The following is a 144179-nucleotide window of genomic DNA, read 5'->3' as shown; positions in this document are numbered from 1 at the left end:
TCACCATGCTAAAATAGTGGCTTGATGTTCATTCTTTTAAAATTCTAAATTCGATTTATGTGATATTTATGTGATCATCTCTTTAAAATAACTTTTTACTCTTTTTAAATAGCGGTACTAGACTTGAACTCATAGTCTCTGTCTTGCTTGGTTGGTGACTCACCACTTGAGCCACACCTCCAGGATGGATTTTTGCTGGTTTTGAGGATGGGGTTTGGAGGAGTTTTCTGCCTGGGTTAGCTTCTAACCATGATCCTCCAGATTGCAGCCTCTTGAGTAGCTTGAATTACAGTCATGAGCCACTGGCGCCTGGCTCCTTTGAATAATTCTTAAATGATTATAGCGTAGTGATTCTGTGGCTTTTAAAATTTCCATTGTGTGGAATTTTAAGTACATATTTCTGGTAAGACTGAGCTCTGTTTCTAAATTTTGAAAAGGTTCTCCTCTCTCTCTCTCTCTCTCTCTCTCTCTCTCTCTCTCTCTCTCTCTCTCTCTCTCTCTCTCTCTTGCTTGAGCACTTTCAGCTTCCTACAAACATTGAGAGGAAAGTACAGAGATTACCCTTTGGCTCCTGTACGCACACATGCTAAGCATGCCCCATGTTCTGTGTTTCCACCAGAGGTGGGGTTGAGATCCGTGGACACATTGATGCGAGGATGAGCTCAATGGGTGCAATGGATGGGCATGCTGGCATCATCCACACTGCATTCGCTCTTGGGTCATTGCTCAACAAGTCCTCTGTGTTTCCCCAGGTCATCCCTTCCTCAGACCCCAGACCTGGCTTCCGCTGCTCTTCTCTTGTCTCCACAGTTCAGTAGTATTCTTTGCCAGATGATTGTGAAGTTGCAATCACACTGCACGGAGCCTTTTCTGGTTGACTTCTTTCATTCAGTAATATTCATGGAGTCTTCCCCTATGTCTTTCATGGGGTGTTTGAGTGTGTGTGTGTGTGTATGTGTGTGTGTGTATGCACATGTGTGTACTGGTACTGGGACTTGAACTCAGGGCCTTGCACTCAACGACTTTTTGCTCAAGGTTGGTGCTCTGCCACTAGAGCTACAACTCCACTTCCAGCTCAGTTCTTTTTAGTGCTGAATAATATTATATTGTCTGGATGATCTTTGGTTAATTTTTTCATTCACCTTCTGAAGGACATCTTGGTTGTTCCAAATGTGTCATATATATATATATATATATATATATATATAGTCATATATATACATACACACACACACACACACACACACACACACACACACATATATGTATATATGGAATGGGTCTCTCTAAGTAGCTCAGATTGTTGTTAAGCTCAAAATGATCATGCATCAGTGTCCTGAGTGCTGAGGTTGCAGATGTGTACCACCACATCAGGCCCATTTGGGATTTATGGATAAAGCTGCTACTACCAGCCATGTAAAGGTTTTTGTGTAGATATAAGTTTGCACATCTTTTTTTTGGGTAAATCCCCAGGATTCCAATTGCTGGTCTCCCTACGTCAGGGGTGAGGGCAGAGAGTTGGATTAATGCATGTGGAAGAGGCTGTGGTGAGAGGGGTGAGAGGATCCTGTCATCCACTGATGGGTGCTTAGGGACTCAGGCCAACTTCATGGAATCAGCAGGGCAGGGACCTGCCCACTCCATGAGTCTCAGGCTGTCTATGCTTCTGGTTCAGGCACCAGGGCCATGCTGGAGCAGTCTCAGCTGAGCTGAGCTGCCTGGGAAATTTGGACTCCAGGCCTACTGGGGACAGCCTCCTTTGGCACAGTGGCATGCTAAGGTGTCCTGGTGCACTTGAGCCCACCTACAGATACCCTGAGCATCTGAGCTGCTTCTAGCACAGGGCCACTGCCAGGATTGTCCAGAACAGAGGACACATAAGGTGAAGGAGGCAGGGAGGTTATGGAGGGTGCTGAGGGAGAAGAGCAGGCAGAAGCAGCTGATAAGAAACCTGACCAGGTGGAGGTGTGGGGTGAGGGGGAGTACCCCCCAGTGGATATCATGGCCCAACGCAGTGGCACAGGAATGCCTAATGTGGGGCCACAGGGGTCATGAAATCATCCTTGATTAGAATGTTTGAATTTGACTCTTCTGAATACTGGCTGCCCTGTGCTGCCTCAGAGTCTGCACATAAGTAAGCTCCTCCCATTTGTGCACAGAGCCTGAGGGTACTGCAACACCATCTAAGCAAAGTGGACAAAAATTTAACCCATTCCCAACTTGAGATGATCTGACATAAAGAATGTCCCCATGTTATATGTACGAGTCAAGCAGAAAAGGTCAGATAAGTTGATGTTAGGAAAATGAACCCTAAGATATGTATTTAAATTGTTTTTCTTTCATGCATTTGTTTTTAACACATTTATAAGATTATTTCTTTGTTACTTTGTATGTCCCTCCCCCACAGTTTAACCCCTGCTTTCACTGTAAAAAAAAAAAGAATGTCCCCATGTTCCTACAGTGCAGAAGCCCATGCATAGCAGACACCACACTTCTTGTAATTGATTTCGAATCTGGCTCTTTTCCTGGACCAGCTACATGCATCTGACTCTCCTGCTTGATGTTGGGCACTGGGGAATCATCATAGCTCCCTGTCAGTCTCACAGGGTGAAGAGAAACAGCCCACCTCTACAAGCTTTTATGTCCAGTAGGCTGGGTGTAGTACATGCATTTTCAACTTACTATTTTCAGCTTCTGATGGTTTTCTTGGATACAACGCCACTGTAAAAATCCAGGAGTTTCAGTGCATGTCAAACATCTGGGAGAGAGATGTTGAGGCAGTGTCTTACTTGCAGTAGGAAGATCTCCATCTGACCCCTCTTATGGTGAAGTCTGTGCTTGGTCAGCTCCTCTTCTTTGGCCCTAAGCTGAGTCAGTTTGTCCAAATGACAGAGTTGGTATGGGAGAAATGCGTTCACAGTTCTGGCCTCTGTCCTGGAAATAAAAGAGCCAGAAGTCAGTTTGGTCTAGTCACATGGTGCTCCAGCCCTCCCCATGGAAACACAGCTCCTTGATGGGCAGATGTCCATTGCCCACCTGGGTCACACTGCCCCTACCTCCTGGGGTCTCTCCCAGACTCTGCTCCTAGGAGAGAACTGGTGATTTTTGTCAGACCGAGTTGAGCCTGGCAGGAATTTTATTTGAGAGACAGAAAACCTGTCTTTAAAATCTCATTGCCCTTCAGGTCCTAGGATTGAACTATTTTCGGGCCTGTTTTGTTTTCTAAGGTGCATAGCTGTGGGGAAGCCAGCCAGGGGCTTATCTAAACAAGATGCACTTGGGAGAGTTTATGCTAATCCTTGTAACCAAGCCTCTGCTTTTGGGTGAGGAATAAACACCCTCCCTTCCTAGTCCATCTGGCTTTGTGTGTCCTAGCCCAGTAAAAGTAGACATCTTGTGGGCAGGGCCACCAAACACAGCATCATCTCTAATCCCTCAGCTTCCTTGAAATGAGCTGTGTAGGGTTGGGGTGGGGGCCTCAGGGGAGACTCACCCAGCCACATTACCTGTTCTCATGGATGCATGGTAGGGATTTAGTTACACGCACATATGTATGTGTGTCTGAGGCTGCACACAAACTCAGATGTTACAGTTTCCGGTTCAACATCAATATGCTTCCCATATTGTATCCATCCAAGAAAGCTTGACTGGCACAAAGGCAATCCTTGGCTACACTTTGGGCACACTCCTCTGAGCCCCTATTCCACTAGCCTCGGCCTTGTCCTTCCATCTTTGCCAAGTCCAGTATTAGCAAGAATCCCTCCTACTGCAGTTTAAAGAGAATCCTACTTTTTTATATCTGATGAGGCTCCCTCAGTCTCTACAATCTTCTAAGTGCTTATGGATCTGTTTTCTCCAATAATTCTGTTGAAGCCAACTTCTCAGACTTCGTCTACCTTGATGCTGGCTCTCAGTCATTTCTGGCCCAACGTGCTTCTTTCTGTGTGGTTCGAGTTGTCCTTGCTATGTTCAGAGTTGAGCTGCATTCCTTGCTGAGGTCTCTTTCCCCCATTTTGAAATTGTTTCTGAATAAAAATCAGTTTTTCTCACGTTAGCTACCATCCAGCTCTGCTTCTTGCTCCCAGTTGTTAGAAAGACATTGTCTCCCCAGAGCAAACACTAGTCCTCTCTTCTCAAAAGCCTGTGATGGCCTGTGTGCCAACACTAGTTGGGTAGCCTACAGTTCATTAAATATGACTCTAACAGCTTGGAGTTAGGGCATACTATTGGATTAAAGGGCAAAGCCCCTGACCTCTGACTGTGGCCACCAGTGTGGTCTCTACCTCAGACTGGCCAACTACAAACTCCGGCGTTCTCATGTGGCAGTTAAATACAAGTAAATACTGGCCATGTGTTTAAATTCAATTTCTAGCCCCCTCCTCTCTACAGAGATGGGTTGAGGGTAAGTTTCCACCTGCTAACCTCCAAAATGGACTTTCTGACCATTAATGTCATCCTGAAGCAACCAGGAGTCACCTCATTGGGATAACAAAGACAAGACACCATTGTCATCAGGAAATGGTAAGGCTCTTAAATGCCAGGTTGATCAAGTAGTAAGGTATAAGCAAAATGAATGTACTACTGTATTGGTTTTCTCCCTCATCTCCTTCCTTCTTTCCTTCATAGTCCTTTAAAAAATAGAGGGGCAATACCCAGAAAACATTACAGGAAGGAATAGGAGAAACCCTAGGGCACCTTGGCACAGGCCGAAACTTTCTTAATAGAGACCCAGAAACACAACAAATCAAAGAAAGGTTGGACAAATGGGATTGCATGAAACTGCAAAGCTTCTGCATGGCAAAGGACATAGCTAACAAGATCAATAGAAAGCCCATGGATTGGGTGAAGATCTTCACTAGCCTTACAACGGACAAGGGTCTCATATCTAAAATATACTTAGAACTCAAAAAATTAAATCCCCCAACAACAAATCCTCAAAGAAACAACCACCCGATTAATAAGTGAGCTAAAGACTTAAAGAGAGACTTCTCTTGGGCTGGGAATGTGGTTCAGTGGTAGAGTGCTTTGCCTAGCATGCATGAAACCCTGGGTTTGATTCCTCAGTACCACATACACAGAAAAAGTCAGAAGTGGCACCAGGGCTCAAGTGGTAGAGCGCTAGCCTTGAGCAAAAGAAGTTCAGGGACAGTGCCCAGACCCTGATTTCAAGCCCCAGGACAGGCAAAAAACAAACAAACAAACAAACAAAATGAAACGGAAATTGCAGAGACTTCTTTGAAGAGGAAATAAGAATGGCCAATAGACACATGAAGAAATGTTCAACTTCTTTGGCCATAAAAGAAATGCAAATCAAAACAACATTGAGATTCCACCTCATACCAGTTAGAATGGCTATAATCAAGAAATTTAACAACAGATGCTGGAGGGGATGTGGCCAAAAGGGAACCTTACTGCATTGTTGGTGTGAGTGTAAACTTGTTTAACCACTTTGGGAAGCAGTATGGAGGTTCCTCAAAAGACTCCACAAAGAGCTCCCCTATGACCCAGCAATTCCGTTTTTGGGCATTTACCCAAATGATCACAAACAAGGCTACCAGCACAACTATGTTTATCGCAGCATTATTTACCATAGCTAAGATATGGAACCAAATGGATCAAGAAACTGTGATACACACACACACACACACACACACACACACACACACACACACACACAATGGAATTCTATGCCTCCATCAGGAAGAATGACACTGCCCCATTTATTCGGAAATGGAAAGACTTGGAAAAAATTATACCAAGTGAAGTAAGCCAGGCCCAAAGAAATATAGGTCCCATGGTTTCCCTTATTTACAATAACTAGTATATGTCTAGGATAACCTTACCAGACAGGTCGAAAAGGTCAAAAGCTATGCACATATGACCATATAAGATGGTACTAAGTGAAATGAACCCCAAGATAGGGACACAAGAGGGTTTATTTTTGTTGCTGTTGTTTTTAATGTACTTATAATGTACTATGTGATTTCTTTTGTTTCTTTTGTATACTCTTTCCTATTGGTATAATCCCTGTTTTCACTGTATTTGATTTCAGTACCCTGCATTTTGTATATACATTTTTCTAATTTGGGGAGGGGAAGAGAACTAACAAAATGCTGAAACAAGGATAGAGGCTGACCCATTGTAACAATGAATGTACAAGACACTATATTAAAAACAAACTACAACTTCAGGGGTGGGGGAAGTGTGGAGAGAAGTTGGGGGGGTGGGGAAGGAAGGGATGACTGGGAAAAAACAAAGGAGGGGGTAACAATGCTCAAGAGGAAATGTACTCATTACCTTATTCATGTAACTGTAACCCCTCTGTACAGTATCTTTACAATAAAAAATAGTTTAAAAAGGAGCTATATTATCCAAAAAGAAATGGACTCATTACCTGATATATGAAATGGTAACCCCTTGGTACATCATGTTTATAATAACAATAAAAATATTTAGTCATGAAAAAGAAAAAAAATACTTCAGTTGTCCTAATTCAAGAGGTAAGAATGGTGAATAAGCAAGGATTCATAGTAGAAGTTGTAGTGGCCATTGATTGAAATAGTGAAAATGTACATTGCTCCCATAGATGATACAAGGGGGAATTAGAGTGTCTTACCACCATGCTCTACACACAGAAAATGAAAATAATGGAAGTTTTACGGAATTGTTATGGGCTGAACAGGGTCTCCCTAAAATCCATGTGCTTTAGTCTTAGATGGCCAGTGTCCCAAAGAGTGTAACCAAATTCAGAAAATGGGTCTTGTCTTTAACAGGTGATTAAGTGCCAATGAGATCATTAGTGTAGTTATTAATCTGACTCAGCTCGCTAATCCTGCCTGGTTCTTCTTTCCTAGATAGATTCCTATGGCTGGAGATTATTAACCATGTTTACCCAGGTCACCTTGCTTTGCTGCTGGTGTATATGAGCTTCTTTGGCTTCTTGAGTCTCAGTTCTTGTCATTTTCTGGCCTTTCTTTGCCAACATATAAATAAAATCTTCCCAGTGCCACCACTCCACCCATCCTACCCACAGGCTTTCATTTCTGTGTTTAGAAAGGCATGTGTATATTTATATCTTTCATCCAATATTTATATCTTCTCACCTACCCATTGATTGGATCTCTATGTTCTATGAAAGCCACTCTACCCTGAGAACTACTAACTCTTCTTTCATATATTTGGCCATTTGTACTTCCTCTTTTTGAGAAGTGTCTGTTAAGATCATTTGGCCATTTATTGATTGAATTACTTGTTATTTTGTTGCCAAGTTTTTTTTTTTTAGTCCTTTATATAGTTTGGCTATTAATTCTGCTGGATGAATAGGTGGGAAAAAAAGGATTTTCTTCCAGGTTGTAGGCTGTCTCTGTTGATGGTTTCCTTTGCTGTGCAGAAGCTTTTTACTTTAATGTAATTCTTCTTGTCGATTTCTTGCTTTCATTTCCTGAGCTCCTGGAGACCTGTTTAGGAAATCAATACCTGTTAAGCACACTAACTAAATGACAGCAAATGTCTAAATGGACGTCTGGAAAAGTGACCCAACTCTCTGCCATTTGGAAGAAACTTGCTTCAAATGCCATGTGATGGTTATGTTAAAAGGAGAAGGGTGGAAAATGATATAGCATGGGAACTATGAGTAGGAATGGGGAGTGGCTATATTCTTAGGCTTAATAGGCTTCTGGGCAAAACATAATACTGGAATTAAGATAATCCTATCAAGTGTCTCTATTTCCCGACTGTTCTTATGGTGGATAAAGTCAGGCATATTTCAAAAAATAACCACAAAAAGGAAATACCTATAGGAACTGATAAACGCAGTGCAAGGAAAAGGCCAATGGATGATATGAATCTCTGCTCCAGGACAGACACCTCAACTCCTCCCACACCACCCCATTGTCTATGGCGCAGAAGGTTAAGATGGGCATGTGAAGGCTCAACGCAGAAAGCTGATTGAACCATCCAGCCTTACCTGCTGCTCTCCAGCCTCGGGAACACTGTGGATGGAGGCCACTTGGTCGACCTCCAGAATAACTGCAGAGTGCATTAGTCAGTCAGTCAGAGTAAAACACCACACACTGAAAGGCTTGCACAACAGATCTTTAGTTCTCCCAGCTCTGTAGACAGCTGACTCCTAGCTGTAGCAAATAAACCTCTGGTGGGTCTTCCTCCTCTCATAAGGACACTAATATAATCACTTCATTTAACCAGGATTGGGGATTGTGCTCCAACACACGGATGGAGAATGGGGAGATGCAGTTTGGTGCTGAGACATAATAAAGCATGTAAAAGTATGGATGGTACTCTTGAGCGCCTGGACATGGCCTATGTGGAAACTGATTTGGAATCTTGCAATATGGTCACTAGACATTTATTGGCAGATGTATATATTCTCTAGGACTGTCATGCAAATTTACTGTGCTTGGTGGCCTAAGGAATGTATCCTCTCACAGATCTAGAAGTTAAAATCTGAGATTAAGCTGTGAGTAGGGCCTCGTCCCTCCATTTAGATATTTTTTTTTTCCCAGATGTGTGGCTTGAACTCTGGGCCTGGGTGCTGTTCCTGAGCTCCCAGTGCCACTCCCAGTTTTCTGGTGGTTTATTGGAGTTAAGAGTCTCACGGACTTTCCTGCCTGGGCTGGCTTTGAACCGTGATCCTCAAATCTCAGCCTCCTGCATAGCTAGGATTACAGGTATGAGCCACCAGTGCCCAACTTCCATTTAGAATTTATAAGGCTCTAATGAAGGTTCCTCTCACACCATGTGCAGCTACTGCAGCATCTGTAATGGTATCTTCTCATGGATTTCTGGCTTTGGGATGGCATTCCAAAGGAGAGACCGGCAGAGCAGACCGTAGGGCCTGCTGCTGGTGGAAGGGGGTAGAAAGGCATCTGGGACAGTGAGGGCCTGGAGGCTGGAGCACAGGCTCAGGAAGGTGATGGCTTAGGACTGGACAGTAGACTGAGAAGGAGTTTTGCTCACCAGTATAGGCAGGGGTGGGCTCTGGGCTTTTCTGGGAAGAAACCTTTCCTGAGCCCAGAGCTGTGGCTGCCCAAGTCTGGTGTAGAGCAGCCGGTAGCCAGGGAGAGCCACTGTGTGGGATTGGTTATTAGTTGTTTGGGGGTGATTTGCTTTGTTTTGGGAAGATCTCAGAAAGAACGATTTGGGGATTAAATAGAGCATGGCAGGAATGGGCCACTGGGATGTGTGACCTGGCAGGGTGTTGGGGAGTTTTTGTAGGTGAGGGAGAAGGTAAAGAAAGAGCAGATGAGGGCGGAGAACAGGCAAGTGGCAAGGTTTGTGTGGTGGTGTAGTGTCTGAATGAGCACAGCCCAGCTTCCACCCATCCACTGCAGCCTGCCGACCCTGGGCCTTTTGCCCCTCTCTTGTGGGTAGCAGTGGCTCAATGTAATGCCACATTCCATGACAGGCCATGTAGGAGTGTGGGGACTCATTCCTTCTTACTGTAGTGTCAGGGACTATTTGGCAGCACCAGGCTGACTATCAGCTCCCCAGAGCACTCTGAGAATGAGCCAGGAGACCTTGACTAGGACTAAAGGTGGGTGTCAGTTTCCAGGTGGAGCTTTAGAGTCAGCAGACCGGGAAGGGTAGCAAGAATGAGATTTAGGCAGGAAGGAGAGACCCCTCCCTCTACTGAGAGGGGTCTCAGAGGCTGATTGCTTCCTTTCGCAGGTGGCAAAGAACACGAAGCCACTGATTTCCTTTGTTCTTAGGAGACTTGGAAAAGCCAGGGAGGGCAAGGAGGCAACTGTGCAGGGAGGCCAGAATTAGACTGCAGGTGGTCACAGAGCGGAGGCCAGCGGAAAGTGGATGCCAAATACAACATGGGGATGTTAAACACACACACACACACACACACACACACACACACACACACACACACACACACACACACACACACACACACACATCCTTAATTGCTACAGAAAATGCTGGAGAGTCAGAACTATATTGGGATTGGAATGGCTTATTGGCAAAATATTGCAGCAGATGCCGGGAGGCTGAATTGGAGGAGACTGCATGTTCAGATTCCAGATTCTTCATCTGATGTAATTTAAGTTGTGCAAAATATAACGTGTTTTTTTTTATAAAAGGTTGAGAGCTACCATACAGGCCATTTATAGTTCTCAGAGTGGCATTTTTCTTCTTTAAAACCATTTCAAATGATCTCTAGTGACTAGAGAGGAAAAGTGATTTCTGAGGTGGGGGAGGAAGGAAAGGAAAAAGAATGACTACAAATGACATGTTTGGTGTCATTATTTCATTTACCCTTCACACTGAAACCCCTGAACATTAAATAAATTTCTTTTCCCTTTCGAAATAAATTAGGCATCACCCAGGCTGAGTGAGGAGAATCGATTCCCATCACTTGTAATGAGTGCTGGTCATTGCACTTGAGAGCCAGAGCATCATCAGGGCACATCTGCATGCATTCTTTAACAGGACGGTGCAGTGAAGACTGGGGTATCGGCACCACCCCTCTTCTCTAAGAACTGTTTCCAAAGCTCAAAGATCACACATACCTGTCGTGATTTTCATCCCAGCTACAGTTAATATTGGACAGTAGGAAGATTACTTGTCCATTAGAACAATTGGTTCGTTTGTTGTTTTTTTCCTGCTAGGTATAGAGAATGGCAGTGATTCCTGTGACCAAAGTGAACTGTAAACCGGGTACTGAGCAGTCCCCTTCAGTCTTCTTTGGTTCTGAGAAGTAGAGAAAACTCGTAAAGGAGAGGAAAGAGTCAAACATGTATCCAAGAGACCTGAGCCATGGATGTGAGTTAGTCTTTGGCTTGACCCTTCCTTGTGTGGCTGGTGTGTGTGTGTGTGTGTGTGTGTGTGTGTGTGTGTGTGTGTGTGTGTGTGTGTGTGTGTATCCTGGGGCTTGAACTCAGGGCTTGGGCACTGAGCACTCTACCACATGAGCCACAGCTCCACTTCCAGATTTTTGGTATTTTCAGTTGAAGAGTTGCATGGGCTTTTCTACTTGGGCTGGCTTTGAATAGCCAGGATTACAAGCATAAGCCACTGGAATCCAGCTGTTTTTGTTTTTTTAAACACCATTCCTCATAAATACCCCTAGGTTGGAAGTGGTGCTGTGGCTCAAGCGGTAGAGTGCTCGCCTTGAGTTGACCCCCAAGCCCAGAGTTCAAGCCCCATGACCAACAAAATAAAATAAAATAAAATAAAATACCCCTAGGCTTGTCCATGTTGGCTTCTAGAACTTTCCAAATAAATTCTTAACTAAGGCAGACATTTCTCAGCAATGAGGCTGCAGTCACAGACCCTGGGAAGGAGGAAGGGGCAGGGCCTGGTGTCAATCCATCCCTCATAGCCCTAGGAGCCAGCAGCTGTGGGCCTCTCAGGAGGCCATGATGTAGGGACCCAGACTGCCTCCCAGCAAAGTTGTTGGCTCCCCTCAGCTGCCTGTGAGAAAATGAAACTTGGAAAGGTAAAGATGCCCAATGGAAGGTTGTGAAGGAACAGCAAAGGCTGCTCACACCCAGACCCCGGAATATGCTCTGAAAACCCTAGCAACCAGATTGCCTGCTCAGCCCTTCTTGCAAATGAATTTCACGCAGGCAGATCCTGGGAATGGGATACCGGCAGCTGGAAGGGCCACAAATGCCAAGGGGTTTCCAGGTCCTACTGTGGACACTGCAGAGCCCCTCCTGCTGCCTACCTGACCCACTTGGGACACCCCACCTTCCACCCCTGCTGCAACAGTGACTCCTTCAGAACTCCCAGCATGCCACCAAAGGGTCTGGAGGGCTTGTGGAGGCCCTGATTGCTCAGCCACCTCCAGATCTTCTGATTGGATAGGTCTAGAGCAGAGTCCTGGGCTTCCCATTAGTAACAAGGGCTCTGGATGCTGTTGCTGCTTCTGCTGCTACTGCTGCATGTCTGGGGACCCTAGCTGAGATCCCTTCCTCTACAGAAACGTGACACAGCTTCTGAGTTAAAAATAGCAATAAAAACGATCAGCATGAAAATACATTCTAGAGGCAGGAAGCTATTCTAGGAGGAAATAGAGAAAGTTGCTCCCACTATCCTGGGCTTGGTTGGGTGGCTGGAGGGGGTGGTGTATGCTGGGCTCAATAACCAAATGTGGCAGAAAAGAATCCAGATAAACCTGAGAATGGCTGCCCCTCACTGCTGGCCCATCACTGGCACCCACCAAACAAGATAAGAATTTTTCTACTTCTTTCCAATGTAATAGACACAGGCTTCCTGAACCTTTTTACTTATCTGCTCCTGTCATACCACCCAAGCGTAGAGCTCAGAGCATTTTCATTTATATTTGACCCATGTGTCTTTCTGCTTCTTCTCTCCAAAACCAAGGTATTTGCTGCTTATGGCGCATAGCATCACCCGTTAAGCTGCTGGTTCTTGAATCCCTTCAAGAAGCATACAGCAGATGCTTTCTGTGACTAGCTTCTTTGCTCTGTTTTATCTTCTAAGATTCATCCATGCCATGCGAGTCATCCATGCCATGTAGATACCAGTGGCTTAGCCTTATCTCGAAAGATGGGGAGTGTTGACTTTTAAAAATCTTTTGACTTTGAAGTCCGGTGTTGGTAGCTGAGATTGAGGATTGTGGTTCAAAGCCAGCCCAAACAGGAAAATCTGTAAGACTCTTAATTCCAATTTAGCCACCAAAAAGTGGGAAGTGGAGGTATGGCTCAAGTGGTAGAGTCAGCCCTGAGTGAAAAAGCTAAAGGACAATGCCCAGGCCCTGATTTCAAGCCTTATTTCTAGCACAAAAAAATTAAAAAAAAATCTTTTGACTGAGATAATTATGGATGGAGACAAAGACATAAAAAGAGTGTAGAGAACATTCATGTTTATTGCTACACAATAGCCAAGTTATAAAAACATCACAGATGCCCTAAACAGATGAGTGGATCAAGAAAATGTAGTATATGGAATTTTACTTACCTATTAGAATGAATAATGTTATGTCATTCCCAGGGGAAAATAGATGGACCTAAAAACATCATGTTAACATGAAGTAAGTCAGTCTCAGAGAGACAAACAATACATATTTTCTCTTGTATGTGAAAGCTAGATCTAAAATACAAACATGCATGATAACATGTACAGGATTATATGTGTGTAAATGCACATATACACACACATGCACGCACACACACACACACACACACACACACACATTCACACATCAATCTGACTAAAGGATGGTATACTTAGGGAGGAGTCCAAAGATGTAACTCCTCTGAATACCTAATGAACTGTTTAATAAAATAAATGGCAGGAAGTAGAAAACACATGTTTGGGGGCAAGGAAAAGGGGGGGAACAGGAAAGGAGGGAGGAAGAGTGAGCAAATTCAGTCATTATGTTCAAAGTGCATAATGTAAAACCTGAGCCAGTAACTTGAGGGTGGGGACGAGAATGGAAATGTGTGGGGGAGAATAATGGAAAGGGTGATATTAAATAAGATACAAATGTACTCATAACCTGACTTATGGAATTGTAACTTCTTTGTACAACTACCTAATAATAAAATTTGAAGAAAAGAGATCCCCTTCCAGATGCCAGTGGCTCACGCCTATAATCCTAGCTACTCAGGAGGCTGAGATCTGAAAATCATGGTTCAAAGCCAGCCCGGGCAGGAAAGTCTGTGAGACTCTTATCTTTAATAAAACCACTCGAAAACTGGAAGTGGCTCTGTGGCTCAAGCAGTAGTGTGCTTGCCTTGAGCTGAAGAGCGCGGGGACAGTGTCCAAGCCTAGAGTTCAAGCCTCACAACTGACAATAAATAAATAAATAAAGAGATCCCTTGCTCATAGGACAATATCAAATCAGGAGATTATTGGCCAAACAAGTCAAGGGCTGTGTCCTTTTATCATATGCATAGTTCCATGTAAATACCACTATGATCATATTTTACAAATAGTCCATTATAGGAAACTTCCCTGGCGATCCCCCTCTTTGTACACTTACAATCTCCTTCCTATTATTTTCTCTAAGGCTTGGAAACCTCCAGTTGGTTCCTTATCTCTACAGCTTTGTTTTTTTTAAAGAATTACATAAACTTATATCCACACATTACATACACATATACTACTTACTGTAATAATGGTATAATCTGGAACACCTTTTGTCACTCAATTCAGTGCTGTTGAGATCTTCCACACCCACCAGTGTGTCAAGACCTCATTCTTGTTCACTGTGGAGTAACATCTCATGGGTGTGGCTGAACCACAGCTTGTGTTGTAAATCATGCGCTGAAGTAGATTTTGGTGGTTCTCTATTTTAGGATCTTGCAAATAAATCTGTTATTAATATACACAGTTTTATGTGGAATTAAACTTTCATTTCTGTGGGATAAATGTCTAGGACTGTGATTTTTGGGTTGCAAATCTATATTTAGTAAGCTCCTTTTTTAGATAGTTTGGCTCTTCATTTAACATTGCTATCAGCAACATAAAAGATCCGGTTTGTCTGCTTCCTGGCCAGTGCTCAATGTCATCACTCTTTTTTTTTAAATTGTAGCCATTTGGATAGGTATGAAATAATATTTTATTGTTATTTATATTTCATCAGTGGCTAAGTAGATGTTAATGATATTTTTGTGCTTTTGGATATCCTCTTTCATTATTCCCTATCTCTTCCTATCTTGTGCTTGTTTTTCTACTATTGAGGTTTTGCTTGTTTGTTATTGTTATTTATTGGTTGCTTCGATATTATTTTTTAGTGTGCTGTTTGGGCTTAGGGTCTTATATTTGCCACGCAGTTTCTTTACCATTTGAGTCATACTTCCATACTTTTCTCTTTATTTTTCAGGTAGGGTCTCATGTTTTTACCCTAGTACAAGCTTCAGACTGCAATGTTCCTACTTACTGATGATTTCTAAATAGCCGAGGTCACAGGTATGTACCACAACATCAGCTTGTTTTGTTGACATGGATGTCTCACTAACTTTTTGCTGGGGATGGCTTTCTGGGATGACAGGCCTGATGTGAGTGCTGAGACTTCTTTATGTAATTTGGATAATGGTTTTCATCAGAGAGGTGGCTGCAAAGTCCCTATCTCTACCCACCATCATACCACCATATTTTATAACTTGACTTTTAATCCGTTTAGCAGTCTTCTGTGGAGCTAAGATTCTTCATTTTTCTTAATTATAAAAATTATTTTTCTATTGTGAATTGTGTCTGTTGTCAGGTTTAAGAACTCTGAAAGAAATCCTAGGTCTAAAGATTTTTGATTATTTCATTCTAAAATGCACACCTATAATATTTTATCCATCTATCATCTATATATCTATATATTTATATATCTGTCTAGCTATCTAAAGTGTGTGTTTGTGTTTGTGTGTGTGTGTTTGTGTGTGTGTGTGTGTGTGTGTTTGTGTGTGTGTGTATTCTTGAGGGTTGAACCCAGGGCCTTACACATGCTACACTACCATTCTACCATTGAGCTATATTCCCAGTAGAGTATAGTTTTATATTTCATTTAAGTCTGTGACCAGGATATAGGATGTGAGACTAATGTGAAGGAATGTTTTTATCCAAGGTATACAATTACTCTAGAAGCATTTGTTGGAAGTATCCTTTCTCTATTGCATTGCCTTCACATTTTCTTCAAATATTACTTAGCTATACTTGAGTGAGTCTAATTCTGGGGGCCTCTATTCTGCCCACTGATCAGTGTGCCCAATTTTCTCCAATACCACAGGCTTTTTATTTCTATAGAGAGCCACATCTTAAGCCAGGAAGCAAATCCCCACAACTGTATTCTTATAAAAATTGTTACTTTTATTCTGTTTGCCTGGCCTTTCCATGTAACTCTTAGCATAATCGTGCTTACATTTACAACAATGTATTCTGGAATTTTAGAATTAAACTTAGATATTGATATCCTGAAGTGTAATATTTTGCTATATTGAATTTTTCAGTACACAGCACTTCAAGTCTTTCATCCGAATTTTATAGTCCCAATATTCATGTTATATTCATGCTGTTGTATTCATTCGCCAGCATTTCCTCTTGAGCAATTACAAATGGCATTGTATTTTTAATTTTGTTTCCCTATGCTCATTGTACATGCAAAGTACAATTGTCTTTGCACACTTGTGTCCTATTGTCTTACTGAAATTTCTTACTTTCTAGTTTTCTGTTTTGACTTGTAGATTCCTTGGAATTTCTATGTAGACTGTCATGTTACCTGCTGTAGTTTTTCTGTTTCCATTCCCATGCCTTTTAATTCCTCTTATATTTTAGTGCCCTGGGTCAAAGGATCAGCATTTTATTAAACATGGGTAAATTAAAGTAGGTAATTGATGAATGAGAACACCGTGCAGTATTCAGGCAGGAAAGAGAACTTTATTTTATTTCTGAACTGCTGCCCTGCCATGGACGGTGGAGATGTGCATGGCCGAAAGAGGGGAGGCACCCCCAGGCCAGGACTTACCTAGTCAGGGACAGGGTTGGGAGGGAGGTATGACCAGGTGAGGGAAGGTGAGTGTGTGTGTGCAGGTAGGGAAGAGTGGGACTGGGCAGAAACTTAGCACCAAGAGGAGGGAGGAGTCTTCCCTGTCTTCCTGGGGTGGACCTTACAAAGAGCAGACTTATTTCCTACCTTGACGGAGAGAAAAGTATTCATTTATACCTTACCAGTAAGTATAAATTGAAGTGTAGAAGGAAGGTGTATTGCTGGCTAAAGAATAGAAGTTGAAGCTGGTGCTGGTGGCTCACACCTATAATCCTAGCAACTCAGGAAGATGAGATCTGAGGATTTCGGTTCAAAGCCATCCAAGGCAGGAAAGTCTGTGAGACTCTTATCTCCAATAAACCACCAGAAAACCAGAAGTGGCACTTGCCTTGGGCTGAAGAGCTCAGGGACAGTGCCTAGGCCTAGAGTTCAAGCCCCACAACTGACCAAAAAAAAAAAAAAGATTAGAAGCTGAGAGAAAGTCACACAGATTTGTTTCTCAATCCCAGCAAATACTGAGTGCATTGGAGGGTAAGGAGAGTTTTGAACAATGAATAGAAGGATTATTCATGACTTCAGAGGGAAGGAAAGAACCCATGTTGGAGAGGAGAAACCTCTTTCCTTTGATGCATGTATTTTTGGGTTCCTCTTTACCTGGACATGGGATGGATCACAATGGTATTGGTGAGTGGGCATCTCGTTAGAGGGTGGTGTGCCTGGGTGAATAGGAGGCCAATATGACTGTGTCTTGTGGCTAAAACTGGTCTCACCAGCTCCCATCCTGCAGGATATAACAAGCTGGAGTCCTATATGTCTTTTTGGCCACTTAGACCCCTATCTGGTCTGACATGGAAAGCTGATCAGTAAATGGAATTGTATTTCTAGGGCATGAGAATGTTTGTTTGGTGACAGTCACCGTGGCCTGTCCCCACAAGCTCTGAGGAGGCCCTGGGGAAGCGTTAAGCATAAGAGCCACTTATCTCTGTTTGTCCTCTTGAAAATACAAGTGCAGTGGGGACCTTTTAGAAGTGGCAAACTAGGAGAGAGAGCAGCTGAGGGCAGGGCTCCCAAGACAGAGGACATAGGGGTCCTGTAGAAGGGGTTGTTCAGTTAAGCATATAGCCTGTCTAATTATTAAAGAGCAATACAATTAGATAAGTCCCACTATATTTTCTTGGGTGACTGTGTAGGTAGAGGAATAATTTAGTAAAGTAAGACAAAGTGATTTGGTGATTTTGTGCTGTTCCTGGAGCTTGAATTTAGGGCTGGGTGCTGTCTCTGAGCTTTGTTTGCTCAAAGCTAGTGCTCTATCATTTAAACCACAGCTCTACTTCTGGCTTTTTTGGCGGATAAAAATCTCATGGGCTTGCCTTCCATGGGCTGACTTCAAACAGTGATCCTCAGATCTCAGCCTCCTGAGCAGCTAGGATTGCAGGCATGAGCACCCAGAATATACACCAAGTGATTTTGAAGAAGAAATGGCAACTTCCATGTTGCATGAGCTGATTTTGAATGCTTTTTGAGCCAGCTGGAGGAAAAGGTCCTTAGACTTGTGGGAGGGGCACAGAGCAGAACAGACTGGCACAGCGGCTAGGTTTTCTTCTGCTCTGCTGGTTCAGCTATGGAGACCTGACAGACAAACACACAGATGAAGAGATCAGAAAGCACCACCGAAGCAGTGAACATGAAGCAGGTGGGTGTTGAACAAATGAGAGCTTCAGAACAAATGAGAGGCTGCTCACTCATGCTTATGGAAAGACCATGGTCTTCTGGTCACTGCCATCATCCTTGGAGATAGTGATGGGTACTGGCCACGAGACAGGCAGCCCTGCTGTCATTTTTATCACATGAGGCACTCTGGGAGGTGCAGGAAGCAGCTGGACTAGGAAGCACTTACCCTAGGACTCCGTGTAAGTTAATTTGGCTTTTCTATTAACTGAGAAATGCACTAGCTGAAGACTGATCCTCAAACACACCTGTGGTGACCATCGCCTACTCTCAAGGTGGCCTCTGATGGACACTAAGTCGTTTGCCGACGTCCTTTCTGCCTGTAGCACAGGCTGGCTCAGTGGCTGATCCCATTTTGAAGAAAAGATCAGACCACTGGGATAGCAGCCTCCACAGAGACAGGCAGTTTCCAACTGATATTGGAAATTAAAAATAGATATCTGGCTTTAAAAAAGAATCTTTTGAGAATAGCAGCTACTTTGGGGGAAGGAATGAACTGGAAGAGTGCGATGGTGCCAGCTGGGTGCTGGGAACATCACTCATTTGATTTGGGTGGTGGTTATGTGGGTTTATATGTAAATAAGAAATGAATCCACATTCCTCAGATCTGCATATTTTGCTGTAATTAAGCTGTGATGGGCTGAATCATGTCCTTCTTCAAATTTACATGAATTCCCAGTACCTCATAACGTGAATTTTTTGAAAGTAGGATTGTTACAAATATAATTAAAGAAATCATATTAACTAGCAATGTTTAATTAGGATGAGCTGCTAATCCAATACAATGGGAATCACTGTGAAGAGGGAATAGTTGGCCACACACACACACACACACACACACACACACACACACACACACACACACACACACACAGAGTGCGAGTACTTACTTGTGCAGGTTGGAGCAAAGCTATCACAAGCTAAGGCACCACCAGGAGCTGGAAGAGGTCAGAGCAGACATCCTGACCACCTTTGGGCTTCTGGCCTCTAGGGCTGTGGGATGATAAATACCTGCTGTTGATTCCACCCAGACTGTACTGTTCTGTTATGGGAAAGCTAACTAATACATCCTTAGCAAACTATCCCCTCAACTGTACCTTGCCTTTTAATCATGTGTATCAAGAAGCCAATGAACCCACTGCATTTGCTCATCATCTCTAAGGACATAGTGAAGGAGAGAAGTTAATAGCACCCCCAGCGAGCTGACTGGACTTTGGAAAGCCTCCATGTTGGCTTCTTCCTCTTTAGGGTTTGATTTGTGCTTGCTGGATGTTTAGCGTGGACTTTTTCTTTTCTTTTCTTTTTTTTTTTTTGAGGTAATTTGTGAGTTCTTTGAGGAAATGCACATGCATTTAAGTGCTCTGTATAGGTTAGAATGTCTAATTACAAACAGATAATTATAAAAATTAAGAATGGGGGGCTGGGAAGGTAGCTCAAGTGGTAGAGTGTTAGCTTTGAGTGAAGAACTGAGGGACAACATCCAGGCCCAGAGTTCAGGCCCCACGATTGACCCTCCTCCCCCCAAAAAAGTAAGAATGGAAGGTATAGATTTTAGAACTTAAAAAGTAAAGATAAACATTATACTCCGAAACAGCAAAATGCATATTTTTTCTTAAAAGCTGCATGAAACGTCCTTAGACATTTTCAATTGTCATGAGACAATTCTGGCTACAAAAAAATGCTCTGAAGAAATGTCATAAGACTGAATCGAAGCAAATTCTCTGACCACAATGGAATGAAAGAAATTTGGGTAAGTCACAAGTGTATGCACATTTAAATAATACAAAAGCAAAATCCTCTTCAATAAACAGCAGGTCAAAGAAAACAATCACAAGGGAAATTAGAAAGTGCATTGAGATGAATGAGAATAAAAACTCAATTTAGGGTATGGGACCAAAATTTATGAGATTAGTGAAAACAGTGTCTAGAGGGAAATTTATAGCTATAAATGTCTACATTAAATAAACAGGAAAGATTTCAGATTTTTCTCCAGTAAGATTGGGGGTGGGAGGAGATTAGTTCATGTAATTGTAGGGTAGTGAGTTCAGAGTCTGTAGGGTCACCAACAGACCAGAGACCCAAGGAAGTGTTGATATTGAAGCTCTAGTCCAAAGGCAATTTGGAGGCAGAATTCTTTCTTCATTGTCAGCATTTTTATGTGGGTGAGTACCACCCACATGATGGACGCTTTTTTCACAGTCTGTATATTTAAATATTAATTTCACCAAAAATATCTCCACACGAAAAGAAAAATGTTTGACCATGTATCTGTGTATTTGTCAGGTTGACACATACTATTAATCATTTCTCTAGCCTTCTACCTGAAGAAACTGGAAGAGAAGAGCAAACTAAATCCAAAGCAAGAAGAAAGGAAACAAAGATCAGAGTGAAAGTAAAAAAAAAAATAGAGATGACAAAAAAGAAAGAATCACTGAAATCAAAATAGAGTCTTTTGAAAAGATTAACAAAACTTGACAAACCTTTAACCAGACAAAGGAAAAAAAAAACACTTTGTGAAAGAAAATGAAAAATGAAAGAAAGAACATTGATTCCTGCAAACCTTACAGAAATTAAAGGATTCTAAGGGAACACCAATGACCAATTGTAGGCCAAAAAGTTAAGCTAACTGAAATTAACAAATTCCTAGAAAGCACAAATGGATTCAAGAAGCAAAGGAAAATGGATTAAGCCCATTAACTAGTAAATCAATTGGATTAGAATTAAATATCTTCAAGAAAGAAAACTTTGAGGCCAGATGGCTTCACTGGTGAATTCTTTTGAATGTTTAAAGACAAATTGACACACATATGTCATAAACACTTGCAAAAGTAAAAGACGAGGGAACAATTTACATTATATTTTAGGAGGGCAAAGAAAAGTAAAGTAGAGCCAATGTTTCTTCTAGGTAAGACGAAAAGTCCTACTAAAAACACAGCTCATTAGCCAGGTGCCAGTGGCTCACATCTGTAATCCTAGCTGCTCAGGAGGCTTGAGATCTGAGGATTGTGGGTCAAAGCCAGCCTGGACTGGAAAGTCCATGAGCCTCTCTGCAATTAACCACCAGAAAACTGGAAGTGGCGCTGTGGCTCAAGTTGTAGAGTGTTTGCCTTGAGCTGAAGAGCTGAGGGATAGTGCCCAGGCCCAGCATTCAAGGCGTCCCCCCCTCCCCCCGCCCTGCAACAAAAACACAAAAAGACAAAAAAGTAAAAAATAACCACAACAAAAAAAACCCAAAACAATGCTAGCACACTGAGCTCTAGTGCATATGAAAAGGACTAGATATCATGAATAAATAGGAGTTAGCTTAGTTATGCAAGGGGAGTTCAACCTATGAAAATCAAACAACATGATAAATCACACTCATGAAATTATGAAGCAGTCCTGTCAATAGACACAGGAAAATCATTTGACCAAATCCAGCACTCTTACACGACAAAAAAAATATACAAGTAAACAAACAAAATACATTAGCCTGGCACTGGTAGTTCATGCGTATAATACTAACTACTGAGATTGGAGATCTTGGTTCAAAGCCAGCCTGGCCAGAACAATCTGAGAGATTCTTATCTACAAAAGGCAGAAGTAGAGCTGAGGCTCTGGTAGTAGAGTACTAGCCTTAAGCAAAAAAGCTCAGGGACAGCACCCAGGCCCTGAGTTCAAGTCCCAAGACTGGCACAAACAAACAAAAACAAAAACCCACCAAACCAAATACAAAACAAACCAGGAGCAGGATATAATAAAGTGTGAGTATGAAATCTTATACCAAACACCATCTAGAATGTTGAAATGGAAATCTTTTTCCTTTAAGATTAGGGACAAAATAAGATGTGGTCTTACCACTTTTGTTCACCATTATCCCAGAGTTTCAAGCCCAAGATAATTGGGCAAGAAAAATGAATACATAAAAAGCATCCTGATTGAGGGGAAAAAGTTAAATTATCTCTATTTATAGATGGCACAATGTTATATATAGAAAATCCCAAGGAAGCAGTGTGCACATACATGTCAAAACCAACCAACAATCCACAGAGCTAAAACAAGGCGAGTGAATTTGTAGGATACAACATGCAAAGTATAAGTTTAAATAAATGAGCACCCATGCTATGTTCAGGAATTAGAAGTTATAATATTGATAGGATGACAGTACTCTCCAACCTGTCTGCAGATTCCACTGAATAAAATTCCAGTGAAGAAATCAACAAGCTTATCTAAAAATTCATATGGAGACAAAACAGTCAAACAATCTGGGGAACAAAGTTGGAACAATTTTTCAGAGCTTAAACCTTATTGATTTTAATATTATAAAGTTTTGTATTTTACAAGGGCTTCCAGAAAACTCTAAATGTAAATTATGGGAGTGGGGTTTGGTGTCTTCTTAAAAATTAAGAAAATGTTTCTAAGATTTAATTATAAGCAATATTTTTCCTGAAGGATTTGATAGAGGAAAGTTATCCTTCCATTTGTATTCAATTAGATTTCTCTGGACTATGTCATAAATTCCAGCAAATGCTTTTATTGCATCAGTTAAGATAGTCTATATTTTCCTCTCAGATTTTTCTTTTCTTTCTTTTTTTTTTTGGTCCGGTTGTGGGACCTGAACTCTGGGCCTGGGCGCTGTCTCTCAGCTCTTCAGCTCAAGGCTAGCGCTCTACCACTTGAGCCACAGTGCCACTTCCGGATTTTTTCTTTTTGCTTATGTGGTGCTGAGGAATCGAACCCAGGGCCTCAGGCATGCAAGGCAAGCGCTCTACCACTGAGCCATCTTCCCATCCCATCCTCTCAGATTTTTTTCTAATGCTAACAAACCATTGCAAGTAGCTCCTAAAAGAGGCTGTACATCCTGGCAACTCAGAGGACTGAGATTCAAAGCCAAACATGCAGGAAAGTTTGCTAGACTCCATTAACAATTAATCAACAAAAAACCAGACTGGAGGCATGGCTCAAGTGGTAGAGTACCAGCCCTGAAAAGTACAAGGCCCTGAGTTCAAGCCCTGGTACCTCCAAAAGAAGCTATAAAGTATTTCCTTGGTTTATAGTCTCATGAAGTGTTTGTGTGATTCTGGAGAAACACATTCCCCCAAATTTTCAGGGTTTTTTGTTGTTGTTGTTGTTTGTTTTTTAAAATTGATTGTGAAGCTTGAACTCTGGGCCTGAGCACTGTCCCTGAGCTCTTCAGCTCAAGGCTAGCACTCTACCATTGAGCCACAACACCACTTCCTCCCCCAAATTTTCTTTGTGTAAAGTCCTGGAGTTGTCATGTACAGTGGATGATTATAGTTGATAACGGCAGTTATTACTTGAAATTCACTAGAGAGAGCAGCTTTCAAGAGTTCTCACCATAGGCATCATGGTAGCTCTGTAAGAATGAGGTATGTTAAAAGAGGGTTTTGTTGGCTTGGTTTTTATTTTCTTGTGGTGCTGGGGATGGAACCCAGAGCCTTGTGCATGCTAAGCAAATGTTCTCCTTCGGAGCTATCTCCCTATCAGCTCAGATGATGAATATATGAATGAGCTCCATGTGGTAATCACTTTGCAACACATTCATACATCAAAGCAATATCTTGCCCACCATGCGTGAGTCTAATTTTTATTCATTAATTGTCCTTCAATGAAGCTGGCAGAAAAAGAGATGGTATATTCTTTTTTTTTATTATTGTGAAAATACTGTACAGAGGGGTTACAATTACATGGGCAAGATAATGAGTACATTTCTTATCAAGCATTTCTTATCCTTTGTTTCCCCTTCCCATCCCTTCTTATCCTCCCCCCCCCCGCCCCCCTACCCAATCCTTCCCGCTCTTCCCCCCCCCCACCAAAGTTGTAAAGTTCGTTTCCACATAACGACTTGTACATCTCATTGTTGCAAATGGGTCCACCTATATCCCTATTTAAACGATTTGTTTTTTTCATTTAATTTTAGACTTTGAAAAATATTGGTCCTTCCCTCCCCTCCTCGCCCCTCCCCTTCTCTTCCCTTCCCATGTTAGGATGGAACTATGACTTTGAATGCTCCATGACTGAGCTACGGAGCTGCACTTTGGCCTCCTCCTCCACTTCTTCCTCTTCCCCCTCTCCTCCCCCTGCTCTCCCTCCCTCCTCCTTTTCCTCCTCCTCTTCTTCTTCCTCTCCCTCTTCTCCCCCCTCCCCCATTTTCCTTCTTCCTTTCCTCTTCCTCTTCATTCTCCTCCTCACCTTTGCCTTTTCTTCCTCCCCTTCAACCTTCTCCTCTTTTTTTTTTTTTTTTTTTTTTTTTGGTTTTGGGGTTTTGAGACAGAGTCTCACTATGTGAGACAGTTCCAGGCTGGCCTGGAACTCATGATCCGCATCTCCTTCTGTAATCCCCAGTGCTGGGATTACAGGACTGCATCACATCACCTGGCTAATTTTAGGCTCTGCTTCAATAACATAGTCTTCATGGGCTGTTTTAATTAATTAATTTTTTCCATCATGGTACTTTCTTTTTTAAAATTTTATTGTAAAGGTGATATACAGAGGGGTTACAGCTATGTAAGTGAGGTAGTGAGTACATTTCTTTTTTTAAAATAAGTGTTTTATTGTGAAAATACTGTACAGAGGGGTTATGGTTACATGAACAAGGTATGAGTACATTTCTTATCCAGCATTGTTGCCTCCTCTTTTGTTTTTACCATCCCGTCCCTCCCACCTCTTCAACTACACCTGCCCACCCTCCCTACTCCCCACCCCCTGTTTTAATTTATCTATAGTTCTTTACCCAGTCTCTTCAGTTGGGTGTTTGTTTTTTATGTTTTAACCTTTTAAAATTTTATTTAGAATTTGAGGCATTAGGTTTCCCTATTAAATGTTTTCATAGCATCTCTTTAAGTTTGATATGTGATATTTTTATTGTTCAGTTTAAAGTATTTTAAACATTGCTACTATTATTTCATTTGGAGTCACACTATGTCAAGAAGTCATACTATGTTTTTGTAGTGTGGATACTGAACTCAGGCCTATGCATGCTAGGAAAGTGCTGTGGTACTCTTGCAAATGCATTTTAACATATAAGTAAATGACTAATTTTGTTCAGCAATCTTTTTCAAATTACATATATTTTAAAGTTGTTCTGGCTGAATAACTGTTCTATATGAATTTGAGTCTTTGGGAGATCTTAGGTTTGCTTGTAGAACAGGTCCCACTACCTGCTTTACTACTTGTTTTCTTCCTCTTCTTCCCCTCCTGCTCCTTCCTTTTCCCTTCTTCTCCTTTTCTCTCTCTCCCTGTCTCTCTCTTTCTATCTCTGTCCCTGTCTGTCTTTGTGTGTTTGTGATTCTTAGGGTTTTAAGCTCATGGCCTTGTGCTTGCTATGCAAGTACTCTATACCCATGTAAATCATGCTTCTTGTCCTTTTGCTTTAAGTTTGTTTTGTAAATAGGGTCTCACACTTTTGCCCAGAATGTATCTTCATTTTCCTACCTCTGCTTCCGAGTAGCTGGGATAACAAGTGAACACCACCACACCTAGCTTTGTGTGTGTGTGTGTGTGTGTGTGTGTGTGTGTGTGTGTGTGTGTGCTGGTCCTGGGCTTGAACTGAGGGCCTGGGCACTGTCCCTGAGCTTTTTGCTCTACTACTTGAGCCTCAGCTCCACATCCAGTTTTTTTTTTTTTTTTTTTTTGGTAGTTTATAGGAGATAAGGGTCTCATTGTCTATCCTGCATAGGCTGGCTTCGAACTGAGATCCTCAGATCTCAGACTTCAGAGTAGCTAGGATTACAAGTGTGAACCATTGGTGCCTGGAAACCTAGATTATTTTTTTTTTTTTTTTTTTTTTTTTTGTCGGTCGTGGGGCTTGAACTCTGGGCCTGGGCGTTGTCCCTTAGCTCTTCAGCTCAAGGCGAGCGCTCTACCACTTGAGCTACAGTGCCACTTCCCCTAGATTATTTTTGAGAGAAGATCTTGCTAACTTTTTCTGGGGCTGGCCTGGAACTTCAATTCTCCTATCTCTGCATCCTGAGTAGCTAGGATTACAGCCCCACACCCAGCCTATGGACACTTTGGCCATATCTCAGAATCAAATTAATGTAAGACTGAACAATGAGTTTATAAATGGAAGACTTAATTAATTTTACACGTACATAGGGACTTTCCCAAGAGAGTAAATTCTAAGAAAAGGACCAAAGCATGACATTTAAGGTACTTCTTAGACAAAGAACAATTTGTGAAGGAATGACTGAACAAATTGACCTCTACACTAGTAAATGGATCTCTAGTAAATTTGTAGGAATGTTACTAATTGATGCATAGGGTGGTAAGAAGCTAGTGGAAAATAAGAAGCATGCCAATGAGTTAATATTCAGAATCATTACAGCCCTAATTTCCAGTTGTGGACAAGGCTGCTTTCTTGTTTGGTGGGGGGGGGGGGAGAGGGGTCTTTATGGCTTCCTGCATGCAGGAAAAGCTAGGCCAAATGGCTTTCTCTTTGCTTCTCATTCCTTTCTCTTCCCCTTCCTCTTCTTTTCCCCATTCCTCGCTTCCATACCCTTTCCCTGTCCTTCTTTTCTTTCATTTTTCTCTTCCTCTGTCCTTCCTTTCCTCCCTCCTTCCTTCCCTCCCTCCCTCTTTCCTTCCTTCCTTCCTTTCTTCCTTTTCTTTTCTTTTCTTTCTTTCCTTCTTTCTTCCTTCCTCTTTCTCTTTCTTTCTTTCTCTTTTTTCCTTTATTTCCTTCTATCTTTCCCTTCCTTCCTTTCTTCCTTTCTTCCTTCTTCCTTTCTTTCTCTTTTTTTCATTCTTTCTTATCTTTCTTTCTCTTTCCTTCTCTTTCTTTCCCTTCCTTTCTTCCTTCTTTCTTCTCTTTCTTTCTCTTTCCTTCTCTTTCTTTCCTTTCTTTCCTTCTATCTTTCCCTTCCTTCCTTCTTCTTTCCTTCCTTCCTTTCTTTCTTTCTTTCTTCCTTCCTTTCTTTTTCTCTCCTTCCTTCCTCCTTCCCTCCCCCCTCCCTTGTTCCCTTCCCCTCCCTACCTTGGTCCCTTCACCCCCTCCCTTCCTATATCTCTGTCTCTGTCTCTCTTTCCAGGACCTTATGTCCTTACTCTGCTTCCTTGCTTATGACTAGCATTCTACCATTTGAACCATGTCTCCAGTCTGACATTTTGCTAGTTAGTTGGAGATGGAGTCTTTCAAACTTTAATGCCCAGATTGGCTTCAAACCAAGATCCTCTAGGTTACAGCCACCTGAGTATGTAAGATTACAGTCATGAGCCCAAATGGCCCTTTCTTCAGGTATAATAATTCTTATGCCATTTCAGCCTGAAATAACCAAGGTACTCATTCAGTATATTTTGAGATGGCACTTCCTGAATTTCTTATAAACACAGCTGGAAGAGATAAAGGGCCCTCTTCTACAGACTTATTAACCTGTGGCACCTAGACTGAGCAAATATGTGTCTGTGGTAGAATCAAATTGCCCAGCCACGATAATTTTGTATGGCAGTCCTGGGAAACTGCTAGTGATCCTTGACTTACCTCAGTCTCTCTCCCATGTAGTGCCTGGAGCATGTTGCCACCTCTGATTCAATTTAATGTCACATAGTTCTGTCCCTGGGACTCGGCCCTTGGCAGTAACACTCAATAAACACTGATGGAATTAGAGCACATAGATGTGTCATGTAAGTAACTATGTGGAAGTAGAAATGGCCTCTGGAGAGTTATTTCCCCATTCTTGTCTTCCTGCTCTAAAGCCAGAGGCACCAGAGTGTCACCCACAGCTCTGGCCAATTAGAATCTAGGTGCCTGTGTACATTCTCTTCTGTGTACATTCCTGTGGTTTACACAGCTTTTATGACAACACTTCATGAGCAGAAAAATGCCACAATGTTATTTCGGAAAAGGACGAATTATAAATACACAGAGAAAAAAAACCCCAAAAAACCAAGTGAGGCCGTGCATTTACTCCATTTGTAATTCTGAAGTCCTTGTTCTTAACCGGCTGGAGGATGCAAATATTAATCGGATGGAAGCCAGCCCTGGCAGACCTGGCCAGATATGACTCTGACTCCTTTCTTGGGAGTTTCTGCTCTGTACATCATTTTTTTTTGGACATTTTTCTTGGTGATACTCAGGTTTTTACTCAGGGCTTTGAGTGTGTTAGGAGAGTATTATGACCACTTGAATTACTCTCCTAGTTCTTTTGGCTTTAGTTTCTTTGTCAGATAAGGTCTCATGCTTCTCTCCTTGTCCTCTTGGGGGTAGGGGGAGGGTAAGGTTAGCATTGGACCTAGATCTTCCAATCTCCCCCACTCAAGCAGCTAGGATTACTGGCACAAGCCACCTTGCCCAGTCTAGACAGCATGTTGTTTATGAAAAGAGAATTGAGATATAGACACATTTATTTTCTGCCACTCATGTATCTCCTGATGCTTCACGCAGGTAGGGAACACGGCTTAGTGACCAGTCATTAATTAACATTCACGGATAGAAACTGGGTTAAAATGCTACTGAAATCATCATGGGTGAGGGGCTTAAAATTCCAAGGAGCTGTTGCTATATACCCAACAGAATAGCTCCAATTAACCTCGAACTTACTGCACCTCATGGCTGGTGTGCCTGTGCCCCTGGGCATGCCTATACTGGCATCGGGCTGTTCCAGGGTGCTGCACCTAGACTTCAGACAGACTTCTTTGGTGGGGCTAGCAGGAAGTTCACTTTTCAAAATTCCACCAAGCTTGGAGTCTGGATGGACATAGCCTCAAGTTTGTTGCTTGTCCTTGACTTATTTTAGCTCTACCTGTCTAGCTAGAAGCTCCCCCAGAAGACCTAGAACTAGGGGCTTGAACTCAGGGCCTGATGAGCTAGCTTGGCCTTTTTGTTCAATGCTTTTTCACACTCTACCACTTGATCTATTTCTGGCTTTTTGATGGTTAACTGGAGATAAGAACAATTCAGATTTGTCTTCTTCAAGCCGGTTTTGAACTTCAATCCTCAGTTCTCAGATCTCAGTAGCGAGGATCATAGATGTGAGCCACTGGCTCCCAGCTCAGATTGTCTTTTGCCATAAGAGATTAAAGGTAAATCCTGCCCTCCATGGAGACAATTGCAAAATGACTTCAAAGGGACACCAACTCTAGGGATAGTGTCAGACCGGGTGTCCCACCATTGGACAGCCAGCTGCTGGCAGCACTGGTTCACATGGGAAAACCTTTTGCATTCAGGTGAGCAGCTGGCTTTTCCTATGTACTCTGCAGAGAGGACAAGAGATGGGTCCAGGCTGTGGACTCACAGGCCAGTACCACCATGTTGTAGCAGAATGTAAGGGACATGATGTCACAATGATGTGTTCAGGGGAAGGACACTTTTCCCACTCGGGGCTCTAGGCCCAATGCTGACAGACTAGTCTCTCCAAAGGGTGCTGTTAGGTTTTCTCTGGCTTGATGTGTTGGAAATTCAGCCTTAAATAAACATACGTACATTCTTGCTTATGGTATCTTTGTAATGCATTCAAAGACAACATTTCTCCTACTCCCCCTTTTTCTGAAGAGGTGGCTTTCTCAAGACTGATAGGCTGCAAAAATACACTTTATTGGATGTTTAGAGGTACTAGGAAGCTATTGATTGTTCTTAGAGAAAGAAACAGAAAATACCCTCTTTACATGTCATAACAAGTGTGTTGGAGGCTGAGCAGAGGTGTGTGAAGAAGGCAAGGTAGGGGAACAGAGGCAGAGAGCAGAGGCTGACAGTGCCAATGGGCTTCTCATGAATCTGGATTCACACCTGAATTCAGGCCTCAGCACCAGGCCTGGCGTGGAAACACACAGGACAGAGTTATTTGGGGGAGAGGAGGAATGGGACCTGGTGACAGATTAGACACAAGGAGGAGAGGGACATGGAGTATGTTTAGTTTCAGGCTGGAGAAAGGTGGAGCTTGGGGATGGGGAGAATCCAGAATGGGCTGTATGGGGTTTGGATGGCATTCACAGCATGCTAACAAGAGCACTATTACGTGTGGGTGTCAAGTGTGACCAGGAGCTGTTTAGTAGAAGCCCAACATGGGCCAGCAGGGACATGGTAGGCACTGATCCAGGGTCACGGATGGCTATCAGCAGCCTCTGGCTCTCTGGAAAGTGCCTGGCTCTTCAAGCCCAGCTCAGGGACCCCTGCACACACAGAGAGGCTGCGTTAACAAACCCGAGCCCCCGCCTCCCAGGCATTTTCAGAGGTGCAAACATTATTTTGAAATCTTCCTGGAGGTTTGGTTTTCCTTTTAATCCCAAATAGCCTTTTAAGCTTCTGGCTCCTATATTTAACCTATTTAATGAGATTTCTTTTCCAGTAATTCCTGAAACTGGTAATCTCTAATTGGGTCAGATTCTCTACCCACAAGCCAGCGATGCTATTTTTAGGACAAATCCTCAGGCTGAAGCTCCTCCAGCCTTTCAGAGGCAGCTGTCAGCCGACTGTGCACGCTGCGCCCTGGTCTCTGGAGCCAGACCTGATTTAAAGTGTTTTCGATATACATTTCAGGGCGGGTCTGGGAGCCACGCCCTCCTGCTTCTCCCTCCTCCTTCCTCCCCCCTCCTTCCTCATCTGCAGCCCCAGGATGGTTTGCTCAAATCCTTTTATTGCTTGGTCCTCCAGCGTCACTATAAATAATTGAATGCTGGCACTGGCTCAGGGAAGCACCTGAGCTCCGCTTCCCTCGGTCTGTTCCTTTTGGGGACAAACCACCTGGAAAGGGGCGCTTCCATGGACCCTGGAAGTCACATGGAGACTGAGAGACTCCCTTTCTTCTGACTTTATTCAGCCAGGGAACCTTTCTGATCCTTGAGCTGTCTTGGGGCTCCAAGATCATCTTGCTCACAGCCCTCCTGAGTGCCAGGTGTGTGAGGTGTCTCTGAGGGCAGGGTTTCTCTGCCGGGTGTCCACGGAGTCCAGGATTCTGAGCACACCCTTGTTTGAAGGACATGCCTCTCTACCTGCCAGGTGGTAGTGGAGTCCAGGACCAGCAAGCCCCAGCCTCATTTCCTTGAATGCAAGATATGGATACAAGGGAGCATCCTGAGGTTCATTACCCTTGTGCAGGCTTTTCCCTCCCTAGTGACTGCCATCTTGAACACAGTAACCGCCATTTCCACGGTTTTGCTCACCAAACACCCCAAAGGAAGTACACAAGGATACCTGACCCAGCTTCATGTTCACCTTGTAAGCCTTAAACCCTGGGTTTTAAAGTTTGCACACTGACATGTGGGTGTGGCTTGCCAGTGTTCAGGCAAATATTCTTTTTTGTTTTTACAAAGAACAAAGAAAAGGTTTATTGCCAGTAAAGGGGCCAGCAGGGCCGCAAGGCCCCTTCTCAGGAGAGGAGTGAGGTGTGCTGGCTATTGTCTGAGGTGACATATATAATCTACTGAGGCTAGGAAGAGTTAGGAGGCAGAGACCCTGGTGTGGATGTGAGGACCAGGGGCTTCATCATGGCGGACTAGCATATATAGATGCTGCCCAAGGGGCCCTGCAGCTGCCCAGACCTGAAGGTCACTCTAAGGGGCTCTTGTTGCCTTCTTTTTTCAAATTTTTTTTATTGTGATTAAGTGGTTACATAATTTCCCAAATTTCACAGTATTGCAGGATAGTGATGCTCAGTGAAAGTCACAAACACATTCTAACTTTCCTGGAGCAAATTGTCTATCATGGTCTATAACATTTATGAGTTCTATGAGCTTTGTAATACAGTTATTTCTTCCACATGGGGTGATATGTACATTTCTTTTGTTTTGCATAGTATCAGCTGTTCCCTCTTTCCCACTTGTTCCCTCCCTCCCATCGCTGCCATTAAGTTGCTTAGTTCATTTTGGTCAATGTCCAGTGCAGCTGATAGGTCCCGCTGTTATATGTTTTTCCCTGATTCCCTCTAGTTCTGTGTAGTCTTCCTGGTTCCCCTCTGGTGTACACATATATACCATACATGTAATCAGCAGCATGGGGTTATTTAGTAGTGATTCGACCAGATAAGTGGAAGTCCTTTGTTTCTTAAGTCCTGTTAATTTTGTCGTATCACCTAACATTTTGGATTTAACATCCACTTATCAGGGAGACCATGTACCATTTGTCTCTTTGCTCTTGGCTTATCTCGCTCAACATGATTTCTTCTAGCTCCATCCATTTCCCTGCAAATGCCATTATTTTGTCATTTCTAATGGCTGCATAATATTCCATTGTGTATAGATACCACAATTTTTGGATCCATTCATCTGTGGTGGGACATCTGGGTTGTTTCCATATCCTGGCTATTGTGACCAGTCAGGCAAATATTCTTACCAATATCTTTCCTTTCTGCTGAGTTAGTCTGAATTCCTTGCAGGGTTAGTGTCATGGGTCATCCTGGCTAAGTCATGGAACTGAGAGAGTGGCCATGAGGCTGATTTTTGAATTATTTACACTTAAATTAATTGGCTTTGAGTGAAACATTGCTCTATGTGAGGTGAGAGGGCTCATCCAACGAGTTGAAGGTCCAACTAGAACAAAAGAAACTTTCCAGGAGATGGCATTGGCCTTGCACTGCCACAAGGGCTTTTCTTCGAGTCTCCAGTGGTCTGTCTAGCCTGCAGATCTTGAACTTGCAAATCTCTCCCTCTCCTCACTCCCTGCCCCTCTCTCTACCTCCACACATGTCCTATTGCTTCTGTTTCTCTGAATAGTATTCTCCTCCAGTCCTACACTCTAAGTATTACTGGGTAGTGCCCTTCCTGAGAGAGCTGTGTAGACACAGCTTGAAATCAGGCGGGAGGTTCTAGAGGGAGTCAGGAGAGTCATGGCTTAGCTATAAGAACTCTAAGCTACTCTCAGTAGAAAAGGGGCTTAAGGGCAGGTGCTTCTGCACACCACCCCCAGCTTCTAGAATCAAGTCTGTGGCAAAGACTAGACACCTTTTATGAAGTCAGAAGTCAATCCAAGATAATTTGGTATAAATAAAGAACTTTCTATGGAAACTATACATGGGCCTCAAACCTTGGCGTACAGCCAATAGCCAGGAGAGACCTCGGGTCCAGCAAAGTTCCCTGTGAGAGTCATACCCTTCACTATGGAACCTGTCACAAAGTGCATGCACCAAACACTGGGTCCACCCACAGAGAGGAGATCGCCCTCACTGTTGGAGAAGACCAAAGTGGAGATTTGGCTCCTAGTAAATCATGGTAATTCTTGTTGCTTTTGGCTTTAGCAGGAAGAGATTACAGAGTGCACTTGTTTGGGGCTCTTGTTGGTTGTGTGGAGTAGATCACAGCTTTTTCTTAGGAAAACCTGAGTGGGTTGAGGGTAGAGTCATCCCTTGTCTACACCCAGTGGGTCAAGGGTGGCATTATCCATTGTCGACACTCAAGAGCATGGACAGGAGGAGACAGACAGGCATCAGGGCTGTGTAAGCCACTAGTATGGGATGTGAAGGTTAGCACTGACCTGAGAAGACGAGGCATCAGTGAATCTCAGGAGAGGAGGGGCACAGAGGGCTGTGGGGCCTTAGGGTGGGTCAAGGGAATTCTGGGAAGTGAAGTCCCCTGGCATTGTGGGGGAGAGGAAGATCTCTGCCTCCCTTAGTCCTTATGTGGGTTGGATCTGGGAAAGTGCTGGTTCACAAGAGAAAATTCATATAAGTTTTATTAAATTTGCATGTCTGTGAGGATGAGGATCATCACCAGAGAGTGAAGTCTGGAGAAATGGCCAAACCATGATGCCGTTTTACTTCTTAGGTAGAGAATAGTAAACTTGGGCTGGGAAGGTGGCTCAGTGGTAGAGTGCTTGCCTTGCATGCATGAGGCCCTGGGTTCGATTCCTCAGCACCACATAAACAGAAAAAGCCGGAAGTGGCACTGTGTCACAAGCGGTAGAGCGCTCGCCTTGAGCTGAATAGCTGAGGGACAGTGCCTAGGCCCAGAGTTCAGGTCCACGGGAAAAAAAAAAAAAAAGAAAGAAAGAAAAAAAAAAGAATAGTAAACTTGCAAAGGAGTAGTAGGATAAATATGTGTCTAGACTCTGGGTAGTAAATTCTAGTAATGTTACTGAGAGATCTATGGGGCTCTAGGTAGTCATGGCAGTTAAGGGTAATTTGGAGTTTATTTATTCAGGATTATTGCAGCCCATCCCTCCTGAAAGAATCCGTGTGTGTGTGTGTGTGTGTGTGTGTGTGTGTGTGTGTGTGTGTGTGTGTGTGTGTGTGCTCATGCACACGAGTACATGCACACACACACACACACACACACAAAACACACGTGAAAATGAGAGTGAGATTGGGCTTTGAACTCAGGTGCCGTAATGCACCTTCTTGCGCTTGTCATTATTTATTTATTTTTGTGTTGGACCTGAGGTTTGAACTTAGGGCCTGGGTTCTGTACCTCAGCTTTTTTGCTCAAGGCTAGCACTCTACCATGTAAACCACAGCCTCTGGCTTTTTGTTGGTTAATAGGAGATAAGAATCTTACTGACCTTCCTGCCTGGGCTGGCTTTGAACTGCAATCCTCAGATCACAGCCTTCTGAGTAGCTAGGATTACAAGATGAGCCACTGGTGCCTGTCTGTACTTGTTAATTTTGAGATATGGTCTCATTTCCTGTCCAAGTGTATGCCTGGACTGCAGGCTTCCCAGTGGTAGCTAGGATGGCAAGTGTGTACTGAACCTAGCTTCTCTGAATCCTTTGGGATCTTATGGACTTTTCTGTCCTGGCTGGCTTGGAACTGTGCTCCTGTCAATCTTAGTTTCTCAATGGAGGTTAGGAGTTTAGTGATAGGCACATCCTTGTGCCCAACTCTGGATTGAGAAAGGTCTTGAAAACTTTCCTGCCCAAAGCTGGCCTTGAACCATGATCCTCTGTTTCTTACCTCCTAAGTAGTTAGGATTATAGTTGTGAACCACCAGTGCCTGGCTTCGGGAAGTATCTTTAAAGCTTTCTGCGTGGAGAAAAAATCAGGCCTTTCCTGAATCTCTGGACTTGCTCCATAGATTGCAGTTGAACAAGCAACGTGTGAGTTTGACATATTTTGAGACAGCCTGTCCTTATCTGTTGTCTGTTTCAAAATATCTCTTCTATTAACACTGTGCTCCCTCCATCCCCAGCTCCCCTGTGAAGCTTGGTATGAAGAGTGTTGATTTGTGCTGCCTTGAGGGACAAGAGAATAAGAGATAGGCAGCTATAGGGAGAGGACAGGCGTAAAAGGCCTGGATGCTGGAGCCCTGCCCTTCCTTGCAGAAGCTTCTTTTAGAGCAGTCACAGTTAAGATTACACATTTAGGATTATTGGCTTTGTGCCCATCTCTCCCTACCAGCCAAGAGAAGACCTTATAGGGCCAGGCTGTACTTATTCTGTTCAGTAGCAAATCCTAAGTTCCAAGAATAACCTCCTCTTGGCTGCCTGATGGTCAGTTTCCCTACAAACTGGGCCATAGGATCAGATGCTTATCTGATGCCTGGCATCTCCTTTGGCTGGTCCAGGACCCTGGCACAGTCCTGATGCCTCATCTCCCAATACCTATGAAAGTTATTATCCTCAGTAGTCTCATTCATCATCCACTCCATCCTCTTCCTGTGTCCAGAGGGATCAGAGGACTAGAAGTTAGGCTGGAACTTAGATCTAATTTATAAATATACATGTAAACACATACAGAATCATATGTGCCTGTACACTAACGTATTATATATAATATAATATATATAAACATGTTATATGCAGGGGAGGAGTCTAATGGTGTAACTCCTTGGAATAACTAACTTACAGTCTAACAAAATGAATTAGGAATCTAGAAGTTGAGGTGTGTGGGATGAGATCAAGGAGAGAAGGGTAGACAAATGAAGAGAAGAAGGGTGGGAGATGCAGCCATGATAGTCAATGCACACAGGTGAAAATGGAGCTGGGTGAATTAAGGGGATGTGTGGGATAGGGAGAAAGATGGGGAGAATGATGAAAGTAGTGACATTGGTTAGGAAGCATTGCACTCATAAACGGATACTTTGGATTGAAACTCCTTTGTACAACTATAAATAAGATTATACATATGCACATATGTATGTATAGATATTTATACATATAGGTATGTGTATATATGTATATATATATGTATATGTATATATATATATATATATGCACACACTTCCAATCCATTTTGCTTTAGTTACTCTTCAGAGAGGTTATGCGATGGTCAGATCTTTCTCCTCCTGTGCAGCCGGAATCACGTCCTTGGCTTCTTCTGAGATACGATCTTGCTTTTTTTTCCCTGTCTGCCCTTGAACTGAAGTCCTCCTCTCTCTACTGGTCCAACTGCTGAGATCATGGGTGTGAGCCTCTGTGCCTACCCTCCACAGAGACACACATGTTTCTGACTGCTGTCCTCAAGTGGGGCTGTGCATGTGTGTCCTGTGGCAGATGAAGCCAGCTTTGGGCATGTCACACATGACATGGGGTAATGGTGATGGATGCATTTGTGGGAATGGTATGAACAGCCCTCAGACATTCCCATGTGCACAGAACATGATGACTTGCTATGGGGTAAAAGGGCTGTTGTTTCATGCACAGGAAGCAAAGCCTTTGTGTGTCTGTGGGCTTTTCTTCCATGACACCTTAAAGATCACAGTTGACTTGCTTGCTCAAAATCACACAGAGGGAAAGAAAGCTGACCAGGAATGTGACCTGAGCGCCAAGGTCTTTTAGACATGCTGCCACATAGCCCCCTTTCAGACCTACGTTAGATAGGATGAGTGAGGCTCTACTCTATGCCACCTCCATAATGCTGCAATTCATCTTGTTTCTCCAAAGGCCAGGGGCCCCTTGCAATCCTGAGGCCTGGAAGCCCAGATGTATAGGACACATTTTAAGTGAGGAGAAGCCACAGGGACATCTGCGCTGTTCTTGCTGCAAGTCATACCAAAATCCTGTCTTGAAAGGCACCAACTTTCCATACTAACAGGAGACCTGATCCCAAGCTCCCCTCTGTGTGAACAGGAGTACTCCAACTGTCCTGTGAGCTTGTTTTGATTATGCTCTGCAGGACCTGAAGGTGACCGAATGTCCCCTTCCAGACCTGCACACACCCTGCCTGAGGACTTTGCTCAAGGCTAGTGCCCTACCATTTAAGTCATAGCTTCACTACTAGCTTTTTTGGTGGTTAATTGGATATAAGAGTCCCATGGACTTTCCTGCCCGGGCTGGCTTCAAACCTTGATCCTCAGATCTCAACTCATTGAGTAGCTAAGATTACAGGCATGAGCCACCAGCATCTAGTCTACAGAATTGGCAGGTGTGAATGAGGACTGGCAGGTGTGAATCTCCTTGGGAGGGTGGACCTGGAGGACTGGCAGGTATGAATCTCCTTGGGATGGCAGACCTAAAGGATTGACAAGTGTGAATGAGGACTGGCAGGTGTGAATCTCCTTGGAATGGCAGACCCAGAGGACTGGCAGGTGTGAATGAGGGCTGGCATGTGTGAATCTCCATGGGATGGTGGACTTGGAGAGTGGTCCTGGAGGATTGACAGGTGTGAATCTCCTTGGAAGGGTTGACTTAGAGGACTGGCAGGTGTGACTCTCCTTGGGATGGTGGACCTGGGGACTAGCAGGTGTGACTCTCCATGGAAAGGTTGACTTGGGGACTGGCAGGTGTAAATCTCCATGGTATGATGGACCTGGGGGACTGGCTAGTGTGAATGAGGACTGGAAGGTGTGACTCTCCATGGAAGGGTAGACCTGGAAAATTGGCAGGTGTGAATGAGGACAGGCAGGTGTGATGCTCCATGGGAGGATGGACCTGGAGGACTAGCAGTGTGAATAAGGACTGGCAAGTGTGAATCTCCATGGACTGGCAGGTGTGACTCTCCATGGGAGGGTGGACTTGGGGACTGGAAGGTGTGACTTGCTAGGGGAGGGTGAACTGGGGGACTGGCAGTGTGAATGAGGACTGTCAGGTGTGAATCTCCATGGAAGGGTGGACCTGGGGGACTGGCAGTGTGAATGAGGACTGGCAGGTGTGAATCTCCATGGAAGGGTAGACCTGGGGGAAAGTGACTTGCAGTGGATGCCTGCAGGCCAGAAGACTTTCCAGAGAGGTGTCCTCACTGGGGAGCCTACTCCAGGAAGGCCTGTTGGGAATGAGAGAGGGCTTTTGGCCAGGACACATCATCATCTTCATACTAAGGTCTGTGACCTTGACAGAAACGGACCTAATATCATACTAAGTCCACAAAAAAGAAAGAAAGAAAGAAAGGAAGAAAGGAAGAAAGAAAGAACGAGGAAGGAAGGAAGAAAGGAAGGAAGGAAGGAAGGAAGGAAAAAGAAAGAAAGAAAGACTTCAATTTCTAATCCTGGGGCTCATATAACAACGGTGGGTAGTGGCTCTTGCCTTGAGAGTCACTGGGATCCCGGGGGGTTCTAAACTAGACCAGTGTTTGGAGTGGATCAATTTAATTCTGGTTTCTGGAAGGGGGACTCCATATAGGTGGGGGGCTGGCCTTTGGCAGGCATGCTATTGTGGGACTCTCGGCTCCTGATTGATCTGAGGAGGGGGGCGCACAGGACTCCCTGCAGTCCTTTCTCCTCTCTGGGCCCTCTGGAGCAAGGCGGAGTTACCTGGGATCCTCACCGCAGGGGTGTAGAGGCAAGGACCCCACAAGCATCCACTGAGGCACTTTCCCGCAGGCACAGCACAAAGTCCCGCTTGCTAGATTGCACTAGGTGTAACCTTGGCGCAGTGGGTCGGTCCCTGCCATTGTCTTGCTGGAAGAGATCCTCTGGGAACCAGATCCCATTTAGGGCCCGTTTCCCCTCTCCTCTTCCCTTGCTCTGTCCAGGCCCCTCACACCTCCATCCCCAGACCTCCTCCACAATCCCAAAGGCTGTCTCTTGGACCTCACTCGGTTCCTCGTGGCACCCCTCATCTGTGGTTTGTAGAAGCCCAGGGGGTTCAGGCGCATAGAAGGCCCCGAGTGTCTGCTGAGGGGTTTAGGGGTCCCACACTGCAGGCCACTGCCACCCTCCTGCCGCCCTGGTCTTGGGGCCCTGGCCGGCTCCTTCCCGGTGACCTGGTTTGGTGTGGGGAGGGGACACACATTTGCCAGGACGCCCTCTGGCTCCACCGGGAATCCCAGCTTTTTTTTTTTCTTCTCCCAGAGGACACCAGGGGGTGTCCCGCTGCGCCCAGCGGGGAAACTGAGACTCGGAGAGAAGGAGGCGCCCAAGGTCACGCGGCCGCTCGCTCCGGGGGAGGGGGCAACGCGGGGCGCGGATTGGGGCGCGTGGGGCCGTGCGCACACCCGGACCGCGGCGCCCCAGGACCCCCGCGGTTCCCCGGGGCTGGACCGGCTGCCGCAGAGCGGGTGCCGCCGGGGCTCGCGGCCCGGGGTGCGGGCGGGCTCCAGTGCGCAGGCGCGGCCGGCGGGAGGGGGCGAGGCGCGCTCGGGGCGCGCGCGCTGGGCAGCCGGCGCCCCAACTCCGCCCGCCCCGCGCCCCGGCGCCTCGCCGCCCGCCCCGGCGCCGCCGCCCGCGCCCCGGCGCCCCGGGCCGGCGAGGGGCGCGCCCGTGGCCGCGGCCGCTGCATGGCGCTGAGATGGCGGGGGCGCCGCGCGGCCGAGGCGGCGGCGGAGGCGGCGCGGGCGAGCCCGGGGGTGCCGAGCGGGCGGCCGGGCCGGGCGGCCGGCGCGGGTTCGGGGCGTGCGGCGAGGAGTTCGCGTGCCCCGAGCTGGAGGCGCTGTTCCGCGGCTACACGCTGCGGCTGGAGCAGGCGGCCACGCTGAAGGCGCTGGCGGTGCTCAGCCTGCTGGCCGGCGCGCTGGCGCTCACCGAGCTGCTGGGCGCGCCGGGGCCCGCGCCCGGCCTGGGCAAGGGCTCGCACCCGGTGCACTGCGTCCTGTTCCTGGCCCTGCTCGTGGTCACCAACGTGCGCTCCCTGCGGGCGTCCCAGCTGCAGCAGGTCGGCCAGCTGGCGCTGCTCTTCAGCCTCACCTTCGCGCTGCTCTGCTGCCCCTTCGCGCTGGGCGGCCCCGCCGGGGGCTCCGCCGGGGCGGCGGCGGGCTCGGCCGCCGCGGAGCAGGGTGTCTGGCAGCTGCTCCTGGTCACCTTCGTGTCCTATGCCTTGCTGCCCGTGCGCAGCCTGCTGGCCGTCGGCTTCGGGTTCGTGGTGGCCGCCTCGCACTTGCTGGTCACCGCCACCCTGGTCCCCGCCAAGCGCCCGCGTCTCTGGAGGACGGTGAGTGCCACCGCGCGCCCCCCGCCCCCAGGGGATTGCCCGTGCCGCCGGGAGTTGGGCGGGTGGGGAAACTGAGGTCCTGAATTAGGCGGGGGGCGGGGGGGGAGTGTTCCTCAAGGTCACTCCGTCGGCCGGGGACGGCGTCCGCCCCGTGCCCTCCGCTCAGGGCTTTCTTCCGAGATCCACAAAGCATCGCTGGGCGAGCGGCATGGAAGCGCCTGACGGGTGTGGGACAGCGGGGGGACGGGGGGGGGATTTGCCCAAGGTCAGGCGGTTGGTTATTGGTCGGGGAGGAGGTGGGGGCAGAGCCCCTGGAGCCACCGGTCTTTCACCGCATGGGTACCCACAGGAGGACCGAAAGTCTGGGGGGAGGGGGGGCTGCGGGCGCCCAGCCGCCTTCTGGGCTGGCGATGCGCGCGGTCCCAGGCTCCTCTCCCGGTCCCCAGGAGCGCCTTTGGCTCCCTAGTCCCCGGGGCTCCGAAGAGGCGGGGGTCGTGGAGAGAACCCCTCCAGTCTCCCTAGCTACACCTCTGTGGACCGGACACCGCACAGAAAGAGCAGAGTTGGCCAAGGTCATGCATGGTCCGGTCCCTGCCGTCTCCGCAGCGCCCCAACTCTGAGCCTGCCTCCCCAGTTTGGCAGGTGAGGCGGTGGCCAGCGACGTGGGACATCTGCCTTCTGCGGGCTCCTCCCGGACCCCGGAGGCGCCCGTTCCTATCAGGCCACCCCACGTGGACCTGGCAGGGAAGGCTCCCCAGGACTTTCAGAGCCTCAGGTCCATCCCTGCCCAGTGGCAGGCACGCGGGGGAAGGGGCGTTATTTCTGGTGCAGGCTGCAGTTAACCGGAGAGGGGCTGAGACAGATGGGATTGGCGAGCTTATCTTAGGACCAAAGGTGGCTGTAGTTGCAAATAGAGACAGACAAGGGACCCCTGGGGAAGCTGGACAGAATGAACAGTAACTGGCACGCTGCTGTGTATGTGCGGTGTTGGCGTGCCAGTCACCTGTGCTGGAGACACCAACGCTCAGCAGCCAGACCCCGATTCCAGAGACAGCACCTGCCTAACACTAGAACTGGCGGCCAGCATGTGCTCAGACCCATGGGCAGGGGCGGAGGGAAGAGGGGAGTGGAGGTGAGTGCTAGCGATAGAGGAGGTAGGTATGGGGACTGGCAGAGAAGAGGGGTTTAGAGCTGGAGGGTTGCATGGACAGCAGGGGTCTGGCTTTCACACTTCCCAGGGGCACTCCCAGACCTCTTCCCAAACCACCCATTTATGTGTGTCTAGCCTGGGCCTCATGCTGGCCCCCATAGCCAGACCTGTATCTCCAACACAACCTCCCACCCTAACCAGAGGCACGGCCAGATGCTGGAGTGACTTGGGGGGAGGGGGGCAGGGAGGATCCCACCATGCTGTATGGTCCCAGATTCACACCATGGAATCTGCAGGTGCCATCAACCGCCATATTACTGTCTTCTTTTTAAGTAAAGAATTTCCCTGTGAAATCTCTAGGCGTTCCTTCTAGAGCAAAGATTTTTAAAAGGAAGGGGGAGTCTTCCAAAGTGCACCCACCCTCCTTCTGAGAGAAGAAGAGCCTCTATTACTCTGGGCTGGGGGAGGGAGCTCATCCTGGAAGCAAGGATTCTTGGGGGAGCAGACACCCTAGTTTCCCTGCTTATTCTGGATATTGCAAACCATTCCCTCTCTGAGACTCAATATCCTCATATGAAGGGAAAAGAGCCTGTGCCCCCACCCCCTTTCCCCCTTGCAGGGATGCTGTGAAGGTGAAGTTCTTAGTGGAGAAGCACATATTAGAAATCTCCTGCCATTTCTACATCATTTCATCCTCTTTAGAATGTGCATATTCAAGTTGATGCAGTTGGTGGTGACATTGAGAGAAGGAAAGGGAGTCATGCAGAGAAATCTATAGTCAAGTGTGTGGGAAGGCGCTAGGGGATCCCCAGTGGATCCTGTCTTGTCATTACCAAATTCCAGTCATCTGTGAAAGCTGGTCCTTAGCTCTGCAGCTTGGTACTTGAGATGGGGGGAGCAGGTGGCTCACACATTAGGAAGTGTTAGCTTTCAGCTGTTGCTCCCTGTTTTACCACAGACCTTGTCATCTTTGCGGCACAGTGACCTGCTGATGGCGCTGCCTCCTCAGCTTGGATTTCTAGGCAGACAGCCAGGCAGGCCTAGGGCGTGTGCCCCAAAGAGTGCAGGATGGACTGGATGATGGAGGAAATTACATGCTGCCTTCTGGTTTCAGATCCCCAAAGGGGTATCCAGGTGCTGCGCCCCACCAAAACACCAGTAACTAGTCATTGGCTCTGGAGTCATGCCCCTCCCCCCCATCCATTGCATGGTTCACATTACATACTTTCACTTATGCCCATCCAGGGAAAGGAAATAGATTGCATCTTATGCTGTGTTCTTCACTGTGGGCAGGAAGACAGGTGTCTCTGTGCCTCTGTCCCTGCCTGCCACCAAAGCTCTCAGTGTTTTCTTTCTGGGCTCACAGTGGTTTGGGCAGTGTCTCTTTCCTCACTTTCCTGTCCCATCTCTGAGGTTTAGCAGCCCAGGCCAAGCTTGCTGGGTGGGCAGGTGGCTTTTGGGTCCGAGCTGGGTAGCCCCATGCTGACGCCGATGGGAATGGGTAGGCTTATGAGTGGGTGGATTCCCCAACCCCTCAAGGGCATCAGTGTAGTTTTGTGGCCCAGGGGAGGCTGATCTCTATGCCTCAGTTTCCCCCACTACCAATGGGAGCAGTTGTTGTTTCCTAGGGCCGATGTGTCCTACAGGTAACATGCATAGATCCTGTCTGCCAGTCATTCTTCCACCCACCTGTACTACCCGGCTCAGTGAGGTGTGGTCTCTTACCATCAGTCTATGTCTGAAGCAGGTCCTATGCTGGTTTATTGCTAACCTGAACTTTTGGAGTGAGGCACTGGTTTAGAGTACTGGTATAGGTCTGATAGGCCTCTGCCTGTTCTCCACCAACTGTAATGGCCAGGTGGGCAGGGTGCATCCTGTGGCCTATGATGCCCATCTTTGCAGCCAGACCTACAAGCTCCAGAGGTTGTGGTGGCAGGGCGAGTATAGACCAGGAGCCTCCAGGCTGCAAGGCGCTCTTCCCTGAGGACATGAGTCATGTCTGCCCCTCCTCTCCTCCTGCTCACACATGCATGCACACGTGCCTGCGGTAAACACACCCACCCGCTTCTGTACATACAGGCATTCATGCTGTCCCATTCTCACACACACTCAAATGCACATACATGCTCATACATAATCACATTTATACCCCACATGCACACACCCACACGTATGCTCACAGTCATGTACACATTCAGAAACACATAAGTGCCAATCACTCCACTCCAAGCAATACTTGAGGATACACTTACACCAGTACCCCCATGGACACACTCATTTTACACACATACATGCACACACAAGTATGTACACAGTCACCCATTTTTGCTCTCATACCCACTCATGCACACATACATGCACACTTATACTCTCATGTCCACTCACACACCACACTTTTATCAGCAAGTACTTTTATGGGTAGACATGCCACCCCCCTGTCTGAGGATGCTGTGGCCCTGAGGATAGTCTAGGTAGAGGCTCAGCAGGGCTGAGGCAGAGACCCTGACTGATATCCACCTTCTGCACCTCCAGTTCTACCACCTTGGACTGTGAAGTCAGGGATCCAGGCTCAGACTTTCCTACATCAGGAGACTCATGTGTCCTGTGGGACCTGAGGGCCAAGGGGATAGTGTCCAGGGCCAGGACCTCAGAGGCCTTGGCAGGGAAGCTAGTGAGCCCATCCCTCACTTAATCCAGGGCAAAGCATCTCCCCATGACTTCCATCAGAGTGACCATTTCAGTGGTGTGAAGCCCTTTCTTGTCTGTCCCTCCTGAACTCCCCCATCATACCCTTCCTCCTCCGTTTTCTTTAACCCCTTGTTTCCCTGTGCTTCTTCTCAGCCTGGCCTGGAACATCCTGTATGTTTTTGTGTTAAAGCACACCTTGCACCTCCATGTGGGCCACACAGACAGGCAGGAGGAGAGTGGGAACCCACCCCAGAGTCTGACCTCTGCTCTGGGTCAAAGGCAGCAGAGCCCTCCCTCCATGATCCATATATTGGAAGGAGGCAGGGCCTGCTCTGATCTCCCAGCCAAGTATTTGCTGAGCCTTTAGCTGGGGATGAGAAGGAAGCTCAGAACTAGGGACAGCCATGCTGCCTGTCTATCAGGGCTCAGGTATGACTGTGTAGGGCTCTGATGTGGCACTGAAGGTGGCACCTCTGTGTGGGCATCTACATGCCTGTGCAATGTATGTGTACACACATGCAGGTTCATGCATGCCTGAGTTTGACCATGCACAGTGTGACTATGTCCCTGTGTGTGTGTGTATGTATGTGTTGTGTAAATGTGTGCAAAACAGCTGGTAAAACTCAGAGGACCTCAGGTAGACAGGATGCCACCATGGTGTGATGCATTCCAGCTTCAGAGCCCTGCAGAGGAGGAAGTCCATGCTGGTAGCACATTCTGAATCTGAACAACAGCATGTTTTCATTCTAGAAATACAGAGCAGCCTTAAAAAAAATCTATCTGTCTGTCGTCTGTCTGTCTATCTGTCTATCCATCTATAAATCAGAGTATGGTGTTCCCTTCTCTGAAGGAGACTTTCCAGCCTTCAGAAGTAAAATTGGCCCGAGACAGCACTTGCATGGTTTGCTTGGCTGTCCTGGCTTCCCCGGTGCTCAGCCACTGGTGTGCATTTTCCTTAGCAGTGTAGGTCATCTGATTGCTGTCATGCTGTGCCTTATCCCTGCTTCCTGGGAGTACCAGTGCTTCCCACAGATGGGACATCGCTGCTCATGTCGTACTGGGTGAGCTCCAGACTCCACATGCTCACAGGGATGTGGGTTGTGTACCTTGGATAAGGCCAGGTCACAGAGGGGCCATGCCTGAGTTGGAACATCTGGCCATTTCCACTGTCTGGTCCTGGTTGTTGTCCCTGGCCAGTCCTAGCCCATTGAGATGCTGGTGGGTGATCCTGAACCCAGAGCACCCTCTTGGGAGGTTCAGAGAACAGTGGCTGCCTGTTGAGCATCTGGGCAGGGGTGTATGGAACCTGTAAGGAGCTTCTTCAATAGCAGTTATCCCCAGGGTGCTTAGCCACCCAGGGCCTGGCATCTGTCTTCTGACTTTCTGCCCACTGTTGTCTGTGTCAGTCACTCCCTGTATCTTCTCTGTCCCTGTCCCTGGGAGACATGCTGTGTGTGATTGAGGATCAGAGGCCCTTCTCGAGTAGCAAGGGGTGGGTGCTGCTCAGGAGCGAGGAGTTCTATGCAGTTCCTATGAGGCCTCGCACAGCAGAATCCCCCTAGGCATGGAGGTGTGAGGAGTTTCACAGGAAACATAGAAGACTGTGATTCCCTGGGTCCTGAGAGAATCCCATCCTTAGCCTGGCAACTATAGCTTCACAAGTTGGAAACCTGATGGCAGAATTTTTTCCTAGGGTTTGAACTCTGGCTCTGGGTGCTGTCCTTGAGATTCTTCTTCTTCTTCTTCTTCTTCTTCTTCTTCTTCTTCTTCTTCTTCTTCTTCTTCTTCTTCTTCTTCTTCTTCTTCTTCTTCTTCTTCTTCTTCTTCCTCCTCCTCCTCCTCCTCCTCCTCCTCCTCCTCCTCCTCCTCCTCCTCCTCCTCCTCCTCCCTTTCCTCCTCCTCCTCCTCCTCCTCCTCTTCCTCCTCCTCCCTTTCCTCCTCCTCCCTTTCCTCCTCCTCCTCCTCCTCCTCCTTCTTCTTTTTCCTCAAGGCTAGTGCTCTACTACTTGAGCCACAGCACAACTTCTGGGTTTTCTGAGTAGTTTATTGGAGATAAGAGTTTCATGGACTTTCCTGCTTGGACTGGCTTCAAACTGTGATCCTCACATCACAGCTGTGTGAGTAGCTAGGATAACAGGTGTAAGCCACCAGCTCAGAATTCTTTTTTAAAACTTGTCTTATTTTATTTTTATTATGAAAATTTTAAACATCATAAAATGAAGGGAGAAAAAGAGTGAGAGACAGACAGACAGAGACAGGCACAGTGATTCTTGGAGAATCCATCAATAGCTATCAGAATGATCAACATTCTGCTGGCCCTCTTTCAAATGATGCTAATTCTAAAGCACTTATTAATTCAAAAACAGAGAGCTAGCAAGCAATTACGTTAATTTAGAAACACAGTTGTATGTGATGTTGAAAAAAAGAAAAAAAAGCAGCCGTGGTTGGAAGAGAGTTACATTACGATCACTGCCCAGCCATGAAAGAACAGCCACAAGCAGGATTATGCCCCTTGTGGCTGGGAGTGTGGGAAGAGGCAGAGGACCAGACACACTTGGGAGGCCATGCAAGGTCAATGCTATCCCTGCCTCAAGAAAGTACTGTGTGCTGCACTGAGAGCAATGTGCAGGGTCAGCTCCGCTGGTGGTGGCCAAGGTGTTATCAGCTACTGTGAGAGAGGACTTCTGGAGCAAAGCCTTGTGTCCATGCCTGTACACGCCCTCCTCAAAGAGTCTGATTGGGGACACCTCATGGGTAGTTTGAATGCTTCTCAGGCTTGATTGCTATTGCAGGGCCAGCCAGCACAGATTGAAATGCAGAGACATTTACTACAAAATAGGGGTGAGGTTAAGTAGGGGCTACCACAGGTTGACAGGAGAACCACTTCACCCAATCTAGGAACCAGGAGGCTGTTGAGTGAAGGAAAGAGCCTCCAGGCTGAGGCTGCTGTGGGAGCGGAACCAGGAGGCTGTTGAGTGAAGGAAAGAGCCTCCAGGCTGAGGCTGCTGTGGGAGCAGCAGCCCTGCCCCTAGCAGAGAGTGCTGTTTGCCGAGGGCCATGTGTTGTCTGCATAGCAGGGCATGTACTCGTGTGCGTGTGTGTGTGCGTGCGCATGCATGCACATGCATGTGCAGCATGCCCTGTACAGGGTTGGGGGCTCCGGGGAGCAGAGTGGAGGTGTGATCTTCCCTGGTGTGCCAGGGAGCATGGGAGGGCAGGAGAATCTGCTACTGGGGATGCTGGCTGCTTCCTGGCATGAGTTGTGCCAGGCAGCAGGAGTAGAGAGAAATGAGTGGCTGGATCTTCAGTGGGTAGGAATTGGTGAAGGAGAGGGGGACCAAGATGGACTCACAGGCTCTGTCCTGGGCAGTAGCATCTGGAGGGAGTGTGGGAATAGCAGTGTGAGATAGGGACGGGTCATTTCTCCAGGGACAGCTGGACATTTGGGCTGCCCCAGGATCAACTACAAAACTCCCAGAGGTCTGTCCAGTGGCTGTTGATGTCTGATGATTGTCTTGGGGATATTTTTGGTGTTAGGTTTTCAGCATGTGACCTGTCACATCCACATATGTCGACAAAGCGTGTCATTGGTGAGCTGCTATGATTTCTGCTATTATCATCCTCCATGTCTTTACTTCGTAGCACTACAGAATGCTCCAGGCTTGTGTTGCATATTCTCTGCTCAGCCTGAGAACCTCTCCAGAGATCCCCTCATTCCTGTCATTGGAGATTTGCTTGGAAGACCACGTCTGGCTCTTGGGGGTCCTTAGTGCTCCTAGGCACCTTTATTTCTGTCTGCAGAGAGAGTTACAAAATACATTTGTAGAGGCTGGGAATGATGGAGTATTTCTGTAATCGCAGCTACTTGGCTTCAGGGAAAAGCTAGAACTTATTTGAAAAACAAACAAACTAAAAGCAAAGGGCTGAGGTTGAAAGTTAAGTGGTAGAGTGCTTGCCTAGCAAGCATGAGGTCCTGAGTTCAGTCTCTTGTACTGAGAAGAAGAAAATTCATATATATGTGCATTTCTATAAATATTTGTGCATATTCTGATCTGTGTCTGAATTAAGCTAAACCTATGTGTATTCTGCTGTTGCTTATGACCCTGTGTTCCACCCCAGTCTCTTCCCTCACCATCCTATGACCCCCTCCTGCCACAAAGTATAGAGTAGGGGTTGAAGGTGTCGCTCAGGAGGTGGAGTGCCAGCCATTGAGTGAAAGCACCAGATACCAGTTCAAGTCCCGATTTCAGACAAAAAAGAAAAAAAGCATATAATAATATTCTGTTTCTAATTCCAGAACATGCTACATGCAGCTTTTCTGAACTCTGGCTTCCTGGAAAGCTTTGCTCCAAATTGGCTTTGCCCTGACAAACATGTCCACCAAGGATTCTAAGCTTATTCTGTAGTGGGAAACTCTGCAGCATCTGATGCCGGCCAGCCCTGGTATCCTGCTGCAGAGGGAACACATATAATACTCTTAATCCTCACAGCGAGTTTTCTGCATCTGTCCTCGGTTAGGCAGGAGCCCTGGCTCAGGTGGTGGGTCTTCTTCCTTCTCTGGGGCATGGTTCAGGTGGGCCCGAGGGCCTCTTCTGGGGAACATTCGGGGAATGCGATACCTGGGAAGGCCTAGTCCTCTCTTCTGCCCTCAGTGTACCCACCTGCAGGCTGGGCCAGTGGCATAGACAGGTGTGGCATTCAGGGGAGCAGTGCTGGGAGCTGCACCGAACTATGGACTCTGTGTGGGATTGTCAGAAGTGCCTGTGGCCTCAGCGTGGTCTCCATGTTCCTTTGGAGCTTCCTGGTGTGGAACCTTTATGTAGTTATGTGGGGCCTCTGTGACCACAACATTCACCCCAGGATGGGTTTGTTAGGAGTACATGGTGAAAGATCCAGACTTAGGCTTTCCAAGAGGAAAGGAGTGAAGAAGGGAAAAGGGGTGGATTGGGGGAGGAGAATGTGGTGTGGATAGGGGAGAGAAGGCATCCAGACTGAGACCAGCAGTGTAGGCCTACTGTGCTCACAAGGCAGGGGTGCAGTGGACCAGACCTCCAGGAGAGACAGGGAATATGGGAGCCAGGTGTCCTTGCCTCTTCCTTTGGGTTCTGCAGGTTACAGGCTGGACCCTGAGTCGCCTCCCTGTTGTGACAGCAGGAACTGAGCCACATCACTAGTTTCTTGTACTGGATGGTGCAGTCTTTGAATGCAGATACACTTATGGACATGAGTTTGGAGAATTTCATGGGGAGAAGCCCTGGGCAGGAAGATGCTGGGTTCCAGGGCTGGTGAGCAAGCCCTGGGCATGTGAAAGGCACTTGATGACACCATCAGGTCTTACTGAAGTGTCCCTTCCCCTGTTCCCATATGTTCTCTTAGTAGGTTTTCCTGCTAGGAGATGTGCTCAGCTCAGATAGGCCTGGCTATTTGACCCAAAGAATTCTTTCCTCTTGAGGGCTCACAGGTACTTGGCATCCACAGCCTGAGAGCAGATCCTGTCCCATTCTGAGGAACATAGATCTGTAGCTAATAGAAATGGAAAGATGAACTTCTAGCTGCCGAGTCTGGAGGCTCAGGGCACCTCTGTGGAGATGAAGGGATAGCCTGTTCTTTCTCATGCCCCCATAACCTGCTGACATCATGTTCAAGTGCTCTGATGTACATGGATAGGAAGAAATGGCCCACAGGACTGGTCAGCCATCCTGCCAATGAGTGTACCAGCTGTCAACTCCCTTTCAGATGCTCTAAGCTGAGCCCATTATGTTCCAGAAAGGAAGCTATGATGTGGGCAGATCTCAAAAGGGAATTATGGGTTTTATTTTAAGGGTTGGGGTCTGCCTGTCATTTACTTCCTTTAGGAGGTGGGCGGACCTGCAGAAGGGCAGGTCTCTCAGCTCAGCTGGTGGCCTGGCTTGCTGCTTTGGCCCTGGCTCTTTCCAGACCCCCATGGTGTTGGATTGCCAGCCACATCAACCATCAGTGCCACATGTCTTGACAGTGTGTGATGTTGTCCTAAGACATACTGCTACCCTTCAGGCATGCCCACTCTGGCCTCCCCCCAGAAAAGGGGCTGGTGAGGCTGTGGTCACTTGCTTGGTGACCATGATGTCCATCCTAGCATGTGCAGGGACTGTAGTACTCCCAACATCCTGTCCCCAGTGCTGGGATCCAGACATGTGACCTCAGGCATTGTGTTTGGGATCTGGCACTCTTTGCCTTTGGGTGTTTCGTTGGACAGTATAGGCCCTGTTATAGTGAGCTGTTCTAGTAGTAGTGATCTGTTCCTGTCACTATGAGATGTTGCAATAGTGGGATTGTGTCACAACAGGAAGATACTTTGTCACAGTTAGATATGTGGCTCATAGTGATCCATTCAGATCATGTGCTATGGTCTGATCCTGGGGGATGCTAGATCACAGTAAGATGTTCAAACCACAGTGTGATGCTGTTCAGGTCGCTTTGCTATAATCTTGTGAAAGTGAGATGTCAGGTCATAGTGATGTGTTCTGTTCAAAGGAGAGACTGGGGTCACACAGATGTGCACTTCATCCTAGGACATCAGGTCCAGTGAGGAGTCCAGGATGCAGTGAGATGTGCAGGCTGTGTTGAGGGGATCAGGTCCCCGTGCATTCTTTGAGTCACAGAGAAACATCCATGTCACCTTGAGATGTTTACATCACAGTGAGATAATAAAGACACAGTGAAACATTCAAACCATTACGACATGCTCTGCTCACAGAGAAACGTTCAATTCATGGTGACATGTTCAGGACATAGAAGGCTTGGGTCACAGTGAGATGTTCTTGTCACAGTAGGATATTAAGTTAGAGTAGGTTGTTCTTGTCAGATAAGATGTTCATGTCATAGCAAGTTATTAAGTTAGAGTACACTATTCTTTGTTGTCAGATAAGATGTTCAGGTCACAGTAAGATATATGCCCATCATAGTGGGGTATGAGGGGATGTTCTGGACATATCTGTTCAGGTCACATTGAGATGTTCAGGCCATAGTTGGATGTTCTAGTTGAGATATTAAGGTCACAGTGGAATGTTCAAGTCACAGCAACCTTCTAGATGTGATGATATAATCTGGTTCTGTTCCCCTTCACAATGAGGTGTTCAGGGCACAAGTGCATGTTAGGGTCAGATTACGGTTACCTTCTGGTCACACTGAGGTATGCAGGCCACAGTGAGCTGTTAGGCCACAGTGAGGTATTCAATCATGGCACATTTCTGGTGTTGTAGTGAGGTGTTCAAGTCAGAGTCAGATGGTCATGTCACAATATGATGCTCAGGTCACAGTGAGGTGTTTAGGGTTCATTTGGATACTTGGTGATATGAGGAAATCTGTCCACAGTGAGGTGTTCAAGTCATAGTGAGGTGTTGAGGTCCTAGTGACATGCTCTGATCATGGTGAGACATTCCATTCACAGTCATGGTAGGATGGTTAGTTTAGAAGGAGTTCAGGTCACATAAGATAATCCAGGTTATGTGAAGATTTTCAGGTTGAAGTGAGATGGTCAGGTTGCAGCAAAATGTCTAGATGACAATGAAATATCCCAGTGATATTCAGGTCAGAGTGACAAGTTCTGCTCACAATGAGGTGTTAGGATCACACCTGGATGTCAGGTCACATCGGGTTGTTCCCACCACAATGGGATGTACAGGTCGCAGTGAGGTGGTCAGGTCGCAGGTCACAGGTTACAGTAAGATGCTCAGGTCACAGGTGGCAGCAAGGTGCTCAGGTCTCAGGTGATGTTCATGTCATTTCACAGTGACACTGTCATCATGGACACTCACTCACAAAGATGTTGTGTTCACAGTGAGATCCTGAGGCCAAAGGAAACATTAGATAATAGCAAGAACTCAGCTCATGGTGGATGTTCAGGTCACAGTCAGATATTTAGGCTGTATTTGGATGTTCAGTCACAGTGAGAAGCTCAGCTTAGAATGACGTGGGGGTTACAGGGAGATGTTTGGGTCATGGTGGACACTAGGTCACGGGGAGAAGCCTGGCTGAGGTCACAGTGATATGCTTGGGTCATTATAATGAATTGTTCAGGTCACATAGCAAGACCTTGGGGTCACAGTGACATGTTCAGGGTATGGTGAGATTTTTTCAGCTGATACTGAGAGATACATATCACAGAGATAGTCCAGTCCAGTTCCAGTGACGTGCTGGTCACTCTAGGGTTTGAAGTTAGAATGAAATGTCAGGTCACAGGGAGAAGGTCAGGACCCAATGTGATGCTTGAGTAACAGTGAGATGTTGACGTCACAGTGATGAGATCTGAACACAGTGACATCTTCAGCTCACTGAGAGACATCAGAGTCCATTGAGAAGTTTTGGTTGTAGCGGGATTTTAGGTGATAGTGAAATGTCCAGATGATGGTTCAGATAACTGTGGATGTGCAACTCATAATGAGGTTATCAGGTCACACTGAGTTAGGTTACAATGAGTGCAGGTCTCAGAGAGATGCTCAGGTCACAATGCACACTCAGGCCATAGTGACGTATTTAGGTAACAGTCCCTGTTAGATCACAGTGGGTGTTCAGTTAGGACATGGTAAATGTTATGTCATAGTGGGTGTTCAGTTGGGTCATGGTGAGTAATAGGCCATGGTGAATGTTAGGTCACAGTGGGTGCTCAGTTAGGTTAAGTGAGTTGAGTGTTAGGTCATGATGTTATGTCACAGTGAGTGTTAGGTCTTGGTGGTCATGGTGAGTGTTAGGTTGTGGTAAGTGTTAGGTCATAGTGAGTGTTAGGTTGTGGTGAGTGTTTGGTCATGGTGAGTGTTAGGTCACGGTGAGTAATAGGCCTTGGTGAGTACCCACAGTAGTATGAATGGCAGGAGAGGCCTCTTGGTCTTCTTCTGTTCTTGCAAGGAATATTCTGGTCTTGTTGGATCTTGACTGCAGTCAGGTCAGGACTCTGACATCATGAACACTGTATTCCTGGGATTCTGTTTTAATCTGAGTCTGTAGCCCTTTTGGTCTGGGCTTCATAGCAGTCTCCGGATTTGGCCATCACAGCTTCCCTTGCAGGCTGGCCACTGCAGAGGAGGGGCACCCGGGCCACACAGAAGTAGGCCTCTAGACACCATGCTTCCTCTTATGCCGGGGTGTACTTCATGCTCAAATGAACATTCTGGGTTCTACTGCTTTTGTCTCACTTCTTCAGAATCTTTGTCAGCCTTCTGCGCCATTTGGTTATAGTGACTTTTCACAGTGATTCTACGTATATCGATTTGCTTGGGTGAAAGTTACAGAAAGTCAGGGCTGAAATAACAGAAATGTGGTGGGAAGTTAGAGATCCAGGCATGGCTGGGGCTGGCTTTCCCCCAGGCCGCTCCTTTACTGGGAGCCACCATCTTCTCTCTGAAGTCTCCTGTGGTTATTCCTCTGTGTCTTTGTCCTAATCTTCTCTTCTTATAATGGACATTGGTCAGATTAGATAAGAGCCTACTTTTTCTATTTTTGCCTCAAGCACCTTTTAAAGGATGTTACCTCAAAATATAGTCAAGTTCTGAGCTCCTGGGGACTAGGGTTTTAACATCATAATTTAGAAAGTGACAGAATTCAGACTTGGAATTCTTGCTGGACTTAGATTCAGTTCGTGCCTGGGCAAACACAGTCACTTGCTGTCCCCATATTGACCCAACTCCCCTTCACTGTGGGTCTGGATGTGCTTGCAAAGACTGTCTGTGACGGTTTCAAAGCTGGCTGTGGGGTTGTTGGGGAGCCTTGGGCACTCACTGGATGGGCTGAGCCCTGTGGTACTTGGTCCATTCAAGCCCCACACAGATTATCTGTTCTTTCCTTATAGCTTGGTGCCAATGCCTTGCTCTTCGTTGGTGTGAACATGTACGGTGTCTTCGTGCGGATCCTGACCGAGCGCTCACAGAGGAAGGCCTTTTTGCAGGCTAGGAATTGCATCGAGGACCGGCTACGGTTGGAGGATGAAAACGAGAAGCAGGTCAGTGGCTGCAGAGTGAACTGGCCCTTTGTTCTCTCTGTCTCTCTCTTTCTAGGCCATGTGGGCGTCAGCCATGTGGGTCGCTTGACTTATGACTGTGAAATAGAGGGAATAGCCCACCTTTGTCACATCCAAATCTCAGTTTACCCTGTGGTGATAGGGGTTATAATTCCTGGGGCTTTGTGTTGATATTTGGGGTTGTGGAATAGATAGCCTTGGGAAGATGAGGCAGTTGTTGGCCAGATGAATGGAATTGTGCAATTAACTGACCTGCTGTCCAGAGAACTCAAGAGAGCAGGGGTTGAGGTAGGCACCATCCTAGGTCTTGGTCCAGCAAGTTTAATCCCAGAGCATACTGGCCTGTCTGAGGTGCCAGGAGTTATAGAGGAGTGTTAGTGGTCACAGTGGCAGCCACCACACCATGACCAAGGATGCTTCTTTTTTATTGTCATTGTAAAGCTGATGTACAGAGGGGTTACTGTTTCATCAGTCAGGTCATGAGTATATTTCTTTTTGGATAGTATCACCCTTTCCTTGGCTCTCTCCCAGTTTTTCCTTCCTGCCCTTTGACTACAAGTTGTATAGTTCATTTTCAACATGTTTACTAAGTACCACTGCTGCATTTATTCACCCATTGTCCCTCCATTTCTATGTCTCTCTTACTCCCCTAAAGACAGATAAATGAAGAAATAAGACAAAAAGGAAAAAAACCCACCATTTCCTGGAATTCTTGACAGTATTATTTCATATGATCTGAGGCACAGAGGCATTAAGAGTATCCTCCTTTGGTCTCAATGTGTGTGAATGCCTAGAGTCCTGTATAATTTATCATGTCGCTGTGTATTTTAGATCTAGCTTCTGTATAAGAGTGAAAACTTGTGCTGTTGGTCTCTCTGAGGTTGACTTACCTCACTAAACATGATTTGTTCTAGGTCCATTCATTTCCCTGCAAATGACATAATATTGTTCTTTCTAATGGTAGTGTAAAATGTGCATGGGTACCACAAATTTTGGGTCTAATCATCTATTGTAGGGCATCTGGGCCATTTCTTTTTTTATTTAGTTTTTAAATTGTTTTTATTGTAAAAATAGTGTACAGAGGGGTTACAGTTTCATGAGTGAGGTAATGAGTACATTTCCTATCCAGTGTTGTTACCTCCTCCTTTGTTTATTGCCTAACATCCCTTCCCTCCTCACCTCCTCACCTCCTCCCTTTCCCCTCCCTGCCCCCAAGTTGTAAAGTTGGTTTTCAACATAGTGTCTTGTACATCTCATTGTTACAATGGGTCAACATTTCAGCATTTTGTTATTTCTCTTCCCCTCCCCAAATTAGAAAAATGTATATACAAGATACAGGGCATCTACATCAAATACAGTGACAACAGGGGTTATATCATGGGGGAAACACATACAAAAGAAGCAAAAAAATCACATAGTACATTTTAAAGATGTTAAAAAACAATAGCAAGAAAGAAAAAAAAACCAGTTATGTTCCTATCTTGGGGTTCATTTCACTTAATATCATCTATATGGTCGTATGTACATAGCTTTTGACTTTTCTGCTTATCCTTGACTTATACTAGTTATTGCAAATAAGGGAAACCATGGGACCTATGTTCCTTTGGGCCTGTCTTACTTCATTTAATATAATTTTTTCCAAGTCTTTCCATTTCCTAACAAATAATGTGGTATCATTATTTCTGATGGAGGCATAGAATTCCATCATATAGATATACCATATACCACATTTTCTTGATCCATTCCTCTACTGAGGGGCATCTGGGTTGGTTCCATATCTTAGCTATGGTAAATAATGCTGTGATAAACATAGTTGTGCTGGTAGCTTTAATATGGTCTTGTTTGTGATAGTTTGGGTAAAGCCCCAAAGTGGGATTTCTGGGTTGTAGGGGAGCTCTATGTGGAGTCTTTTCTTTCTTTCTTTTGTTATTTTTTAAAGTTAATTTTATGGTCAAGGTGATCTACAGAGGAGTTACAGTTACATAGTAAGGTAGGGAGTACATTTGTTGTCGAACTTGTTACCCCCTCCCTCATTTTTCTCCCACTTTCCCTCCCCCTTAAGGTCCACCCAATGTTGTTGGGTTTATTTCCAACATGTTTTCTTGTAAGTATTGCTGTTGCATTGATTCATCCTTTGCCCTTTGTCTCATTTTTTTGTTCCCTTTCCCTCCCCTCATTCAGATAAACTTATATTCAATACCCAGGGTACCAAAATCAAATACAGTAACAACAGGGGTTAAAAAAAAGTAGAAAGAAAAAAGAAATCACATAGTACATTAAAAACAACAACAACAGCAACAAAGATTTCATATCTCTTGATTCCATATCTTGGAGTTCACTTAGCATCATCATATATGGTCATATGTACATAGCTATTTAACTATTTTAAATTGTTATCATAAAGGTGATGTACAGAGGGGTTACAATTGTATATGTAAGGCAATGAATACATTTCTTTTAGACAAGGTCACTCCTTCCTTTTTTCTTTCCCTTGTTTTCCCCTCTCATTCCCATCCACAAGTTGTATAGTTCATTTTCAAAATAGTGTCTATTGAGTAGGAAAGTATTTCTTAAATATTAAATAAGGTTGGCAGTAGTGCTTAGTGATAGAATGATTATTGGCATGCATGAGGTCCTAGGTTTGATCCTCATCATAGTATAAAATGTAAGATGAAAGATACTCATGGGAAAAATTTGGTTGTATATGTGTGTATGTGTATATATGTATATAGAGAGATAGATAGATAGTCATTGCTTTGAAGTAAATGGCAACAAATATCTTGCATCTTGTCTTGTCACTAGCTGTGATTTGAGTGAGAAGGAAATTTGGAATGTTTGTTCAACAAGAATGTAAGGAATTGTTACAAGCACTTTCCTGGTAATCTGTGTCCTTGGACTACTTGTACGTACTTCTGTTGAGGTGGTGTGGGTCATGGAGTCGGATCTGTTCTGTTATCTGTTTAATATTCTGATTTATAGAAAAGCCTAGAACTCAACCCTAAATTCCAATCTAAATTCACGCAAAAGAACTGAGGCTACCATCACATCACACTGCATATCATCCTTTTTTTTAAAATTAAGTTTTTTATTGTGAAAATACTGTACTGAGGGGTTACAATTACGTGAGCAAGGTAATGAGTACATTTCTTATCCAGCATTGTTGCCTCCTCCTTTGTTTTTCCCCTACCATCCCTTTCCTCCCACCTCCTCAGCTACACGCTCCCACACACACCTAAATTGTAAAGTTAGTTTTTTGACATAGCGTCTTGTACATCTCATTGTTGAAATGGGTCAATCTATATCCCTATTTAAACAATTTGTTTTTTCCCTTCCCCTCCCCAAATGATACCAGTATCAAATACAGTGAAAACAGGGGTTATACCGTGGGGGAGGGACACGCAAAGCAACAAAAAAATCACATGGTACCTTATAAATATGTTAGAAACAATAGCAAGGAAGAAAAAACCACTTGTATCCCTATCTTGGGCTCATACTGCTTTCCAAAGTGGTTGAACAAGTTTACACTCCTACCAACAATGCAGTAGGGTTCCCTTTTGGCATCTGGGCCATTTCTATAACTTGGCTATTGTGAACAGTGCAGCAGTGAACATGGATGTACAAGTATCTTTGCAGTGTCCTGCCTTGTGATGTTCTGGGTAGATGCCCTAGATCCAAGCACCTTTCTTGAGCCTCCTCATCATGACCTGCTAACAGTGTGACACTCCATTCTTAAGATGAATCAGGGTCTACCTGTCCCCATGGCTTGTCCCATGTGTTCTTGTCTGCTTTCTGGGCCCTTCTCATCAGCTGGGCCATGGAAGTATGAGTCGAGGCCACAGGACAAGGTCTGATGTATCATGGATACTTTCCCAGGAGGATCTAGACTCTTCTCCTAGCTTGGGGCTCTCAAGGTTTCTGTGTGCCAGCTGCTATCATCTTAGGCATATGGTTGTGGAAGCTGATGGGCAGACAGGTTCCCTTTCTCAATTGAATTCTACTTTGGTTATAACTAGAGGATAGGGTTGCGTGTGGTGGCACAAGCCTGTAATCATAGCTACTCAGGAGGGGAAGACAGGAGAATCACGAGTTCAAGTCATCAAGACACTGTCTCAAAACAGAGAGCTGGTGACATGGTTTAAGTGTTAGACCACTTAGCTAGCATGTTTGAGTCTCTAGTTCAGTCACTCAGTACTTCACAAAAAGATGATGATTATTACTATTATTATTGGCTGTATGTTTAAAACATACATTTATTATCAGATATGGACATTATAATGAAACCCAGTACTTACTGTAAAAAGAAGAGACAGTGGAGGAATAGGGTATTGATGAGGGTGTGGATGTGGAGATGGGCTGTGGGGGAAGTATGTCTGTGTAAGGTATGTGGAGTTACGTGTGTGCAGTTATGCATATTTCCTTCTTGTTTGTGTGCATGCATTTACATGGGTCACTGTGCATAGGTCTCATGTCTCTTTGTCTCTTTACATATGTATACCTGAACATGTCTTGTGTGGATATGTGGACATTTGTGTATATGTACTTATAAGTAGGTATATATGAAGTGTGTGCATGTGTGTATAAGAGAGAGTGTGTGTGAGAGAGTGTAAATCCTGCCTCTTTCAAGACTGTGTCTAAGCATTTCCTCCTACTCATAGGTCTTTGTTACCTTCTAAGTTGTTCACCTTGGTTTTGTTTTGTTTTGGAGAAAGACTCTCCCTATGTAGCTCAAAGTATGAGAACCCATATCCAGCTTTACCTTAGTTTTATTATAGCTGCATGGGTTCATCGCTTGGTGCTCTACTCAGTTGTATCCTATTGACTTACGTGTCTGTTTTGTGTCAGAACCATGCTGCTGCTTTTGTTCTTCCTTCCTTCCTTCCTTCCTTCCTTCCTTCCTTCCTTCCTTCCTTCCTTCCTTCCTTCCTTCCCTTCCTTCCTTCCCTTCCCTTCTTCCCTTCCTTCCTTCCCTTCCTCCCTCCCTCCCTCTCTCTCTCTCTCTCTCTCTCTCTCTCTCTCTCTCTCTTTCTCTCTCTCTTTCTTTCTTTCTTTCTTTCTTCTTGCCATGGCTCTGTAGTATAATTTGAGGTGAAGTTAGGTGTTAAGCTACCTCTACCATGGTCCATTTTTGCTCAGGTTTGCTTTGGCTACTGGGGGTCTTTTGTGCTTCCATAGTAATTTCATGGTTTATTTTACTTTTTCTATGAAAAATGTAATTGGAATTTTGATGAGGATGGTGTTGATCATAGATCATTACATTAGAGTGGCCATTGTTACAATATTCGTTTTGTTGATCCATGAACATGGAAGGCTTTTCTATCTTCTGGTGTCCTTAATTTCTTCCTACATTGCTTTGTAGTTTCATGTAGAGGCTCTTTATCTTCTTGGTTAGGTTTATTACTAGATGATTTTTTTTCTTTTTTTCTTTTTAGTTTGTTGTGAATGAGATTGTTTGCCTGGTTTCTTTTCTCAGCATGTTTGTTTTTGACATATAGTACAGAGACTGAGTTTTCTATGTTAAGTTTGTATCCTGCTGTTTTGCTAAAATGTTTCTTAGAGTTAAGAGTTTTCTGATAGTGTCTCTAGGGTCTTTTAAATATAGGATCCTATCATCTACAAATAGGGAAAGGTTGATTTCTTCCTTTCCTGTTTGTATCCCTTTTATTTCTTCCTCTTGAAAGACTGGCTGATATTTAAGTGCCACTCTTCTGAAAAAGTTTTCTCTTAATGCACATTTATTTTCACCTAGACTTGACAGTGTGCATATAATATGTGAATATAATATTAATGCAATGTAATATGAATATAATATTATGCCATTTCTCACAGATTTCCTAGACTATTTTCCTAAAGGCTTTGCTACTTTATTTCCTTAAGTAAGGTCTAGTGGTTACAGTTTACTTTTATAGCACTACTTCTTTGAATGGCCAGGAGGCACAGCATCAGTAGTACTGGAAAAACTGTCGGAAATGCAGATTATCTGGGGAAGTTCTGGTCAGCTGCATTGTAGTGTCAGGAGGTGATTTTGACTGGCTTTTCTGTCCCATTTCCCCTTTTGTTTTGTCCTTTTCTTTCTCTCCCTATCCCTGGCTCTGTTTCTGTCATTTCATATTTTTCTGTCTGTTTCTACTACTGCTCTGTATCTCCCTTTTAGACTGTTTATGTGTCTGCATTTCTTTGTCTCTGTGACTCCTTGTCTGCTTCTGTTTCTCTGAACCTTCATCGCTGTCTATGTCTGTCTGTGTCTGTCTCCCTTTCATGTCTTATCACTTGCTGTCTTTCTCTGTGTATCACTCTCTGCCTAACTCTGTCTCTCCCTGTCTCTGTCCCTTCATCTCCTCTCTGTCTCTTTCTTTTTTGTCAGTGTCTTGCTGTCTGTGTCTCTCTCTCTCTGTCAGTTGGTAGCCCTTCATGCTTTCTTAAAGCCTTTCCCCTGCCCCTTCCCTTTTCTGATTCAGTAGCATTTCCTGATCACTGTCCACATTTTTTTGTAAAGCATGTGCTAGGCCCTTTGCCTATGATGCTCTAACCATTGGGGAGCTCTTTGTGCATAGCTCACTCCCATATCAGAGGTGATACTAAGGCAGAGTACATATGTTGATTCTCAAGTACTGAGGACATGTCTTCTACAGTTTTCTAAGTCCATCCCTGGGTCTCTGCAGTCTATTTTTTGTTGTTGTTGGTCGCGGGGCTTGAACTCGGCCTGGGCACTGTCCCTCAGCTCTTCAGCTCAAGGCAAGCACTCTACCACTTGAGCCACAGCACCACTTCTGGTTTTCTGGTGATTTATTGGAGATAAGAGTCTCACAGACTTTCCTGCCCTGGCTGGCTTTGAACCATGATCCTCAGACCTCAACCTCCTGAGTAGCTAGGATTACAGGCATGAGCCACCAGTGCCTGTCTGTATTTTTCTGAGCCTGGAGCTTGTGTCTTGAGACACCTGTTCCTGGGCTGACTGGTCTTTCCTGCCATTGGCAGGAATACAGAGCACAGTCTCTTTGGGATGGTAGAAGGAAGGGAACAATAGGGCCCATTACAACTTGTGGTTCCTGGCTCTCAGGACCACGGTAGTCCATCCACATTTACCCAGGTGATGAGGGAGCAGGCCTCCCATGTGTCAATATAGAGCCATGGTCTCCTTGAGGGACAAGTGAGGGCCCTCTCTACCAGACCTATGGGTCAGGTCCATTTGATGGCTTCTAAACACTTCCCCACTGACCATGAAGGCAACCTGCTGGGTGATAGAAGGGTCTTTGAAGCACATACCCTCATTCCTCCCGCTGCCTTGGAGGAGACCCTCTAAGCTTAGTTACTGTTTAATTCTGTTAGTAGGGGATGTGGTCCCTTTGATACCATCTAGTGGCTTTAGGTCCATTTTTTCTTCACCATGTAAAGGATTATGAGGCAGTTTTTAAAAATGGGAGCAAGTTTATTTGAAAGGAGAGCATGGCATGAGGGAAGCTGAGGGTATCCTGTTGGCTACTAGCTGGTCGGCATATGCCCCTATCTGGAACTCCTTGTTGGGGAGACCACCTCCTGCTACATGAGGGCCTGTCCACTTGCTTCCTGGGGAAGGAGGAGAGGAAGAGGAACAGGAGAGAGAAGAAGAGGAAGAGGCTGAGTATATAGCTTAGATATAGAGTGCTTGTCTAGCATGCATGAAGCCCTGGGTTCGATTCCTCAGTACCACATGCACAGAAAAAAGCCAGAAGTGGAGGTGGAGCTCAAGTGGTAGAGTACCAGCCAAGTGAGAGTGTGAGGCCTGAAGTTCGAGCTCCAGTATTGGTACATCACCTGCCTCCTCCCCCACCCCGCATTCATCTGAAAAGTGACCAGGCCTCTATCTCATTGCTCAGAGTGCAAGGACTTTATTTTGTTTGATTAATCTGAGAACTAGGGCTCAGCTATTTTAAATAACTTGGGAAGGATAATGAGAGAATAGCAGGGCAGTGGGGGCAGAGTTGAGGCCAAGCCCAGCATCTCAGAAAGGAGTGAGCTGCAGCTGCTTTGTGGAACATCCCTCCTCAGCTCAGAAAGCCTCTCTCAGAAGTGAACATTTATAGAAAGCCAAGTAAAAGCGCTCCAAAGGGCTGGGGGGCATCTAGCAGGGCTCTTTCTGTTTCAGGACAGGAATGTCAAAAGTGGAATCTTTGAAATGGAAAAGCCCTAGAGAGACCTGTGGAGAAGAAAGTGAGCCCACCCACAGGAGAGGTGTGAGTGCTCTGAGCAAGGAGAAGGAGCTGGCTGCAGACAAAGCAACCCAAAATAGAGAGTGGGGAGATGCTAAGAATAATTTTGCCCCCACATATTTGAAAACTTAGACCAAACAGACAAATTCTTAGAAAAGTGTCAGTTATTAAAGATGTTGTTGCTCAAAGATAAAGAAACCTATAAAATTCTATAAGCATGAACAATACTGACTCAGCAATGTGTCTTATTTTTGTTTTGTTTTACATTATTTTATTTATTTCCTTGTTTCATTGGGATATTAGGGACTGAAGCCAGGAGCTTACATGCCAGGCTGGTATTCTGCCACTGAGTTACTCCTCAGCATCTGACTCAGTAGTTTTCAAGCTTACGCTGTAGTGGCAGCAGACTTAGGTTTTGCAGGTGAGTTCTACAGAGATGTTATTGGAGACCCATCCTCCGAGCTCAGGGCAGCCTTGCTCAGCACAGAGAGTTGAGTCTGGAGGCCTATGTTTAGCAGGGGATCAAGTACACTCATAGCCAGTTTCTCTGTCTGTACCCAGCTCTTTAGTGTCTTCCCTGGCCCTGTGCTTCTGGGGCTTGAGTGGAGTGTGGGGATGGGTGTGTTCACTTGTCCCCTGTGGTGTTGCTATTAAGGCACTGGGTTCTCACAGAGGGGTGTTGCTATGCTTCTACTGGGGTGGCCTGATTGCTTGATGCCTTGTACATGTGCCTCCTTGGCTCTTTGATTGGCTGAGCAGGAACCTGGGGCATTATGGGAAAAAGCACTGTGACGGGTCACATGCTATCGATCATGTGTTATGTCCAGTGTTTAAAAAATTCTACCTAACTGAGGCCTAACTCTCCCTTATGGTATTCTTTCTTAGGGACGCATGGTAGGCCAGGACACCCCATGTCCTAGGGTATATTGAGGCCAAGCTGTGTTGCAGACAAAGACATTTTCACTTGGAAACGTGGGGGTCAAACTCCTTCTGGTGGTGTGAAATGTTATCTGAGGCTTGGAAGGCTGGTTCTTTACCTCTTGAAGGGAGAGGAAGAATCAAGGGTGGATCCTTGATGGCTGTCACCATCACTGGCCTGCAACCACCAGCTCTGGGTGCCTTGCTTTTTCCAGATGTTTCTGGGTGGGGTGCAGTAGTCTGTCCTCTTAACCTAGAGTATCTCATGCCCTCAGTAGTCCCTTTATTAGGTATCTGCCATCTCCATCCCATGAGCCGTCCTTTCTTAGCATGCCCAGAATGTTAGACGGGATTGTTCTTTGGTGTGTCTCTCTGTAGATTTTACCACCTGGCACAGTGATTGGCAGAGACAGCATCATGGCTTCCTCTTGAAGAGATGGGTCAAGGAATGGATGCCATCTAGGAAGAGTTCATGCACTGACTTCCTTGATCCAGCTCTCTGGGGCCACTCTGCATGCAACTCTCCAGTGAGACCGGTAGCCTAGAATGAGGGGTCAGGGTTGAGGACACAGGGAGGCAGACTTTGTTTTCCTTTGTTTTGTCTAACTGCGAGTTTTCAAGAGGGAGACAGATTTTGTTTTTCCAATGTGTCCAAGCAGGAGTTGTGAGAGAAAGGGCAGGTCAGCCTCAGCCATCAAAGGGTGGAGGACAGCAGCTCTAGGTACAGGGTAGCACAGGGCCCCATGGAGGTCACTGGCTAGTTGCTGTCTCCATGGATAAACTTCCAGGAAGGACTAGGAGATAAGTCACCTCCAGGCTCAGGTCTCTGGCGGAGTGTGAAATGGCCCTCAGGGCACCCTGAATCACTGGGGTTAATGGCTGATGGACATTTGGCTCAGGGACTCCCTGCAGCATGGCTGGACAGAAGACCAAGAAGCTGGCACCTGAGGGTAGGAGAGGGAAGACAGGCCCACCTTTTGCACCTGTGGTGAGGTGAGATAGGGTTCTTTGGGTGGAGGGCTGGTCCAAGAGCCATCTTCTCTGCATTTGGTTCCTGCCTCCAACACCACTTCCCAGCAGCCCCCGGGGAGGGGGGAGCCTGGAGTCACATGGGAAGATGCACCTTACCTGGCAGGAGCCAGCTCAGTGTGTTCTTCAGTTCCTTGCCCACCAACCCGCCCCATCATAAGTGAGATCCTGAGGCTGGGGCCATTTCCCCAGTCTGTGGAAACCCCAGGTGTGGATGAACCCCAGAAAGGACGTCTGACATAGCCTGGGTGTGATGCACAGTCTTCCAGAGAACACTGATGCACAGGTGCAGCAGCCTCTGCCCCTGTGAAGTAGGCTGCGTGGGGGAGGATGATTGGGGCTTTGAGGGCTACGTAGGAAGTTTTCAGGTAGAGGCAGGGAAGTGGGCAGTCTAGGTGGCATTCGGGTAGCAGATTGTGGGGCCATAGGGACTATTTGGGGGCAAGGATGGCCTGAGTTCTACCCCTGCTGCATGGAGAGAGTGGGGCTAGGACAGCTGCTCCATGAGGACCAGCAGGGGTCTCGCTAGGCCCAGCCCTGGAGGTCTCTCAAATGATCTGAAGATCACCCTCAGCACCTGGGCTTCCTCCCCTACCACCCCTGCAGCCCATCCAGGAGGGCACCCCAAGCCCAGCATCCCTTTCTGAGTGTGAGGCTGGTCTCTGGTCCCTCAGCTGTGACTACGAAATCAGAATTCCCAAAATAACATGTAGCTATTTAAGGTGCACACTCAGTCTGCTGCCCTAACAAGGTAAGTGGAACGCCGCCGAGGGCCCCGTGTGAGCACACGCACCCAGAGACAGGAAATGGTCCCTTCAGTAATACTGGGTGAAGTTTTATACAGGCTGTCTCCTGTTTAGGCAGCAGCTTTTCAAACTACTGGTCGTGCTATTGATACTTTATTTTGGTGGCACTAGGATTTGAACTCAGTGCTTGTTAGGCAGGCCCTCTACCAGTTGAGCCACATGCCCAGCCCTTTTTTGCTTTAGTTACGTTTCAGTAAGGATCTCATGGTCCTTTTTTGCTCAGGGCTGCTTTGGATCCTGATCTTCCTGTGTCTTGTCATTAGTTGGGATTTTAGGCACACACCACTACCTACAGCTTATTGGTTGAGATGAGACTTGCTAACTTTTCTTCCAGAATGGTTTTAAACCTTGGCCCTCCTGATGTCTTCCTCAGGAGTAGCAGGGACTAAAGGCATGTACCACTGTGCCTAATTCTTGTACTTCATATGTTAAGTAGCTTCATTGATGGATGGCATACCATGAAGTACAATTGAAAGAGCAAAACAATCAAAAGGCTCTTTCAATATTAATATATTTTATTGTAGAATAATTCTACAATAATCTCAATCCCATATTCATTTAATAGATAATCTTAAGTTTATTAAACATGCTTTTATATTTCAATCTTATTTGTGTATTAAATAATCTTAATATCACTTTGGAGAATTATTATATGGTAACCCAATTTTAGAATACTTCATTGCCTTCAAAAGAAGGCTGGTTTCCAGTAACACCTATTCTCCTGTGCTCTCCAACCCATCCCTCAGCCAGACCTGGGTCTTTGTTCACTGATCTACTTTCTGTCTCTGTGTTTTTAACTATTCTGGACATGCCATCTACCAGAAGCTAGATGACACTGCTGGGTCTGGTAACTGTGTGCTTCTGCTTACTACAAATTACTGAGGAATGTCTAGATGGTGATATTGATCAGCTTTATTCCTTTTTATTTCCTAGTACTATTCCATTGTGTTGACAGACATGCTTTGTTCACCCATTCACACTACATAACCATTTGCACGGTTCCCACTCTTTGCCTTTACAAACGATGCTGCCATGAAAGACTGTGTTGATCTGTTTGTGGGCAAAGTGGCCGTGCCATTTTCTGTCCCCACTGAGAAAGTACAAAGACACCATCTTTACCATACTCAGAATCCGTGGGTCTTTTTGCTTTGTAATTAAAATTTTGGGGAAAAGTGACTTGCACATTTAAGTATAGTAGTAAGAGATAATCCAGAGATCTCCTGTACTCTTAACCCCACTTGCCTGTGTAAACCACGCTGAGTGGTGTATTGGTACCACCACCAGGAGATGCCGCAGGGAAGACAGTGTACCCTATGTCTATGAAGCATGGGGACCTCCCTCAACCCCCGCTTGTCCTCCCAGAGCCTCCCCACAGCCCTCCAACCACCTCCATTCCTGAGCCCAGGCTCAGGAATGACCCTGATCTATGAATTGCTAATTTAAAACATGTCATAAAATGGATTCATACAGGCTGCAGACGTTGGAGCTGTCACTCTTTCACTCTGCTGTATTTTCCTTGGATCTTGTATCTGAGCTGGTTTTCTGCTATGTCACTCTGACAAAGATTGGGGTACCAGCTGGGGGTGAGCCTGTGCCCCACATGAGGCTTACGCTGGCCCTTGTGAGGGGAGGGGTCTTCCTCACTGCTGAAGAGCAGTGAGTTCCAGCCTCTACGGACCTCATTGAGAGCACTGAGCTAGGGGAGCAGAGCCCTGTGGTCCTCAGGGTCCCCAGAGACTGGGGTTGGGTGGAAATGACAGGCCCACTCTCTTTGTGGCCTGCTCCAACACTGACTGGTGTCAAAGAGTGGCCTTCCTGTATGGCCTTCACTGGTGTGGTTCTCAGACATTTGGCCTGGAGTAGAGTGGTAGCTATCTAGAAGTTTCCTCTTGGAGGCTTCCTGTTCTGGGTCTTTGTACTTGAGAGAGCTTTAGTTGGACCTTCTTGATTTGTGCTCTTCAGCATTTGAAGTTGCCTACTTCTCTAGCCCTGGGTCTAGTGCTCATGATGTGGGCAGAAAGCCCAGAGGACTCCTGTCCATTGTGCTTCTTGTTTCTTGGTTCTGGATCCCTGCTGTGTTCCCTCCATCTTCCATTCCTGGCTGTTCTGCAGGGAATGACTGGGGTGTTTTGTGATGTTGGGAAGGAACAGGAGAACGCTTTTTCCATCTTCCCCAGAATGAAGGCCTGACAGGAGTTGTTTACATATATCTAATTTTTGTTGAGAATGACACATGGATTAAGGTTTTAGTATAGCCTTCATAAGGCTCTGTGGTACTATGTATGAACTGCATTCATAATGACTTTGGTACCCTTGATTTCTGCCTTTGTGTTTTGTTTTTGTTGATCAGAATTTATTGATGTCATTATCTGTTACTGATGTTAATTGCATTTGGGGCTTCAAGGTCAAATTCAAGATTGGAAACTAATTTCAGGTATTATCTTTATAATGTGAGTGAGCTACTTTATCTTAGTTATTTTGCTTTTAATCAGAAATGGGCTCTTAATCTTATTAAGTGTCTGTTTTGGTCCCTGTGAGAAAGGCCATGTGTGTCACTCTTGATTATTGACAGGCACTGGTTTTAGGTGCCATTGCTCATGCAGTGGAGGGAGCTAATGCCCAGTTTTTAGTTGGATGTAAAGTCTGTTTCTGAAAATTTACATGCCAGTAGCTTTCACAAGTGTAGCACATACAGCCATATGCACATATATATACACATGTATACATACATATCCACACCCTCTACTTACACAGAATGCCCACATACACATGTGCACACACATACCACCCTCGTCCCCTCCCCATGTACACACACATGCACACACACACACACACACACACACACACACACACACACACACACACACACACACACACACTCCCAGGCAGGCACCTGCTGCTTTCTGCCTCTATTCTGAAGTACCTGACTCAGCTTATAAAGGGCTCACCATTAGGGAGCTCCAGTCCACAATCAGTGGCCCCATGGCTTTGGGCATGTAGCAAGGCAGTATACCATGGCAGGAGCATGGTAGAGCAGACTCTCTCACCTCATGAAACGGAGGAGGAATGGGCTGGGGGCCTACCATGCTGCGATGTCACACCTCCAGTAGTCCAAGCCCGGCTGGAAGCCCACACCACTCCAAGGTCCCAGCGCCTCCCAATAGCTCTGTGCTAGGGACTTCACCTTTAACCCCTGGCCTTGCTATGGGGGTCACTTAAGATTCACCTGTAGCATTTCCCCATGACCTTGGACTTAGGCTCAGCTGTGTGGGAGGCTGGGAAACGTGGTCCTTATTCCGGAACTCTAATGAAGGTTCTAGCAGTAGAGAAGGGGACAGCTGTCTCAGCTGCTCCTTGCAGTGCTGTGCCGCAGCCCAGCCTTCCATGTGCACAAGCCCTCACATGGAGGTTGCATCATGGGGGTTCTGTAGCACAGGGTTGCTTCTGCAGGTCAGAGACCAGCCGGCACTGAGGCGAGTTCTCCCATCTTCTTCCATGGCACAGATGGGTAAAATTGGGACCTCGAAAGGGGTAGGGACTTTTTGTGGTGGCACAACTCTCCTTGAAAAACACAATCATTTATCTTTTCCTCAGATCAGGAAGAAGTAAGAAGCTAAAGACCAAGAGAACAAGGCTCTGTCTCAGAGTAGGATGGAAGCGCCTCTGTGGCCCTGGGAGGACAGTGACTTCCGTGGGGGGCGTTCTAGAAGATTCTTTTCCAGGGCATGTTGGAGCTGTGAGGAGCAAGGAGAGGAGCCAGCCAAGGGCCCTGCCTGGAGGCAGTGGCTGGGCTGTGATCTTGCTGCACACTGAAGCATGTCACGACCTGGCATCCTGACCTGAACAGGAGCCTGCAGGGGTTGCCTGCACGTGCTCTGCACGTGCCTGCAGGTGCTTGGCAAACTCCCAGGGTGCTCAGTGGCAGTCCCAGGCTGCATGTGGCACACCGAGGCTCTGGGGGCCTGGATGCATGTGGTGGCTGTACCTGATGAGGGTTACAGCACCTCGCAGAGAGGAAGTCCTCACTCTCCCTTCGTTGGTCAGGCCTCCCCAAGGAGGAACAGGGAGGCCCTGCTGTCTGATGGGAGCCTTCTCTTCCGTCCAGGAACGGCTGCTTATGAGCCTTCTGCCCAGGAATGTTGCCATGGAGATGAAGGAAGACTTCCTCAAACCTCCGGAGAGGATTTTCCACAAGATTTACATCCAGAGGCATGACAATGTCAGGTAAGGCTGGGTGCTCACTGGACCAGGGTTGGGCTGTGTGGCTGTGCTGTAGAGGTGTTGATGGTGGTGGGGAGGGATTAGAGGAGGCAGAGAGAGGACAGAAGATGCAGAGAGAGAATAGGGAAGGCGGGTGGTGGGGGAAGCATGGGAAAGAAGTTTGGAAGATCAAGTAGTACAAGGAGGAGAGGTATGGTCAGGAAGCCCAGGTGAGCAGCTGCCCTGAAGGGAAGCTGGGTCCCCATGGAGGGGACCATGGTGACACATGTCACACTTCTCATTCTCATTTCTTCCTTCAATGTGCTCATACTTTAGTGTGGACTACAGAGTCCAAACTCTGTTGTTAAAACTGAGTTTGAGGAGTGACACGTTAGGCTGGAGCTTTGCTCAGTTCTGGATGTTGGCTGGACATTATAGTTTCTGCTCAGGTATGGGATGGGCCTCTTCCTCTTCCTCTTCTTTTCATATGTTGTTCCCATTTTATAGGCAAGGACAGTCTCAGTGTGAGCTAATTTGCTGTAGCTCTGAGGTTTACTTGTCTGTTTCTAGAGAATCTGTTTGTCTTATTACACTGTACATTGCTTTTTAAAATGCTTTGTGTTGAACCAGGTGCTGGTGGCTCATACCTGTAATCCTCGCTACTTAGGAGGCTGAGATTTGAGGTTTGTGGTTCAAAGCCAGCCTAGGCAGAAAAATCTGTGAGACTCAGTTAACCACCAGAAAACCAGAAGTGGAATTGTGGCTCAAAATGGTAGAGTGCTTACTCAGGGACAGTGTCCAGACTCTGAGTTCAAGCCCCATGACTGACAAAATAAATAAATAAATAAACAAGATGCCTTGGGGCTGGGAAGGTGGCTCAGTGGTAGAGTGCTTGCCTTGCATGGATGAGGTCCTGGGTTTGATTCCTCAGCACCACATAAGCAGAAAAAGCTGGAAGTGGCTCTATAGCTTAATTGGTAGAGTACTAGCCTTGAGCTGAAGAGCTGAGGGACAGTGCCCAGGCATAGAGTTCAGGCCCCACGACTGACCAAAAAAAAAAAAAAAAGATGCTTTGTGTTGAAGTATAAGATATTTAGGGGCTGGGAAGGTGGCTCAGTGGTAGAGTGCTTGCCTTGCATGCCTGAGGCCCTGGGTTTGATTCCTCAGCACCACATAAGCAAAAAGAAAAAAGCCGGATGTGGTGCTGTGGCTCAAGTGGTAGAGCGTTAGCCCTGAGCTGAAGAGCTGAGGAACAGCGCCCAGGCCCAGAGTTCAGGCCCCATGACTGGACCCCACCTCCCACCCCCCCCCCAAAAAAAAGATATTTAGAACAGTCAGTGTCACTTATTCAGATTGACACTTTGCATGAATATGACTTTGATAGGAAGTTGTGTATGGGTACCTGGTGCACTGTCCCATGAGCTGCTCTTCGCTGGTTTTTCTGGGTGTTGGGTATCAGGCCTCCCTGCTCTTGGGTACCTTGAGGTATAAAAGACTAAAGAAAGCCCTGTCTTATGTCAGATATGACAGGCAGGTCCTTGTGAGCCAGTTCTTGTTCATAAGAAATGCATTGAGGCTGATGGATTGTCAGGGTAGAGTGGTTCTGTCCTGTGTGCTGAGCCAACCTGTTTAGTTTCTGCCTGGTCAGGAGCTCACCAGCTGCTGCTTTGAGTTAACACAGGAGCCCATTTACTCCCTGCTGTCCTGCTGCTCATTAAGGACGGGTGTTGACCTCCTTCTGCAAAGAAGGATGCTGAAGTAGCATAGGGTCAAGGCTCAGGTGTTTGGAAAATAGCAAAGAACCACCATTCAGGCCCAGGATAATCCCAAATATGGAGAGCTTTACTGCCAAATCCTTGGTTCTGTTTGGAATGAACACAGAACTGTTGACATTATCACTCCATGTTATAGGTAGGAAATTTTAGATTCTGAGTGAAGCATGTGTGCAAGGACTCCCTGGCCAATGAGTTGCAGGGCTAGGACCAGAACTAGGAGTAGCTGATACTCATTTGCTTTGACTTCTTGTATTTTACCCACTGTCTCTTCTAAGGATATGAAGTGGTCAAAGGGGCCACTGCAGAAGAGAAGACCACCAGTATGATTCAAGGAGTGCACTGAGGGACCCAGAGTCTCTATACACTGTAGGAACAGCATCAAATGTCCAGCTAGGCACCAGTGTCTCATACCTGTAATCCTAGCTACTCAGGAGGCTGAGACCTGGAGACTTGATGTTCAAAACCAGCCCCAGTAGGAAAGTATTGTGAGACTTCAGCTCTAATGATCCAGCAAGAAGATTAGAGGCATGGCTCAAGTGGTAGAGTACCATGCATGAGCAAGAAAGCTGAGCAAGAATATAAGGCTCTGAATTCAAGCCCTGGTACTAGTATAACAAAACAAAGCAAGACTATAAAAGACAGTCAGAGTTCCTTATGGCAGCTTGAGCTGGTCAACATTATGACAACTCCCCTTCCCAATTTAGCAATAGCAATAAGAAGAAGAAGAAGAAAAAAAGACTCTCAGCTGTTCAACTTCCCCAGAGATTGGTTCTCTGGTCTCTCTGAGGCTTTTCAAAGAGGGAGCATCTGTCTCTCTTGCCCTTGATTTCTGAGATGTCTGGTTCAGTCTGGCTATGTAGGGGAGAGGGAGATGAGACCTGTGCTAGGAAACACCAGCCCCACATGCCACACTGAGCGAACAGACCAATCCACAGTGGCCTGATTTTTTTATGGGAAGAGAATGAGTTGTTAAAAATCTCTGGCTGGAGTGATATCAATGGGGCTCCTTTCCTGTGTCAGGCTGGTTTCTAAAGTCAGAGTGAGGTGCCTGTTTTGTCTTATATGTAGTTACCAACACAAATGGTAAAAGAAAGTGAAGAGCCGAAGATATTCCAAGCAAAGGAACAAGATGCATCCCTAGAAACCGCAATAACAAAAATAACTCATAAAACTGCTCACCAAAGTCAAAATAATAATAATTATAGGAATACATAAGCAAAAGGAAAACTTCAACAAAGCAGCTTATAAAAGTGTGACAAAAATCATGAAGCTGAAGATTAAAAAACAGAACAATGCATTGGATGTTAATAAAGAATCAAGCAGAATAAAAGATCAATGAACTGGAAGAGAAGTCTCGGGAAAGAATTTAGTCAAAGGATTGAAAAGGAAAAAAGAATGGAAAAGAAGGAAAACAAGCTTAAAGGAATTATGAAAAATCATCCAGGCAGAAGTATGTACATTAGGGAATTCCTGAAGGGAAAGGGTGAGAATATGGACCAGCTTCAAAGCATTTTTCAGATAGATAGATGATCAGCAGATGATAGATAAAGGATAGATAGATGATAGATGATGAAGCTTTTCAAATCTTGTGAAGGAAATAGACGTCCAGATATAATAAACCCAAATATGACCAAGTTTGATGAATTTTACCTCAAGACACACTAGCATCAAATTCTAAAAAGCCAAATGAAAGTGGGAATTTTGAAAGCAAAAGGAAAAAATTGCCTTTTCACAAACAACAGACTCCTTATGAGATCTTTCAGTAGATCTTTTGACAGAAAATACGCAGGCCAGCAGGAGTGGCCTGCTGGAAAAAGAAGGAAAAAATGCCGAAAAAAGAAAGAAAAGAAAAGAACATTGCTGACCAAGAAAATTATGCCTGGCTGAAATCCCCCCTTCATAAATAAAAGAGAGATAAAAACCTTACCAGATGATTGAAAGTAGAAGGAATCCATGGCCATTATGTCGGCGTTACAGAAAATGCTAAGTAGAAATACAAGGGTATTAAACAGCGACATAGTAGCACAAAGAACTAACTAGCTGATAGAGGTAAATATATACTCAACCATAAAATAATCTATTTCTGTAACTGTGGTTGGTAAACATTTTAAAATCCTAGCATCAGAGATAAAAGACAAAAGTATTACAATAACAATAATGAAAAATATTTTAAAAGATAGTATGAATAGATGTGAATGGTGACAGCATGGGGCAAATCATAGAGGAGATGTTAGTGTGTAGAGAAAGAAATGGGACAGAGTTAGGAGCTCAAAAGTAACCCCTCAAATCACAAGTTAAAGAAGAGGTATTTCAACTGATGCCACAGAAATAAAAAGGACCAGAAGAGACTACTGTGAATAATTACAGAATAATGTTGTTGGTCAGTCTCTGTCACTATGACAAAATACCTTACATACACAACTTAAGGGGAGAAAAGATTTATGTTAGCTCACGGTTCCAGAGGTTTGAGTTTATGGTATGTTAGTTCTGTATTTTTGGGCCAATTGTGAGACAGAACATCATGGTTGTATGAAAATATAGTAGAGGCAGCAGCTTCTCATGGATTCCAGGAAACAGAAGACAGAAAAAGGGCCAGGGCAAGATAAGCCCTTCCATACCATGATTCAGTCAGTGACCTCCAGGCCCTGCCTTGCTCAGTTCCACCACCTCCTTATAATCTGTTCAAGTTTTGAATCTGGCAGTGGATGGGTCTAAGCCCTCCAGATCTAATCCTCTCTGGAAACCAGTTACAGATAGACCCAGAGTCATATTTTACTAATCTCCTAAATAGCTTTCAATCCAATCAAGTTCAATCAAGATTAGCTATCACACCACCTAACTGGATAACCTAAAAACACTGATAAATGCCCAGAAACAAACAACCTGCCAAGTGGAAACCATAAAAAGAAATGCACAATTTGAACACTTATAAGTGATATAGAGTTTGTATCAGTTATCAGAGACCTTCCAAAAAAAGAAATTCCAGGAGGCCTTGAGACAATGACAGCTCTCAAATCCATTAAAAAAAGATCAGAATTGGAGATCACACTTTCGAACTCATTTTATGAGGTCAGCATTATACTGCTACCAAGATTGTATATTGGAATGTAATAAGAAAAGAAATGTACTTGCTTATGTTTTTGATGAATCTACATACAAAAATCCTTATTAAGGAAGTGAATATCTAATAACCCCTTGAACATATCATACACTGTGATCAACTGGAATTTATTCTGTAGAAGCAAATCTTGCTTAGTATATAAAAATCAATTTGGTACACCACATCAAGAGAAAACAATCAAATCACATCTCAATAGATGCAGAAAATATAGTCAAACATTACTATTCTTTTATGATAAAAATTGTCAGCAAACTAGGAGAAAAGCTCCCCAACAAAATAGAAACTGCATGTGAAAACTGCATAGTTAGCATCATACTCAGTGATGAAAAGCCAAAAGTTTGTCTTCTAAGATCAGGAACAAGGCAAGGATGTCCAGTCTTATTATTTTTGTCCAATTTTAGCACTGGAAATGCTAGCCAGAGTAATTAGGCAAGAAAAAGAAATACAACTTCTAAACAGGAAAAACAGAAAATTTATCTATCTTCTATGTAGAAACCCCCCAATATTCCATTTAAAAACCTGTTGAAATAGTAACTGGATTTAGTGAAGTTTTAGAGTACGAAATCAACCTGTATGTGATGGTTCTTTATATGGACAAAAAAAATTAGCAAACAATTGCAACAGAAAGAATAAGAATACACATAGGATTAAGACTTGTGTACCCAGAATTAATAAGTCATTGGTGAAAGAAATTAAATTTCGAAGACATTCGTGGAAAGACATTCCTATTCATGAATTGGAAAATAATATTATTAAAATCTCAATACTACAAACAGGACTACCAAATCAATTGGACTTTCTACTGAGATCCCCAGCAACTTAAAAAAAGACCGTGGAAAGACCACAAATAGCTAAGGCAATCTTTTTCAAAAATTGTTATTATAAAGGTGATGTACAAAGCCAGGCGCCTGTAATCCTAGCTACTCAGGAGGCTGAGATCTGAGGATCACAGTTCAAAGCCAGCCTGGGCAGGAAAGTCCGTGAGACCCTTATCTCCACTAGAAAATCAGAAGTGACTGTCTGCCTGCTCTGTGGTTGTGTGAAGGCAATGCTGGTGCCAGGCACACTGCAGAAGGCCTCAGCACTGGGAATGGATCCCTTCTTTTTTCCCAAGGGTACTCCCACCAATCAACCAGGACACCAGCCTCTTCCACCTCCTGGATGTGGATGACGTTGCCACAGCCATCGTTGGATTTCCAGTGACCATCTCCATGCCAAGACCATGGCAAATAAATGGCTACCAGATGGATGACATTCAGTTGTCTGTCATTGAAGACTTGATCCTCCAGCATTTGCTGTCCTTGTCAAATTTACCATTTCAAACTCAGTGAATTCCAGGTTTTTAAAGTTTTCATCATAGAGGTCCTTTACTTCTTTGGTTAAGTTAATTCCTAGGTATTTTATTTTTGTGGGGCTATTACTGAATGGAGTTGCTTTCCTGATTTCAGCCATGCTTTTCTCATTGTTGGCATACAGAAAAGCCATTGATTTTTTTTTTTTTTTTTTTTTTGGCAGTCTGGTCGTGGGGCCTGAACTCTAGGCCTGGGCGCTATCCCTTAGCTCTTCAGCTCAAGGCTAGCGCTCTACCACTTGAGCCACAGCGCAATTTCTGGCTTTTTTCTTTTTGCTTATATGATGCTGAGGAATCGAACCCAGGGCCTCAGGCATGCAAGGCAAGCGCTCTACCACTGAGCCACCTTCCCAGCCCCAAAGCCATTGATTTTTGAGGGTTAATTTTATACCCTGCTACTTTCCCAAAGTTTTGAATGAGCTTGAATAATTTGGGAGTGGAGTCCGTGGGATTCTTTAAATACAAGATCATGTCATCTGCAAAGAGGGAGAGTTTTACTTCATCTTTCCCTACATACCTATAGCCATCTAATTTTCGATAAGGGAGCTAAAAAATTAGAGTGGAAGAAAGACAGCCTCTTCAGTAAATGGTGCTGGCAAAATTGGTTAACTACTAGTAGAAAACTAAAGCTAGATCCTTATATATCACCCTGCACCAGAATCTACTCCAAATGGATCAAAGACCTCAGAGTCAAAGCTGACACTCTGAAAACACTACAGGATGGAATAGGAAAAACCCTAGGTCTCCTTGGCACAGGCCAAAATTTTCTTAATAGAGACCCAGAAACACAACAAATCAAAGAAAGGTTGGACAAATGGGATTGCATAAAGTTGTAGAGCTTCTGCATGGCAAAGGACATAGCTCGCAAGATCAATAGAAAGCCCATGGTGGGGCTGGGAAGGTTGCTCAGTGGTAGAGTGCTTGCCTTGCATGTATGAGGCTCTGGGTTCGATTCCTCAGTACCACATAAGAAAAAAAGAAAAAAGCCGGAAGTGGCGCTGTGGCTCAAGTGGTAGAGCACTAGCCTTGAGCTGAAGAGCTGAGGGACAGCAGCCAGGCCCAGAGTTCAGGCCCCACGACCAGACTCCCCCCCCCCCCGAAAAAAAAAGAAAGCCCATGGATTGGGAGAAGATCTTCACTAGCCATACAATGGACAAACGTCTCATATCTAAAATATACCTGGAACTCAAAAAATTAAATCCCTCAACAACAAATCCTCAAAGAAACAACTGCCCAATAAATAAGTGGACTAAAGACTTAAAGAGAAACTTCTCTGAAGAGGAAAGAAGGATGGCCAATAGACACATGAAGAAATGCTCAACCTCCCTAGCCATAAAAGAAATGCAAATCAAAACAACGTTGAGATACCACCTCACCCCAGTCAGAATGGCTAGACTCAAGAACTCTAATGTATTGTTGGTGGGAGTGTAAACTTGTTCAACCACTTTGGAAAGTAGTATGGAGTTTCCTGAAAAGACTCCACATAGAGCTCCCCTATGACCCAGCAATCCCACTTTTGAGCATTTACCCAAATGATCACAAACAAGACCATACTAAAGTCACCAGCAAAACTATGTTTATTGCAGCATTATTTACCATAGCTAAGATATGGAACCAACCCAAATGCCCCTCAGTAGATGAATGGATTAAGAAAATGTGGCATATATACACAATGGAATTCTATGCCTCCATCAGAAAGACTGACATTGCCCCATTTGTTAGGAAATGGAAAGACCTGGGAAAAAATTATATTAAGTGAAGTAAGCCAGGCCCAAGGAAATATAGGTCCCATGGTTTCTCTTATTTGCAATAACTAGTATATGTCTGAGACAAGCAGAAAGGTCAGATAAGATGATGTTAGGTGAAATGAACCCCAAGATAAGTATTCAAATGTTTTTTCTTTCTTGCAATTGTTTTTAAATATTTATAAGATTATTTCTTTGTTGCTTTGTATGTCCCTCCCCCACGGTATAACCCCTGCTCTCACTGTATTTGATATTGGTATAATTTGTGGAGGGGGAGGGCAAAAACAAATCATTTAAATAAGGATACAGGTGGATCCATTGCAACAATGAGACGTACAAGTCGTTATGTCAAAAAATGAACTTTACACCTTTGGCCCTGGGGGAGCTGGAGTGGGGAGGAGGGGGAGATGGGAAGGGATAGGAAGGGGAAACAAAGGAGGAGGCTACAACGCTTGATAAGAAATATACTCATTATCTTGCCCATGTAATTGTAACCCCTCTGTATGGTATTTTCACAATTAAAAAAAAAGACTATTCAATTAAAGAAGAAGAAGAAGAAGAAGAAGAAAACCAGAAGTGGCAGCTCAAGTGGTAGAGCTGAGGGATAGTGCACAAGCCCAGATTTCAAGCCCCATGACCAACAAAAAAAAAAGGGTGATATACAGAGGGTTAAGTCAGGTAAAACAGTGCATTTCTTTTTTTCAGATTGGGATGTGTGTGTGTGTGTGTGTGTGTGTGTGTGAGAGAGAGAGAGAGAGAGAGAGAGAGAGAGATATGAACAGTGAGGTTACAGTTACATAAGCAAGGTAATGATTATATTTAATTTTGAACACTTACCCCTCCCTCATTTTCTCCCACTTCCCCTCCCCACTCTCCTCCCCCCAAGTTGTAAAGTTCATTTCTAATATAGTGTCTAGTTAGTGTCAGTGAGTATCATTGTTGCATTAGTTCATCCTTTCTCTTGCTGTTTCTGTGATTCCCTTTCCCTTTCACATATCAAATAAACATATATAAGACAAAGGGTACAGAAAACTAAAACAAAAATTAGAAATAACAAAACAGTACATTTAATCAAGAACAAAGCTAGATGCATTACATTCCCAAAGTTCAAATTATATTACAGAAATCAAATTGTATTACAAATACTGATCAGAATATTGTGGTATTGGCCATAAAAACAAACACATATATTACTGAAACAGAATAAAGAGCCCAGAAATAAACTCACACATACATGATTCACTAGTCCTCAAAAGTGCTAATAACAAGGAACACACAGATAATATTTTCAATAAACTGTGTTGTGAAAATTGAATCTCTACATGACAAACAATAAAATTGGCCCTTTATACCATATACAAAAAATAAACTCAAATTGATTAAAAATCAATAAGATCAAATATAAGAAGAAAACAAGCCGGGTGCTGGTGGCTCACGCCTGTAATCCTAGCTACTCAGGAGGCTGAGATCTGAGGATCGCAGTTCAAAGCCAGCCTGGGCAGGAGAGACCGTGAGACTCCTATCTCCAATAAACCACCAGAAAACTGGAAGTGGCGCTGTAGCTCAAGTGGTAGAGCGCTCGCCTTGAGCTGAAGAGCTGAGGGACAGCGCCCAGGCCCAGAGTTCAAGCCCCACGACCGACAAAAAAAAGAAAAAAGAAAAAGAAAACAAGGGGAAATATCCCTGATATTGGTCTTGGATATGGCATAAAAAAGAGTCAGCAAAAGCCAAAAAAAAACTATATGGTCAACCTGAAATGCTTCAGCACAGCAAATGAAACAGCACAAAGAAAAGGAAAAATTTTGGGGAAAATGTTTTAACCATATATCCAATAAGGGGTAAAATTCAAAACATAAAAAAGATTATATAGCTCAACACCAAAATCCAAATAACTTGATTTAAAACTAGACCACCAACCTAAATAGATACTTTCTCAATAGAAGAAATTCAGATGACAAAACAGTATATTAAAAGATGTTCGGCAGATTCTGTCTCAGAACAGCATCATCAAGAAAACAAACAACAAATGGTGAAGATGCAGAATTAGAAGAAACCTCATCCATTGTTGGTGGGAATGTAAATTAATGCAGTCACTATGGAAATCAGTGTGGAGCTTCTTCAAAGACTAAAAACAGATCTGTCATGGGATCTGGTTGTATTACTATGGAGTACACCTGAAGGAACCAAAGTCAAAATAGAATGTGGATATCTGCACTCTCATGTTTGTTGTAACATTGTTCACAATAAGCAAGGTGTGATAAAAGTCTAAATTCTCTAGCTAGATGGAGAAAATGCAGCATATGTATGCTGTTCTGCCTTTAAAGAAATATATCTTGCCAATAAACTGACAGTAAGCGAACATTAGATGATGTTATGGTGAAATAAATGAGCAGGCCGCAGAATGATGTCTGATACTGTACATATGGGAAGATAAAAGAGTAGCTGTCCAAGGAGAAAAGGCTTCTGAGCAGCTGAGGGGAGAGGGACAGGTAGTGGTCACATTGAAGAAGTACAGAGTTTTAGATATGCAGGATGATATATTCTAGAGATCTGATGTATAATATGATGATGAGAGTTAAGAATGTATACTTGAAATTTTCTAAGAAGATAGACCTTAAATTTAATCTTCTTCACGTACCCATGCACACGCACATAGACACAGTGGTGACTGTACACAGGCAATGCACATGTTAATTAGTTTGATTATAGTGATTATTTCACAGTGTAGGTGTTTATCAAAACACAATTTTATGTAGTCATAAAATAAATTGTAGTAGGTGAATAAAAGGCAATCCTTTGAGAAATGAAATGTGAAAATAAGAATAAAACCAGAGGACATTTATGCCAATGAAATTTAAGAGTCACCTGCAGATGGAAAATGAGTCTATGGACACAAGGTATCTAAGGCCATCAAGTTCACAGACTTAGTGAGGTGTGATCGTTCCCCAGGGGAGAGGAGGGTAATGAGTGAGTAATGGCTAGTGAATGGCCATAAAGTTCCAGTGTAACTAGATGAACAGGTATGGAGACTTGACAGTGATGGTTCTGGCTCCCCTTTCTCTTACAGCATCCTGTTTGCAGACATCGTAGGTTTCACGGGCTTGGCCTCCCAGTGCACGGCTCAGGAACTGGTGAAACTGCTCAATGAGCTCTTCGGCAAGTTTGATGAATTAGCCACGGTAAGCAGTGTTTTGTGTTGTGGAGATTAAATCAGAATGGCTTCTGGAATGATGCTTTGTGGGCTCACCATGCTGTCATGTGAACCAGACTAAGAATGCCCAGCTGTGCTGCAGCAAGGCGCTTAAGGCCCTGTTGCTTGATACCTCACCGTTCATTGACTGCTTGGACCTGAGCCCTGCCCAGGCCACATGAGAAAATGAGGGTCAAGTGCAGCCTACATCCTTCCAGCTGAGGCTTAGTCCTACTGTCTGCCCCCGGCACTGGCTGGCCTCACACATGAGCCCACACAGAGGAGCTAGGGTCCTCAGTGCTGATTCTGAGGGAGCCATGGCTCTTGGTAGATGCCATCCTTGTCCTGGGTTTGTCACCCTTCTGGAGCTGATGCTGTCTGCAGGGTCATGGATGATGCTGGGTAGGGGCTCATACTGACATTTGAGGGTTTTTTTGGGTCCGGTCGTGGGGCTTGAACTCTGGGCCTGGGCGCTGTCCCTCAGCTCTTCAGCTCAAGGCTGGCGCTCTACCACTTGAACCACAGCGCCACTTCTGGCTTTTTTCTTTTTGCTTATGTGGTGCTGAGGAATCGAACCCAGGGCCTCAGGCATGCAAGGCAAGCACTCTACCACTGAGCCACCTTCCCAGCCCTCATGCTGACATTTGTAAAGCCCTTTCTGGCAGGTAGGTCCTGCTGGAGGTCTAGGCAGCACTACTGGCAGCCTTGGCTTGGGGTGTGCTGAGCCTCTGTGTGGGCATGTTTCTCATTGGCTATCATGGCCTCATGTGGAGGGCAATCTGCTGTCTCAGGAGCCTTTTGCACTTCTGGAACGTGGCTATGTTGGCCACAAGGTTTCCACAGGCTCTTAATGTCTGATTCCCTCTCTCTCTCACCCCGCCCCCTGAACATGGTGTTTATAGCAGGCCCAGGGCATGTGAAGCTGGGATCAAAGCTGAGAAATCAGACTGTTCCATGTCTGTCCCTAGTCTACTCCTCACTTTCCTTTAGTGCCCGTAGGGATATTGGGGATACATTGTGCTACTCAGAGCAATGACAGGATCAGAGCCAACAGGGTGCTGTTGTCCTGTAGCAGAAAGCGCCAAGTAGCTTGTGCATCTGGCAGAGCTTCACCAACACTAGTTGAACTGGGAGGCAGAGTCCTGCATGCAGGATGTGACCACAGCCTGGGCAGGCAGAGATGGGTGACATGTGGCGTGTGAGGCTGTGGGGACAGTACCCACTAGATGTCTTTGCATCCCAGACCTCACTGTTTCTCTCTGAGGTGGTGGGTGAGAGCCCCTTCCTCTGAGACACCCCATGGTATCCTGGGCCACTTGGGGAAGGAGGGCAGTCATTCTCCATTTGGGAGGGACATACACTCTGGCTGAGATGTTTTTGGCTGGCTAAAATGATGCCTGTCTGCCAAAACCTCCCAGCTTTTCATCTAGCAGCCCACTAGACCTATCCTGCTGGAGAGGGTTGTGAGTGTCCCCAAACAGCTATCCTTGCCCCCAGGGCTAAGTCAGTCCCCAGATTCTCCCTTCCTGTCCAGTGAAAAGGCTTTCTGGTGTGCATGAAGGAGGCATGCTAATGTGAGTGGCATGACCATCGTACAGTGTGAGGGATGGGGAGGGGGAAGTTGGGGTCTCTAGCCCCTCTGCACTTGGTTCAAAAGTATTTTGTTCGGATGCTGGGTGGGGGGTAGGGAGGATGGCAGAAGCTTCCAGAAGAAACTGCTGTCTGGGAAATGCAATGGTGGCTTTGAAGACTCAGTGAGTGGCTTTCCACGTTCTCAGTCTTGCTTTTGTCTTTTACCAGGAAGCTAATCCTTTAAGAAACTTCTGGATTGAGGGTCCTTAGTCCTGTTTGAGACTTTTTTCTCACTTGTGGCCCATTGGGTGGGGCTGGACCTTCTACCCGGGCCATTTGATCTTGTCTTGCCTAATCAAAAGTCATGGAGAAGCCAGGTACAGTGACTCATGCCTGTAATCCTAGCTGCTCAGGAAGCTGAGATCAAGAGGGTAACAGTTTGAAGTCAGTCCAGACAAAAGATCTGCAGGCTCCCATCTCAACCAAAGCTCAGAGCAGCGGTGCCTGTCTATCTTCCCAGCTATATAGGAAGTGCAAATAGGAGGATTGCTGTCCAGGCTGGCCCAGGCAAAAAGGAAACCAAAAAATAATGGGGGAATAAAGACTAGGAATGTGGCTTACGTGGTAGAACTCCTGCCTCACAAGCAGGAGGCCCTGAGTTCAAACCCCAGTGCCCCATCTCCTCCAGAAAGAAGCCATTTCCACAAAATATTTTGATCGCATTTGCCATTTTAGCATGGATGTGATGTACCATCACAATAATGGTACATCATTGTGATTTTCTTTTTTCCTAGTGCTTAACTGCATTGAGCTGTGGTTAAGTAGCTGTGGATTTTTTTTAAATCAAGTTGAACAAATTTCTTTTTATTCCAAGTTTACTGAGAGATTTATTTTTAAATGTAATTTTGTTGTTATTTTTAAGGCATTATACAGAGGGGTTACCTTTTTATAAGTTAGGTACTGAGGACATTTCTTTTTAAACAATCTCACCTTTTCCTTTGCTTTCCCCCAGTTTCCCCTCCAATCCCTGCTTACAAATTGTAGAGTTCATTTTCTGCCTAGTATCTATTGAGTACCATAACTGCATTTGTCCATCATTCCTTCTTCTTGTGCCCACCCTCAGAAGACAGAACAATAACAATAACAAAAAACCCTAAGCAAACCAAGGGCAAAACCAAATGACACCACCACCACCAATAAGAGATTTAAAAAAATCAGAATTGGTTCTTGAAAATTTTTTTCTTTTCATCTATATAGTGATGATCATATGATTTCTATTTTAGTCTACGAATGTGATGGAATATTGATGGCAGAATGACAAAAAACATCCTTGCATTTTCAGATGAGTCCTTTTGGTCATATTATATGTTTTAGATATTGTTGGGGTTAGATTTCTTATTGCCTTTTTATGTCAAAGTAATGCAGATATCATAGTTGAGTTTGGAACTGTCTCCTCTAGTTCTTCTGTGTAAAAGTTTCTGTACAAATGGAATTATTTCTTACTTAGATGGGTAGTAAATCCATCTGGACCTGGTTTTCTCTTTACAGAAAAGAAATTTCCCTATACATTCATTGAGTTGGTTAGGTTATCTGTTTTCAATTTTTTTCCTGGAATTATTTGATTATTGATTTATTTTCTTTCCTCCCCCACCCCCACTACAGTACTAGGGATTTAACTCAGGCCCTTATGCATGCTAGGCAAGAGCTTTTCCATTTGAGCCATGTACCACTATGTGTGACTTCAGTTTTGAGACAGGGTCTTATTAATTTTGACCAGGCCTGGCTATGTAGTCTTTATTTCTTTCAACTTACTTTAAATGATCAGAATCACTAGAATAAAACTGCTCACCATATTTCCTCATTGCTTTTCAGTATCTGTAGACCTTGAGTGGATATCACCACTCTTATTACTGATTTTGGTAATTTGTATCTTCTCTTCTTTGATGGTTGTTCTGATTTGAGGTTTAACAATTTTACTTATTTTTAAGGAAACTTACTACTTTATTGTTTCACTGATTTTTCTGTTTCATTAATTTCAGAGCTACTTATTTCCTTCTGACTTTTTATTTAATTTAATCTTTATTGGTTTATAGTTTCTTAAATGGAAACGGAGGCCATCTACTTGAGATTTTGGGGGTTCATAACCTTCCCACAAAGTCCTGTTTTATCAGTATCCTGAAATTTCTGATGTTACTGTTTTATTTTTATTTAGTTCAAAATATTTTTAATTTGTCTTTTGGCCTGTAGTTCAAGCTTTTTAAAAATATCTTTCTATTTCAATTATGTTTTGACTTTCCTTCCCTCCCTCCCTCCCTTCCCTCCTTCCTTTCTTCCTTCCTTCCTTCCTTCCTTCCTTCTGTGCTGGTGATTGAACTTAGGGCCTCATGCATTCTAGACAAGTGCTCTACCACTGTGCTTAATCCTCAGCACAGTCTTTTTGTTTTTGACTTTTGTTATAATTCTATTGTGGTCATAGAACATATTTTTAATTATATGAATTCTTTTCACTTTAAGGCCTAGAATATTGTCTGTGTGGAAAATGACTGTATGTACCTGAACATAAAGTATACAATAGAGACTGGGTATCTGTGGGTACAGGGTTCCCAAGAGACCATGTTGAGGAAATCCTGAGAATGAATGCTTAAAGATGCATCAAATTCAGTACTGTACTGTGGATGCTTGATCCATTTTCTCCACAATGCCACAGTCTTAACTTCTACTAAAGAAACATCACTTTTCAACAAATTTAAAATTAAGTACATTAACTTTCATGTTGCTCTTTAGGCACTATTTGCTTTTTAGGAGGAAGATTTTTCACAAACTTAAGGCCAGGGACACACTCAGCAGATCATACAATAACTTAAGCATAACTGACAGTATAAAGACCAGCTGATGTTAGACAGGAATTCTATCAAGAGATACAGAGAAGTCACATTCTGAAAGGTTGAATCAAGAGTCTTTATTAGCAAGCCGGTGACTATGAGCAGACTCCTGTCACCCCCCCAAAACATGCAACATGGAGTGTGGTTAATGCAGTTAGAAAACTGAGCAGCGAAGGTATAGAGAAAGAGCAGGAAAAAAATCTCAACAAACCTGATCAATTCTAATGGAGTTGTGACCTGAGAAGAGTCAGGAGACAGGAAGAGAGTAGCAGACATGAGGCATGCCTCGTGGCAGGGGTGAGGGGTCATGGTCAGGGGGCAGTGTCACAGGGAGTTCAAGAGTGCAGTGAGTTCATGGTACAGACCTGGCAGATCTCGGAACCTATTGTCCCAGTCCCTGCCCATCTGCTTCTAGGAGTTGAGGTGCCTATCACCTGGGCATGGGGAAGTGGATTCCACTCCAGAGCCCTGGGAAAGTCCCCATCATCCACCGAGATGCCAACATGCCACCAGTTAGACTCAGTATCTGTCCATATGTCACAAGACTCTTCACAAAGGACATGCAAGAATATGGACATTTTTGGGTTTTGCAATTTCTTGCTGACTTTTAACTAATTTACTATTATTTTTCACTGTATTTGGCCAGAACCTGCCATAATAAATCCATGAATGAGGTGGATTTGCAATGCACTGCTTTCATAGAATACTTTTGCCAATAGTGATTTCTATAAATGCAGAAGTATTCCTATTGGTGATAGAGCTATTTCTGTCTCCTTTGTCATTACTGTGATTTCTCTCCATTATATGAGAGATGTATCAAAATCTCCAACAAAATCCTAGATTCCTTATTTCAGTTCTGTTGGTTTTTGCTTCATGTATTCTTAAGGTCTGTTATTAGAGTCACAATTTATCAACAGAATTATTCCTCTTGATTCATTGACTCTTTTGTTATTAAGAAATGTCCTTCTTCATCCTAATAATAAACTTTCTTTTGTAATCTCAGGTGCCTGGTATTACTAGAGCCAGGCCAACTTTTTATTATTATTATTATTATCAGAAAGTACATCTTTGCCCAACATCAGTAACTCAAGACTATAATCTTTGCTATTCAGGAGGCTGAGGTCAGGATCAAGGTTCAAAGCCAACTCAGGCAGAAAAGTCTGTGAGACACCATCTCTAATTAACCACCAAAATATTGGACTAGAGATTGGTTCACGTGGTAGAGGGCCAACTCTGAATAAGAAAACAAGTTAGCATGAGGACATGAATTCAAGACCCAGGATCAGGAAAGGGAAGGAAGGAAAGAAGAAAGGAAGGAAGGAAGGAAGGGATGAAGGAAGGAAGAAAGAAAGAAAGAAAAGGAGGGAAGGAAAAATGTTTTCCCTTTTATTTTTAGTCTGTTTGTGTCTTTTTTGGTTAAGTTTACTTCTAGTTTGGTTTTGCTTTGCTTTGCTTTTATTTTTTATGTAGAACAACAATCTCTGCTTTTAGTTGGGATGTCTGGACTACATTCTTTGTGTTTCATATGGAAGGCTGCCACCTTGCTGTTTGCTTCTGTCCCATCTGTTCCCTGTCCCACTTCTTGCTTTTTCTAAATCTTTTTGTAGATTTATTGAATATGTTTCATGGTTATGTCTTCCTGCCTTTGTTGGCTTACTAGTAGAAAGTATTGTTTTAGTGATTTTTAATCATTGGTTTAGGTTTTATCGTAGCTATTTTCCCTTCTAACAACCCACCGTTGTGTGGCTTATTACTTACAGGATAGGAAGTTTACATTGGTATGCTTCTGTACCTCCTCTCTTGGCCTTTATGAAATTGTTGCCATGCATTTAACTTTCTCTTGTGTTATAAACTCTGTTTTGCATGGCAACTATTCTGTTTACACAGTTAATTATTTTTAAAAGAGATTTAACTAATACAACAAGCCTTATCTGTTTATTCACATAGTTACCATTTCCATGGCTCTTCCCTCAGTATGCCTGAGTTTTGTATTTTTCTGCCTAGGAAATCAAAGGAATTCTTTTAATATGTCTTGCAGGGCGAATGTACTGGGGATGAATTCTATTAGTTTCCGTATTTATGAAAAGCTCTTTATTTTCCCTCTTTTAAAATTTCTACTGGACATAAATTTCGGGTTCACAATTTAGTTTTACTTTTTTCCTTTCATACTTTAGCAATGTTGCTCCATTGTCTTTCTCTGTCTTCTCCAAGGAAAAGTGTCAGTTCCTTCTTCCTTTGTGTGAAATAGGCCTTTTTTTCCTCTCTATCTACTTTTGGGATTTTTCTCTTTATCAATGGTTCTAGAAAACCTGATTTTAATGTGCTTTAGTGTGGTTTCCCAAGTGTTTCCTGTACTTGTCGTTTACTTAGCTTCTTGCATCTATGACTTCATAGCTACAGCAGATTTGGAAAAGATAAAGAAATCCAAGTCACTCTTTTCAAACACTTTGCTTTCCTCCATCTTTCTTCTAGGATGCCACTTCTACCTAGACTATCTTCAGCATAGCCTGTGGGTCCTACCTGATGACTTTTTTTAAAAACAATTTTCTGTTTCACTTTAAATGATATCTGTTCCCTTCTACTGTGTATACACTGTTATTTCTCTATGTACCTTCCTGTTAGGCAGAAGATCTTCATCTTTAGACGTTCAATTTGAATGATTATTCCCTAGGTGTAGGCAGCTAGGAAACTCAAATGACAAGGCTCCTTCTCTTCCTGACTTTTGGTTCAGTTATTTATCTTTTGTGTCCCCCAAGGGTGGTGTGTTTTGAACTGTTTTGCTGTAAACTGCTTGAGTTTTTTCAATTGCTATCCATTAGGTGTATACCAAGGGTGTTCATTTTAACAAGGGCATTGATGTATATAATGCTTCTGGATCATAATCACCCCTTCTGTCCCCTCCCCTTCCCCAACCAGTTTCATCAGGTTGCCTTGTTCCATTTTCACATGTGTACATAAAGTCTTTTGTCTCTATTTGTTCTCCCTTTCCCCATTTGTCTGCCTCCTTCCCATTGATGCCTAAAACTCAACCATTTTAATATCCTAATATTCTTTCTTGTCAATGTGCATGTTAATTGTTCCAAGGTCTTTCATCATGGTAAAGAGTAGGGAAAGTGTAGAACTTACTGGCATAAGCAGGAACCTCCTGAATAACATATCAAGGACTCAGCAAATAGGAGAGAGGATTGACAAGTGGGATTTCATCACACTAAAAGGCAAAGGATAGAGCTAGTAGTCTGAAAAGACAGCCTACAGAATGGGAGAAGATATTTGCCAGCTGGATATCTGGCAAGGGTGTAATAACCAGAATATGCTCGTAGCTTAAAAAATAAACTTCCTCCCCCACAAAATCAATGGCCCAATTAATAAATGGACAAACAAACTGAACAGACACTTCTTGAAAGAAGTATAGATGACCAACAAATGCATAAATGCTTGACATCCCTATCCTTAAAGGAAATGCCAATCAAAATGACACTTAGCATCCCCCTCCCCCATGAGTTCTTTTTGAGGAGTACAAAGACTCCCCCAGGTGTGTCTATTTGGGTCTGAGTCCCTAGCATGGAGGGGCAGGGTGGCCTCTGTGATATGCAGTTGTGGAAAATCACCTGCAGCTGCAGTCCAAACACCTTCTCTGTCTGAAGGTCTTCACGGGCAGTTAGATAAACACAGGCATGTTTGCTTTCGTCTCAATAGAAGCCGGTGGTTTATTTGCCTCCTTAGTCATGGTTGACGGGAATAGATGACAGCAAGGTTTGTGACCTTTCCCCCACTAACTGGATACCTGTTAGATATGCATTGTTTCTTCTACCCATGTGTATTTGAGAAAGTGACCACACACCTTTGAAGTCACAGAGAAACCCCTGATCCGGCCTTTGGTTTTATTCCATTGCCACAAATGGAGGGAGGAGTGGGGCCCCTTCACTGGATGAGTTTTTGTTTTGTTTTGTTTTTTCTTGTCCGTTGTGGGGCCTGAACTCTGGGCCTGGGTGCTGTCCCTCAGTTCTTTGGCTCAAGGCTAGCACTTTACCACTTGAGCCACAGCGCCACTTCTGGCTTTTTTTTTCCTGCTCATGTGGTACTGAGGAATTAAACACAGGGCCTCATGCATGCAAGGCAACACTCTACCACTGAGCCATCTTCTCAGCTCCAATGGGTGAGTTTTCTTCACAGAATGTGACCTGGTTGGACTGGGCACAGTCCTTTAGCTGGTTCTGGGGGTCAAGGTGGATATGGGGGAGAGCACAATGTGCTCAGCATGGCCTCTCATCAGCTGATCCAGCCTGGGGACTATCCTTCACCCACACCTCAGGTAGATGAAGACACAGTTCCTTAGCCATGAACATAATCCCAGACCCCTTCCACAACATTTCTCCAGCAAGTGCATATTGTATTATTGTAGCTTCTTAGCTCCAATATGATGATTTTCTAGCCTATGTCAAAGGCTTGATTCAGACCTCACATGGTACAAGCACCTGTGTTAGTAGATAGTGACTGTTTCACACAGAGTTTGGGTGGGCAGTGGAGCAAGGTTAGACAGCCCCTGAATCTGAGAGATGCTGTGGGGTGCACTGGGCTTGCTGATGACCCCCTGGGTGTGAGAGATGCTGTGGGGTACATTGGGCATGAAGATGGCCTCTTGTATCAGTGCTGTCCCCAAACACAGACACACAGGCACTTTCTGGTCCTCAAGGACCTGTGGAAGACAAGCATCTGCACAAAAGTTAGTGAAAATTTAATTTAGGATCCTTTGCACTGACTTGTGCTTTAGCGGCAATAGTACATGTGTGCCAATCTGAGCAGCCATCCTGCAGACTGACCCATCAGTGACCTCGTGGTCACATGCTAGGCCAGCCCACAGCCCTGTGACACACTCAACCTTTGCTGCTCACACATGACATTGTTATGGCTTGGGTGAGTGAGCTGTTCTTGTTTTGCATGTATTCTATGTTTACTCTGGCTATTTCCAAAAGAGCTATCTGTGTCAGGCGCCAGTGACATCAGTAGTTCATTTCTGCCTCTGGTTGCTCTCCTGGCCTTTTGTTACTAGAGTCCTAGGCCAAAGGCCTGATTCTGGGGGTTTCAACATCTCATGTCCAGCCATTTACACCACAGAAAGAAAGCAAAAAGTAATAGTGAAAAGGTAGGAAAGGCTTTTTCATCCTAATGTTCATTTGGGATGGTGTAAATTAAACATTTCAGCCCATCTTCAGGGTATTGACCTGAGCTTTGGGTTTAAGTCAAAGAAAAACTGGGGCAGGGGGTGAGAGGTTGGCATAATTAAGCAGTCTGAGTCAAGGTTAGTGAATATCTCAGTTCTGGTTCTGCAGAAGAAGCCTTTATTATTGCTAGAGGGGAGAATCCAGGCATAGGAGAGAGTGTTATTCCTGTTTAGGGGAGTGGGGGTGGGGAGGTTCTCATCATGAGTTACCTGTCCGTGAGGCTTTGCTGTTCCTGAAACCCAAGAGGAGACTGTAGGCCTCCTCTAGAGTCTTGAATAAGACACTGCAAAAGCTGACAGTGAGATTCCTGTTACTCACCCCCCTTTAAGTGGGGCAGGGTGAGATCAGTTAGGAATCAACACTCCTTGAGTGCTAACTATGCCTACATGCAGAGCTAAGCAGGTGTCTGAACCAAGGTAGAAGAAACAGGTGCAAAATGGAGTCAGAGGCCAGGTTTTCATTTTGCCTTTAGCTACCTTGCGTGCCCAGGTGAGCTGTTAGTCAGTGTTTTCAGCAAAAAGCCATTCTTAGCTGGGCACTGGTGGCTACTTATGAGGCTGAAATCTGAGGATTGTGGTTTGAAGCTAGTCCAGGCTAGCTTCAAAGTCTGTGAGACTCATTTCCAATTAACCACCAGAAAACTAGAAGTGAAGCTGTTGGCTCAAAGTAGTAGAGCGCTAGCCTTGAGCACTAAAGCTCAGGAATAGTGTGCCCAGGTCCTGAGTTCAAGCCCCATGACCAACCAAAACACACACACACACACACACACACACACACACACACACACACACACACACACACACACACACACACACACACATACACACACACAGCTGTTCCTAAGGACCTGTCATATGTTGCCCTCTTTGAAACTTTTATTAGCCTAGATTCAGAGGTCAAGGTTCAGCAGGTAACCCTGGGACATAGCCACATCATCCTTACTTCTCATGTTTCAGTTTCCCTGCCTATGAAATGCAAGAAAGCACCAGAACAATCTTCACAAGCTCTGCTTGTGAGCCACTTAAAAAAATGGCCACATTGTGTGCCAGGTACTGGTGGCTCACACCTGAAATCCTAGCTATTCAGTTGGCTGAGATCTGACTATCACAGTTCAAAGCCAGTCCAGGCAGGAAAGTCCTTGAGATTCTTCTTTCCAATTAACCACCAGAAAACCAGAAGTGGTACTATAGCTTAATGGTAGAGCAACTGCCTTGAGCTGAAGAACTCCAGGACAGTGCCCAGGCCCAGAGTTCAAGCCCCATGACTGACCAAAAAGTGGCCACATTGTGCCAGATGCCATTGGCTCACACCTGTAATTCTTGCTACTCAAAGGACTGAGATCTGAGGATCAGAGTTCAAAGCCAGCCCTGGAGAGAAAGTCTGTGAGGGTTTTATCTCCAGTTAAACACCAAAAAAGCTGGAAGTGGAAGTTTGGCTTAAGTGCTAGAGTACTAGCCTTGAGCTAAAACCTTGAGCTCTGGGACAGTGCCTAGGCCCTGAGTTTAAATCCCAGGATCAGCATATTCTCAAAAAAAAAAAAAATGATGTGGCCACATTGGAGGCCTGCAGTGAACTTTTTGGTGAGCTGTACTCTTTGTTAATGGGGTACTTGTAGCAAGCTTGTATGGTACTGTTGGGCAAATCATACGAGGACTATAGTCCTAGTACTTACAGCTAAGGAAGGGGATTTTGCTGCATAACAAAGAATTTGCTGAATAAGAAGCTTAATGTGGTCTGGTCAGTGTGAAAAATCAAGCATCCTGATAGCTGCATGGAGGGAGAACGTGGTGCATTTTCAGAATATGAGCTGAAGGTAGAGAGTGTGGAGAGGAGAACGCTTTTCATGGAAGTTGGAATTACAGATATACAAGACTGGCTATGAAGGAGACCATGGTTATGATGTGAGAGAAAGAGCTGATTGGGAAAGCATGAGACGAGGCTGGTGCAGGAAGCAGATTCGTTAGATGGGGAGGCCTTTCAATGCTCTAACGATCTAGAAAGGTGTCCACCCAGTCCATCCACTGGGGTGGCCAGTGTACATAGTTGTGTGTTGAATGTGAAATGTCCCCCTACAGCCTCATGTTTAGAACATTTGGTTCCTAGATGATGGTGCTATATTGGGAGGGTTGGGAATCTTTAGTGTGGAGCCTCGGTGGAGGAAATAGGTCCCTGGGGGTGTACCCTTGGCTTTCTCTTTCCTTGGCCTCTTCCTGTATTCCTGATGCACCCTGGCTACCATGATGCTAACTGTGCTACTCTGCCATGCCCTTCCCACAGTTGGTGGACTAACCTCTGAAAACTTTAAGCCAAATAAATCTTCTCTAAAGTTGTTCTTTTGGGTATTTTGTTCTCAGTTGTGTTATGCAAAAGTCATTCCTGTGTGTATTCATTCAGAAAACAACTACTGAGTCCCCACTGTAGACTCCATATTTTTCTAGATGATAGGATAAAGCATAAACAGGTAAGGACCTACCCCTGCACTTTAGAGACTCACATTCTGGAACTTATTGAGGGAGTCTTCAAACACGCACCAAGATAGAATACTGTCATGAGCCCCATGCTCCATAGCATAGCTTCAACAGCCATTAATTATGGCCAGTCTTGCTTGGTGTCTGCCCTCCGCCTGCTCCCAGCTACTAGACAGCACCTCTCTTCCCGTAGAGGTTGCATAGCTCTGTTGTCTGAGGATGCCCACCCTCTACCACTACCCCTATCACGCCATTATCACACCCAACCACAGCCTGAGCAGCACAGCATTTCTTTTCTAAGGGATGGCACTGGGGTTTGAACTTAGGGTCTTGTGCTTGCACCAAATCTCCACATCATTTATAACACCAGGTGGGTTGGGTTTATCCCTGTTGTCTAAAAATCATCTTTTCATTTTGTCATATGTGTTCTGACGGGCTTGTCTCAGTCAGGAGACATATGAGAGGGACATAGGTCTTGATTGTCCTGTGGGATTTTAATTTAGATAGTGTGAACAGAGAGGCCAATGTCATTGAATCACAGTCCTCCAGTAAGAGCTGCATCATGCTCTCTTGCCTATATGGGCTCCTGAGGTAAGCACTGAGGGCACCAGCATCCAGGAACAAGGAAGCCTAGCCTTGGGCCTCCATTGTGTGTTTTAGAGGGAGGCTGGGGTAAGGCAGGTTTAGCAGCTTTGAATAATCTGTGTATCTTCTTGAGCTCTTGATGTGGTCTCTAGTCGTCTGGAACCTGTTCCAGGGTAACTTGGGCAGGGCAGATCCCATGTGAGATGCTAGCTAAGAGGCAGCTGAGGAGGTGGACTGGAGCTCAGTAGGTCTGCATGTGGAAGGTGAGCTGTCAAGGTCATCCAACCAGGCCTCCAAGTTGTTAGACCATCTTCAAATACAGAAAATAGAAAAATATTTAGGGTAAGTTTAATTTTTTTCTCTTCTTTTTCTGAAGGTACCATCATTTTAGTCTGTGAAATAAACTAACAATGGGGTCATAAGAAAATTCCAAGCTGGGCGCTAGTGGCTCACACTTGTCATCCTAGCTACTCGGGAGGCTGAGATCTGAGCATTGCAGTTTGAAACAAGCTTGGGCAGGAAAGTCCATGAGACTTATCTCCAAGTAACCACCAGAAAACCTGAAGTGGTGCTGTGGCTTAAATAACCCCCAGAAAACTGATGCTGTGGCTTCATGTGCTAGAGTGCTAGCCTTGAGCAAAAGAGCTCAGGGACGTCACCCAGGCCCTGAGTTCAAGCCCCACCAACAACAAAAAAAGAGAGTGAGAAAGAGAGAGGAGAGAGAGAAAGAGCGAGCAAGTGTGTATGTGTGTGTATGAGAGAGAGAGAGAGAGAGAGAGAGAGAGAGAGAGAGAGAGAGAGAGAGAGAGAGAGAGAGAGAGAGAGAGAGAGAAGGAAAATTCATACACATTTATTAACATGCAGAAATATAGGGGCCATGCACCACATATATGACACAAAAGAATAGGCCACATGGTTGAAGCCTAAATAGCATTTTGAGCTTCAGGCTGCTGGGATGGGTGAGAATGTAAGTTATGGAAGGGCAAAGGGATGAAATGACCAGAACAGATTTCCAGGAAGCAGCCAGCAGAAAGGCAGAAGGTTATGGCTGGCTGGCTGGCCAGGTGTCATACCGGCCTTGAGCTCTTTCTTCCTGTGAACTTTCCTAGGCAGATGGGTGGGGCAGGGACTCAGAGAAAGCCTCTTTGGATCCACCATTTTCTTCTACCCATGCAACCTTTTCCCCCAACAGAAGAACAGCTCTACACAGCGGTCCTGCCTGCAGGCCCTGTGGATTGCCATCTCAAAATACGTGAAAGAAATGCAAGGCAGTTCATATTGATCTTTCTCACATAATTAATAAACCTATTGCAGTTGGCTAATTCCTTAATGTGTCTTAAATTTTTTTCCATTTTTACTCTTTAACATTTTCCCCTCATCTGTGCTTTTGTATTAGCTGCTTCCCTCTTCCGTCATCATTTCCACACATCTCTGGGACACATCTTGTGGAGACTTTACTAAATAGATTACTGGGCCTGTTTGGTTTTGATTGGTCCCCTTCTTGGCCAGTTTCCCTTTGCTTTCCTCAGCAGAGGGCGCCCAAGGCCATTCTCTTTTGCCTGGTTGAGGTTGGGGCAGATGGTCCACAGAGGCTCTATGACAGATTGAGCATTCCAATCGGAAAAGCTAGAAACTGAATCTTTATATGTCATGTTCACAATTAAAAACTAGGATTCTTAGGCATTTGAAGGTTCCAGACTTTTGAATGAGGGATGTTCAACCAAGAAAATCTGAAAAGTATTTTAAAATCTGAAAAAGAAAAAAATTCTGAAGGCTGAAACCCTGTGGTCCCAAGCATTTCAGATAAGAGATACTCCAATTCTTTTCTTGGTAGCTTAGTATAAGGCCATTCACAAAGTGAACCTTCATGATGGTGCCTTCTGAATGTGTGCCCCAGGGGTGGTAAGGTTGAGAGGACCTATCCAGGGGACACCTAGAAGGGTGTGCCAGTCTCTTGAGGTGGGGTGGGGGCATTACAGAAATTCCTCACAGAAGTAGCCTTCCACCTGGACCTAGGGTTGGCCAACTGGTGAGGATGGATGGGAGACTGGGGGTAGTGAAGAGAGCAGCAGCATGAGTATGGTCCCTGCCATCAGAGGCCATTACAACAGCATGGTGAGTTGTCCACATGCTTCGCAGTCATCAGCATGGAGAGAGATGAGGTAGAGCTGCCCAGGCTGGCCAGCAAGGCCTCACTGACCACGTGCTTTGTCTTTCCTGAAGGAGAACCACTGTCGTCGCATCAAGATCCTTGGGGACTGCTACTACTGTGTGTCGGGCCTCACCCAGCCAAAGGCCGACCACGCCCACTGCTGTGTGGAGATGGGCCTGGACATGATCGACACCATCACGTAAGTGCTGTGCTGTGCAGAGGTCTGTCCAGCGCTGGGGAGCCAAAGCAGCAGCAGGAGGGTCTGCATCAGACACTCTCACCTGGGTTGGGAAGTGAGTGTTGGGAAGTCAGTTTGTGATGTATTTTTCTTTGTCCACAGGATTCCTGATTGTTGTCAGGTATACCTGAGAGGTCAGAAAGAAATGACCTTTGTAGCTGAGCCCAGTAAACCATTCAGAAAGGGCTGGCCTAAGTTTGACTGAGTCCCCTGAAAAGGAAGGGGGTGGATGCTGGTCTCTCCAGGCTGGTCTCTGTTTCTGGTACTGTGTGGGAAGAAATGGCTGGGCCAGGCATATGAGGCCTACTGGCATGTTAGGACAACAGCAAGGCCCAGCCTGCTGATTTCTTGGTTGGCCTTGCTTGTCCTTATCAAAGATGGACAGAGAGCTTAACATCAAGTTGGAGGTGAGGAGCTGCAGATTGACAGATGGAAGATCCATCCAGACTCAGACATCTCAACACATTCCAGTGAGATGGGTTAACAGTAGTTGGCATGAAGTTTTATGCTTGGAATAGAAATCAGTAGCGCAAGAAGTGTCGGGGGGGGGGAGATGTGATGAAGCAGTTTTGGGTACAAGAACTCACAGAATGTCACCTCTGTCAAGGCTGTGCAGATGAGCGAGACCCTGACCCAGCTCAGCTTCCACAGCTTGCTACAGGCCACCCCAGTGGTCATTCTGTAGCTAGTGAGAGGAAGCCTGAGGAGGGAGCCAGATTCATGAGCATCCTGAGAAGCAGGGACAGTGAGCAAAACCAGCCCTTCCAGTCAGGGAGTCTCTAGTGAGGCTGCTCTGTGCCCAGATCCCAAGGTCTGGATTGTGCTCTAGAACTGAATGGGAAAGTTCCCCCCGTCCCCCAGTGACTGATAAACAGCCACTGCCCTGGAGAAAAGGAGCAAACTGGAGGAAGTGCTGGACTAGACCTGGGGGAAAAGGGAGGAAGAGGAACAGGAAAGAAGTGGAAGGAAGGAGTCCTGGCTTGGAGAAGATTCAGGATCTCATATCATATATGACATGTCATACAACACATGCTATCATTTGTCACATGACGTGTCCCTATGTCCTGTCATATTGTGTCGACTTTCTGTCACACAGGATGTCATCTGTAACATGTTCTATCACATTTGCTATAGGCCATCTGATGCCATACGTGTCATCTAATATATTTATAGGCCCTGTCAATTATATATCATTTCATCTAGTACATTAGTGATCATACCAATCACATGTCATATCATGGCAAATACCATACTGCGACCATATTATATATATGTTGTCATATGTCACATTATTTCTGACATCATGTCATCACACTGCTGTCTACCCTGTCTGTTATTTGCTGCTTAACAAGGGCTTGAAACCAAGCCGAGCTGTAGAAGTATTTGGTAAGCCAACCCATCTAGAACGGAGGTGGACAAGTTCTGGATGAACATCTTTGCATAGATTTTAGCCTCCTCTTATCATTAGGCAAGGGAGAAAGAAGAGAGTTTGGGTTAGGAAGCGATGGATAGACTCTGGATTAGGAAACAATGGCTGGTAATCTGTGGCTTTGTGTGGTTACAGGTGCACCTCACCTCAGCTTCATGTAATTCATAGGGCTGCATGCCCATTAGGCATCTCTGCCGGTCTGCAAGTCTAGTTAAATGCCGCAGAGAGGCTGTGGTGCCAAGACTCCCCTGGGACCTAAGCATGTAACAAAACCATATCTCACTGTGTCCTGCATCATTTGTCATCATGTTGTAGATTGTGTGTGTGTGTGTGTGTGTGTGTGTGTATGTGTGCACATGCCACCTATCAGACCTGATCTTGTTTTGTATAATCACCTTGTTATTGGAGTTTAGTTTTCAGAGCCAGCCCTGTAAATATATTGAGGATGGATTTCTGTGGGGTAGAGGGTGCTTGTATGAATTCGTATCTATATTTACCACACCTGGCTTGCCTTAACATTTTAGGGCATCTAGAGATTCTGTGCCTGTGTGGTCCAGGTTGAAAAATTGCAGTTTTATGGATGGAGGCTGAGGCTCCACAGGGGAGTGAGGAGGCAGAGTTGAGACAAAGAGTTTGGATATATTGGGTGGAGACCATCTGCTCCGTTCTTCCATGTTCCACTGGAGCCTGGCACTGTTACAGTTGTGTGTGTGATCACCATTTCTAGAAAATTCTGCCTAGACAATAGTAAATTGGCCTCTGCAGTGTCCATTGCTCCCTTTGATTTTTCTTTTGTGTGCTCAGCTGTAGCCACGGGGCTGTGATAATGGCTCAGGGGGAGAGCTCAGTAGGTGTCTGTTGAATGGATGAACAAAAGTGCACATATCCATCCTTTTATTTTTGAGTATGGTGCAGTCATGATTGTGTGTTGGCTCTGTCAGAACCTGTTTATAGCAGGGGACTGGTAGGGGCCCCGTGACTCAGGAGCACTGCTTCTTTGTTTGCACTCTGTTGGGGTGAGCACTGAAGGCCACAGTCAGGGCTACAGATTTGCAGCCTTGTGAGTATGTCTGGCTTTTTCTCTGCATTGAAAATGCTTGAGATAAATAAGTGAACCTGAGGCCCAGCCCTCATACCTGTAATCAGGAGTCTGAGATGTGAAGTTATTTGAGGCTAGCCCAGGCTGATTACATTTCTAGATTACATTTCTAAAATAACAAGCAAAAGGCAGGGCTGGAAGAGTAGCTCATATGATAGAGTGCCAACTTAGCAACCATAAGCTTCTTAGTTAAGACCCTCAGACCCCAGAACTGCCAATACATGCGTGAACACGCACACACACACACATACACATGTGCATGCACACGCACATACCCATGCATACATGCCAAATAAAGTCAAAATGACTATACTTTCTAGTTTCTTGGAAGTTGAGCTTGGAGGTTTGTTAAAGCCAGGCAATGCCAGCTTAGATATCTCTGGGGAAAGGATGCTGGGAGCTCTGGATGCATGACTTCTTTGGAAAGGATCTGAGCTGTTAACTACAGACCCAGCAGTGCCAGCACTGACATATGGGAGGCAGACGTGCAGGCAGGCTGGAGATGAAGTGTGTTGGTGGACGGCACCGGTGGACACGGGAGGTTCCGTGGCCTTGCATGGAGGCTGAGATGGTCCGACCCACAGGGACACTGTGGGGCTGGTTTGAAAGGCAGAGGATGAGATGGGCTGGGTGGGCATGGGTCTGCCTTGTCCACAGGGCACCTGACTGCCATTAGCAGCTTCTGTCATCTGTATATTCTCATGGGCTTTTTCTTTTTTGGATTGCAAAATATACATTTTAACTCTAGGAATTTGTGTCTTCATCTCTTACTGGAGATTAACAGGCAACTAGGGAAAAAAGTAAAAATTTGAAAATTCCATTCAACATGTATAAAAATAGATCTTACAGCAATCAACTAACTTCAAAGTAATTTTTGTCAATCTGAATGGTGCACATTCCGTGTGTGTGTGTGTGTGTGTGTGTGTGTGTGTGTGTGTGTGTGTGTACATGCATGTGTGTATGTCAGTACTGGAGCTTGAACTCAGAGCCGTGAGCTCTCACTTGGCTATTATATTCAAGGCTAGTGCTCTACCACTTGTGTTACACCTCTTCTGCTTCTGGCTTTTGACTAGTTAGTTGGAGGTAAGAGTCTCCTGAGCTTTTATGCCCAGGTTGGCTTTGAAGCATAATCCTTAGATCTCAGCCTGCTGAGTAGCTAGAATTACAGGCATGAGCCACCAGCACCTGGAAAGCATGCATACTTCTGAGGTTACTGATGTTAACCTTGCATTCAGCTTTCCAAGATTCCAGCTTAAGATGTATTGGCTCTGCCATTGAATGTGGTTGAATACAGAGGCCATCTGTCGACAACCAGGGTCTCTGGGTGCTATGATTTGGGTGGAAGTGAATGGGTAGTGATACAAAGATCCTTCTGCTTGTAAGAAGAGCCCAGGAGGGTGCCTGTGAGCACTGAGCGGAGGCTGGAAGGCCATGGGGGTGTGCTCCTTCAGTCAGGGTTCCAGAATGGGAGTGGAGTGGGCACTATTCAAAAGGGAGTCAGTAAAAAGGTGAGCCAGACACAGTCTTCTCAGGTATGGCATGTTTCTCATGTTGTTGTTGTTATTGTTACTGTTATTATTAGTTGTAGTAGTAGTCTTTATGCTTACTGGGATTTGATTTCAGGGCCTGGATGCTGTGCCTTCATTTTTCTGCTCAAAGCTGATGCTCTACCACTTGAGCAACAGCTCCACTTTAGCCTTTTGGTGGTTAATTGGAGATAAGCGTCTCATGGAGTTTCCTTGGTGGGCTGGCTTCAAACCAGGATCCTCAGATCATAGCCTCCTGAGTAGCTAGGATTACGGTGTGTGACCCTGGCACCTGGCTGTGAGTCCTCTGAAGTGGGACTGCAGGACAGAAGGTGGGGCAGGGCTGGGGACGCCGTGAGGGCTGAGCAGGTTTGCTTAACCACCACTGTCCGGTGCAACAGTGATGAGGGGCGAGCACTGTGCCCCTGAGTCCTTTGTCAGCCTTCACTGGCATTTCCATGCGTGGTGTAATAGAAGGAGTTAACAGGAAGAGCTAGCAGGCAGCTGGCCATTTTCCTGTGCACTGGGATGGAGCTTAAGTGATTTCACTACTTATCAAAGCCAGCATGGACAGAGCTGGAGTACATGCAAGGCAACTGAGGCTCTGGGGACTGGCACTGGTGGGTCTGACATTGGTTGGGCTGGCAGCGAGAGGTGGGGGGAGGTCGGGGGTCAGGGGCAGGTCAGTCAGTCATCCAGCACCTTTTTCCTCTGCCTTTGCTCTCTCCAAGGCCCCTTCCCTTGGTGATAGGAGTTAAAGTCCTAGGTTCACTTTTCTCTCTGAGGACTCTTGGCCTGGAGGGGCCAGGGGGAGGCCATAGAGGGAGCCCACAGAGCCAGTGTGGGCACTGACGGAGCAGAGCACCCTGTCTGGGGCAGAGGAAGCACTGCCATCCATGGACTGGGCCAGGAGACCTCAGCACGCCATCCCATCCTGACCTTGTGCACACTGTGCAGCCAGGGTGACGTGCGTGGGTCACGGTGGCCATGGAGGCTGAGCGCCCGGCTCATGCCCTGTGCTGTGTTGCAGGTCAGTGGCGGAGGCCACCGAGGTGGATCTGAACATGCGAGTAGGGCTGCACACCGGCAGGGTTCTCTGTGGCGTCCTGGGCCTGCGCAAGTGGCAGTATGATGTGTGGTCCAATGACGTGACACTGGCCAACGTCATGGAAGCTGCTGGCCTGCCAGGGTGAGTCAGGGCAGCGTGGGTGGAGGGCTGGCCGCTTGGCAGCTGCCTGTGGCTGCTCAAGTGCTCACGAAGGCTTTGCTCCAGAGGACACATGTGGGCCCCTCAGAGAATCCTGGCCTGTGCCTACCACGCCTACCACCAGGTCCTGCTCAACTCATGTCTGCCCACCCTGGGGCCCTGCCGAGGCCCAGGGCATGTCTGCAGGATGCAGGGGCCCGGGGGAGAAGTGGAGCTGTGCCAGGCACTGTGTACCTCCACAAATGATGGCCTCTCTGCCTCCTGCTGCTCAGCCTCATTGTTCTCAAGTGTGTATAGAGAGCCCTGTGACTCCAGACCCCCCCAGGGACTGGAAGCTCCCTTCCCACCCCTTCCTCTCCCCACCCCCCACCTCTGAGGATCATAAAGTAGCTACCACTGGGAAAGGCCACTGCTGATTGCCCTTTGTCCCCTCACAGAGTCCTTGAGAGTCTGGAACCTCTTCCCCCAAACCTGCCACCACCTGAGAGGGCCTCCTGGCTTTCATTCTCAGCCAGCTGGAGAGTTTAAAGTGGAGGTGTTCTCCTGCAGGGAAAGCAGTTGGTCCAGGGACGAGTCAAGTTGGCAGGCATGGTTGGGAACACCAGGGAGCTTGCTTTTTGCCCCTTCAGCCCATGTACTCATTCCAGGCCAAGGAACAGAAGCTACAGGTGTTTCATTTGTTTCTTGGAGTTTTCTTTTTTTGTTGTTTTTTTTAATCAGTCATGGGGCTTGAACTCGGGGTCTGGGCACTGTCCCTGAGCTCTTGTGCTCAAGGTTAGTGCTCTACCACTTCGAGCCACAGCTCCACTTCCGGTTTCTGGTGGTTAACTGTAGATAAGAAACGCACATATGTTCCTGCCTATGCTGGCTTTGAACTGTGATCCTCAGATCTCAGCTAGCTAGGATTACAGACATGAGCTACCAGTGCCTGGCAGAGTTAGCATTTTCTGTTAAGGTGATGCTCATTGATGGGACCTTCCTGCCTTCATCCAGAGGCATGCAGCATTGCAAAGTCCTCAGGCCCCAGGAACACTCCATCTCACTGTCCCAATACCCACATGGTTGGCTGGCACCCAGCCCTGACATGCTATTGCAGACTGGACTGGCCCTGATACTCTGGAAAGCAGCTCCCTTTCCTCCTGTTGTCTTTCTCTTCCTCCCTTCACTCTGTTTTTCTTTTCTCGTTCTCTCCATTCATCCTTTTGAACATTTTTTCTTTTCCTTTGATTCCTATCTCCTCCCCTCCAGCCCTTTGTCCCCTCTGCCTTCCTGGCATACTCCTCCTCTGTGCTTGCCTCTGTCTCTCCTGTCTTCCCTGCTCACCTGTGCAGATGTGCATGTAGACCATGCCTAGGAATGTGAGCCCTCCTCAGGAACCTTGCTTGCCCCTGACAGAAGAGCCTCTGCCGCGGCCCCTCCTTGAGCCCTGAGCGTCAGGGCTCACAACGCCATGCCCAGCGCTGTGTTCTCTTATCACAGGAAGGTCCATATCACAAAGACAACCCTCGCGTGCTTGAATGGGGACTATGAGGTAGAGCCGGGCCACGGGCATGAGAGGAACAGCTTCCTGAAAACTCACAACATCGAGACCTTCTTCATTGTACCATCCCATCGGAGGAAGGTGGGCACTGGACACCTTCATTTGATTGGTTCTTAGATGGCCTGGTTTGGGCGAAGCTTTAGAGACACCTTGCTCTCCTCCCCTCCTCCCGACACTGCTTCTTAGCCAGTGAACTTGCTGACATAAGGAGAGGTGTCCCACTGGCTTTACTAGTGAGGGCTTTGCCTCTTGCATGAGGGGCAGGGGGGCCAATCAGAGAGATCAGGGAGTAGGAAACCTCGGATATGGGGATGTCTCCGGACTGGACCACTTCCTGTCCTTCTCCACCTTGAGGTGAGCCCAGACTGGGCTAAGAGCACGGCATCCTGAAATGGAGGAGACGAGATTGTGGGCCACTGGGTTCACTTAGGGCAGGATTCATATATTTATGCCTGGGTCTGGCTTAGGGCCCCACTTCTTCACTGCCTCGTTTGGTCTAGAGAAGTCCAAGTCCAAGGGGGCATTGATCCAAAATGCAGATCAGAACCATGATGCAAAGTATGAGACGCAGCACCGTCAGCTTCACAAGGTATACAATCCTCCACTCAGCCTCCTGGCCTGTGGCCTCTCTCCTCTTCTTCAGCTGTGACAGAAGCCACAGAGGGATGTCTTTTACAATCTCCATCCTGGGCCCCAAACCTCCTTCCCTTCTGCATCAGGTCTGAGGCATCCTTTAGGTTTTCAAGACCTTTGGTGTTGTTTGGGAATTGGATGTTCTGGGACCTGCTGCTGGGCTCCCCAAGGCCTGGCTCATGGGAGGCATTGAACAAACAGATCCCAGGGCCCCAGAGCCCCTGTTGCCACAAGGGCCATGTTGTTTCCAGCCTGAGAGGGAGTCTTCCATATGTATCATTGAGAACATTTCTCTGTGCCTGTTGTTTGGACAGATATTTCCAGGCCTGATTCTGTCAGATATAAAACCTGCCAAGAGGATGAAGTTCAAGACTGTCTGCTACCTGCTGGTGCAGCTCATGCACTGCCGGAAGATGTTCAAGGCTGAGATCCCCTTCTCCAACGTCATGACCTGTGAGGACGATGACAAGGTGAGAATGACCACTCCTGGCTTTGCAGGAGTCCACCGGGGACTTGGTCTGTACTCCATTCTCTCCTCCCCTCCCCTTTCCTCCTCTCTCTTCTCTTCCCCGGCCCTCCCCTTCCCTGGCCACTTTAGTCTCAGGCCAGCTGCCCTTTCCCCAACCTTGGGCTACTGTGACACCATCTCCCTTCCCTCCCATGGCTGGTTGCTTGTTGTTCACCTCGCAGCTCCTTTTATTCCTTCTCTTTTTGATGGACAGGAGACTCCAAGAGCTGACCACACAGGACGTGATCTTGGGGCCTTTGTGGATGTGAAGGGGTGTTTTGGCCTCTTGCACTGGGAAGATTTGCAGCCTGTGGGTGTGGCTGGTTGTTGATCTCAAGTGTGCTCAGGCTGACACAAGAAAATATCTCAGTCTGGCAAGGTTAAACCTCAGCCCTTCATCCCCACAGTGCTAGAGATTGGAAGTTCAGTCAGCAGGGCTCCCTTTGGCTTGTAGCCTCAGTCTTCTTTCTGTGTCCTCACATGGATGTGAAAAAGGGTGCTAGTGTCTCTTCTTCTCCTTATAAAAGCATAATTCCACCAGGGCCTCATCTAGTTCTAATCACTCCTACCTACTAATGTCATTACATCGAGGGTTAGAATTTCAACACGAGGACTTTGGAGATCATGAGCATTTGGTCCATTGCTATTGGCATCTCCTCCTTCATTGGTTTGCTTCACTAGGTTAGATGATCTGCTGCACTAGGTTGGGATCTCCAGAGTTGCCGCTGAAGCCAGCAGAGCCTGTCCATCCTTGACCCTTTGCCGTGACTCTTCTGTGTGTTCTCAGGCACAGGAACCTGGTAGATCCATTCTCATGGCCTGGTGTTCATGAGCCTGCATTAGGGTGTGCCTATTCTGTGATCTTTTTTTTCTTTATACTCTAGAAGGCACTCATGGACTTAGTGCCTCCACCTCTGCAAATGTGTAGGAATTATTTTGTTGATTTTTGCCTTCTACTTTTTTCTTCTTTTATCTTCTGAAACTCCTATTATTTGGATATTAGGCTCCTAAAGTGATCTAATTCTCCTTTCTCCTTCCTCTTTTTCTGAAACATTCTTCAACTTTAGCATCAAACACTTCTCTTTTTTTGTTTTCAATTTCTTCAAACACATTAACATTTATTTTGAACTCTTTAAGTCTTTTCTTTTATTTGGACTATTTCTTTTCTGACATCCTATTCTCCTGATAGGAATGTGTATGTATGGATGGATAGATAGGTATTTTCCCTATTCTTATCTCCCTGAGATTTTCTTTTTTTTTTTTTTTTGTCGGTCGTGGGGCTTGAACTCTGGGCCTGGGCGCTGTCCCTCAGCTCTTCAGCTCAAGGCGAGCGCTCTACCACTTGAGCTACAGCGCCACTTCCTCCCTGAGATTTTCTAAAAATATGTTTTCTTGTTCCAGAAACATCTCCATTTCCTCTGAGCAATTTTTATAATCCCATTTTCCATAGGTGTCCAAACTCCTCTGTAGTTACTGATTAACATGGGGATGTGCAGGACTGATTCAAATGCAGAGGTGTGGAGAACTGTCCTCTGTGGACTCTAGTGGGCACTAGGATTTTCTGTCTTCTTGGATTGGTCAAGGTCACCCATCTTCTTCTGCTGTGGGACAGATGGGGGTTCTCATCGTCCACTTCAATCACATGAGCCTCATATTTAACTCTGAGGCTCAGACCACACTGGTTGCCCTGGAAGGGTGGGTGGGAGAGGCGATAGGGCTGGTAGTAAAGAGCTTGGAGTAAATTTCAGGATTGTAGCGCCACCTTGTGGACAACTTTTAGCCAGGATAAAACTGCAGCCAGGAGAGCCTGAGTACCACCCTACTTGGATGCTGTCCTCAAGTTGGTGGTGTTGGAACAACACTCCGGGTTCTTTATTGAAGGGTTTCTTTATTGAAGGTCATGAGTTCAGAGCTCTTCAGCCCCCTGGTTTGGAGAGCTTTGAATGGTGAGAAGAGGAGAAAGGGAATGCCAAAGTCAGCTCAGGTCCAGCTCTCTGGGGTTTGTATTGTCATTGCGTCATTTCTGTTTGCTGAACTTAGTTACCCTTTTTTCCCCTTCCCCTTTTCCTGTGCTCTCTTTATCCCTTTGGAGCCAACTTCTTGCTACAGTTTCAAAGATTCTCAAGACAAATTCAGATTCTGTTGTTTCCTACTCATTACTGTGAGGATCTGTGTGTGTGAGAGCTCAACTTTGCAGGAACTTTAATAATTCTCTGAGAATTTTATTTATAGGGGATCCAATCAAAGAAGTTGGACTTTTATACCTACTAGCAATCTGGACATTAGACTAAAGCTGCTTTATACTAAATGCTTGGCATTGGCATTTTAGATGTCTTAGATAGTAAGAATTTTGACCCAAGGGTCATGCTGGTGTGTTTTCATGTTCTCAGAGCAGGTTCCCATTGGGTTCAGAGATGGAGTCCAAGGTGGGTGAGCCTCTTCATCTCCCTGGCACAGTGCTTCCCCAGCCATGATCTGCCGAGGATAGAGCCTTGGGGTCAGGGGTTCCTGCCTCCTTCATGCCCCCGCTTTCCCCTGTGGTGCTCTGTGACTGCCCCATGGGAAGTGTAGCCTGTCAGATGAGCATGAAAGATGTCCTCAAGGTCTGAGACCTTCAGTTTTCTCATTCTGTGCCACTCTCTCCTGCCTCCATGTCTCTGGCCTCTGATCATTTCCTTTGCTTACTTGTTAGTTCAGGTGTGCATTTTAAAAAGCGCACATAATATTAAATAAAATGAATAAGTTTGTAATAGGTTTATAATGGCAGAAGTTTCCATCTGTCTTGTTCGGAGTATTTCCACATTTAATCTGTGTATTCCACCCTCAGCACCCAGGCCCCACTCATCTCTCTAACAGGACCAGAGCGAGAACTGAGTGAGTCAGATGCACAGTTTTAAGTGTCTCCCTGTGGGCAGAGGTCCTTGATATAAATACCACTTGAAAATAAAATTTGACTCACAAGAATCCACGATGAACAACAGCAACAACAAAAATTAAGGTTGGAAAGAATGAGTGGATTCTGAGGCAAAAGGGAAAATTGGCAGCTAAAGTTCTCAGCTGACCAGGACTTCTTTAAAGTCGGAGTGGAGGTGGGGGGACAGAGATCCTTCTTGCTCAGTTATCAAAGGGCACAGGTGGAAGAAGACACTAGACTTCAAGTGCCTTCCTGGGCAGAGTGGGCTGGCCTCTGATTCATATATGCCAGTCCTACCTGGAAAGCCAAGATGGTACGCTGCTCTACCTGCTCTGATTCCAGCATCCCCGTGAGTGGCTCTGTAGGTGGGAAGGAGCTGCCCAACTCAGGCAGCTGACAGCCTGCAGCCTGTCTCCTGTCCCTAGTACCCCGAGAAGCTCCCTATTCTTGTTGTCCTTGGCTGCCAGCATCACCACCTGAGTGCTGTCTTTTACACTCCAGCCTGGGCAGGTTCCCTCCCCTCCCCTCCAGCCCACACCCCTCATTTCCATCCATCTTTATCTGACACCATGCAGCATGCAGGTGGACACCTGCCTCAGCTCCCTGGCCACAGCTGTGGTCTCCCTGATTTGCACCTGTCTGCTCCCTGGGGTGCACTGAGTGTTGGTATCTCCATTCTGTCTTTAGTCTTATGTCTACGCCTTCCTCCTGGCAGGTGGTGCACACTCCCCCACCTCACCTATGGGTTCAAAACTCTGCCCAGCTGCCCAAGGGCCCCGGATGACCCAGGGCCCAGGGTCCTGCTGCCCCAGGGCCAAGCTGCCTCAGGGCCCAGCTGCCCTAGGGCCTGGCCATCCCAGGGCCATCACTTTGGATTGCAGCTTCTTCCCTCATGCTGCCACATGCTTTCTGCAGACATTCTGGTCTTGGTGGTAATAGCTTAACCCTGGGTCCCACTCCAGCCTGGGCCCTCTAGCTGCCATCCTAAGTACGTTGTACCCCTTGGATCAAGCCTGAGTATCACCTTGTCCCCTGCAGCTCCCTCCTGTGTCTTTTCCACCCATCTGACTGCCTGCTATTCTGCTTTATGGCTGGTCTATACACAAGAGCTCTGCCTGCAGGTGATTTTCCTCTTGTGCTTTTATGTGCCAGCCCAACCTGTACCACTAGGTGCTGCTCTAACACTACCAAATGCTGTTCTCATCCCCTGGCCCCATTTGCAGCCTCTGAGGCCCTGGTCTCCTGGTAGACAGATGCTGAGGGTCCAGCCTGGCTTCCACTGTAAGGCCTTTGCTGTACTGATGTCTCATTCTATCTGTCCCATTCCAGCTCTTCTGTTGCTGCCTGGGACTGGTGGAAACAAGCCCACCGCAGGGCAGATAGCACTGGCATTGTGGATGAGCTTGCTGATGAGCAGGGCCTGGGGTGGACCAGAGCCTGGCAGGTCAGGAGAAGGCTGTGACAGGCGCACACTGCACAGCCTGCTTTGCCCTCCTCAGGGGCATCTCGGCTGGTTTCAGCCAGCCATCTCTCCTCTCCCATCCTCCACTCACCTGTGCCGCCAGAGCACTGTGCAGGGACTGACCTCCCAGCATGTGGTGGAGCCCAGCTTGCAGCTGAGGTTAGGGAATGCCTGGAACATGGACATGGCTTTTGCAAGTCAGCATGTCTCATTCTGGGAAGTGACTTGCCAAAGCACTCAACTGTCTATACTCTTGAGAGTCTACTGTTTTTTTGGGGGGGAGAGGTTCTGCTCATTTTGGGGTGTGGGAGCAGGAATATCACACAGGTCCAGTACAGAGCTGGGAAATGGAGTCACATGTGAGTGCCTGTTAGGGTGTGGTGGGCAGACTTCACTCCGGGTGTGTGCAGGGGCTGTGCACGCACAGTGGAGTCCTGATGTGTAGAGAGTCGGCTCAGAATGCAGCACAGGCAGACGCTAAATGTATAAATCATATCCTGTTCAGGGGCAGACATTATCTTTGTTGATCAATGGGGATTGAACACCTAACTGTGACACTTTGAGCTAGGAATTGTAGGCTGTAGAGCATGCCTAATTATTTTATGGAAGTAGCCCATGACATTGAACACATGCATCATTCCTTTTGGTGAGAAGTGGATTCTAGGGAACGTTTGTAGGTGGGCCTCAAGCTCATCTATCTCATGGACTTTCTCTAGTTGTCCTCTGTGGTGTGGTGGGTGCTGTGTTTCCGTGCTGAGGTGGGGTGGAGGACGGATGTCCAGACTTGGGGGGATGGATGTCCAGGTTGCACACTGTCCATTTTCTCGGCGCCAATGTGGGGGCAGAGGCAGAAGTGCGGATGTCCCATTAGGCTATCAGTGATGGTACAGCATGATGGAGAGAGAGCTTGACTTCTCTCTCTGCCGGGCTCAATGGGGCATTCCACGTGGCCTTGGTGGCTGAGTAGAGACCATATGAGACATTTCTGTGGTCTTCATTGAGAGTAGCATGGCATTTGTCTCACTTTTCTCTTTTTTCTGGATTCTCTTTCTTGGTACATTTGCCAAGGGTAAAATTTGTCTTTCTGTGGTGCCAGCATTGGGGTGTGACCTCAGGGTCTGGGCACTGCCCCTTAGCTTTTTCATTCAAGGTTCATATACTACTATTTGCATTCCACCTTCACTATGGCTTTTTATTGGTTAATTGGAGACAAGACTCTTGTGGACTTTTCTACTGAGGCTGTCTTTGAACCATGATCCCCAGATCTCAGCCTCCTGAGTAGGTGGGATTATAAGTATGAGCCACTGGCGCCTGGCTGAACAGATTTTCTTCCAGCTTTTGCCCATTTTGTCATCTTCATGAGCATGTCCAGGTTCTTACCGGGGTGGAGAAGATGAATGACAGCCCTAGGGAACCCTTCCCTCCCACACAGTGGTAAAGTTCCCATGCTGGTAGTTTTCTGTTTGACTTACATGCCATGTCAGTGCTTTACCATTTGCTTAGAATAAAGAGAAGTGTGCTTATTCCATCTCTTCTGAGACTGCGCCGTGGTATCCATTTAACGTTCTTGTTGCTCCTGCAATGTGTTAGGCGCCGGAGGCCCTGCTTGCAAAGCCCCAGTAATAAGATAACAGCAGGTGGCTCCACATTAGACTCCATTTTCCTTGTGGCAAGTCAGTGCCTTCTTGTTCGCCTCATGTGACACAGGGCAGTGTGGAGGAGGGGTGCATAGTCTGTCCATCTCACACTGGCCACAGTGACAGGCACAGTTCCTTCTCTTGCTGCTATTTCCCTCCCAGGAGAAGTGGGCTGGTTCCTGATACAGGAACCCTGGAGCATCCTTTCCTACATACACAGCTGCTCTGCCCTGGGTGATGCCCCATCACATACAGATTCCATCCCGCAGCCCCTGCCATGGTGCCTGGTGCTCATGTTGCAGGTGTGGGGCCTCTACCCAGAGTGGAGAGGCCCATCCCCACTGCCATGAGCACATCTCAGGTCCATGGACCCGAGAGCCTGCGGCCTACGGCACACCGGATGTAATCCGGAGGATGTGCACAAGTGCACAAAGTGGACACTGAAGCCAGGCACTGGTGGCTCATGCCTATCATCCTAGCTACGTAAGTGGCCGAGATCTGAGGATCACGGTTTGAAGCCAACTTGGACAGGAAAGTCTGTGAGACTCTCATTCCCAATTAACCAGCAGAAAGCAAGTGGGGTGCTGTCTGAAGTGGTAGAGCATCAGCCTTGAGTGAAAAAGCTCAGGAACAGCACCAGGCCCTGAGTTCAAGCCCCAGTACTGGTACACACACAGACACACACACAAATGGAGACTTGACAGTATTTCTTTATTCCTATGATGGCTGCAGCGGAGAGCATTGAGAACTGCCTCAGAGAAACTCAGAAACCGCTCCTCTTTCTCTACAAATGTGGTGTACAGCACTCCGGGCACACGTGTCAACAGGTATATCAGCCGCCTCTTGGAGGCCCGGCAGACGGAGCTGGAGATGGCAGATCTGAATTTTTTTACCCTGAAGTACAAACATGTTGAACGGGAACAAAAGGTAAGTGACTCTAGTTTTAACTTCCTTTGTTCCCTTTGGTGAAGTTTCTATGCCCTAGAAGCTAATGGCCTTGACAGACTGACCAAAGTCTCCTTTCTCTCTCTCTGTCCCTCCCTCCCTCTCTCTGCCCCTCCATCTCCTTCCTTCCTCCTTCCAGTACCACCAGCTTCAGGACGAGTATTTTACCAGCGCTGTGGTCCTCGCCCTCATCCTGGCTGCCTTATTTGGCCTTGTCTACCTTCTGATAATCCCACAGTAAGTGCTGCTCCTTCTCTGAACCATGGCACAGGAAGATGACTGAGAACTCCAGGTCCCTGGGGTCAGTGGCTGTGTGCTCTTTGTGTTCAAAATTGACCTCCATTCACTCTGTCATTGTGCCTGGCCTGTGGGATCACTCCAGTCCCATGGGTCAGTGGCCTGTGGGATCCCTTGGGTCACCCTCCAGTCCCGTGGGTCAGTGGTGTTGGAGTTCGGATGGCTTGTGGTGTGGGACTGCACATTGTCAATTTGCGTTTTTGAACATCCTCAGCTGGGAGGCATTGCGTGTTTTCTGTTTCTCTGTCCATGAGACCACCATGTACCACTGCCTTAAAACCGGCTAGAAGCCAACCAGCCCACAAATGGCTTCTAAATCCATATCACATTCATAAATGTGGAAATGAGAAAAAGTGCACTTTGAAAAGGAAGAAAAGCAACCATTTTATTATTTATTTATTAATTGTTGTGGTAAAAATGATGGGCAGAAAAGTTACAGTTACATAAATTAGGTAATGGATACATTTCTTTTTGAACAGTGTCACCCCCTCCCTCATTTTCTCCCAGTTTCCCCCTCCTGTTCTCCCTCCCCCACAAAAAGCAGCCATTTACAAACCAGTCACTCATATCAACAAATATGAGTTTAGCAACTTTCTTTCCAGGTCATAGAAGATACCTAACCTAGGCTAGATTTTGGTGGAGGTGGTGGGAGAAGGGCAAACAAGGGGATCCTCACCCAGGAGCCTTGGGTGCCTTTCTCTAGGGGACAAGCCAATGGACAGGTCCCCAGGGACCATCCACTGCAGTGCCTCCTGGGGCTCTGGGGACATGGGTCCAGTGCAGGAGGGGATGACGCTCAGCTTCACCTACCTCCCCTCTCACAGTGACCTCCCTGTCCTCTGTCCCTAGGAGTGTGGCCGTCCTGCTCCTGCTGGTGTTCTCCATCTGCTTCCTGGTGGCCTGTGTCCTATATCTGCACATCGCCCGGGTGCAGGTACGTGTGAGTGAACGCCCTATGTCTGTGCTGCATTCCACCCAGGTAGGCAGCAGGTCAGGTGACACAGGAGGGCCCACAGTGACTCTGTTCCCCACCTGACACCACATGGTCAATGGAATCTCCGTGTGGTAGATACTCATAAGGCCCAATCTGCACTGGGTCCTGTGCACTGTCTAGGGCTGTTGTCTGTCTGTCTGTCTGGATGATGAATATTAATGAAATAAATAAACCTGTGGTGCTGCTGCTGTTCTAACTGAAGTGAAGTAAAGCCTCATTGTGTTCTTAATTTATATTTATTGATTTTGTGTGTGTGTGTGTCTGTCAGATTTTTGTCTGTATTCATTTGAGAAAGTTATGGTAAGATCCTTTGCCCATTTGAAAACCAGATTACTTCTTTTCTTCCCACTGAGTCATTTAGTTCTTTACAGAATTTAAATATTTCCTTTTATCAGGATGTAGGGTTTACAAACATCTCTCAATCCATGGGTTATTTCTTCTTATTGATCATCATAGATGAAAAGCTTCCTTACATTGGCCTAGGCAATGTGTGTTTGATAAAATTCTGAAAAGAAAAGAAAAGCACAGCACAAGCAATAAAAGTGAAAGAGGACAGATGGGACGTCAGATTGCAGAGCTAAGGCAGCTCTGCGAGTAGAGCTCTCACATGATTCTGCTGTATCATGAGACAAGCACGCCTATCTGAGGAGCTTAGAGTCACCCAGTCACCAGTTCCAGCTGTGGTATGGGATCACATGGTCGCCAGCCTGAGAACATGATAGCTCAAGTGATCTCTGGCTTGAAAAATCTGGGGAATATTTTACAACTGCATCTATCCCAAATACAAGAAAACAGATTCATTTTATTACATTTCTATGTTGATAGAAGTGTGTGTGTGCGTGTGTGTGCGTGTGCATGCGTGCGTGTGTGTGCGCGTGCGTGCGTGTGTGTGCACGTGCGTGTGTGTGTGTGTGTGTGTGTGTGTGTGTGTGTGTGTGTGTGTGTGTTGGTATTGGGGCTTGAACTCAGAGCCTGAGTGCTGTCTCTTAGCTTTTTTGCTTAAGGCTGGCACTTTACCACTTCAGCCACAGCTCCACTTCTGGTTCACTGGAGATAAGAATCTCATAGACTCTGGCTGTCTTCAGATCTCATCCTCCTGAGTAGCTAGGATCACAGTTGTGAGCCTTGGACTTTATTTTGGCTGACAGATTACAGTTCTCAGGAGAATTGTAATCTGTCTCATTGGTTGTCAAAGGCTCTTCGTGTGTGTGTGTGTGTGTGTGTGTGTGTGTGTGTGTGTGTGTGTGTGTGTGTGTGTGTGTGTGTGTGTGTGTGTGTGTGTGTGTGTGTGTGTGTGTGTGTGTGTGTGTGTGTGGTTTCTACTAGCAGACAGGAAGCCCTGCCTGGGTTGGGTGCAGGTTTGAGCATGTGCGCAGTCTTAGAGAGTTTTAGCCTCAGCCCTGTGTGCTGCCACCTAGGAGGTGCTATGACTGTGTCTCCAGAAGCCATAGCAATATAGAGTGAGGCCGGTGCTTCCAGATGGCAGGACCCGGTAGGATCAGTAAATTACATGTGTTTCTATGCCTGTACCTAGGCAGAGCCGGAGCCAGGCCCTCCATGGGGAGTGGAAGTCCTTGTGGCTGAGTCTAGCTGTCACCTCTCTCCCTACCACTTTGCCCATGGGCTCACTGAGCAATGGGCATCTGGGAAGGATGTGTCTGACCATTTTCTCTTCCAAGGGAGGCTCATATATTCCCCAAGTTCTCCCAGTGGGAGGGCTTCCTTTCTTCACCTCCTTCAAGGGTGTCTATAGGGGGCCTGAGGCTTTTCTTCCTTCTGTCAGCTGATCACAGGATGGTCCCCTTGAGACTGCAGGCACAGACTGGGGGAGAGAAGGCCATGCAGCTGGAGAGAGGGCATGGGCATTTAGGCCTCTTCCTAACTGACTTGTGTGCTCAGGACCTACACAAGTATATGGCATCTGCATTTGGTGATGGGCTGGAGTATGCCCTCATCTTTGTGGCTTAGTGAGTCAGATGACTTCCAGCCCATACTGGGCAGCTCAGGTCACACGGGAACTTGGTGGCCTGTGAGCAGGGCAAGATCCCTTCTCAAAAGGAGTGTCCTTATCTACAGAGGGTTCTCCAAATCCTGTGCCAGGCAGGGCCTGTATGTGGATCACTGATCCAGGTCTGCCAGTGGCGCTGTCTGCATCCCCAGCCACACCCCTGCCGGGCTGTGATGGGTACTGGAGAAACAGCCTTGAAGGCCTGCTCTGGAGAGCAGAGGCCTACAGTTGTGTCTTGCCTGGTCTGGATCAATTTGGGAGAGAAACGGAGGATCGGGGCCAGCAAAGCCTGAGGCCTGGCCATGCACTTCATCTCTTCTGGCTGAGACCAATGGAAATGGAGCATTGTTTGGGTGACATGCAACAGGACTTGGGGATCTGCCAGCTGCTCTAGCTTGTTGCTTGGCAGTCTGTTCTGTTCTCACCCCTAGAACCTAGGATTGTAGGCTTGCTCATGTTTGTGCTGACTTCTTCTCAGCTGTCTACTCTCCTGACCTCACAGGAGGTTAGTAGGATGACTGCACAGACTACCAGATCGTCCTGCCAGGTCAGGTTTGTCTGCATGAGCTGAGGCTTTCTATAAGATGCCATGAGCACTCATTGTGGTCTGTAATTTAATTTTTAGGAATGTGAGTGCATAAGGAGGTCTTACTTTCATCCTTGCCACCAGTTGTTGAATATTATATTTAAAGTTGAAATTATATTTAAAGTAAATTAAGTAAAATATAATTTCTCTTAAGAGTGGTATATAACCTGTACAGAGAATGTAATAATACTTACTTATTTGGCTGTTGTGATATACAACTGTAGTGTCATGAATCGGAGGCCAGCCAGGGCTACATAGTGAGTTTGAGTCCAGCCTGCAGTGTAATAAGGCCTGGATTAGGAAAATAGGTGTGATGACACCTATAACCTATATGTGCTTATAATCTCAGCCACATGGGAGTGGGGATAGGAGAATTGGGGATCCTATTTAGGACAGTCTGGGCAAAACAGCTCAAAACCTTATCTGAAAAACAAATGAAAGCAAAAAGGACAGAAAGTGTGGCTCAGATGATAAAATGCATGCCCAGAGATCCTGAGTGCACTTACTAATCTCACAAAAACAAACATCAAACAAACAGACAAAAACCTTACTGAAGACATAAATTCTTGTCGCTCCTGAGAGGGGAGAATTCAGTTTCTTGAAAGTACCAAGCTATTCCATTCAAATTTGATTGCCAGTCAAGTTAGAGAGAGAGAGAGAGAGAGGGAGAGAGAGACAGAGACAGAGATAGAGAGGGGAGGTGGCTCTCTTTATCATTTAAAGACCAGATTTTTTTCTTTAACTTGGTAAATTCTTCACCTAGAATACAGGCAACAAAAAATAGGGGATAAATAGGTAAAAGCAGACAAGGGAAACGGGCGAAGCAAGAAGCGATTTGGGAGGACTGCTGAGGGCCGCTTGCTCTTTCTGTTCTAGATTGTTTGCCATATGTATAAATCTCATTGGCAGTCAGCATTGGGTTTGAAAGTGCTGCTTTTCTCCATCAGTGTTTCCCAGGGTGCCTGACGATCCGGATCCGCACTGTCCTGTGTGTGTTCATAGTGGTCTTAATCTACTCGGTGGCCCAGGGATGTGTGGTGAGTACCAAAACCTTCCTTTAGCCAGACACTAGTGGCTCAGGCCTGTATTCCTAGCTACTCAGGAGACTAAGATCTGAGGATTGCAGTTTGAAGCTGGCTGGGGCAGAAAAGTCTCTGTAAGATTTATTTATTTATTTATTTTTGTTGGTCATGGGGCTTGAACTCTGGGCCTGAGCGCTGTCCCTCAGCTCTTCAGCTCAAGGAGAGCACTCTACCACTTGAGCTAAAACGCCACTTCCAGTTTTCTGGTGGTTTATTGGTTTATTGGAGATGAGAGTTTCCGAGATTCTCAGATCTCAGCCTCCTGAGTAGCTAGGATTACAGGCGTGAGCCACAGGTGCCTGGCTTCTCTGTAAGATTTTATCTCCAATTAACCACCAAAAGGCTAGAAATGGAACTGTGGCTCAAGTGGTAAAACACTAGCTCTGAGTGAAAAAGCTCAAGACACACATGGAAGAAAAAAAATCCTTCCGTCAGTGTTGGGCTGGAAGTTACAGAAGGAACTACCAGGCCTGAGAAACAGATATAACTGACACCATCTGGTCTACTTCAGCCCCTCCCCTGCCCTGCTGCCAGCCTTTGCTGTCTGTGGCAGCAGGATGGTCCAGACCTAGCTGGAGGCACTTGGAGGTGTGATGGTCCTTGTGGGGAAAAATCTGTGGGGTATCTGGGTGTCCCAATGGGCAGCTTTCCTGAGCCTCCCTTTCCTTTATTGCACAGGTGGGCTGCCTGCCCTGGGCCTGGAGCTCCCAGTCCAACAGCTCCTTGGTGGTCCTGGCAGCAGGCGGCCGGCGCACCGTCCTGCCTGCTCTGCCCTGCGAGTCTGCGCATCATGCCTTGCTCTGCTGCCTGGTGGGCACCCTCCCGCTTGCCATATTCCTGCGGGTGTCCTCCTTGCCAAAGATGATCCTTCTGTCGGGGCTTACCACGTCCTACATCCTTGTTCTGGAGCTCAGTGGGTACACCAGGGCTGGGTGAGTGTGGGACGACCCACGTGGGGGGTTATCCGTGACGACGCCAACATGGACACTATGCATACCACCTGCTGATCGGCAAACTTGTGTGGACTAAATACATGCAACGTTTTTTAGTTCTGTGCCGTCTCCGTTTCCCCTCTTCAGCCCAGATACAAGCAGGGCCTTAGACTCCCCACTGAGAAGGGGGGTCTCATCCTGAGTCTGTTCCCCAGGAGTGGTTGGTAGGCATTACTGCCTGGGAGGGCTCTCTGCCCAGCTCTGGGGTTGATGGCCATCTCTGGCCTGGGAGCTTAACACTGACTTAGCATTTCTTTCTCGCTCCTGCCAGGGGCGGTGCTCTTGCTGGACGCAACTATGAGCCGATCCTGGCCATTCTGCTGTTCTCATGCACACTGGCCCTGCATGCCAGGCAGGTGGATGTCAGGCTGCGACTGGACCACCTCTGGGCAGCACAGGCAAGTGAACCCTTGCTGCTTCCTGGGTGTGGAGGGAGGGGAGCTTCCTACCAGTGGGCTGGCTAGCCATGACAACCACTGGTCATATGGTCCACAGAGGCTGCTGCTCAGAAGCATGACAGGGCTGGACACTAGCAGGACGGAGGAGACCTGTCCGGGGTCTGAGGAGTAGGAGTGTGCCTGTGGAGTGACTGCATGCCACACAGTACTGCAGGATGGGTGTGCTGGAGGCTGCATGAGGCTGAGGTAGCTGTTCTTTGAGGCAGTGGGTCCCCTATCCAAGCTGGGTGTGAGAATGATATCAGGGGGCTCAGCCTCTACTGATGTTCCAGCATGTCAGCAGTGTTATCAGGAAAGGGGAAAATGGCCTTCCAGGTTGAGATTAGGAATTTGAACTTTTTGGGGGGGCAGGGGGGAGGTCAGTCATGGGGCACTATCCCTGAGCTCTTCAGCTCAAGGCGAGCACTCTACCACTTGAGCCACAGCACCACTTCCAGTTTTCTGGTGGTTAATTGGAGATAAGTCTCACAGATTTTCCTGCCCCGGCTGGCTTTGGACTGTGATCCTCAGATCTCAGCCTCCTGAGTCGCTAGGATTACAGGTGTGAGCCACCAATGCCCAGCTAGGAATTTTAATTTTTAAGCAGCCACCCTGGAAAACTATCGCCATTGTGGAGGTGACCAGGAGTAGCAGTGTGAGCTGGCCTGGGTCCCTGACCACCAGTGGCTTTCCACCTGGGTGTGGGACAGGTGCCAACTGCAGGATGATTACCGGTGCCCTTGCTCAGGTATTTGGAGATGCCTGGTCCCTTCTGTGTCCACAGGAAGGCAAACTGTGCCTGGTGCTCAAGGCATTCCCACCCGCACCCGCCTTCATCTGCTTAGCGTCCCTAGGCATCTGGGGCATGAGGCATTGGAGCAGGCTCAGAGCCATCTGCAGAACGTGAAGTCTCTCCTGAGCACACTGCCCCACCTAGACTTCTTATCTACAAAGAGGGAATGATGGCTGACAACGCCAGCCGTAGCAAGAGACAGTCTTCTTGTTTTCCCACATTTACAACATCCCTGATATCTGAACAGTCACTGGTGGCTCATACTCATAATCCTACCAACTCTGGAGGATCATACTTCCAAGCCAGCCCAGACAGAAAAGTCCATGGAACACCACTTCCAAAATAACCAGCAAAAAGCTTGACTGGAGACATGGCTTAAATGCTAGAGCACCATCTGAGAAAGCAAGTATAAGGCCCTCAGTCAAACCCTATGCTGGCTTTTTAAAAAAAAAAAAAAAAAGAAGGAACACCTCTTTGCTGCTGGAGCTATATAATTTCTTCAGTCATCAGAGTAGCAGTGCCCAGAGACAGGAATTACACATGAGAATACAGGTGCGTATTAGACATGCCAGGGTCAAACAGTAGTCAAGCTTTACTAGACAACTGAGCCACAGTCTGGCTGCTGTCTGTGTGACCTCTGGGTGGGCTCAGAACCCCTGGAGTGAGTGGTGTCTGGGGTGGAGTGGGAGCATCCTCAGCCCAGTGCCTCCCTCCTGCAGCCATCACTGAAATGGGGCCCAGTTCAGCTGCCAAACTGAGCCTGCCAGAGGATGGCTCCGAAGCTGGGGGAGGGAAGAGGGGAGGAGAGGGCGGGGCTAGGCCATTGGATGGCTCTCTGTGGACATGGAACTGAGGGTGGCATCTTGTGGTAGTCTGGATAGCTCTGATATGTTTGCTGTAGTGGGAAAGCCTGCTGCCCTGTCATCCCAGCTCGAGGCTGCGTGGGCAGCAGGCCATGGAAGTTGGGAGAGATGGAGACCCTGGGCAGAAGCAGCAGGGTGACAAGGGCTGCACCTGATATCAAATAGTCTTTGTGCTAAATTCTAGCAATTTCATCTAGGGCCAGAGGCCTGTCAAACTCTCTTCCCTCCAGAAGCAAACAATCTAGGTTGGCAGAAATAACAGCCTCTTTCTGCAGTACGCTGGGCCCTTCTAGCTTGCTCGCTGCGGTTCTGAGTTCTGTTGGGTGACCAGCTCTGGCAGGCTCACCTCATTGACCCAACTCAGCCAGAAGTGAGTAATGTTCAAGTCAGCCTCCCAGGGGCAGGGCAGGTGGGGAAGACCAGCAGCTCCTGGGAGGAGACTGGTAGCCTCTGTTTGCCAGGGCCATGCCAAGTACTCAGAAGAGCCTCTCTACCGACCTGTGCTGTAGCTCATGGTCTTTGTTGGGCACACTGGCTGTCCAGCATAATCCATCAGATTGGCCACTGACCTTGTCACTAGCTGACCCCTGTTTTGGGCTAAGATCTTTTCCTCGTGACTATCTATCCCCCAAACTGTTGATGAATAGACTTAGGATGAGCCAGGAAGCTAGGTCAGTAAGGGTAACAAGATGAGATGTGTTAATAAGGCGCCCCATTCACTTCAGACTCTTAAGCAAGTAGAACAGAGATCTTGGCTTGGGACTTCCTGTGGCAGGAAGATACTTTTCCACGTCTGGGTTGATACGACCTTCTGGGGGGGAGTTGGTTGTTAAATTGTGATGTTTGTTATTACATACAATAGTTGAATGTTTCTCATTAGAATATTTGAGCTTCCATGTGACTCTTATCTACTAGAACCCCCACATAGGAGTTTACCAGAAAGTTTGGGTCAGGAATATACTGCCTGTGTGTCATAAGGGAAGGGTTGCTAAATGGAACACACTGACACATTTCCTTCAGTAGATACATGCCAGGAACTGTTACCTCACTTTCCTGTCACCCCAGAAAAACATGGAGCTATCTAGACTTTGCTTCTTTGCCCTGTAGATATTTAGGTGGGTTGTTTCAAACTATTGCTTCACTTTCAGAACAAACTCTGGGAGAGTTAATTATTTATGGAAAGCAGATCGGTTGTACAAACCTACATAAACAAACAGGCTCTACCTTGTGATGGTGCCCTCAAGCACTAGTATTTAACTATTGGGACACTTTCCTTCCAGTGTTGTTGTGATTTTACAACTCAGCAGATAGCTACCATAGCAACTATAATTTCAGTGTTTATGCTCATTACAACCATTGCAGTCCACTTGTCTACCAATAAATTATTTTTAATTTTTTAATTATCTTTAAGTAGTATACAAAGGAGTTGCCACTTAACAAAGCAGTTTATGGCTATGATGACCAATAATTTCCATTACATAATAGCCATTATTAACTTTGAAAGGGAAGTTCAGCTGTGGTCAGGCAGCACGTATTCATGGAATTCCCTATTAGAACACTGTCCTCCTCCTCACTTCAGCCCCTGCTATTCCTGGGCACACACATGTGGCAGAAGCACCAAGCCAAGGACACCTTTCTCAGACAGTTTGGTCGTCATTTTTTTTCTGTGTCTTTGCACAGGTGTTCCCTGGGCTCTGAGTGAGTACCTCCTGTCACAGAGCTTTGTGGGGGGGACAAATGATTCCCGGTCCCCTCTCCTGAGGCCCCACCTTGCAGGGGTCCCACCCCTGAGCATCCCCCCGCCATGGATCAGAGGACCACACCTGTAATCCCTGAACCCCTGGGGACAAACCACATCTAAAGCATAGCAACGTCTTTGTTTAAATTTGGTATCAAAGTAATACTGGTTCTTCAGTTTCCAGAAGGGCTTTGGTGTAGAGTTGGTTAGGCGAAGCGAAGCTCTCTGGACCTGGATGCTTTGTTTAAACTAAAATTGAAGCTTTCCATTTCTTTCTAAGGTAGCTTTCGAAGTTTATATCCTTCCCTGGAAGCTGTTGATTTTGTTGACATGAAATTGGTTATAATATTCTCTTAGTAGCCTTTTAGTATTTATAGAGCCTGATGTGTATTACATTTCTACCACATATTCTGTAATTAATTTACTGCTATTTTTTCAAGTTTTTAAGGTGACTTGAGAGAAGCTGATCTTCCTTTTTCACATTGGTATTTTATGTTATGAATTTACCTGCGTTAGCTGAATTCCACAAATTAAGTAGTTTCAATTTTGTTTGCTTCAAAGCACTAATTATCCTTTTGATTTCTTCTTTGAACCAAAAGTTGCTGTATTGTTTTTTACTTTTGATTATTTCCCAGAGATCTTTCAATTATTGACTTCAGATTTAATTATAGTATGCTCATATATTATATAATTTGAATCCTCATAATTTTATTTATTTTTATTTTTATTTTTTTGTCAGTCATGGGGCTTGAATCTGGGCCTGGGTGCTGTCCTTGAGCTAAAGAACTCTACTACTTGAGCCACAGAGCAACTTCCAGTTTTCTGGTGGTTTATTGGAGATAAAATCTCTTGGACTTTCCTGCGTGGGCTGATTTTGAACCACGATCCTCAGATCTTAACCTCTTGAGTAGCTAGGATTACAAGAGTGAACCACTGTTACCCGACTCTCAAAATTTTTTTATTGCTTGCTATTTTTTTCCCTATTCCGCGTGCGCTTGACTAGACTATGTATTCTGGCATGGTGGTTTATAGATTTCAATTAAGTCCACTTGGCTGATAAAGTCTGTACTGGTTTTCTTTCTGTTAAGTTTTTAGTGGGGTTTTGGAATTTTCAACCATAATTGTGGATAGAGTTGCAGTTCTTCAGTTTCTGCTTTGTGTATCTTATGACTTGTTATTAGGTACTTATATTTAGGATTATGATCTCTTAATAAATTTGCCCCTTTAAACCTCTTTAGCATTTTAGAAAGATTCCCTTTACCCAGCTAATACTTGGCTCTGAAGTCTACTTGGTCTTGTGTTAATATAAATAATCCAGTTTTAGGACTGGCAAGGTGGCTCAGTGGTAGAGCGCTTGCCTTACATGCATGAGGCCCTGGGTTCGATTCCTCAGCACCACATAAGCAGAAAAAGCCAGAAGTGGCTCTGTGGCTCAAGTGGTAGAGCGCTTGCCTTGAGCTGAAGAGCTGAGGGACAGCGCCCAGGCCCAGAGTTCAGGCCCCACAACAAGCAAAAAAAAAAAAAATCCAGTTTTCTTTGAATATTTTTTCTACCAGTTTACTTTTGACCTATTTGTGTCTTCTTGTTTAAAATGCATTTTTTTCTCTAAGCAATATTTGATTAAATCTGGCTTCTTCATCCAATTTATAAATTTCTACCTATACCTGTGTAGGCCATTGTATGTAATTATTGATATGGTTAGACTTGTCTACACCTTGCTATACTCTTTATCTGATGTCTTCTTTATTTCTTCTTCTTCTTCTTCCTCCTCCTCCTCTTCCTCTTCCTCCTCCTCTTTCTCCTCCTCCTGCTCCTCCTCCTCCTCCCTTCTCTGCCGCTGACTGGGTACTGTCCCTTGGCTTTTGTGCTCAAGGCTAGTGCTCTACCACTTTGAGCCACAGCATCATTTCCAGATTTTTGGTAGTTAATTGGAGATAAGAGTCTCATGGTCTTTGCTGCCTGGGCTGGCATTGAACCTTGATCCTTAGATCTCAGCTTTCTGAGTAGCTAGGATTACAGGCATGAACCACTGATGCCTGGCTTCCTTATTCTTCCTTTTGGGTTGTTTTTATTATCTGCTTAAATATTTTGTTTTGCTTATTAACTGTTCTTCTTTGGTTCAGGATTTTAGTGGGTACTTATAGCCTATCTTCAAGTGGCATTTTTTCTACCCTATACATAGTGTAGGACCTTTGCCCTAGAATATGCTGTGGTAGGTTGCCGGTGTACTGTCAATGTTGCTTTGTTGAAATCTAATGCTTAATATGATGTTATTAGAAGGAGGGTTACATGGAAGAAAATTAGTTGATGAGAGAAGATCTTTCACAAATTGCTAGTCTTATAAAAAAATGCTTAGATACTTTCTTATCTTCTTCTTGCCATGTAGAAATATAATGAGAACTTGGCCATTTGCAACCAAGTGTGTTCTCATCCAACCCAACCATGGCTAGGTGCCTATGGTTCATGGTTGTCATCTTAGCTACTCAGGAGGCTGAGATATGAGAATTATAATTGGAAGCCAGCCTGGGCAGGCAAATCTGTGAGACTCTTATCTATCTCTAAGTAACTAGAGAAAAAAATCCTGAAGTAGAGATGTGGGATTACAGGTGTTTATTACCATGCCTTGTAGTATTCCTCATTTGGGGGGGGGGGTCTGGTCGTGGGGCCTGAACTCTGGGCCTGGGCGCTGTCCCTCAGCTCTTCAGCTCAAGGCTGGTGCTCTACCGCTTGAGCCACAGGGCCACTTCCGGCTTTTTTTTTCTTTTTCTTATGTGGTGCTGAGGAACTGAACTCAGGGCCTCATGCATGCAAGGCAAGCGCTCTATCACTGAGCCACCTTCCCAGCCTGTATTCCTCATTTTTACTGATTCTTTTTTTCTCTGCTTCATTTTTAATAGATTTTTCCAACTATGTCTTTAAGTTTACTAATCTTTTCTATCAAAATACATAACCTGCTAGTCTCATCCAGGGTGCTGTGTATCTGACATTACAGTTTTCTAGAAGTTAGTCTTTTTATGTCCCTTTGCTTGCACTTTAACATGGTTCTTCTGTGATATAATTATGAATACACTCATAATGATGATTTTGAATGTTTAATTTAATCAGCTGTATTCAAGTAATAATTATTTTTTCCTTATAATGAGTGGCACTTTATTGTTTCTTTGTTTGTGTCTATTTTTTTGGTGCTACCTGGAATTTGAACTTAGTGCCATGCACTTGGTAAGCCAGGCATTCTTATCATTTCAGCCACTCCACCAGCCTGAATATTGATTTTCAATGGCATAGTCAAAAATTTGAATATTTACTTTTTATACAATGGCTATTCTTTCATTTCCAAAGTTATCCTTAGGCCTTTTTCTGAGACCTAGGTAAGTTCCCCTTGGAATTTGAAGAAGCCTTTAAAAATGGCTTCTGAAATGCAATTACTGGAGAGAAAAGACCATGAAGTCATAGCACAGGGCAAGAGTTGTGGGCAAAGGGGAAGAATGTGTGGTCTCTCCTCCAGGGAGCAGGAGAGGGCTGGGTGGTGGCCTATGGGGGGAATATGGGTGATGGCATGGCCCTTTAGAGTGGCTTTCTGAACCCAGTATTATGAGGGTGAGGGTTGGGTTCTGCTGTAGAGCAGACATCTCCAGGACATCAGTAGGAGCAATGAGCAAAGGTTTATCCACTCCTTATGACATGTCTGTGTGGGTTAGCCAAAGCTACATCATTTCAGTCTTCCAGGCCAGGCTGGTGGCCTCCAGCACAGCCCTTTGTGGCAAGGAAAGGGAGCTGGAGGTCCAGAACTGGTCTCTGAAGGCTCCAATCCAGAAGCAACTCAAGATTGGCTTGTCTTGGGGGGTAACCTTGTACTATCCCCTTGTCCTTGGAAGCCAGTGGAGGAACATTAAGAATGGCCTTCCTGGAGCCTTCGTGGGGGAGCCTTCTGGTGCTAGGAGTCCTCATGTTGCTGCTGAACCCCTTCAGTCTTACAGCAAATTCCGACGTGAGAGGGCAGAGCTTCTCCGGACACCTGCGTCCCCATTTAGCCTGCCTGGTTTGGGCCCCCTGATGGTAGAAATCATCCATCACAGGGACAGTAATACCAGGCAGAGATGTGTGCCATCTCTGACCCACACAGCATCATCTGCATGTCCAGGAAACAGGTTTTATAGAGAGCTTTGTGTTCAAGTGAAAATGAGTAACCAAAGGAGGGTGACATGAAATAATTCAGTCCCAAAGCTAGAAACTACATTTCTCTCCTCTGGGGCTGACGAGGTTTAATTATAGCTATCTGGACCAGGGAAAGTTCCTTTAACTTTGTGTGCTTCCCCCCAAAAGGAGAATATGCCCCCAGGGAAATCTGATGATTCAGCGTGAGGGGGCATCAGAAAGTTTATTTATAGTGAACATCAGGAGACGTGCCGTCCTGATAGTGAAAATGAACTGGCAATCAGGTTCTTGGCACGTGGCCTGTGTCCACACAGGGTGCAGAGGGAGGAAGAGCAGTCCTCTGTGAGGAGCATACTGTTGATCCAGGCGCTAGGGTGATCTTACACTGGGAACTCTGTCAGAGTGATGGAGAGGGTCATTCACAGCACATGTCAGCAACTCAGGGAGTTGTTTTGTTTTGTTCTTTTTCCAAAATGACAAATGCACGGGGCTGTGACCTCCCTTGGAATGCCACAACAAGGCCAGTGGATGTGCCCTGATCAATAAATTCTAAAATGTCAGCACACATGAGAAGGAACATGAGTTTGGAAAGAAACTTTCCATCCAGAAAATATTGTGAAAACAGAAATCGAATACGTCTCTATCACATGACCTTGTTGACAAGAATAATGGCCTTCAAAATACTACAGCCTCCTGGATACTTGGAAAAATGTATATGTTAGAGAATCTCAGTGGATTTTCATCTTATTTCATTAAAAATAAAACAGTACAACTAATGCTTACATCGCAAAATATAAGTGGCATGGAGTGGATGGACATTTATCAGTCATATGTCAACAAAGATCTTACATCTATGAGTTAGGCAAAAAAAAAAAAGACATAGGAAGGACAGTCCCTACATTCACAAATACATAAGCAGAATTTAGAATCTTTTCATCACAGTGTTATAAGTTAAGATATTGTTTTTAAGCCAAGCACATCCAATCATGTTGTTTTTATGAAAATAGTATTAATATTAATAGTAGTTATTTTGGGAAGAGTACAATTTTATCTGTAAATCAATAAAATGAAAAATTATTTTTAAAATATCATTTCTTGCTGGGCATTGGTGGCTCACATCTTTAATTCTAGCTGCTTAGGAGGCTGAGATTGGAAGGATCATGGTTGGAAGCAGAAAAATATGAGACTCCATTTCCAAAATAAGCAGCAAAAAAAAATCAGGGTAGAAGGCATGGTTCACGTTGTAGGGCTCTAGCCAAATAAGTGGAAGGCCCTGACTTCACACTCTGTACCATGGTGGGGGAATCTTTTCTTTCCTGTTTATCTCACCCTTCAGAAAGTTTTCTTTTATGCATATTGGATCCTAACATGTTAGTGCATGATTAGAAATCCTTGCCTTATGGAGAGAGCTGTGTGTAGACTGTTCCATTGACAGATGTGGGAAATGAGAAGATAGAGGCTAAAATCAGAGGCTGCCAGTCTGTAAGAGAGACCCACAGCAGACTGATGGGTTTGTTTCCTGGGTGGTTCATTGCCGTCACAAGGCCAAACAGTGATGATCAGTGCAGATGCAGGCCTTTGTTGTCTTCTCTGACGTGGGCTCTGAGCCCCTTCAGAGTCACCAGTGGCCACATCCTGCAGAGTGGGTTCCAGCTAGTCTGGGTAGCAGTAACCAATGCCTGCTTAAGTCTGACCTTGAGGGTATGGCCCAGAGGTGCCTTTCTTGTATTCCTATGTGCTGTGGTCTACCTGTCTAAAGATCAGGAAAAACAACATTGTGCTCTCTGTGTGGCACATGCTATAACTTACTGGCCTGGTTTTCTCAGATACCTCTGAGGGGCTACCCTGCCCAGTCTGGCCCTCCATCTTTGTACTTACCACATCCCCATGCTCAGCTCTTGTGGCTCAAAACCTCCTTGCCCCTCTCCTTGGATATGTCTATTTCTTAATTTAACTCCATGAACTCTAGCAGCATGTAATTGGCTAAATGGACTCTTACTCTCATAGTTCCACCAAAAAGAGGCTGTGCTTTTCCACTGAGGTGGCCCAGGCCTTCTCCAAAGCCCTTGTTGAGTGGAGCCTTCTTGAGTGGCTGTTTTTCTTCCCATTTTACAGCAGGCTATTGTGGGCAAATGTCCTTCACATCACCAGCATGCTAGCCTTTGTGCTGCAGTGTTTGTTGGCTAGGCCCTGGGCTTTCAGCTTTCTGCTATACCTAGGAATTTGGTGCTCAGAAATAGGATGCACACACAGAATATTTCCCAGGCCTTCTCCTTTTACTGGTCAAGTTATAAGCTTGATGGGATGCTATTACGGCAGTGCCTTCCATTTCTGAGGATTGCACTGTCCCACCGGCCACAAGCCCTGCTCCAGAACCCTTCTTCAGCCCTCTTGGTTGTCCATCACTGTCACTTACATCCACCTTCACAGGGCCCTGGCTGGGGAAAAGCGGACTAGGTTGGGCTGTAGATGGCTACTCCCATAACTTTCTTGTCTTAGTGCCACAGTAATGGGAGTGCTTATGGGGGCCATAGAGAGCCCATATCTGCCCTGGAAAGATGCCTACCACTGGTTCTTATGAATTCTCAGAGGCGAGGGGGCTGCCTATGGTTATACAGCATAATGATGGGCACTTGCCTCAGAAGGAACCACTAACGGGCTCATGTGAGCTGGTGGCCCACATCTGTAATCCTAGCTACTCAGTTCAAAGCCAGTATGGGCAGAAACATCTGTGAGATACTTAAGTTTCAATTAACCAGCAGAAAGCCGGGAGTGGCGGTGTGACTCAAGTGGTAGAGTGCCAGCCTTGAGGAGAAAAGTCAAGTAAGAATAGGAGGCTCTGAGTTCAAGCCCCCAGACCAGCACAGACAGACAGGCCAGGGGAGGGGAGGGGAGTGAAAGAAAGCACCACCATAGCATCTGAGTCTCAGCAGTTGGCCAGGGGCAAGGAAGACTCTAGAAATCAGGTCATTCCAGCAGGCCTGCAATATGACCCTGATTCCTATATCTGGAGGGGAAGTGGGGAGACAGTGGGTGTGGACCATTGGTGAACCTGGAGTCCAGTGTGGAATGATCAGAGAGCAGCTGTGGTAGGCAGGATGGATGTCTAGATGACATGGTTGGCTAGGACTCATGACCCCACAACTCCTAGGCAGAAGAGGAGCGAGACGACATGGAAAGGGTGAAGCTGGACAACAAGAGGATCCTCTTCAACCTGCTGCCGGGCCACGTGGCACAGCATTTCCTCATGTCCAATCCCCGGAACATGGTGAGCCCCTGGCTGCATGGGCACTGCCTCTCCTGGGGTCTGCTGAGCTCTTCCCACAGCAAGAGTTCCCAGTCTGCAGCTGGGGGCCTGGCACAGAGGTGTCCCCTGCTTCTCCTGCAGCTGAGGCCCCTTCCACAGGTGGACCATGACTTCATGTGCTCAGCTCTTGCTTCCTCCCCTCCCTGCCGGTCCTGAGTGCAAGGTCAGGTGCAGAGCCCTCAGGAAGCTGTTGGGGCTCCAGGCTGACATGCATGCTTAGCTTTAGCTTTCTTCTCCCCTTTGATCATGGAGAAGAATCTACTGTATTTCACACAAGAGAAAGGAAAGTGGATGTCAGTAAATTGGATATGGAGAGGCAGCACTGTTTGTCAAGGCCAAAGCATTTTCTCTATAGCTAATTTTACTCGATGAATACCTGAGCTGGGTGTGGCTCCCTGGAAGGTTCCTTTGCCTTCTTGGTAGGTGCTCATCCCTGAGCACCTGCTGAAGAGTGACACACGGGAGCCACCTGTATGTTTCAAGGCTTCCAGGCCAAACTTACAAGTAAAAAGAGCTGAGCTGACTTTAAGGTTCTGAGAACAGACACGAAAGCCTAATGAAAAAAGAGTTCTAACGAAAGCTTTAGTCTAAAGGGGCAAACATGCTGATTTGTTCATCTTGCTTCACTTTGAAGCCAGGCAGAGTACATGGATTTCCTAAGATCCCCTTTCCCTGCTGTCTCCTGAGGAAGCAGACTGCAGGATGTTGGCACACACCTGTGCGTGGTGTGGCCTGGAGCCCTCAGAGCCCATCCCCACATCTGCAAAACTGGCTGCGTCTCCATGAACTGGCCCATTCCGGGTCTGAGCACTGTTAGTGGACCGTCCCTGGCCTGACAGGGTGAACCCCTCTGCTCTTGCAGGACCTCTACTATCAGTCCTACTCACAGGTGGGCGTCATGTTTGCCTCAATCCCCAACTTCAATGACTTCTACATCGAGCTGGATGGCAACAACATGGGGGTGGAGTGTCTGCGGCTCCTCAATGAGATCATTGCAGACTTCGACGAGGTGAGGCTGCACTGCTCTGTCTGCTTAGGGTGGATGAGCTATCCTTCACCTAACCCAATCCCAAGCATATCCAGAACGTCAGAAGCTCTGTGGATGGATGGGGAGAGGAATGATCCTGGGAGCATCCTGTCTCCTTTAGGATCCAGATCCTCCATGGCAGTTTATGAAGAGGGTCGTGATTCCAGGATGGGAACTGGGCCACGGGGTGGGGTTGTGATATATGCAGTGGTGGAAGCTTAGGTATATTTCTTCTCAGATGAGCCAATGGGCACCTTCTGGCCCTTCCCTGATGGGTACTGGGTTCTCCCCTGTCACTGAACTTGGCTCAGAGGCAGGGATGTGTCCTGTAGCATCCCTCTTTGCTGCTTCTTTTACATGTATTCCCAGCACTTCTCTGTCTAGTACCCAGAACAAAGAGGATGGGCTGACATCCACAATGCATGTTACCTCCACTATTGCTCTGGGAGGCCAGTGGCTGCAGGGATGTCATTCTCGAGTATTTGGTAATGTTTAACAGCTCTATGTCTTCCACCCAGCTCATGGACAAAGATTTTTACAAGGACCTAGAGAAGATAAAGACCATCGGGAGCACTTATATGGCTGCGGTGGGGTTGGCGCCCACAGCAGGGACCAGGGTGAGTGTCCAGTGCTTTTTTTCTTCTCCTGCTCAGACCTGGTCCCTGTCCTGCCCTTAGACAGCTCTTGGACCCTGGGCTCATCTCTGCTCTTGGGCTGAGGTTTTCCTCATTAGATTAAGGGAGTATGTCCCAGGCTACATTCCAGCTAGCTGACTCTCCAGACAGCATCTGTAAGGAAAGTCCACACAGGGCAGTCACAGGAGCTTTTCAGCCTGGCCCTCCCTAGAAATCCCTTCTCTTTTCCTCACTCCCTGCCCTCTCTCCCTTAACCATGTACCACTGAGAACTCTCCTCCCCCATAACAGAATTATGAATAAGAAAAGCAAGTATCCTAAGAGATACAGAGCCATAAAAATTGATTCAGTAATTACTAATCTTCCAAGTAAAAAAGCAGTAGGCTCAAATGCATTTATTGGTGAATTCTACCAAACATTTTAAGGAAAGTATGATAGCAATTATATCCAGGTTTATCCAGAAGATAGAAACAGAAATTTCAAACTCATTCTAAGAGATCAGCATCACCCGGACACTGAAACTGTTCAAAGAAAGGAAAACTGCACACCAGTATTTCACATCAGCTTATTAGTCCTCATCAAACATTAGCAAATTAAATATAATATTAAATAAAAAGAATTACACCTGAAGACCATGTTGGATTTATCCTAGATATGCAAAGTTGGTTCAATGTTCCAAAGGGAATTTAGGAAATTCGCCTTTTCAGAGGGATAACAAATTTTAAAAATCACATGATCCTATTAATTGATATAAAAACTCATTTAATTGTATAGGATACTTACCACTGATTAAAAATTCAGTAAGCTTTCCAAAAGAAAGAAACTCCCACACTTGTGCCTGGTGAGGGAGTCAACCACTTGAATGAGGTGTGGATCCAGGAAAGATATCCTCTCTCACTACTCTTTACTTCCTGCAGCATAGAGAAGTCCTAGTTAATGCTGTAAGACAGGAAAAGGCTACACAAGGCAAACAGATTTTGTTTTCTTTTTGAAGATGTAGTGCATTCTTCTTTATCCCACATTTTTATCAGAATCAATTAGTTGTACAAGAGGACTTCCTCTTGGGATGGGAAGGTGGCTCAATGGGAGAGCGCTTGCCTTGCATGCATGAGGCACTGGGTTCGATTCCTCGGCACCACATAAGCAGAGAAAAAAAGCCAGAAGTGGTGCTGTGGCTCAAGTGGTAGAGCACTAGCCTTGAGCTGAAGAGCTGAGGGACAGTGCCCAGGCCCCGAGTTCAAGCTCCATGACTGACAAAAAAGAAAAAAAGAGGGCTTCCTTGTAACATATCCATGTGTGCATACCACAGATCTTGATCAGGCTCCCCATCCCCGTACCTGTCCCTCATCTTCCTCACCCCTTCCTGAGGCAACCCCAACAAGCTTCATTGTTCCATTTTCACATGGGTACATAAAACATACCACATTCACCTCTTACCCTCTCCATTCGCCCTCCCCTCTCCCACTAGTACCCATCCCTGGACAGGACTGTTTTATATTCCTGTCATTCACTGTTTCAAATGTATGTTAACTGTTCAAAGTAGTTCCACCATGGCACTTTAATTAGACTGAATTCTCACTCTCAAGAAATAAAACTATCTTTGTGTAAGGTAAATTAAAGTAGGTAGCCAATAAATGGGAACACCATGTGGCATTCAGGCAGGAAGAGAAGTTTTAGTTTATTTTATTACCAAACTGCTGCCCAGCTGTGCATGGTGGAGAGCACTTGGCCAAAAGGGGCCGGAGGGCTGTCTTCCCCTCCCCCTCCCGCTTCCTGCCTTAATTAGGGGAGGGGTAGGGAAAAGGTGTGGCCTGGTGTAGGGGGAAGGTGTGGCCACACTAGATGTGGGTGTAACCTTAAAGCCTGGGACCCTCCCACAGTCTAATGGGAGGCACGTGGCAGGGAGGGGACTGCCCAGGAGGTGACCTTGGAGGAGGGGGAGGTTACTGCCTCCAGGTATGCCAGTTACCTGGTGACACAGGTACTGGGCACAGACTTAGCCAAGGAGTCTGCCCCACCTTCCCAGGGTGGAACTTACACTTTGTAGATAAAAATATTTGTAGATTACAAGTGGCTCACACCTGAAATTCTAGCTACTGAGGAGGCTAAGATAGAAAGGATTGTGGTTTGAGGTCATCCTTGGCCTTGGAGTGGTTTCTAGCTCTGCTCCTTGGGACTTGGGGTTTGGGCTCTAACTTGCCTGAGAATGTTGGGATAAAGATGCCGACAGCCAGGTACAGGGAGTACATGCACATTCCAGGAATCAAATCTCACTCCTAGTTCAAGTGCAGCAGCTCCCTGACCCCTTCTTCCCTGGAGTCCTCCAAACTTCCTGTTTCCGTCTGCTCACTGTAGGCAAAGAAGTCTGTCTCCTCCCACCTCAGCACACTGGCTGACTTCGCCATCGATATGTTTGATGTCCTAGATGAAATCAACTACCAGTCTTACAACGACTTTGTCCTCCGAGTCGGTAAATAGCCCTCATCTTGTTCTTACCAATGACTGAGAGCACCCTTGTCCCTCAGTGTATGCCTGGCCCAGGATTCAGGCTCAGTGTGGTCTTACAGGAGGGAAAGGTGCTACCCTGGAGCATGTGGGGCCATGGGACGCCGTAGCTCCTGACAGGAGCTTGTGGAAGTGGCCACATTTCCCAAGAGAACATAGGTCTAGAGGTTCACTCTGAGAAATCTCCATCGTTAACGAGGTGCTCTGGGCTTCTCAGCCAGGCTCTGATGGAGCAGATATGTGGGTCCCTTCAGAAGGAGGTCTTGGTGCGAGCCCACTGCAGGGTGCTGGCAGCTCCCTTCCTGTTTGGAAAGCAATGTTCAGGCCCCTTGCTGGATTTTATAAAAACTATGGTTTGCTGGGGAGCTTTCTCCCTTCCTGGGACTTGTCTCTTGTATTTCCCTTATTTTTTTTTATTTAATTTTTTTGCTACTATTAAGGACTTGTAAAAGGAGTTCTAATTCCATAAGTCAGGTTATGTTCCGTGCTTCCTGGACATCATCCCTTCCCTCATTTTTCCTGGGGGACTTTAAATCTTACATTCACCTTTTTTTTTCTGAGCTGTAAACAAGGTTATCAGAAGAATTCCTACTAGCCCAGAATCTATTTAAAATACATATTCTCTCCCCTGTTCCTTCCTTTCCTTCCCTCCCTCCCTTCCTCCTTTCCTTCCTGCCTGTCCAGAATACAGGTAAATTAGTTGTTTTACAACTCAATCATCCAATGCCCATAAAACCACCCAGGGCTATGTCTGCGTGAGGGGTGGGAGGAGGAGATGGGCTCTGCTTGAATGGCCCCAGTTATAGGCAGCAGCGCCAGCCAGCTATGGTAAGAGAACCAGATGTCCCACAGGAGGCCAGGCCAGGCCAGAATGGACAGAACACTTTGTGTTCCATGTGGAAGGAATGAAACCCAGGTTCTGAGAGGACAAGCAATTTGCCAAAGAGTGTATGAGAGGTGATTCCAGACGAGGCTACTCCTGGGCCTGGTGACACTGTCCAGCTGTGTGGGCACCCAGGGACCAAGTGTGGAAAGAGCAGAATCTCCTTCTTACCCCTTGGAGTGGGCCTCTGAACTCTGCTTACTGGAAAGGCTCACACCAGACAAAGGTGCCATGCTGCATCCTTTGTTGCAAGCAGCACAGTCAGACTTCCAGGTGGCTCTGGAGCCGGCCCTGGGTGGGGTGTCTTCTCCAGGTGAGACATGATATCTGATTGCCAGTGCTGCTGCAGAGTACCGTGGCCACACTGTGAGGGGCTACTCACCAGCTACCCAGAATGCCCTGGGCAGGAGATACCTGCCACTGGCCTTCTGTGAGGGTGGGGGGGGGGTTCCTGCTTCCTGCCTGGCTCCACATGACCCAGAAAACAAAGCCCCTGAAGGAGCAGTCTTTCCTCCACCCAGAGCAGTGCCAGACACACTGATCACCCTGTTCCAGCTGATCACAGGTCATGCTGTGACTATTTTTCCAGGCATCAATGTTGGCCCAGTGGTGGCTGGAGTGATTGGCGCCCGCAGACCCCAGTATGATATTTGGGGAAACACAGTGAATGTGGCCAGTCGGATGGATAGCACTGGAGTCCAGGGCAGAATCCAGGTGAGTTCACCTTGAAATGCCTAAGACATATATGCCAGCTCTGCAGGTAAGGAGAGACATGGGGGTGGGGGCAGTTGTACATCCAGGAAGAAACAAGGCAGAATCTGCATCTGGAGGGCTCAGCCCAGGCCTGGCCATTTGATTTTTACTGTTTGGCTTTATCTGAAGCTTTAGGATGGCTCAGAAGTGAGCAGGTACAGAAATGGGGACGGGGGCTGGGAAGCTGGCTCAGCGCTTACCCCTCATTGGGTTCGATTCCTCAGCACCACATAAACAGAAAAGGCTGGCAGTGGCACTGTGGCTCAAATGGTAGACCATAGCCTTGGGCTGAAGAGCTCAGGGACAGTGCCCAGGCCTAGAATTCAAGCCCCACAATCAACCAAAAACAAAAACAAAACAACAAAAACAGCAATGGGGATGATAGGGAATCCAGTGGCCTGACTACTGAGTTCCCCACATCCCAGGACAGAGGCAGGCAGAGGAAGTAAGGGGTGCTCTCCTGTGTACAAGGGCTATATATGGTATATTTTCACTACACCCAGGAGACTTCTGAGCCATTCAAATGGGACAAAACCTGTGGCTCAGTGACTTCTCAGAGCCATCGGAAGGCTTAGACTAAGGCAGTGGCCTCTGATTTTCTCAGGGTGGAGGAGTGCCATCTTAATCATTATTATTATATAGTCCTGCCTTTCCTATTCAGGCCTCCTGCTGTCCAACATGATGTGGGAATGAGGAAAGGGGGGGGGGCCTTCCCAGCTCTGCCAGGATGTGAGAGGATAGATTGAGATGGGTTTCATTGTTTGAATTAAATATAATAGAGGGATGGTACAGCCAGGGGGACAGGAGGGAGAGAAGACAGCTACAAGACACAACAGAGATCCAGTGTTGTCCTCATTCCTTCTTCTCTTTGAAAACACTGGTTGGAGGCCTGAGAGAAAGAGAATGAACAGACAGATACCCCAGTTCCCCCGGGGTGATTTATCTCTGCCATCTCTGTGCTCCTGATCCCACCCTGGGGTTCTCAACTCCAGAAATTAAGGGCATCACTCCCAGTGGTAGAATTAGAAAGCTTCAGATTCCATTTGGTGGAGGGACTCAGAGCTCTGGGCCAGGAAAATCAGCCTGTTCCTCTCTGTTCCTGACACAAGCTGGTTCCATACAGCCTTGGGCAAGTTCACAAAACAACTGCCCTGGCTCCCACAGGCCCTGCTGGGTCCCCACCAGAGCAGGTGTGCCCAGCTGCCTCCCCTAGTCAAGCAGCTCAACCTGCTTCTGGCACTTATCCAAGAATAGATCACATGAGTCACTGGGCCCCTTGATGTCCCTCCTGGGCAGACTTGGCAGGGTCGTGGCCTCTCTAGAATGACTGAGTTGCTGCTGCAGGTATGGGCGAGCTGGGAGAGCCTTGTCCAGACGCTACCAGGATGGGCAGTGAGAGAGGATGTGAGCCCCCACCCCCAGCTCATGACCTCATCACGCAGGACCCACAGTGACACCAGCTTCTCTCTCTGCAACAGGTAACTGAGGAGGTCCACCGGCTGCTGAGGAGGTGTTCCTACCACTTTGTGTGCCGAGGCAAAGTCAGCGTCAAGGGCAAGGGGGAGATGCTGACATATTTTCTAGAAGGCAGAACTGATGGAAATGGCTCCCAGCCCCGGTCCCTTCGCCAGGAGCGCAAGATGTGTCCATATGGGAGAGCTGGAGGCCAGGCCAGACGGCCCCCACTGTGTCCTGCGGCTTGTCCCCCGATCCAAGCTGGCCTTCCCCCGGCCTCTAGTGGTCAGTACCTGTCTTCTGCAGCAGCAGGAAAGGAGGCTTAGAGGAGCCCCTGTTGGCCTCTGGGGTGCATGCAGGACAAGAATGCCACCATGGTTCCAGCCAGGACCACAGTAGGTAGCTGGCTGGGCCAGAGAATGAGCATTGTTCAGGTGTGGCCCAAGAGTCAATGAGAGATGAGCCTGTGCCACCCTCTCAGGGTTAGAGAGAGCCCTATCTCTTTCCAGAGGACCTGGCCAGTGCTGACAATGGCATTGGGACCTTCAGGGTATCTGCCAGGGTCACTGCAAGAGCTGTGGTGGTCCAGCTGGCGGAGAGATGAAAGAGCCCACCACCAGTGCACCCTGAGTTGGTGCCACATCAACCTGGTCACAGTGGGTCTTGGCAGGTTCCGGTTCTGGGCAGTGGCTTCACAAGCCAGACTGGAAATTTGGCCCCGCAGGGCAGGGCCATGTGGGGCGGCGCTGGTCTGGTCTTAGGAAAGGACAGTTTGGGAAGAATTGCAAAGCTGCCTCTCACTGCATGGAGAGTGAAGCTGCTGGCTTTTCTCAAGAGCAGTTTTTTGCTTAGAGCCAGAGGCAGGTCTTCTGGAATCCTCAGGGGCCCTGCAGCCCCTCCATCTCCCAGGCCAGCACCAGCAGCTGGTCTACCTGCCCTTTCTCCTGACTCCAACCCCAGCCCCACCTGCCGGCTCTCATCCTCTGTGACAGCCAGGCTTTCCTTTACCTGTGCCCTCACTACGCGTTCAAGGAGAGGAGGGCTGAGCACCGTGTCGCCTTCTCTGTGGTATCTTGGATCCTGTGTGATTAACAAGAATCAAGGCTTCATTTATGTTGACTTCGAGTGACTGTCACATCCACGAGCCAGTTCCCTCGGTGGAAGAGGCCATTACCCCTGGACTGGTCCAGGGGTACCTGCTCCAGCATGCAGGGCAAGTGGCTTCAGGGGATCCTCCCATTTGTATTTCTTGGTGATTGCAAAGGAGGAAGGCAGGATTTTGGGGGTGGGTGTCCAGGACAGCTGGTAGGAAGGGACTGACCAACAAGAGCTGGTGGAAGAGCCAGGCTCCTAGAGGCCTCTGATCTCATCTGCTGAGAGAGAGGCAGCGGGGAACAGGATGGGGGAAAGTTCTAGGCAGGTGCATCCACAAGGGAGTGTCTAACAGTTGACCAGAAAGATTTGTGGGGAGTAGACAGGTCTGAACCCTGCCTTGTTCATGCCTGTGTGGGGTCTTTCTCCTCATTGTTTCCAAAGGACTTACCCCTTTGTTGGGGTGGGGGGACTGTTGTCGGGAGAGGGTGCTGTTGTAGGTTTTCAGAAGATGTGCAGAGCAGTGCCCACATTTCTTTAGCAGGGTGGGTGGGTGATGGTACCTGGTTTGGTTGTGTGGCTGTGCAGGGCCCTCAAGGGCTCTGATCATGGTGGTGACTTGGGTGGCTTTGCAAGTCAACCAGCATTCTGATGCTTGGGGCAGGCTGACTGTCTGCCCCTGTGGGACTCAGTGGAGGCTAGATGGGACAGAGTGGGGCAGTTGGACAGGTGACAGCTGGGGTTATGTTCAGACTGCTCAAGGACCTGAGGCTATAGGCTGTAGGTAACTGATTGGGCCGTGAGGATTTTATTTATTCCTCTCTCTGTGTTGGATCATGGCTGTGGCACTTCCTGCAAGAGGACTCTGACCTTCTCTGGCCTACCTTTTCTGCCTTTCTGGCATCTTCCCTTGGCCAGGACTCAAAGCTCATGGGCCAGAACCGTGCTGACCCACTGGGGACTTAGTGGCTTCCTCGGTCATTTCACATGGGCGTGGCTTCGCGGCCTCATTCTGTGTCCGTGTGCGCTGGCTGCCATGAGCAGAAGACAGGAGCAGATGCTCTTGGGGCATATGCTGTGCTCAGACATCCATCACAGACTATTGGCGGGGAAAGCTCCAGGCTACTTCAAGGGCTCCTGAGCACAGGCAGGTGTTGCGGTAACCCGGGGATTGAGTCACCAAGCTGAGAATCTTGCTGGCATAACTGCTCCCGTGTGCTGCTTGTGGCCCTGCCTCGTCTCTGCTGCCCAGCTCTTGTCTTCAGAACTTTCTCTTCTCTTTGGTGTCCAGACTAGATGTAAAGCAGTCAGTTCAACGAGAAGCTTACCCAGCAAGCAAGCAAGTGAGCACCGAGTGAGCAAGCAAGTGAGCGAGCATGCTGCAGGGTGAAGGTGAGGCTGGCCCTGGGCTCTGCAGGCCTCCCGCTGGACCATGGTGCTGTCCCCAACCCAAAGCCATTCAGGAGAGTAGAGAGTCTCAAGTACAGTCTGGTCTGTGGCTGTTTCCTAAGAGTAGCTCTTGGGTTGTGCAGGTAGGGCAGCAGTGGCTTCTGAAGATGTCCATACTGTGGTCCTGAGCCTGCTGGATATGTATAGTCACAGTCAACATGACTCTGTAGAGGAGCCAGAGAGTTAGGAGTGTTACAATGGGAGAACCCCTCCCCGCCAGTTGGCTCATTGAAACCATGTGGCTTTCAGATGTGGACCGGGGCAGGGGTTGGAGGACCAGGAGAGATTTAAAGCATAGCCAACCTAGCCCTCATCTCTGGTTTGAAGAGGAGGGCCACAAGACAGAATGAATATGAGGACAACCCCAGACAACACAGAACCAGGGATGTCGCTCCCACGTCTACATGTCTGATTTAGCAACAATGTGAATAAACAGGAGACAGAATCACCAGAGTCACCAGGTAGGAGCCCAGCCCTGGACTGGACCTGTGAGACTTGGAACAGAATTGGCTCCACAATGCTGTGCCTGCCTGGGGTTCACTGCTGTCATCAGGGCATATGGGGGTGTGAGCAAAGCCGCTCCAGGAGTGGTTGGAACAAGAAGTCACTGGGGACACCGCTGCCCTCTCAGGGCCCAGAATCGTGAAGTTCACCTTGTCTACCGCACAGCAGCCTTGGCAGACATCTCCATCATCAGCAATCCCAAACCCTGCCTACTTCCTGTGAGGCCAGGAACCATATTTAGCCATAATGTTCCTTGGGGTTTTAGTGAAAAACAACTTCCTTTTTATTTGTGATAAACTGTATTATATTGCCTTATTTATTTTTAATCTTGTACAATATTCATGTACAAATGTGATAGAGCCATTTGGGTAGGAGTCTCTAAATTATTTATTTTAAGATGCTCTGTATATAGTGCGCCGATGACAGGTGCTGCCTGTTCACTTGTACCAAAAACCAGGAAAAGCCCGGCACCCACACCCCACCCCTGCTTGTTAGCTCTTGGGAAATGACCCTGTGTGTCCCCCTGTCCCCCAGCATGCCTCCCGTGCCTGACACTGTAGAGTAGGACAGCCCCACAATGCTTCCATGGGCTGTGCCGTCCACGGCCTGTCCTCTCCCAGGGTGTTGGTCAGTGTCCTGCAGATAGACACCCCACACCTCCAGCAATCCACTTGCCAGCCCGTGCTCCTCAGACTCTCTTAAAGCCACCAGGGCTTCCAGACCCCTTCTGTCATAGAAGCAATAATTGTAACTCTATACTGTAGAGATGAGTCTGGCCCAGCAGATTGGCAATGCAGAGACCAGCCACGCATACAAGTGTGTTGTGGGGGTACTGCTGTCCCCAAGGCCCTTATCCTCCCTCCTCAATTTCTGGGACCACACTTGGTATCCCAGGCAGGTGAACAGACTGAGTGGATGGCCAACCCTCAGTCCCACACTCTTGCTCACTAGATGAAGGGAGCAGGGCACCTAGTCCCAAATCTGTTCCCCATCCTTGAATCTCAACATGGCAGTGTGGTAAGATACAGTCCGTCTTAGCAGAGCATGAAAGGAATAATGCAGCAAGGCTTACCTCTGGTTTGCTATGTTCAGAAAACAGTGGGGTAGTGAAAGTTGCCCTAGTAGAAGAGCCATCTAGATAGGATGCTGTCTTCCATTGGGGAACGAGAAGGATTCCCGATTTCCACGGATGAGTCAGACCCTGGGGCTGGGCTTGGCAGAACACAGCCAATTTCACATGATTCCTTGCTTTATTTGCATTTCCTAGAAAGGCTGTGCCATAGTCCTGACAGCAGCCTGTGTGAACTACTTCCATGACTGCTTTAGAAGGAAGTCATTTGGATTGGGGAATCAAGGCACTATGAAGGGTTTCACCTGCACGTATAACAGTCTCCACCCCTCAAAAGGGTGGGGCTGGGACTCTCCAAGTCCCAAGGATTTTACTCACAGCTGTGCTGGGTTGTGTCTTAACAGGAATGCAAGGTTTATAAGACAGCTGTGCACCCTTTACCACATGGCTTATCACTCCAGGCAAGCACAGGGCACACTCACATATATTTGTGCACAAGTAGGGTTTGTGGAAGTACGTACTTACATTCTGAAATCGTGTTATTTGGTGGCTGTATATAAAGGAACACCAGAAACTGAGTTGCTTCTGATTTTGCAATGGCTTCGATGTTTAATACAAAATACACAACACCATCCCTCTCAGCCCCCACACTTCATTTAGAAGTCATTGGATTTGAAACTGTTAGGTTTGCTGCAAACTGGCAGCCTAGATATTTGCACCACTGATGTGGTTCTGGGCCCTGGAGTATGTCTGCCTCTCCAGCTGTAGTTCACCCTGAACAGCCACATGGAGAGTTGAACCAGCAGTTAACCATTTCCACTTAGAACTCTGGGTCTGAGAGCAAGTAGATGAAAACCTCAGTCTATTCCTATAGTATCTTGGGGCTTGTGCTTGCATATGTGGCTCTTAGGCTGGGGGTTAGAAGAGCTGTGAAGGGGTTGGTTTCTTGCTGGAGAATATGTGGCCTAGACCTTAGCAGGCAGGATCAGAGCCATCTGGGTTGGCCTAAGTATGGAGAATTCATCTCTATGGCTCAAGCCTTCACCTTGAACTTGGGTAATGTTAGAGAGAGGTCACACTCAAGGAACTGAGATACCTAAATGAATACTTGCACATGAATCATTCCATGTGGGCACCAGAAAGGAAATGCGGTGGCCAAATATCCACAGCTAGCTTAGTAGATATGGTAGAAATGGAGTTGCTTGGGCATCAGCTGACCCCTCACATCGCCTAGTAAGTCAACTAAAGTCAGTGGGCTGAGAGCAGTGAGTGGGAGGGATTAAGACGAGACATTGAAGAAGGCCCCGAGGCTTGTGCAGTGGTTTTCCCCAGAGGACTCAGGTGATCTGCAGTCTCAGGCTGTTGGTGGAAGTGAGCCCAAGGACTTATTGGCTAATGGCAAAATCTATAGAAATTGTATTGATTTTGATGGAGAATGCTAGATCATCTGCATAGCAGTGCTCACTGTGGTGGACCCATCCCACCAAGGCTTGTCCCTGTGGGCAAGTCTTGCTCTGAGCCTTTGTCCTTAGAGCAAGGAGCTAAGGCCTCACTGACTTCTTATTGACTTCTTGTTAAATCAGGGCAGTAAATTGGCTCTTGGCTAAGCCATAGTCCTTCTGAAAGATTACTGATTCCCAGCACAAAAATAAAATGGTAGACTCAACATTTCCTATTTTGTCATGTTGCACTTCATATTCTAAAACTCATTTTTGGAACACAATTTATCATTGTGTCTTAAATGATACAGAATCTCTCTGAACAGGGAGATCAGTGGCTGTCTTTCTGTAAGGCCTCTCTGATAACAAATAGGGATAGAGTTGTGGTACCCTCAGATACCCCAAACTATACACCATTTCTCCATTTGCTCTGAGCCAGCCTGTGTTGTATGCCGGGAAGGGTTGTTTGCTGTGTTTGCCATTACTGCTGTCTTGTTCCTATGCTATAAGGCCGATCAGCATTAGGCTATAAGGCCGTTCAGCATTGGGCTACACTGAGATGCAGCAGGATGCAGGCAATTAGGTTGTCTGCATAGGGCTCGAGGATATGTGCAGAGATTTCCCCCCGGAGTGTTCATAGACAAGGAAGGCATCATAAAAGATAGCAAGCACTCAAGTGCAGGTATCCTGAATACATCCTAGGTGTTCGTTTCTACTGATACCAGACTGCACAGACTTTCATATAGATTGTTTTCCAAAACTGCTTCGGCCACTTACTGAGAAGTGTTGTCTAAACATTGCTGGTATTGTAGCCTAACTCCCATGGGATTTGTGGAAACCCTTGGACTTATACATTTGTAATATGGGACCCTTGGAAGAACAATTGCTCAGAGCATCCTGCCTGGGGGCAGCTGCCTTCCACAGCACGCGCAGCAACAAGTGGGCAAGACTGCAGCCAGAACTTGTATCTCACCTCCCACCAGCAACTCCCTCTCAAGCCTAGGCCCCCGGGCACATGAAGCACAAGTATCAGGGTACTGCCCCGCACTGTGGGGATCCCAAGGAAGCCCACAGCACCTCCTGAATACATCAGGGAGTGTAGGGATGTGACACAAGTGGCCAGCAGCAGCACACATGCCCAGGATCACACAGGTGCAGGGGGGCTCACTGTGTTGCCTTCATCCCCGTTGGAACTGCGTTTCAAGCCATTTGCACTCTGGAATTGCATGCTGGAAATTCCTAATTGTGTGCACTTTTGTTTGAAATCATGCAGCATGCACAAAGGGATAGGCCAGGCAGGACATCGCCACCTGCTGGCACAGAACATCCCTAAGCATTTCCTGGGGGCGAGCCTGAGCTTTGTGTAGCTCCAGCAATTAATATGCACTTTCTGTATTCAGTCCCAAGCCCCCTTCCTACCACCCTTCACTTAAGCTGATTGCACACCAACTTGCACAAATAGGAACGTCATTATGACCATCTCTTCGTGGTAATGCCATTCTGACTTAAGGTAAGCCCTGAGTCCACATCTGCAGTTTCTTACCCTCTGAGCATGGTTGGGTGAGCACCCCTGTCCTTGCTTGGTGAGTGAGGATTTCTACCCTCAGAGGGATGGAGAGTGGCATGGGCAAGGTTGTCATTTTTCTCCCACAAAATAAACTCACTGAAGATGCTTCTGTAGACCTGAGAACACACTAGCTATATACACAATCTCACTGGGTAACTTCTCATGATAGATTTGTATAATCAATACGGGTCTATTTTTATGTCAACTCAACACTTAGAGCACCTTCCAGTCTTTTTCAAGATTGTTAAATCGAGACAAGTAATTAAAAAATTTGTCCTATTTTTATTTATATAAAAAGTGAATGGACTGAAATGTTAAATGTGAATGTACATTTCTTAATTGCAACTTTTCTACTGAGTGTTTGCACTATACTTTCTGGAGTCTTATTTAACAAAAATAAAGGAAAAAAATTGCTTGACTAATCTGGGCCCATGGTAGTTGAAAGATGAGTGATTTGTGTTGTTTCCTTCAAGGTATTACATGATCCCTTACTTACACTAAACAACGCTGTCTTATCCCTAATAATATGATGTCCTCCCCCTTTTCAATACTACATTTGAATTCAGTGTCTCACCAGCCCAGCTTTTAGCTGGTTATTTTGGAGATGGAGTCTAGTGAACTTTTCTACCCAGATCTTTTCTACCTAGATCTCAGCCTCCTGAATAGCTAGGATTACAGATGTGTCCACCAGCACCTGGCTACCATTCTTATCTAGTATTTTGGTGCAGTTTGTCTTTAAATCTCACAGTTAAGATACTTATTTTAATTTAAAATTTAAGATATTGTCCATTTCCTATTTCATAAAGCCTTCTTGCATTTCAGGATAACATGTCTTTCATTTTTCTGAAGTTTCTTTAGCTCAGGATTCATTGATCAATTCATTTTGCTGTCACCTGTAAATTAGCTTTGTGTGTGTGTGTGTGTGTGTGTGTGTGTGTGTGTGTGTGTGTGTGTACACACACACACACATGCATGTCAGTCCTAAGACTAAGTCAGGAACTAGTTGCTGTCCTTGAACTTTTGTGCTGAAGGTTAGCACTCTTACCACTTTGAGCCACAGCTCTACTTCCAACTTTTTTAGAGGTTAATTGGAGATAAGAGTCTCATGGACTTTCCTACCCTGTCTGGCTTCAAATTGCAATCTTCAGATCTCAGCCTCCTGAGTAGCTATGACTACAGGTGTGAGCCACCACTGCCTGGCAATTATCTACTTTCTTAAAAGAGAAACAACTGAGTTCTGTTATCAGTTGAGTGCTTTGAAAATTTTGAGAATATCATCCCATCCAAGTGTAGCTGTGTGGTTAAGAATGGTGTCCATTCATACTGAGAGAGTTCTGCCTTGTTTTCCTTGGTATGCCATCTTGAGATCTCTAGAGAAACAGGAACCACGACGAGGGTGAGGTAGGGATTTGCTCTGCCAACAGAGAGGTGAGAAATGGAGTTTCTTGTAAGGAACTAGCCCCAACCATTGTGGGCACAGCAAGTTTGAAATGTAGTGTGTTTTTTCTTTAAGACTGTCAGCTGATTAGATAAGGCCCAAATTGTGGAGAATCCTGTTTTACTCAAAGTCTACTGCTTGGAAATGTCAGTTACATCTAAAACCTTACTATACAGCAACCTCTTGACTGAGGTTTGATGACACCAGGGACCATGACCATCTGGCCACCTTGACACACAAAATTATCATGTATGTGAGGGGTCATTTTTCTCTTTTTAAAGACTACCTCCTTCAAGTAAAATCAATTCCTAGGTGGAAGGAAAGGATAGTAGGAGAAAAACAAAGGAGGGAGTAAAAATGACAGATTAAAAAATGTACTCATTACCTTACTCATGTAACTGTAACCCCTCTGTTAAGCATCTTTACAATAAAAAAATTTTAAACATTTCCTAGCAAAATGATTTAAAAATCATTATCAAAAGTCTATCTCAATAGATTTTAAAAAAGGATAGTTATCAGTGGGAGAAATGCAATCCATCAGAAAACATGGATATCTATACACCTGTTAGTAGAAGAAA

At 46.1% G+C, this 144179-nt stretch overlaps 1 protein-coding gene across 1 annotated transcript; it reads left to right on the top strand.

Moving 5' to 3' along the window:
- The first annotated feature begins 39726 nt into the window (after positions 1–39726).
- Positions 39727–142585, top strand: Adcy1 (adenylate cyclase 1). The gene is made up of 20 exons (XM_070014566.1): positions 39727–40365; positions 54027–54176; positions 69239–69357; positions 80393–80504; positions 95468–95595; positions 100719–100877; positions 102375–102516; positions 103383–103538; positions 110322–110516; positions 110674–110771; positions 111681–111765; positions 115367–115456; positions 116180–116433; positions 116765–116895; positions 127635–127747; positions 128649–128795; positions 129332–129430; positions 131803–131917; positions 133425–133549; positions 135067–142585. The coding sequence occupies exons 1-20, from the start codon at positions 39727–39729 to the stop codon at positions 135367–135369; spliced, it is 3360 nt and encodes a 1119-aa protein (XP_069870667.1). The 3' UTR covers positions 135370–142585.
- The last annotated feature ends 1594 nt before the right edge of the window (positions 142586–144179 follow it).

Source organism: Dipodomys merriami, unplaced genomic scaffold, assembly GCF_024711535.1.
Source record: "Dipodomys merriami isolate MVZ:Mamm:240054 unplaced genomic scaffold, mDipMer1.0.p SCAF_98, whole genome shotgun sequence".
NCBI lineage: Eukaryota > Metazoa > Chordata > Mammalia > Rodentia > Heteromyidae > Dipodomys > Dipodomys merriami.
This window is presented reverse-complemented; position numbering and strand designations above follow the sequence as displayed.

Bases quoted from the DNA above. Each gene is read 5' to 3' on its own strand.
- Adcy1 (XM_070014566.1), top strand. From the start codon at position 39,727: ATGGCGGGGGCGCCGCGCGGCCGAGGCGGCGGCGGAGGCGGCGCGGGC. The intron at 69,358-80,392 runs GTAAGGCTGGGT...TTTCTCTTACAG, and splicing joins CAGAGGCATGACAATGTCAG to CATCCTGTTTGCAGACATCG. The intron at 103,539-110,321 runs GTGAGAATGACC...TGATGGCTGCAG, and splicing joins CCTGTGAGGACGATGACAAG to CGGAGAGCATTGAGAACTGC.